Source organism: Nycticebus coucang, chromosome 14 (assembly GCF_027406575.1).
Source record: "Nycticebus coucang isolate mNycCou1 chromosome 14, mNycCou1.pri, whole genome shotgun sequence".
NCBI classification, from domain to species: domain Eukaryota; kingdom Metazoa; phylum Chordata; class Mammalia; order Primates; family Lorisidae; genus Nycticebus; species Nycticebus coucang.
The window spans coordinates 9,330,417-9,444,601 of NC_069793.1; the positions used below are offsets into that span (position 1 = coordinate 9,330,417).

The 114,185-nt window shown below is 53.2% G+C and overlaps 6 protein-coding genes across 13 annotated transcripts; 3 read left to right on the forward strand and 3 right to left on the reverse strand.

Moving 5' to 3' along the window:
• The first annotated feature begins 1,688 nt into the window (after window positions 1-1,688).
• Window positions 1,689-19,210, forward strand: EHBP1L1 (EH domain binding protein 1 like 1). Of its 2 annotated transcripts, XM_053561706.1 has the most exons (19): window positions 1,689-2,066; window positions 5,176-5,233; window positions 5,434-5,529; window positions 5,859-5,912; window positions 6,005-6,183; window positions 6,262-6,404; window positions 6,933-7,004; window positions 7,085-7,244; window positions 7,429-9,592; window positions 10,068-10,225; window positions 10,311-10,359; window positions 10,828-11,502; window positions 17,403-17,472; window positions 17,589-17,644; window positions 17,744-17,867; window positions 18,141-18,240; window positions 18,421-18,494; window positions 18,577-18,691; window positions 18,814-19,210. In XM_053561706.1, the coding sequence occupies exons 1-19, from the start codon at window positions 1,963-1,965 to the stop codon at window positions 18,911-18,913; spliced, it is 4,551 nt and encodes a 1,516-aa protein (XP_053417681.1). In that variant the 5' UTR covers window positions 1,689-1,962; the 3' UTR covers window positions 18,914-19,210. The 2 variants fall into 2 exon arrangements, with proteins under 2 accessions (XP_053417681.1, XP_053417682.1); XM_053561707.1 differs by lacking the exon at window positions 7,429-9,592 and having other exon boundaries at window positions 1,691-2,066; window positions 7,085-7,122.
• A 188-nt stretch (window positions 19,211-19,398) lies between these two features.
• On the reverse strand, window positions 19,399-22,392 carry KCNK7 (potassium two pore domain channel subfamily K member 7). The gene is given in 3 exon segments (XM_053561708.1): window positions 19,399-19,733; window positions 20,306-20,704; window positions 22,059-22,392. Coding segments are annotated over 3 exon segments (924 nt in total). The 5' UTR covers window positions 22,378-22,392; the 3' UTR covers window positions 19,399-19,527.
• Window positions 22,393-24,165: 1,773 nt separating this feature from the next.
• Window positions 24,166-39,725, reverse strand: MAP3K11 (mitogen-activated protein kinase kinase kinase 11). Its single transcript, XM_053561717.1, has 10 exons — window positions 38,068-39,725; window positions 32,007-32,187; window positions 31,668-31,816; window positions 31,397-31,572; window positions 31,035-31,278; window positions 30,419-30,532; window positions 29,616-29,751; window positions 29,436-29,527; window positions 25,936-26,295; window positions 24,166-25,034 (listed from the first exon to the last, which is right to left on the reverse strand). Exons 1-10 carry the CDS (start codon window positions 38,804-38,806, stop codon window positions 24,697-24,699), a joined length of 2,529 nt encoding a protein of 842 aa, XP_053417692.1. The 5' UTR covers window positions 38,807-39,725; the 3' UTR covers window positions 24,166-24,696.
• A 760-nt stretch (window positions 39,726-40,485) lies between these two features.
• Window positions 40,486-65,104, forward strand: PCNX3 (pecanex 3). 6 transcript variants are annotated; one of them, XM_053561714.1, is made up of 35 exons: window positions 40,486-41,174; window positions 41,551-41,738; window positions 41,972-42,071; window positions 42,191-42,230; window positions 42,333-42,428; window positions 42,630-43,760; window positions 44,208-44,331; window positions 44,413-44,591; window positions 45,015-45,105; window positions 45,196-45,331; window positions 46,678-46,799; window positions 49,156-49,309; window positions 49,573-49,605; window positions 49,828-49,999; window positions 50,095-50,205; window positions 50,628-50,719; window positions 50,883-50,992; window positions 51,203-51,308; window positions 51,428-51,520; window positions 51,656-51,806; window positions 54,051-54,195; window positions 54,440-54,617; window positions 55,624-55,732; window positions 55,857-55,986; window positions 56,328-56,386; window positions 56,479-56,694; window positions 57,392-57,645; window positions 61,177-61,407; window positions 61,589-61,692; window positions 62,001-62,148; window positions 62,247-62,477; window positions 62,558-62,832; window positions 63,224-63,357; window positions 63,439-63,737; window positions 63,813-65,104. In XM_053561714.1, the coding sequence occupies exons 1-35, from the start codon at window positions 41,022-41,024 to the stop codon at window positions 64,023-64,025; spliced, it is 6,108 nt and encodes a 2,035-aa protein (XP_053417689.1). In that variant the 5' UTR covers window positions 40,486-41,021; the 3' UTR covers window positions 64,026-65,104. The 6 variants fall into 6 exon arrangements, with proteins under 6 accessions (XP_053417689.1, XP_053417688.1, XP_053417690.1 ...); XM_053561713.1 differs by having other exon boundaries at window positions 40,491-41,174; window positions 45,196-45,301; window positions 46,639-46,799; XM_053561715.1 differs by having other exon boundaries at window positions 40,491-41,174; window positions 45,196-45,301.
• A 370-nt stretch (window positions 65,105-65,474) lies between these two features.
• Window positions 65,475-77,401, forward strand: SIPA1 (signal-induced proliferation-associated 1). Its single transcript, XM_053561716.1, has 16 exons — window positions 65,475-65,568; window positions 67,894-68,670; window positions 69,265-69,392; window positions 69,478-69,654; window positions 72,110-72,284; window positions 72,989-73,092; window positions 73,353-73,510; window positions 73,588-74,197; window positions 74,560-74,834; window positions 75,917-76,150; window positions 76,232-76,343; window positions 76,428-76,536; window positions 76,621-76,722; window positions 76,811-76,865; window positions 77,074-77,152; window positions 77,247-77,401. The coding sequence occupies exons 2-16, from the start codon at window positions 67,992-67,994 to the stop codon at window positions 77,391-77,393; spliced, it is 3,144 nt and encodes a 1,047-aa protein (XP_053417691.1). The 5' UTR covers window positions 65,475-65,568; window positions 67,894-67,991; the 3' UTR covers window positions 77,394-77,401.
• A 3,227-nt stretch (window positions 77,402-80,628) lies between these two features.
• Window positions 80,629-93,629, reverse strand: RELA (RELA proto-oncogene, NF-kB subunit). 2 transcript variants are annotated; one of them, XM_053561719.1, is made up of 11 exons: window positions 92,292-93,629; window positions 91,637-91,663; window positions 91,388-91,539; window positions 91,083-91,231; window positions 89,619-89,710; window positions 89,183-89,314; window positions 87,990-88,094; window positions 87,542-87,754; window positions 83,582-83,662; window positions 83,408-83,482; window positions 80,629-82,026 (listed from the first exon to the last, which is right to left on the reverse strand). In XM_053561719.1, the coding sequence occupies exons 1-11, from the start codon at window positions 92,296-92,298 to the stop codon at window positions 81,407-81,409; spliced, it is 1,653 nt and encodes a 550-aa protein (XP_053417694.1). In that variant the 5' UTR covers window positions 92,299-93,629; the 3' UTR covers window positions 80,629-81,406. The 2 variants fall into 2 exon arrangements, with proteins under 2 accessions (XP_053417694.1, XP_053417695.1); XM_053561720.1 differs by lacking the exon at window positions 89,619-89,710 and having other exon boundaries at window positions 92,292-93,517.
• Window positions 93,630-114,185: the final 20,556 nt, after the last annotated feature.

Sequence of the window (114,185 nt, forward strand, 5' to 3'; positions counted from 1 at the left end):
AGGAACCCGGGCTTTCCAGAGGCCAGACAAGCCCCGAAAGGAAGATGGAGACAGGGCCTTTATCCTCAGTGAAGAGCGATTGGGGGTCCAGACACCTCCAATTCCACACTTCCTCTCATACAAACCTTCCAGCTCTCCCCTCAGCACTTGGGGGGGGGGGAACCTTTACCGTTATATGTAAAAGGCTTTCTTTTACAAAGAAACCAAGACCACGGGCGGCGCCTGTGGCTCAGTGAGTAGGGCGCCGGCCCCATATGCCGAGGGTGGCGGGTTCAAACCCAGCCCTGGCCAAACTGCAACAAAAAAATAGCCGGGCATTGTGGCGGGCGCCTGTAGTCCCAGCTACTCGGGAGGCTGAGGCAAGAGAATCGAGTAAGCCCAAGACTTGGAGGTTGCTGTGAGCCGTGTGACGCCACGGCACTCTACCGAGGGTGGTACAGTGAGACTCTGTCTCTACAAAAAAAAAAAAAAAAACCAAGAGCACACCATTCGTGGTGTCAAGCTCACCAGAAGCCTACACATTCAGGGACAGTGGATATCGCGGCCCGCCCGCCGCAGCACACGCTACATCCCCACAACTTCCTGAGACGGAGAGGAGTGACCCGCGAAGTCGCATACTTAGGCGTAGGGCCGCTCACCCCCATACCCTAATGAACAGTTACTTACCACCTGTAGGCACAACCCAGCTGGCCCACCTGGCAGATCAGACGTCCTGCTCAAACCTAGTATTTATTAAGCACTGTGCTTCGGTCTATTTACAAACCTTACAGAGGAGCAGGAGAAAACCGATGAGTTGCCTCAGGGCATTTCTCTTAACAGGGCTTGACACCTGCAGATGCTCATTACCAAATGCCGGGCGGGAGAGTAGGCGATAAGGGCTTTTACAAAGCCGCTGACGCCCCGGGGCAGGCTTCCCAGGGCAGGGAGAGTAAACAAACACACACTCAGGCACACTTTCCCTGTCCATAGTAACGAATTCTCTTTAATAAGTGAGATTTGATAAAGTAGGTTAGGGTCTGTGCTAAATGATTTCCGAAGTTGCATAGTCTCAATGACTATAAAAGGTGGAGCAGTAATTATTCCCACTTAACAGATGTTGAAGCTGAGCTTCAGCGTGTTAGTACTTTCACCAAAGCCACACAGTTGGTTGGAAGTCAGGATTTGAACCTCCAACTACTTCTGGGAGGTTGGGATTATCCTCTCACTTGACAGCTGAGGAAGCCAGGTTGTGAGGGACCCGGGGAGTTGGTCCCTGACTCTGCTCCTTCCTGCTCTGGTTAAGATGTGGCTGACTGCACCCAAGAGTTGAGGACAGTTGGCTCTGGTTCAGATTCGCTGTATGACCCTGAACAAGTCCCCTTCCCTTTCTGGATCTCTGTTTTCCTTGCTGTGAAATGGGGCCATCAGGACATGTCTGCCAGGGGTAAGCAGGAAGGGAAGAGGCCGTGGCAGCGCTCTCTAGGGCGGCATCAAGTTGCCGGTTTCTCCTCTGGGCCACACGCCCCGCACCCGGCCCGCGCGTCTACACGGCCTAGGCGCTGTGGTCGGGCGTCACCCCTTCCACCATCGCCCACCCCCCAAGCCGCGCCTGGGTCTAGGCTCTAGGCCCCGGAAGCCTGGTCGCCCCGCCCACCCCATGCTCCTGCCCTGGCCCCCGCCCTGTGCCAGAGCCCCGCCCGCCTTCCGACGGGGGTGCGGCTCCAGGAAACCGCGCGCTTGGCGCTCGCGCTCCAGCCGCCCGACGCGCACCAGACGACCCCGTCGACTCAGCCAGACCACTCCGTGGGCCTCAGTGGCCCGCAGCGGGGAGAGTGGGCCCGAGTCCAAGCCTCAGACAACTTAGCAAGGACGGGGCGGGCGGTGCGGATTGGAGCTCCAGGAGCCATGGGCACACGGACTGGGCCAGCAGTAGCCGTCCAGAGGGAGCCCCGGGCCTGAGAAGAGGGCGACGAGGCTGGGGCCATGACCTCGGTGTGGAAGCGCTTGCAGCGCGTGGGCAAGCGGGCCGCCAAGTTCCAGTTTGTGGCCTGTTACCACGAGCTGGTGTTGGAGTGCACCAAGAAATGGTGAGTGGGAAGGAGGCCTGTGGGAGTCCCCCAGACTGGCTGGGACCCCATCTGGCCTTTTGAGCCTGAGAGAACCCATCCCCCACCCCAGCTTGGGCCCTGGTGTTCCAGGCACCCGAGACTTAGAAGTGTTCTTGCAACTGGTGGAACCCCTACAGTTGGGGGTACAGAAAGCCTTCCAAGCTGAGAATCTGTCTGTGCCCACATTTTTCTCAGCTGTGGTCAGAACTGGGGGAGGGAGGCCACATGTCTTCAGCCAGAGAGATTGATGGCTCAGGGTGGCATTGGAACAGGCAGCAAGTTCTGGGGTCTGCAGGTGGCTGAGCCTGGGGCAGAAACTTCCATGGACCTTAGCCCAGCTCAGAACAAAGATGTTGCCCCCTCCTCGGGCCCTCTAGTTGAGCCAGAAGAACCTCCCTAAATTCCCCTGCTGCTTCAGCCAGAGTGAGTGCTGGCAGGCTGGAGATGTCTCCACAATGTCCTTAAAAGGGGAAACTGAGTGCTGGGAGGAATGAGGGAGGTGGGAGCAGCTTAAAGGGGCCTGAAGGCCCAGATCTGAGAGAAAGGGGCCTGTGGAGGGCCGGGTGGCAAGTGAGGGGGCAATACATGAGAGGGTGCAGGCCCTGGCCCTGATTGCCAAAGGGTCCAGGGGCATCTCATTCACATGCCCCCACATGAAGCTGTCCAGGCCCCTGCGTCACACCCTAAATATATGTGCTTGCTGGTGTCAGCTTCCCTTGGCTGGATTAGGGCACAGCTGTGGGGGCCTTACCCGCCAAGCGGGGCTAAATTTAGGCTCCCCGGGGGAACGGATGGGGCAGGAAGGGACCATGGGGTCTGAGGGGTAGGAGTGACAGGAGGCTGGGGTGTCTTGGGCAGCCTGCAAGAGGGCCATTCACTCCATTCAGCAGGGACCCAAATAGGTCAGGGGCTAATAGGAGTAATGCACAGGGCTGGGACTTGAACTCTGGTCTCTGGCTTCTGCTGTAGCATCCTGGGTAATGTTAGGGGGACACTGGGCACAGTCCTGAGAGCAGGCTGAGGGTGCCAGCAGTGTCAGTGTGGCTGAGTCACAGGCAGCAGTGGGTAGGGCCTCCTGGGCTTCTTAGCTTAGAGCCCAGGCCAGGAAGCTGCCCCTGCCCAGGTCGCAGCTTCCCAGGAGGGTGTGCCCAGCCTGAGTCAGGCTGCCCAGCCAAGCCCCGCCCTCCCCCAGCACCCCCTGTCCGCTTCCCCTTTTTGGGAAGGCCCCTTGGCTACCCTTGGTCAGCTTTTGCCTCATTTTGGGGTTGGGAAAGAGAGCTTAGCTCTGTGCCAGAGGGCTCTAGGCTCAGCTGGATGACCTTGCTGGGCCCCAGCTTCTCTGGGCCTCAGCATCCTCAGGGGTTAACAGGAGAACCAGTTATCCTGGTTAATCCTCCAGAGGGGCAGTTGAATATGTTAGTGTGCTGCTGGGTACAGGCATGGAGGACTCTTGTGCTGCCCTTAGCCAGATTGTCGCAGTTGAACACTCTTCCCTAAAGGGACCTTGTCCCCCAGGCCCAGCCACATGTCAGCTCCATGTTTTGGAGTAGGCCTACACAGCCATCTCTCTCCTTTCACTTTGCCTCCCCACATCTCTTTCCTGTGTCTGACCTGGCTATGCTGTTCAACTTAGTTGTCACCTCCTGGAAGGCTTCCCGATTTGCCTCCTGATGAGGGATCAGAGGCCTCTTGGGCTCTATTGTCATCATCTCCCTGCAAAGCTATAGTCTAGGGCTCTGGGTTCAGGAAGGTGGGGCTGCCCACTGATCTTCCTTGAGGCCTGGGCCCAACAAAGAGCTGGGCATGGTGAGCTGAGGGATTGTCTAATGCAAGCTGACCCTCTACCTCTCTGACCTCATCTCCCACCCCTTTGCTTCTCCCTCTGATCTGTCTTCTCCCCCTAGTCTCAGACCCGTGGACTTGTTCCCTCCACATGGAACCCTTTTTCTCCAAACCTTCACATGACATATCTCTCCTCCACTTGTGTCTCTGCTCAGACACCAAACCTCAAGGAGACCCTAGAGCTCTGTCACATGACTCTGAAGTTAGCTTGTTGATTTTTCTTTTTTTGAGACAGATTCTCACTTTGCTGCCCTTGGTAGAGTGCCATGGTGTCATAGCTCACAACAACCTCAAACTCTTGGGTTCAAGCGATTCTCTTGCCTCATCCTCCCAAGTAGCTGAGACTACAGGCACCTGCCACAACACCTGACTGTTTTTAGACATGGGGGTCTCGCTCTGGCTCAGGCGGGTCTCGAGCTCGTGAGCTCAGGCAATCCACCTGCCTTGGCCTCCCAGCAGGGATTTATTTTCCTTCTTGACACTCAGCCCCATTTCTGTTGTCCTCAGCCCCAGAAGAGTCTTGCCTCTCTTTCTCCCTGCTTTGTCCCTAAAGCTGGAATGGGTTTACAGTGGACACTCCACAAATATGTATCAGTTAATGGGCTGCTTCTTTTTTTTTTTTCTGAGACAGAGTCTCACCATGTTGCCCTCTGTACAGTGCTGTGGTGTCACAGCTCGCAGCAACCTCAAACTCTCGGGCTTAAGTGATTCTCTAGCCTCAGCCTCCCAGGTAGCTGGGACTACAGGTGCCTGCCACAATGCCCAGCTATTTTTTTGGTTGTAGTTGTCATTGTTGTTTGGCAGCCCTGGGCTGGGTTCGAACCCGCCGGCCCCAGTGTATGTGGCTGGCGCCCTAGCCGCTGAGCTATAGGCGCCTAGCCAAATAATGGGCTTCTTTTATTCCTGGTCTTTGTCTCTGGGGGTGTAGGGTTGGGTATCTGTGTGCATGTGTGTGTGTGTCATTTCTTACAGAGTCCTTGCTGGGTCTCTGTCTCTCTTGCTGTCCGTCCTGATAGGAACTACTGCTGGCCCATGCTGTCTGGGCCTTTGCCCTTCTGCTCTGGCCCCACCCTGCCTCAGCAGCTCCACCCTGCACCTTGTGGCCCCAGATAAGGGGTTGCCCAGGCCCTCTTCTCGAGGGAGAGGGACATGGGCAGAAGGAAGACCCTGACAGAGTGAGAGGAGGAGACGATGGGGAGGCTGGGTAGGCCTGACTGAGCAGACTTTGCCGCCACTCCTTCCCCAGGCAGCCAGATAAGCTGGTGGTGGTGTGGACCCGGCGGAACCGACGTATCTGCTCTAAGGTGGGGGAGAATGGCAACTGGGGTCCAGGTTGGGATGGGGCTGGTGAGAGGGAGGTGGGGGGAAGGCTGGTGGGGGCTGGTAGGGAAGTGGAGCAAGGTTCAGGTTTGGATTAGAATCTATGGAGGGGAGAAGAAGATGGAGTCAAGGGCATAGAGGGGAGAGTTAAGATTGTGGGGAGGACTCAGACTACCCCTTATAGGCCCACAGCTGGCAGCCAGGCATCCAGAACCCATACCGGGGCACCGTGGTGTGGATAGTACCTGAGAATGTGGACATCTCTGTGACCCTATACAGGGTGAGTCTCCAGCCCTCCAGCATAGATGGGAATGGGTGGCAGTTGCAAGCCTGGGCAGCCACAGTATCACTGGATAGGTTATTCATCCAAATAGGAACAAATAGAGGAGTGAGAACAAGAATATGGGGACTACTCAGTAGTCCTACTGGTCTAAGGAGGTCTCCTTGGAGGAGGCAGTGTTTAGCCAACACATACAGATGAGAGACAGCTGGGGTCAGGGGCTGGGTGCTTCTTAGGAGGAGGAAAGAGCATATGTGAAGGCTCCCACCAAACCCCTGAGCCAGTGCCCCCCCAGCAGCACTGTACTCACTAGTTCCCCCTCTTCCCAGGACCCCCACGTGGACCAGTATGAGGCCAAAGAGTGGACATTTATTATTGAGAATGTGAGTGGCTGGGGTGGGCTGGGGCCTGGGGTCATTGGGGACCCTGAGGCAGTACTGATGCCCCTTCCCCTGGTCCCTCCCTGGACCCATAGGAGTCCAAGGGGCAGCGGAAGGTGCTGGCCACAGCTGAGGTGGACCTGGCCCGCCATGCAGGTCCCGTGCCTGCCCAAGTTCCACTGCGACTGCGGCTGAAGCCCAAGTCAGTGAAGGTGGTGCAGGCTGAGCTGAGCCTTACTCTCTCAGGGGTGCTGCTGCGGGAGGGCCGTGCCACGTGAGTGCCCACCTACCATTCTTGGCCCTGGTGTGCAGCCTCTGTCCTCAACCCTCATCTCTGACCTCTGATCCCCAGGGATGATGACATGCAGAGTCTTGCAAGCCTTATGAGTGTGAAGCCTAGTGATGTGGGCAACTTGGACGACTTTGCTGAGAGTGACGAAGATGAAGCTAATGGCCCAGGGCCCCCTGAAGCCTGGGCTAGAGTCCCCCAGCCAGGTGGGCTCACAGCCTGCCATGAATTGAGATTGCCAAAACCTGGGAAAGTGGAGGGTACCCGGGCTACAAGCCACTTGCTACTCTGGGTTAGGGCCAGCTTGTGCCCACCAGTGATGGAGCTCATTACTGTCTTGGCAGTTGAACCTTCCCAGAAACCCTGATTGTCCCAGCTGGTCCCTGTTCCTGTGCTGGCCTTGGGCCTTAGCTGAGTCATGTAGAATGGGTTCCCAATGGCTCCCTGTGCCCCTGCCCTCACCTCACCCTTGGGTGATACCAGCCCAGGCCTCAACCTGACCTGACACAGCTAGGTCAGAGTCTGGAGTGAGCTGCAAGCCAATCTCCCCATCCCTTACCATCCTGTCCTGGATCAGCTCTAGGCCTCCTCATCCCTCCCTTCTGCTTGGTGAGGCTTTTTCTCCTACACTGTTGTGGTGTTCTCTCTCTCTCTCTCCCTCCATGGATCTGTGGGCCTATCTCTTCTCCCTGGCCAGGCCTGGGCTGACTCTGCCCTTCCACCCCCCTTCCTAGTACCTTCTCGGGAGCTGAAGACACTTTGTGAAGAGGAGGAGAGCCGAATCCAACCTCAACCCCAGCAGGCAGGTGAGGCCCAGGCTGGGGTTGGGATGGGACTGGATCCCTGGAACCCAGGCCTCAGTACCCTTTTCTGCCTTACCCCCTAGCTGCCAGTCCTAATGCTGAGGATACCAGTCCAGCCCCTGTGAGTGCCCCTGTGCCTCCAGCCAGGGCCTCTCGGGGCCAGGGTTCAAAGCCAGCTACTGTAGCAGGGGGCCAGGTGGGGCCTGAGGCCCCAAGGCCCCCGGGAACCCCACCAGAGATGAGGTGAGCTTTAGAATGAACCCCACCCCTACCCCTGCCCACTGTTAGGAGTTACACTTCCCTCACGAACCTGCCTCTCCAGCACCTCAGGAATCTGAAGGGGGGTGGATGGAGATGAGAGCTGGGAATACAAGCCCCTCTATGCTTCCTCTGTCTTCAGGTCTGCCTCCTTCTTCTCTCTCCTCAGGTCTTCGAGGCAGCCAGGCCAAGACATGGCCCCCACTGAGGCTCCTCCGCTCCAGAAAGGCTCTGAAACCCCCTGGCCCCTAGTTCCTCAAGGGGAGGATGAAGTCCCTGAAGCCTCAGGGGCTCCCGCAGTAGGAGTGGGTTCTGCTAGGGAGACCCAGACCCAGGCAAATCTTCAGGAAGGGATGGAGGTCCATGGAGCTAGACTGGGCCCAAGCATTGAGGATGAAGTCTCCAGAGACTCTTTGGGAGAACAGAAACACACAGTTGAGGAGGGGGCCACTGGGAACAGGGCAGGAGTTAGTAGGATGGACATTGAGCATGGGTCAGGAGTTGGAGAGTTGAACACAAAGAGGCCAGGTGTCAGAGCAAGGGAGGCTGAACAGAGTTCAGAAGTTCATCAAGTAGATGCTAAGCAGAGGTCAAAAGTGAGGCATGTGAATGCTAAGGGACCAGCAGCTACGGGCATGTTGCCTGAGGCAATTTTCAGGGGGATTCCTGAGGCTCTTCCAAGGGGCTCTCAGTGGAGGATGGAAGTCAGGACCAGAGATGAGGCTCCTACAGGCCTCAGCCCATACCCAGCAGAGCCTACAGGACACTCTGAGCATCTTAGTGACCTCAAGGTGGCCAGGGACACTGTAGGCCAGGAGAGAGAGGATGCAGAAATGAGGGGCAGAGCCCCTAGTGTTGTGGGGACAGGCCTAGAGCAGGGCCTCTCTGTTGGAGCGACAAGCACCAGGCCCCAGGTGAGCAGATATCAGGAGACCCTCTCATCAGCTGCTCAGGAGGCAATGTCTAGGGATCTGGGGGTCTGGGAGGCAGAAGTTGGGGAGTCAAGCATCCTGAGAAAAGAGACTGAGGAGGCAAAGTTGGAGGTATTGCAGACCCAGGATAGAGAAGTGGGGGGATCAGGGTTCCCTGAGTTAGAGACTGGGACATTAGAAGCTGAGACACTGAGGCCCAAGGAGACAGATGCAACAAGGTCAGTGGTCCTGGAGTCAGAGGCAGCTGGGACAACAGAATCTGAGCTACCAGGGACCCAGGAAACAGAGGCACAGGGCTCAGGTATTCTGGGGATAAGAACTAGGATAACAGAGATTGAGATATTGGGGACCCAGGAAGTATCTAGGGGTTCTGAGATACTGAGGATAGATAATAAGTTAGCAGAATCTGAGATATTGGGGGCCCAAGAGACAGAATTGAGAGGATCCAGGGTACCAAAGACAGAGGCTGAAATACTGAGGACCCAGGATCTAGCAGCTGAGAGTTCAGGGCTCCCAGGGATAGAAGCTGAGATAGTAGGGACCCAGGAGACAGAGGTAGGGGATTCTGAGGTTCTAGGGACAGAGACTAGAATAGCAGAAACTGAGATACTGGGAACCCTGGGAAAAACTACTGGGGGTTCACAGGTCCCAGGGACAGAAGCTGAGATAGCAGAATCTAAGATATTAGGGGCCCAGGAAACAGAGATAGAGGGTTCAGAGGTTATAATGATAGAAACTGGGACAGCAGAAGCTGAGATGTCAGGGACCCAGAGGATAGCATCTGGGGATTTAGGGGTCCCAGGAATAGAATCTGAGATACTGGGGGCCCAGGAGACAGAGGTGGGGGATTCAGGGGTCTCAGGGATAGAGGCTGGAGTGGCAGAGGCTAAGGTACCGATGATTCAACAAACAGAAACTATAGTTTCAGAGACTGAGAAGACAAAAGCTAAAACTTCTGAAGTCCAGGAAGCAGAAACTAGAGTTAGGGGGTCTCTCAAATATGAGGCTTTAAGGGCCCTAGCCACTAACCCAAGAGTTTTAGGGTCCCAGGAGGCAGAGATTTCAGGAGTACGAGAACCAGAGACTAAAGTTTTAAGGGTCCAGGATGCAGAGGCTGGGGTTTGGAGCGTGTCAGAGACCAAATCTGGGGATTGGGGGGCCCAGGAATTAGAGGTAGAGATTTTAGGGCCTCTAGAGAATGAATCTGGTATTTTTGAGGCCTGGGAATTAGAGGCTGAGGTCTTGGGAAATGAGAAGGGGAAAGAAGCTGAGGGAAACCTCCCAGTGGCCAACCTGACTAAAACACAGGTGACCAGTGGGGCAGGGGCTGGGGTGCCCAGGCCCTCGGGGGCCTCTTCCCCAGAGAAGCCTGAAGAGGACAGGAGGCTGCCGAGCAGCCAGGTAGGGATGGGGGCCACTGAGGGCCCGGTCTGTTGCTTCCCACTAACCTGGAGCTGAGCAAACGGTAGCTCTGCATGGACCTACCTGGTCAACTGGGATGGGGTGGGGTGGGGGAGGTTCAGTTTGAAGAAGCCCCCTCATCCTCTCCTTTCTCAAGATGTCCTAGCTCTCCCACCCTATCTCCCCTGGGCCGCATGGAGCTGGACATCCATAAGCTGATTTTCTGGGCTGACTTTGAGGTGTGGCTGCTGGTGACCTCTAATCTTGCTGGGGGCTGCTGACCTTGTAGGTGACCTTGGCAGATAACCCTGGAGCTGGAAACCCTTTTGCCTGGCCCTGAGACTTAGCCAGTGTTCTGTGATGATCCCTGCAAACTCAGAGTTGGGACTGTTTTGTCCCAGGGCTAAGATTTCCCAAGGGGCATAGGGCTCAGGGGCCATGGACACATTCCCTAAGCCCACTCCTATGTCTCCAGGCACTACCTGCCCTGGTCAGCTCCAGCCAGTCCCTGCTGGAGTGGTGCCAGGAAGTTACTGCTGGCTACCGTGGCGTCCGCATCACCAACTTCACCACATCCTGGCGCAACGGCTTGGCCTTCTGTGCCATCCTACACCGATTCTACCCAGACAAGATGTGAGCTGCCAGAGGGATAGGGATGAATGGGGATGAATGGGGGAGGGTGGTGTGGACCCTGCCTCTGACACTGCTCTCTCTGCAGTGACTATGCCTCCCTCGATCCACTCAACATCAAGCAGAACAGCAAGCAGGTGAGGTGGGGAAGGAGCTACACCTGGAGGGAAACAGGGTCTAGAGTCAGGCTGTTGGTCTGAGATTTGGGTGACTGCAGGACCACAGCCCTAGCTTTTGGAATTTCTGATGCTTTTTACCCTTTTGGTTATTAAATTGTTTGTTCTCCTTGGTTTTGTTTTATTTTTTAAGACTTTTCTGCCCATAGCTCCCTGCCTCTCCACCCCCCCCCCCCGCCCCCATGGTTTTTCCAAAACCGCCCTTTGTAATGGGTTTTGTGTGTGTGTGTGTGGGGGGGGTGAGGATGGTGTTTAGTTGCTAAGCAACAACAGGGCGCTGATGCTAGATTTTCCTGGTGGGAAGGCGAAGACATTGCTAGGCAAACTTTGGTAACCAAGTCGCCGGAACCCCTAGCAGTTGGCCAGGTCCGGCTGCAGTGTTCCTGGGTACCACATGGTCCCCTCTAACCCTGAGCGCACCCTTCCTAGGCCTTCGATGGCTTCGCAGCCCTGGGAGTGTCGCGGCTGCTGGAGCCGGCGGACATGATGCTGCTGTCTGTGCCAGACAAGCTCATCGTCATGACGTATCTGTGCCAGATCCGCGCCTTCTGCACGGGGCAGGAGCTGCAGGTGGTGCAGCTGGAGGGCGGCGGCGGTGCCGGCACCTACCGCGTGGGAAGCGCCCAGCCCAGCCCGCCCGGTGACCTGGACTCCGGCGGCTTGGCGCTGCGGTTGCGCGAGCACGGGGCTGACGCGCCCAAGGAGCCCCAGGAAGCTGCGAACCGCGTGGACAGGGTGACCCTGGAGGCGGCCTCCAGGGGCGTGGGCGCTGGTCGGGTCTCCAAGGACGGCGGGGCAGAGGCCACACAGGAAGGGCGTTCCGCGGAGGCCCCGGCTGACAGCCCTGGAGCACGGGCGCCGGTACTCCGGGCGGAGGGACTAGTGAACGGGACGGGGGCGCAGGGCGGCGGGGGCAGCGTGAAGTTGAGACGGCCTTCAGTCAACGGGGAGGCTGGGCCGGTGCCTCCACCGCGTGCGCATGGCTCCTTCTCCCACGTGCGCGATGCTGATCTGCTGAAGAAGAGGCGCTCGCGGCTGCGGAACAGTAGCTCCTTTTCGGTGGACGACCAGGAGTCAGGAGCTGCGGGAGCCACGGGAGCTGCGGTGAGTGTCCCACCGGACCTTGACCGGGAGCCAGGCAGAGAAAGGGCGGGTCCTGAGGGGTCCTGAGAACATAGCTGGTGCCAGAGTAGTAGCTTCAGAGCTGCGAGACTCAGCTGGACTTTGTTTTCTTTCCTTCCTTCCTTTCTTCCTTCCTTTCTCTCTCTTTCCTCTCACTCTCTCTTTCTTTTCTCCCTCTTTCTTTCACAGTGTCTTACTTTGTCACCCTGGGTACAGTGCTGTGGCATTGCAGCTCATAGTAATCAAACTCTTGGGCTCAAGTGATTCTTTTGCCTCAGCCTCCCAAGTACCTGGGACTACACCCACCACAATGCCTGGTCAGTTTTAGAGATGGGGTCTTGCTCAGGCTGGTCTGGAACTCAGGAGCTCAAGGGATCCACCCACCTCAGCTTCCCAGAGTGCTAGGATACCAGGTGTCAGCCACCATGACCTGCCTTCTTTTTTTTTGCAGTTTTTGGCTGGGGCCGGGTTTGAACCTGCCACCCTTGGTATTTGGGGCCCGCGCCCTACTCCTTGAGCCACAGGCGCCACCCATAATCTGCCTTCTTACTAGGATCTTTAATCCCAGCTGGAAACCAGTTTCTTCTTTTCTTTTTTTTTTTTTTTTTTTTTGTAGAGACAGAGTCTCACTTTATGGCTCTCGGTAGAGTGCCGTGGCCTCACACAGCTCACAGCAACCTCCAACTCCTGGGCTTAAGCGATTCTCTTGCCTCAGCCTCCCGAGTAGCTGGGACTACAGGCGCCCGCCACAACGCCCGGCTATTTTTTGGTTGCAGTTTGGCCGGGGCCGGGTTTGAACCCGCCACCCTCGGTATATGGGGCCGGCGCCTTACCGACTGAGCCACAGGCGCCGCCCCAGTTTCTTCTTTTCTTATAACGGGAGGTGGGAAATGGGAGCCTCTGAGGGCCACTCTAGCCTGTGTAGTTCTCAGGTCAGTCTCCTAGAATATCACAACATTGTGCTGAAGGGGAGATGGTCCTAGAAAGAGCAGGGACTTACTCAAGGACTCACAGCCTCTGAAATCCAGGATGTGGGCTAAAGTCCAGGGGTTGTGCCAGTGCACCAGCTGCTTGTCTACAACAGCAGGGCCAACACTGCCAGGTCTCTCTAAGTCTCCAGTTGCCCAGGGATGACCCCCGAATTTGAGGAAAAGGAGGGACTACTACATTGGGAAAGCAGAAGCTACCATTTGAGCTAAGTTGATAAAATGACCAGGTTTTTCCCAGGTGAATAGTGGGGGCGGGAGGGGGGGTTTCAAGAGGAGGGAGCCACACAAACAAAAATGTGGCAGCAGGAAGGTTTAGGTCTCATTTAGAGCACTGGCAGTCATCCCCCTAAGGCCCAGAGGCTAAAGGGGGAGCAAGAGCCCTGAGTGCAGGTTCAGTGGTACAAGCATGGAGTCCGTGAATGAGAGGCAGAAAGGGCTCTGGAAGCACCCTCCCACAGGAGATATGATGGGCAGGACTCAGGAGGACACAGTCACCTGTGGCCTTTTGGCTTCTGGACACAGCCCTTTTGATATGTGTAAGTGACTCTTTACATTTTTTGTTGTTTTTTTTTGAGACAGCCTCACTATGTCACCCTCTGTAGAGTGCTATAGTGTAACAGCTTGCAGCAACCTCCAACTCCAGGGCTTAAGCAATTCTTTTGCCTCAGCCTCCCAAGTAGCTGGGACTACAGGCGCCCACCACAATGCCCAGCTATTTTTTGTTGTTGTAGTTATCATTATTGTTTAGCAGGCCTGGGCTGGGTTTGAACCCCTCAGCCCCAGTGTATGTGGCTAATGCCCTAACCACTGAACTACGGGCACCGAGCCAACTCTTTACATGTTAAGGGGAAGGCTCCAAACTATACCCTTCTGGGCCTAAGTTCTGGTCCTTCTAAGCCAGGCCCTCCCCTAACCCTTGTCTCATAGGAGATATCTGACCCTGGGGCTGGAGGAGATCTCTGGCCACTACCGTCACTTGTGCCCCATGTGTGCACTGGGAGGTTGTTGAGCCTGGCCCTGCCTTTGGGAGTTCTCAAAGTCCTGGATTAGGATAAGTTCAGGCACCTTGAAATTGGGTGGGCTTAGAAGGGCAGAGTGCTTTATGATGTAGCCTAGCAAGGCTTCCTGAGGGTGTGGAAAGAGGAATTTGGGTCAGACATGAGGAAGCATTGGAATGCCTATCAGGACTGATGCTGGCAAGCTCAATTGCTGCTGAAGTTGGGATTCTCTGCTCTCTTTCTGTGTGCCTGTCCAGCTCCCACAACCCCTCGTGGAATCCTTACACTGTGTGTGAAAGCTCTTGTGGATGGCAGACAAGGAAGAGGAGCTATGTGTTTCCCCAGATGACTTTTTTAGAGCTCTGTAACTGCTAGATCACTGGACTGAGATTTTTTTTTTCTTTTTGCAGTTTTTGGCCAGGGCTGGGTTTGAACCTGCCACCTCTGGTATATGGGGCCGGCACCCTACTCCTTTGAGCCACAGGCACTGCCCATTTTTTTTCTTTTTTAAGAGATAGCATCTCACTGTCACCCAGATTGGAGTGCAGTGGCATGATCATATCTCAATGTAACCTCAGATGCCTGGGCTCAAGCCATCCTCCTGCCTCAGCCTCCTGAGTAGCTGGGACCAAAGCCTTGGGCCACTATGTCCAGCTAATTTTTCTACTTTTGTAACACTGGGTCTTCCTGTGTTCCTCAGACTGATCTCAAACTCAAGACCTCAAGTGATCCTCCCACCTTGGCCTCCCAAAGTGGGATTGATTACATGTGTGAGCCACCACACCTGGCCAGGGCTGAGATTTCTTCCCATTTTATATACAAGGACCCAGAGGCCCAGTGGATGTGACTGGCCCAGTGACACATAGCAAGTTGGTGACCATGCTGGGGAACAAGCTCTTGGGTTAGACAACTCTAGGCCTACAACAGACCCTATATGAGCCTCATCTCTGACCTTTGGTTTCACCACCTGTAAATGGAGGATGGTAATCACAGGGCTTTTGGGAAAACTAAATGAGTCAGTACATGTGAAGTGCTTTCCAGGCCAGGCATGGTAACTCACACCTATAATCCCAGCACCCTAAGAGGCTGATGTGGGTGGATTGCTTGAGCTCAGGAGTTCAAGACCAGCCTGAGCAAGATGAGACCCCGTCTCTACTAAAAGTAGTAGGCTGGGTGAGGTGGCTCACGCCTATAATCCTAGGAAGGCCAAGGCAGTTGGATTGGTTGAGCTCAGGAGTTCGAGTCCAGCCTGAGCAAGAGCAAGCCGCCATCTCTAAAACTAGCTGGGCATTATATTGGGCACCTTTAGTCCCAGCTACTCAGGAGGCTGAGGCAAGAGAATCACTTGGGCAGTGCCCATATCTCAGTGGGTAGAGTGCCAGCCACATACACTGAGGCTGGCAGGTTCAAACCTGGCCAGGGCCAACTAAAACAACAACAACAACTGCAACTACAACAACAAAAATAGCCAGGCACTGTGGCAAGCACCTGTAGTCCCAGCTACTTGGAGGCTGAGGCAAGAAAATCACTTAAGCCCAGCCGGGCGTTGTGGTGGGCGCCTGTAGTCCCAGCTACACGGGAGGCTGAGGCAGGAGAATTGCTTAAGCCCAGGAGTTGGAGGTTGCTGTGAGCTGTGTGATGCCACGGCACTCTACCTAGGGCCATAAAGTGAAACTCTGTCTCTACAAAAAAAAAAAAAAAAAAAAAGAAAATCACTTAAGCCCAAGAGTTTGAGCTTGCTGTGAGCTGTGACACCACGGCACTGTACCGAGTGTGACATAGTGAGACTCTGTCTCAAGAAAAAAAAAAAGAGAATCACTTGAACCCAAGAGTTTGAGGTTTCCTTGAGCTATGACGCCACGGTACTCTACCAAGGGTGTCAAAGTGAGACTGTCTTAAAAAAAAAAAAAAAAGAAGATAAAATGTTTTCAGGGTGGCGCCTGTGGCTCAGTGGTTATGGTACCGGCCACATACAGCCGGACTGGCAGGTTTGAACCCAGCCTGGGCCAGCTAAACAACGATGACAACTGCAACAACAGCAACAAACTAGCCGGGCGTTGTGGCGGGCGCCTGCAGTCCCAGCTACTTGGGAGGCTGAGGCAAGAGAATCACTTAAGCCCAAGAGTTTGAAGTTGCTGTGAACTGTGACACCATGGCACTCTACCAAGGGTGACATAATGAGACTCTGTCTCAAAAAAAAAAAATTAATAAAGTGCTTTCCAGTGTCTGACACACACTTAGTAGATATTAGCTATTATTATTATTTTGAGACCGAGTCTCACTTTGTCGCCCTCAGTAGAGTGCTATGGCATCATAGCTCACAACAACCTCACTCTTGGCTCAAGTGATTCTCTTGCCTCAGCCTCCCAAGTAGCTGTGACTACAGGCAACTGCCACAGTGCCCGGCTATTTTTAAAGATGAGGTCTTGCTGTAGCTCAGGCTGGTCCTGAACTTGTGAACTCAGGCAATTCATCTGCCTTGGCCTCCCAGAGTGCTAGGATTACAGATGTAAGCCACTGCGCCGGCCATTAGCTGTTGTTATTAATCTGTATGCCCTGAGTGCATTTTCCAGGCCCAGCCCTATCTGAAGGGGCTACCTTGGGTCAGGGAAACACTTATGACCAACAGCTGTGTTGGAGTAGGGGGATGGGGGTTGGAGCTGTGATGGGGGAGGTGATGGGGCAGCATCTGCCCAGCCTGGTGACCAGGTGAGGCTTCAGGAGGCATGAAAGTCATAGAGGGAGGCAGGGTGTAGGAGCCCTAGGGGCCTCTGGAGAAGATGGGGTGGAGCTGGGTTTTGAAGGTCTAGTTGGTATTTTGGGTAGGCCAAGGTAGAGGCTCCTGCACCAAACTGAGGAAGCTGTTTTGGGAACTGAAAGTCCGTCACTGTGGCCAGAAGTGGCGTCTGGGGGAGGAGGTTAGGGCAGTGGGAAAGCTGAAGCTGGAGCTGCCAGCAGGCCTTGGCAGTGAGGTTGAGGCTGAAAAGGGGTGTAAAGAAAGTCATACTACCTGTGGGGGTATCAGGAAGGCCTCTTGGTTGTGGCTGAGAGGAGAGTCCCCAGGCAGGTGGATGGTAGCTGGTGAAGAAGCTGCCATTGAGCCAGGCCAGAGAGGATATCGCTTGAGCCAGGGATGTCCAGGGCTGCCCCACAGAGAGTTGCAAGTCAGGGGACAGTAGGGTGGCTCAAGCCTTTCTGCCCATCCTGTGACCCAGATGGGTAGCCAGAGCAGAAACAGTTAAGGGAGCCAGGTCACGCCAAAAGTTGTGAGGCCCCAGGGCTGACAGTTCCAGCAAGGGGAGCCACCCCTGCTCTTCCAAGCTAAAATTTGGAGGTCCAATCAACCTGTCTTGTTCTGAGTGTAAGTGTCCAGAAGTAGCTGGGTGTGGGAACTGATAAGGCAGGAGGGCACTCCCTTCTGGCCTGGAAGTGGAGGTGCTGACACAGCATCCTCTATGTCTGGAGCTGGGGCCGTGGCCCTGATGGAGATGCCAACACTGTGACAGAAGTCAGAGTGGCCTGATGTAGCTCTAAGGAGGAGAGGGTGAGAGGGGCAAAGAGAGGCACCGCCTACCCATCCTATGAAGCTGAAGTTATTAGGCAGTCCCAGGAAGGACTGGGAGGCTCAGAGAGTGGAAATGGGCAGGCCAGGCAGTCCCTGGGGGCCTGGGAGGGGGATGTGGCCAGTGCTCAAGGAGTCATTTTCCCTGGAAGGAGGGATGTGTGTGTGTGTATGTGTGTGGCAGGGTTCTGTGCATACAGGACTGAGAAGCAGGTGGTGTGGCAGGGTACAGGGTGGAGGACCCCTGCTTGCCTGTTTGTGAGGCTCTGGCTGGCCCCAGGCTGTGGCTACCAGGGAGTCCCTCCCAGCTCTCACTGGCCCTTTGTTCCTCAGGAAGGCCTAAGCCCTGACCCCAGCCCCACTCCTGGCCCGCTCACAGCCACAGCCTCTCAACAGACCCCTGGTGAGTAGTAATGGGGGTGGTGACCAGCTCAACTCAGACTGCTCACAAATCCTAGGACAGGGGACTTCCTAGGGGCAGGTGTCAGCTCAGGGTGTTAACTAGGTCTCTGTCTGCAGGTGGGAGTCCCCCATCGGAGGAGCCACCCCCAAGCCCAGGGGAGGAGGCTGGGCTGGTAAGGAAGGCTAGGTGGGAAGCAGCTGGTGGGTGAACACTTCGTAGGTAGGGCCTCGGCTGAGTTCACCCTGTTCCCTGTCCCTCTTTCTGCCCCCAGCAACGGTTCCAGGACACAAGTCAGTATGTATGTGCAGAGCTGCAGGCTCTGGAACAGGAGCAGAGCCAGATAGATGGGCGGGCAGCCTTGGTGGAGACGCAGCTGAGGAACCTCATGGAGTCAGGTAGGGCAGGCATTGGGGGCCCACTCCTCAACATGTACCCCTAGATCTACCCAGCCCTGCAGCTCTTCCTGACCTTGGGAGGAGCTGGGAGGAGGCACACCTGGGGTCAGCATTCCCATGTTGCAGCTGGACATGCTGAGGACCTGAAACAACTTGCTGGAAGCACACAGCTCTGGCTTCTGGAATGCCACCAGGGAGTAAGCCTCCTCCCTCAACCTCAGCTGCCTTGCTCTGACACTGGGGTCAGGAGGTTATTATCCCTGCCCAATTCAGGTGCCAACAAGCTGCAGGAGGAGGTGCTGATCCAAGAGTGGTTCACCCTGGTCAACAAAAAGAATGCTCTTATCCGAAGGCAGGACCAGCTGCAGCTGCTGTGAGTGCTGCCCCTTTCCCCACCTGGCCTACAAACTGGAGTATAGATATCTCTGAGGAGAGCCCTGTCCTTTATGGGAACTGATGGTGATGAGAAGGTGGAAAGGGGACCAGGGAGTGGCCGTAGCCCTGGCCACTCTCCCTGTCACCCTTTCCCTGACCTGGCACCCCCACTTGCCAGCATGGAGGAGCAGGACCTGGAGCGGAGGTTTGAGCTGCTGAGCAGAGAGCTGCGGGGCATGCTGGCCATTGAAGGTGGGAGATGGGGCCAGAGGGGTGGGAGGCAGTACAGAACTGGGACCAGCGCCTCCTGACCCTTAGCCACCTTCACCCTCAGACTGGCAGAAAACGGCCGCACAGCAGCACCGAGAGCAGCTCCTGCTGGAGGAGCTGGTGTCTCTGGTGAATCAGCGCGACGAGCTAGTCCGGGATCTGGACCACAAGGAACGAATGTGAGTGGGGCCGGTGGCGCTGGGAGCTGGGGACTGGCCTGGGGCGTGCTCCTAAAGGGGGCTCGGTCAGGCTGTGAGCTGGGCGTCGGCTGCTGCTGCTGACTCGAACCCGTTCCTCCCAGAGCCCTGGAGGAGGACGAGCGCCTGGAGCGCGGCCTGGAGCAGCGGCGCCGCAAGCTGAGCCGTCAGCTGAGCCGGCGCGAACGCTGCGCGCTGAGTTGAGGCCGCGCGGGTCTCGGGAGGTCCTGGCCTGCACCCCGGAGAACCGGGTGCGACGGATGGCGTGCACGCGGCCACTAGGGGGAGTCCCTTCCCGGGGCGGAGTGAGGCGGCCCCTTGGCCAGACCAGCGGAGAGGCCGGGCCGCCGCGCTGTATTTATTTGCTCGTAGGTGTGTGCGCGGCGGGCTAGGGGGCCCGGGAGCGCTGCGCGGAGTCCCTCTCCAATGGCAGGACTCGGAGACCGCCGTCTCCGCCCTCCTCTCCTTCCTGTACCTGTTCAATAAAGTCTGACGAGAATATGCCAGCGTCCGCCCTTTTTCTGCACAACCTGGGCCCTCAATGCACGGAAGAGGGTGGGACCGATAAGGTTGGCCCAGAGATCCTTAGCGGGGCTTTGCTGGCTTTCAAGGTCCCAGACCTAGCTGGGGCTGGAATGGCTGATGGCTGTGTCTTCGGAAAAAAACATGAAAACACAGTCGACGTTTTTGTCTATTTTATTAATACACAATTTCTTGAAGTTCTCATATCCACCCCTCCCCTGTCTCCAGATTCTTCCCAACCCACTCCTGGATGCTTCCTTCTTCCTGCTCCTCCACCTTAAAGGAGCTGACACCTGTCAGCAAGCTGGGACCTGTTCTGAGGCTAGGGCTGTGGGCGGCAGGGTGCTCAGAGCCAGCTCATCCTGGACCAGAATATCACCTTGGTCCTCAGCAGTCAAAGGGCCACTGCACCCGAAGAACTTCATCATGGCACGGACCTGTGGCAGCTCTGAGAAGGTCTCTATAGCCAGCAGCAGGGCCAGAAGCCCTAAGAGCAAGTAACCTGGGAAGAAGAGATTGCTTGGGCAGCTCTTTGGAGTGCTGATGATGTTCCCCCTACCTTCCAGCCTGGTGTGTCACCTTGTCACCTGGTGCCACTCACACCTGACACCAGGGCTCTTTGGACTACAACTCCTACACCACACTCTAGGAAGAGGTCCTCAAACTTTTTTTTTTTTTTAATTTGGCCGGGGCTGGGTTTGAACCCGCCACCTCTGGCATATGGGACCAGCACCCTAACCGCTGAGCCACAGGCACTGCCCATAGGTCCTCAAACTTTTTAAACAGGGGACCAGTTCACTGTCCCTCAGACTGTTGGAGGGCCGGACTATAGTTAAAAAAAAAACCAAAACTGTGAACAAATTCCTATGCACACTGCACATATCTCATTTTGAAGTAAAAAAACAAAACAGGAACAAATACAATCACTCCGCCACATGTGGCCTGCAGGCTGTAGTTTGAGGACCCCTGCTAGGGTCTCCATCTGTGAGGCTCAGACTCCAGGTGGTTTGTGTGACTTGTAGTCCAGGCCCTGCTTCCCTTCACCCTCACCCACTCTCAGGCAGCCACACTCACCGAGAAGTGCAAGCTGGCCAAGGTGATAAATTACTGGATGCAGGCCACGGCCATGGCTGGGCAGCAGATCCCCCAGGCCAATGGTGTTGAGTGAGCTGAAGCAGAAGTAGATGGCCTCCAGCAGGCTGCAGTCTTTCTATACACCCCACAGCACTAGTGCCGGCAGCAGCATGAAGATGCCAGCCACTAGCAGGTCCAGTCCAACTGCCTGCAGCAGCACAACACTGGTCGGTGCCAGCTGCCAATGTACTGCTACCCAGGCACCTGGGCGGCTGAGCACAGGTAGCAGGCAGTGGCGCAAGGAGGCCACAGGTGCTAGGGAGGCTGGCAGCCCCAAGGCCACATAGACCACACAGAAAGCCTTTCCGCCTGTGGATAGTGGGGCCATGTGGCCATAGCCTGGAGAAGATAAGAGAGTGAATGATGAGCTCTTGAATGGGCTGCTTGCTGGGGTCCCAACTTCCCCCAAATCCAGGCTGCCCTCTGGTGGCTGAAATTGCCTGAACTGTTTGAGCTCATATTGGGGCTCTACGCTTCCTTCTCTTGGAATCCCGTGAAAGTCCCTTAACATCTCTGGGCCCCTCTTCTCTTTACTGGAAAATGAACGTACTAAAGAAGACAGTCCCTCAGGCCTTTTGCAGCTGGGACAATTCAGGGTACTGCTGTTCTGCCCCAAGATATCCTGGTTCTGTAAAAGATTTCTCAGCTTGGGTCTTTCTAAGTACTTCCAAATATTTCCAAGTTCACAGCCAATGCAATGCCACTCGCTCTTTCATTCCCCAAATGTGTATCACATTATCCTGTGTGCCAGGTCTTGAGTCTTCCCAGGCCCAGCCCTTGGGTGGGGGAGGCAGGCAGGAAAATCAGTGGGGACACTTGATGGGAAGAGCTGCAAAGAGGCAGCATGCTGGCGAGAGGGCATTTGAGGCCAGAAGTGCATGTGCAGGGCAGGGTGAAGTGGGAGAGCAGGATGTCCTGAAGAGCAGAGTCAGTTAGTCCAGAGGCGGCAATGTCAAATGCCTATAGGAACCAGATGTGAGATAAGAGGGAGTGGTGGGGATTGGGGTATCCCGGAGAGTATGTGCTCTGCCCAAAGGGACAGGCCCTGCTCCACTCTAGGCAGTGTGTTGAGGGATTCTGGTTTAGTGTGAATAGGTTTCCTGATTTTCCAAAAAAAGTTGGAAATACAGACTTCAAAAAAATATTTAGATATTTTGTAGGTCCAAACAAAGAAAATCCCCCCAACCAGGGCTGTGATCCCATTGCTTTATTTCTCTGGGCTTATGCACATGCTGTTCTGTCTGCCAGGAATTCCTTTATCCCTTATCTCTGTGTTCTCTTGTCTTTACTAACATCTCCTCAGGACTTTCTCCCTCAGCAAGTCCTCACTTCACCCCCTGAGTCTGTGGTCCTAATCTGTGCTTCCCATGTTCCTTCCGTTTCCCTCTAAGAGTCTATCCCACTGTATTGTGATTCTTGCCTTGCCTCAGCCCTGTGGGATCTGGGCACCATTCCTGGCTCTCAAAGGGTGCCTGGGGGTGGGGATGGGGAGGCCACACCCCTCCTGGCAGCTGAAGTGGAGGCACCAGTTGGGGTGTGTTGATGTGAGGAGCCCCAGTCGTGATGTCAGGCCTGATAGGGCCCAGGCTCCATCTGGCACTTTGGGGCTGGGGAAGGGCTGCTGTATCCTCAGTGTTCCCAGGGAGTGATGGCCCCAGGAACCCCCTCCAACAGGGCTGCCTGGCAGCCTTACCCGTAGTGGTGAGGATGCTGGCAGTGAAGAGCAGGGCCGAGGGAAGATCCCAGTTCCTGTCCTTCGAGCTGTTGTCCAGGGTGGAGACCCCGTGGGTCTGGGCTTCCAGGGCAGCACCCAGCAGCTCCTTCAGTGCTCCAGGTGCCAGGCAGGCTGCATGTTTGGCCTGGAAGGTGGCCAGTTCAGCCCTGAGCTCACCCTGGAGTCTGAGTGCTGGGGGTCCCTCCAGGGCCTGGAGCACCACAGCCCCAACCCCCAGGGCCAGCAGGTGGACCACAACTAGGAGCCCATACCAGGCCCAGGGCCTTAGCCTGCCCATGGTGTGCCACCTGAGTCTGGGGTGCTATGTGAGATGGCTGCTGCACTGCAGGCGCCGGGGAGGGGCAGTTTGGGTGGGGCTGGGAGGAGGTGCTGCGTGGGCAGCTGGGACATAGTGGGCCAAGTATGAAGGGGAGGAAGGTGAGCTGGAGCACCTCTGCCAACTTCTGGGGCAACTGCATCTCAACTACAACTGGGAGATTGGGGTTGACACAGAGGAAGACTGCCATTAGGGTGCTGACAGGGCAGGGAGGTGAGGCCTAGACAGGGCCTCACACATATGAGGCCTCACACACGCTCACCTAGCACCCATAACCCATTCATTCACTTGACAGCTGTTTAGGTCCTGAGAACACTGGGGAAGATAGACACATGCTCCTTCCCTCCTGGTGTTCACACAGGAAACCTCTGTTATTAGCAAAGAAGCATTACAACTTCACAGTGTCATAAATTCCATGAAGGAGGGAGAGGGGAGGATGGGTGGAGGGACGGTAATGGTGCATCTTAGAAGGATACAGGTAAAACTTACTAAATGCATAATATAAGTGTCTGAACACAATAACTAAGAAAATGCCATGAAGGCTATGTTAACCAGTTAGATGAAAATATTTCAAATTGTATATAAAACCAGCACACTGTACCCCATGATTGCATTAATGTACACAGCTATGATTTAATTTAAAAAAATTCCATCAAGGAAACATATTGGGTAATGAGACTCCTGGGGGAAATGGTATCTTACTGGGAAATCTCCCTAAGGAGACGACACTTCAGGTGGGAAACAAGAAGAGACCAGTCCAGGTGGGAACAAGCTTGGGGTATGGGACGAACAAGGGGGGCTGGCTACAGTGGGACTGGGGAAGGTAGAGGACACCACAGGCCCTTGAGGACAAGTGTGGTCTAGAAGACCTAAGGGGTCATCCTGGATGGAACGGCAGTGGCCTGGGCAGTAAAGTGGGAAAGAAATGGTGGCATTTAGGATGGATCAGGTGGGAGCAGAGGTGAGAGGTAAGGAGAGGACTCAGGGTGTCCAGAGTGCCCTGGATAGATGATGTTCTGGCCTTCCTTTGTGGTCCTTCCTGAGCAGCTTTGTGCCCACCCTCCTGGCTCCCCACCCTCCTGAACTGCAGACACAGTCTGGCTGCCATGGGGTGCTGGGGGAGGGAGGAGCATGGGCTACAACTCCTGCAACCACCATAACCATGGAGGAGCCAAACCCTAGGCCACTGCATGGGAGTGCTCGTCCACAGAACCCCCTAGTCCCAAGAGCAGTGTCCGTGGTGCCAGGTGCCAGAGTAGGTCACCTTGCTCAGAGGTGTATGGAGCTTATTCCTCATGTGTCCAGACTGTGGGATCTCTGAAACAAAGCCAGGGAAAACTCAGAGGAATGTGGACTTCTGAGCTCAAAGATCCATCTGGGTGGGGACAGCATGGCCAGGGAAGGTATCCTGGGGACGAGGGTGATGTTGCAGCTGAGCCCAAAGGTTAAGCAGGGACTACCCAGCAACAGCGAGGGTCAGGGCAAGTCACTTGAAGGATGGGAATGGCACTTGCAAATACGTGGAGCAGGAAAGTGCTGGCAAGGGTGGTGAAGTGGGTGAAGCCAGCATGTGGATGTAGGAGAGCCTGAGGAGGTTGGTGGCGTTGGTCCCAGAGGGGTGAAATGCAAGGCAACTTGGACTAGGCCCAAGCCAACTGCCCATTGTGTGTGTGGGGGAGGCATGAGGACATCAGGGTCACATAATAAGTTGAGTTTGCTGGTTACTTCCAAGGAAGATGACAGGCTGCATTTGGGGCAACGGCTTATGAGTTTATTTGGCTTCATTGGATCCCAAGGCTAAGGCCCCAACCCTGGGTGGGGCAGCAGAAAGGGACCCAGAGAGCCCCAGCTGCAGGTGACCCCGAGGGCAGTGGGGTTGAGGGACTAAGTCATGGGGCAGGGGCCACAGTAGCAGGACTTGGTCAAAAGTGCTGGTGACAGCTGAGGTCAGCCCCTCTCCCCTTCACCTCCCCTCCTCCCTGCACCACCTCTGGAGGCAATTCCCTGAGACAGGCTCTGGTCCTCCCAACCAGCTGGGTACAGTGTCGGGCCCCATTAGGGGGCAGGTAAGTCAGGGGGGACCTACAGTTTGCAGGTGTAGGGGGTGTAGGCCCCCCGTCCAGTGTGAAGGCTTCCTGTGCAGTGTAGTGTTCCTGACCCCCAGAGGGGGTAGAGTCCCTGGGGGGAAGCTAGGCAACCACAGAGGCTGGCCTGGTTCCCATTCCAGTGTATGCTGTGGCTCCTCTAAGTGGCTGGAGCATGGGTAGTGGCCTGACCCCTTCAAGGCCCCGCCTCCGGTGTCCATGGGGCCTGGGCACCCATGTCTTTGGTCTGCGCTCTGCAGTCCTGGGGGCCTCCCCGGAAGGGGTTGGCAGGTGGAGAGTCCCAGAAGGGGTCTGAGTCTGGAAATAAGGTCCAGGGGGCCCGGCGGGGTGCAGGCTGTGGTGAGGGCATGGGTGAAGGCCGTGGCCCAGCTGACACAAAGCTCCATGGGTCAATGCGGCTGCGGAGGGGTGAGGGCCGAGGTCGACTTATGAGGCCCAGGGGCGGTGAGCGTGGGGTGCCTGGGGTGCCAGGAGCAGAGCGTGATGTCCCTGGTGGAGGTGAGACAGTGCCTCCTATGAGGATATGGAAAGAGCACAGGGTTAGTTCCCAGGAGGCATGGCCCTGGTCTGAGCCTCAGTTTCCCCATTTGTATCAGAAGCTACTTGACTCAACCTCCTTGGCCCTTCATGACCTGGTGGTTCATCTGTTTATTCTGTAATGGTTAAGAGCAAGGCCTGTGGAGCACACCTGCCCTGGCCTTGGATCCCAGCCCTGCCACTTACCCTGTTTCCCCGAAAATAAGACAGTGTATTTTAAGGTGTGCTCCCAAAGATGCGCTAGGTCTTATTTTCAGGGAACGTCTTATCTTTCCTGTAAGTAGGTCTTATTTTCGGAGGATGTCTTATTTTGGGGGAAACAGGGTACTAGTTGTGGAACTCTGAGAGTCCCTTAATCTCTGTGCCTTAAATTTCCTCATCTAAAAACAGGTATTGCTGGTTGTGGTGGCTCACGCCTGTAATCTTAGCACTATGGGAGACTGAGGCAGGAGGACTAGGAGTTTGAGATTGCTGTGACGTAGGCTGATACCATGACACTCTAGCCTGGGCAACAGAGGGAGACTCTCTCAAAAAAAACAACAAAAGGAAACAAAAACAGGTATTATAAGAGCACTTCGTTCACAGGTTGTTGTGATAAATTATATTTCTAGAGCACCACAAATAGCGCCTGACACAGTAAGCAACCGATGGGCATTTGCTGCCAACAGCGTTATTATTACTTCTCTTATTTCATGACTGGCTTAGCTCAGTCCCACCCAGTCCCTGACCCTTGGCTGAATGTAGAACTCAGCTCCCCACATGCTCTCCAGGACCTCAAGCCTCAGTTAGGGGTCCAGCAGATAGCTGTGGCATGTGGCCCTGCTCTGGATGCCCCCATCTTAAATCCAGACAACAGGCTAGTCTTTGGGCCACTTACTACGTGTCTCCTCCTCACGCCGGGGGCTCTTGGCCGACCGCTGGCCTGCAGGGACACCCAGGTCCAGTAGCAGAGGTGCAGGGGTGGGTGGGGTACCCAGCACCTTGGGTGAAAGGCACATAAGTGGGGAAGGAGGCAGCTCGGCAGGGCATGGCGTGGGCACCAGTGTAGGGGGCGTCAGTGGGGGTTCCCGGCTCCCTGGAGGCTGCAGATCCCGGCCCAGGCCCAGCGAGGCGAGCAGGGCAGTGCCACGTAGCAGTGCCCGCTCAATCAGCCTGGGTGTCCCGGAGCTGCTGCTGCGCTCTGCTGGGCTGGGCCGCTTTGGCTCCTCAGGCTCTGGGCTTGGACGTGAGGTGTTACCTATGGCCAGGAATGGCAGACATTAGGTGGCCGTTGCTGTGTCTTCTGTGGACCCCTTAGTGGTCTTGGAACAAGGACTGAGTTCTATACCCCACCATCATCTTTCATGGCTTCCCCGCTCCCCAGCCCACTTAAGTATCCCCAATCACACACCCACATTCCAGGCTTTCACAAGATGGGGGCTGTAAGGAGGGCAGTGCAGGCCAAGGAACTAGCAGGAGCAAAGCCTGGGAAGCAGCCAGGGGCCTTGGAGCCCAGAAATGACATGACGGGGGCCCAAGAGGAGGCAGATCACAATGGACCACAGAGGCCTCAATGGTCAGCCCAGGGCAACTCCAGGCTGAGGGGCAGGTTTGGCCCCACTGAGTGAAACCAGCACCCTCTGCTCTGTGCCCACCCACTTCCTGGCTTGGCAGCTCTGGCCCTTCTGCCCACTGTCCCCACTCCACTTGTAGCTTACAGAATGCAAGTTAACCCCAACAACCCTAAGACATGCAAGCCTGGGAAGAATGAGCCTTTGCTCTGAACCAGGACATGGCTCAGAGTCCCCTCTGTCAGGTACAACCCTTACTCACACATCACTGTCCCTATTCCAGAAATGAGGAAACTGAGGCTCAGAGAGGTAGAGCCTTGCTCATAGTCCCAACTAGTTTATAGAGCACATGTCTGTGCCAGGCCTGAACTGAATGATTTGGGGGTGTTGTCTGATCCTTATGCCCCAGGCATCCCAGGCTTGGAGAGGTAACAGACTTGCGTAAGGCTGTATAGCCAGGGAGGGATACAGCTGGCCTCATCCCAGGTAGGGGCAGCAGAGCCTCGGCACTCCACCACTTTCCAACCAGACTCTACCCTAGATGTCAAGACCTCGGTGTCCTATCTTTGAGTCTAACACCCCATTTTAGACCACCTGGGGTATTATCGGAAAACCAGTCATTAAGGAGGTGGGGAGGGGTGGATCTAAGATGGCCTCTAGTAGCCCCAATTTTGTCAGATTCCCTCCTTGGTTCTAGAAACAGCCATGTCACTAGAAGAAAGTATGGCCTTCGCTGGGCTTTTAAAGGGATGCAAATTCACCTTAGGATAGTGTTGACAGTTAACACGCTGATGCCTGGCTCATAAATCTGCTAGGCTCTTCCTAGCAGAAAGAGTTGGCAACCCTGTTGTTTGGGAGAAAGCAGCAAAACTATTCTTGATCCAGAGATAAAGGTGAAATTGCTTCCACGGGGTGTCATGGAGAGGACATGGTGATTTGGTAGTTAGTGGTTCCAGGCAACAAGCTTCACAGGGCAGTCTCTGTCAGTGTAGGCTGAATGCGCCCCATCAATGTGCAACTCACTGTGACCAGTTCCCTAGGGGCCAGGACATCCAGCAGAGGACAAGCTGGGTGGATGGAGATGTGGCTCCCGACAGTATGGCTTATGCTTGGGACAATCTCACAGGGTCTGGGACCTCCATGAGATCCTAGTCTTTGATTCTCAGCCAGGCTTCTGACTCCATGGGTGGTTGCAAGGTCAAGGTCATGTACTCTCATGGCTCCAGACAGTGGCTAGAGTGTGGGATTGGGATAGGGGAACCACGTCTGGGCTGAGGCAAGTTATCTGCTTTCAGATAAAGGGACATATTTGAAAAGGATAGAGTTTAGGCCCTGTGTGCCTGCCCCTAGGAGCTCAGTAAGGGCAAGATCAAAGGGCTCTGAAGAACAGTGTCCGGGCTGCTTTGACCTACACAGCTGGGTTGACAGGACCTCAAGTTCTCTACTAAGCCTTTTGGCCTGGTACATTCCAGAGCAAGTGAATCCAAGAAGCCCCCTTGGTCTTCTGATTCTCAGTTTAGTCCCTGCAGCATAGCCAGCTTGGGCAGTACAACTGCTGGAGCAGAAGAAGGTATAGCACACGGGGATCCAGGGCCCTGCCTCTGGAGTCAGACCTCGGTTCAAATCTCTGCTCTGCTGGGTGCCTTCCATTAAACCACATAACCTCTCTGTCCCCTTCACTGAAAAAATGGAGCTAATACCAATACCCACTTCATAGAATTGTCTGGTACATAGAAGAGATCCAACAAATGTTAGCTGATATTGTTACTATTGAATGTAGCTCAGGTGATGGTGGATAGGTCAGGCTGGGTGGGGTGGGGTGAGGAATGAGTCTAAATTGTTTGCTTTAGCAACAAGGATTCAGGTCTGAGAGCAGCTAAGTGGGTCTTAGATGATGGCTGTGAGCAGCAGGTAGGACCGGGGTTCTGAAGATGGTCCCTGGGTTGACACAGGGATCCCCAAGCAAGGGAGGGCATAACTTTCTAGTTCCTGCCAAAGCTGGGCAGTGTTGAGCTGAACCCTCATCCTTCTGCTGGAGTCCTGGTCTCTGCCAGACCCTCTAGCTTCTGGAGCAGTTTGTATGTAAGAAACTCTTTCTTCAAGTGAAAGCTCCCAAGAAAGGTCATTATGAGCATGGGAACCAAAGTCCTTCCCTGAGTTCAAATCCTTAGCTGGGCATTTTAGGTAGATTACTTCCTTCTCAGAACCTAAGTTTCCTTATCTCTAAGCTGGGGATAACAGTAACACCTCCCTCACAGGGATGCTTGGATGGAATGCCTAGCACATAATAGTGCATAGTGCTGTTATTATCATGGAGAACATGATGCAGTGAGAATAGGACCATGACTCCCGCCTTCTCAGCCATCTTATTCTCTTCTCCACCTACAGGCTCTCCAGAAGCACAGTGTAGCACTTGTCTGGCTCCACCCCACATGTACAGTTTCCTTCCTCTCTCTGGGGACTTCCCTTCCCTTAGGTATCAAATGGGGGATAGCATTCTGTCTTCCTTTCCTCCCAAGAGCCTGCTAAGGGCATAGAGGCTACCACAGGGCCAGGGAAGAGCCCTCTTACAGACTGGGTCTGAACAGGGGTACCAGGCTGTGGACCCCCAGAAGCCTGGGCTGTATGCAGCTCGATTGTGGGCTTGTTGGTCAGATCTGGGTTGTAGGACTGGCCCTGTCCTGTCTCAGCCTCCATCTCCCAGTCTCTAGACTGAAAACTATCAGGGCAGGATTCCTGCTCTACTTGCAAGCCTCTCATGGCCTCCCCAAGATGCCCATAGAAAGAGCTCAGTAAGATCCTGCTGAGGGGAAGCAAGTCCACTCACCATTGAGTGTTGGGGGTGTGGAAGGAGACCCTAAGGGGGAGGAGTCATCTGAATCCAGGTACCAAGTGGCTTCGTCCATCCGGGATCTTCTCCTGGTGATGGGAGGAGGGTGAAGGAGGGATGCTTCATGAATCTTAGGACTTGGGGGAAACAGATAATGCTAGGGTGGGGGACACTCACCTCCCATTCAGGGCTTCCCCAGGCTTGGGGGAACTGGGACCCCAGGCCCAGCAAGCTCGCCTCTCTCCGTTGCTTGAGTCTTCCAGACGGCGGGGGGACTGGCGGCCCCATGCCTGGCCCGGCTCTGCAGGTTCCACTATTGGGAGGGAATCAGATGCAATCTGAGCTGAACCTTGTTCTCTGCCCATCATGACAGTCAGGCTTCAGGGCCGTCTCTTAGAGGATGGGGAACAGGCTAGCCCGCATGACACTCCCAGAGTGGGTTTTCGGTGAGATAGATGGGTCTTGGGGCCAGCAGTGGGGTAGGGCACCTCATCTAGTCCTTCAGCTGACATTTGTTGCTTAGTATAGACACTGACACAAACTGCCTGGGTTTAAATTCTGGCTCTGATACTTAATAGATGTGGAGCAAGATACCTTTTTCACTTTTCTCATCTATAAAATTTATACAATAATAAATAACAACTACTTAACATAATTATTGTGAGCAATTAACACATAGTATCATACGATTTTCTGACAAAAAAATAAAATAAATGCTGCTTGATGAACTCAGGTAATGGTAAGTCTAGGACAGGGAGCCTAGGGGTGGGGAGAAAGGGGGGACAGTTGGTGGGCTCCACCTCCAAGGATGACGTTTTACAGATAAGGGGCTGCGAGATGGATGGGTAGGGAAGTGAGGTTTCTTTTGTAAATTTCGTTTTATTAAACCCCCCCCTTTTTTTTTTCTTTTTAATGAGCTCTTGCTCAGGCTGGTCTCGAACTCTTGAGCTCACAGGATCCCGGTAAGTGAGGTTTCTTACACTGTATGGCCCGGAACCGCGGGAAAGTGGGCGAATCTCCAGCTCCGACCTCAAAGACGTTTCTTCTCCGGTCAAGGCCGGGGGAGGCCTGCACGGTGATGCGGTGCTTGAAGTCTGGGGTTTGGGCAGGGGGAGGCAGGGAGTAGGAGTGCGGTGAAAAAGAGGCAGAACCCCAACCTACAGGGGGCCCTTGGCCGGCTCCCAAGCCACGCAGGTAGTGGTACGGGGGCTGTGTGACTGGGACTAGCCTCACTGCCGCCTTGGGCCGCAGGCTCTGAATACGGAAAACCGACAGGCTGGACTCTATCTCCTGGAAAAGCGCAGAAGTCGGAAAACTGCTGGCGAGAGGACCACCAAGCCCGACCCTCAAGGCCTTCCCAGAACTTTCGTGAGACCGCCACTTCTGGCCGCAGCCACTCCGGGACCAACACGCAAATATTTCTTCTAGAACCCGCCCACAGACAGAAAAAAACCACTCCTGGTCCTAGCACTTCCAGTCTTCAGCTTATCGTCCCGCCCACCAACACCCTAAACCAATCCCAGTGCACTCACTACCCAAGCCTGGCCCCGCACCAACCCTCCGCCCACGCCACCAATTGCCGGGCGAATCCCTTACCGAGAGGCATGCTTATGCGCTCGCCGCCGTCGCGCGCCCTGAGCTTGCTGCGCTTGAAGGTGCCTCGCCGGCGCCGCACGTGCGGCCGTTCGCGGTCCACCTGCTGCAGTAGCAGCGTCAGCTCGCGCTCGAACACCTCTAGCTCCCACTGGGCCAACAGGTGCTCGCGCCGCCGCAGCTGCTCCGCTTGTGACCGCTGCTCGCGCGCCGCGCGCGTCAGCTCCTCCTCGCGACTCAGTAGTTCCTGCTTTCCGGACAGCGAAGGGGTGGGGTCAGCCTGGCCCCGACCCCGGCCCCAACTCTCTACTGTATAGAGATCAGGAATGAACTCTGTCCAACCCTGGGCCCTCAAATCCTCGCACCTTTTCCTTGGCCCGCAGCTCGTCGAAGAGGCCCTGGATTTCGCGTTTCCAGCCTTCCTGCATGGAATGGAAGGAGTCCCGCGGCATTTCCCGCAGGACCTGCGCCTCTAGCGCCTCCAACTGCTGCAGGATGGAGGCGAAGTCGGGTCTGCGGTGGGGGTCCTGCGCCCAGCACTCTAGGGGCACGGCGTGGAGGGGGCACAAATTAAAAAGGGGGGATCTCCTGAGCTAGGGAACTCTGTCCCTCACCTACCCCGTCCCGCCCTCTTACCGGCCATTAGCTGTGCGAAGGGCTCGGGACAGGTAGATGGGATGGGTAGTGTGAGCTTGTTAACAGCCACGCCATAGGCCACAGCAAGACAGTCAATGCCACGGTAGGGCACCTCCCCAGTCAGCAGTTCCCATAGCAGCACCCCAAAGCTGTGGGTGAAACAAAGAGTCTGTTCCCTTCCTGTGTCCATTTACACTTCACTGAAAAGCAACCATTAACTAAATGGTTTGAGTCCCTTCCCCTGGGCTCAGCCTGTCTGTTCAGCCCTAGACTTAGGTAGCCACTTGTGTTCTCTGCAGTCTCATACCAAACCCTGCCCAGCCTCTAGCAGAGCCACACCTCCAGACATCGCTGCCCTTAGAGAAGGTGGAGGCCTTGATAACTTCCGGGGCCATCCAGGCATAGGTGCCTGCAGCACTCATTTGCGTGGTTTTGTGCCACTCTCGGGCCAGGCCAAAGTCAGTGATCTTCAGAGTCTTGTGCTCCATGTCGTCACCTTCAATGGGCTGCAGCAGCAGAACTAGGGAAGAAGAGGGGCAGGATTGTGGATTCTCCAGGATCAGGCAGTGGGGACAAGGGAAGAGCTGTGGGTAAAATGTCATTGGACAGACATTCAAGCTGGGCACAAAGATGAATGGGTCTAGATCCTGACCTGGAGAGCACAGCTGGAGGTAGAATAGAATCAGAGAAGAATAACAACTCTGGGACACATTTTTTTTTGAGACAGTCTCAAGCTGTTGCCCTGAGTAGAGTGCTGTGACATCACAGCTCACAGCAACCTCCAACTCCTGGCTTAAGCGATTCTCTTGCCTCAGCCTCCCAAGTAGCTGGGACTACGGGCACCTGCCATGACACCTGGCTACTTTTTGGTTGTAGTCGTCATTGTTGTTTGGCAGGCCAGGGCTGGATTCGAACCTGCTAGCTCTAGTGTATGTGGCTGGCACCCTAGCCACTGACCTACAGGTGCCAAGCCAAGGGATACATTTTCTTTTTCTTTTTTTTTTTTGTAGAGACAGAGTCTCACTGTACCGCCCTCGGGTAGAGTGCCGTGGCGTCACACGGCTCACAGCAACCTCTATTCTTGGGCTTACGTGATTCTCTTGCCTCAGCCTCCCAAGCAGCTGGGACTACAGGCGCTGGCCACAACACCCGGCTATTTTTTTGTTGCAGTTTGGCCGGGGCTGGGTCTGAACCCGCCACCCTCGGCATGTGGGTCTGGCGCCCTACTCACTGAGCCACAGGCGCCGCCCTAAGGGATACATTTTCTAAAGGTCTACTAGAGACCATACATTTTACACTCAGCTCTAGCACTCAAAGAAAGCCATTTGGTTCAGTCAGAGAATTCAGTCAGAGAATAATATTCCCATTTTACAGATGAGGAAACTGCACAGGGAAGTGATTTGGCTAAGGTAATACAGCAAATAATGCAGAGATTCTAACCTAGTTTGTGTGGCTCCAAAGCCAGCTAACATTTTTTTAAGAGGGTCCTCCTCTGTCACCCAGGCTAGAGAGCAGTGGTGGGATCATAACTAACTCTGGGTTCAAGTGATCTTCCTGCCTCAGGGACTATAGGGGTATGCTACACAGCTGGCTAATTTTTTCTAACTTTTCCTTAATACTACACCAAATAAAAACTGGCAATGTGTCAGGCACTCAGTGTCTGTGGCTTTGATTTCAAGAGAAATCCATGAATATCTTATCATTTTGTTGAGGCAGGAGTGTCAATCAGAGCCCACATGAAGGTGGGGAGCAGAAGGGAACCCTCTGGTGAGAAATGAAACCCAGCAAGTACTAGGGGCCCCTGGTGCCCACCTCACATTTTGGGTAATGCAGCCACTCCCAAGGGAAAGACTCCAAAACATATCTAGTAATAATGCTGGAAGGAAAGAGAAAGGGTGGGATCTAAGAAAGCTTGGCCACAAAGGAGAAGCATAGGGCAAATGTAGGAATTGGTGGTCAGACTTGGCAGGGGCTCATGGCTTGACCCCAAATGGGGCCACCATACTCTGTACAGAGAGGAGAAGGAGCAACTTAGAGATCTTTCAGTAGGACAAAAATGGCTCATGTGAGAGAAGTTGTAAAGGAACAGGAAGAGGGCATCAGAAAAAAGTATTGAGGGTTTGAAGGGGCTCTCTATTTTCTGATTACAGCCAATTGCATTGTAGAGGAGATGTGATATTCAAGTCAACTATGTTTCTGAACATGTGTCAGGCATGTCCCTCAGCTCTCCTGCCCAGGGTGACAGGGCTGTAATGGGGGCAGCATAGGGTACTAAGGGTGGGGTACAAGGACAGGAACTAACACAGCATGATGAGTCAAGGAAAACTTCTCAAAGGAGGTGGGAGAACTAGGGTACTCAGGCTCAATTTTCAAAGCCTAAAGCCACAACCCCTCATCCTGTTGTTGGAGGCCTTGTGGAAATATTTTGCACTCCTGCCCAGTCCTTCCCTGCTGCCCTTGGCTGTTTCGTGACACCCCTCTACCCCCACCAGCTGTTTCAATGCTGGTGCTCCTCAAAGCCCAGCTTCTCCTCAACCTCTGCCTACCACACCAGGCTGGCTCAGCCTCATCCAGGTGCCAGCTTCCCCCACCCCACTGGCATCTTCCACATTTGGAACTCTAGGCCAGACAAAGGCAATTTAGCTGCTCATCTGTGGCTGTCCACAGGCCCTCTCAGTGACCACCTTTTACCATCCCACTGTGCCCAGCAGATTTTCCTGCAATACCTCCTAATTCAGAGAATGGTCATGAAATCCACTCCTGAGCCAGACTGGGACCGAGTCCTGAACAGTTTGTAAAGCTGAGGATGATCACAAAAACCTACTTCAGAGCACTGGTACAAGTATTAAACAGATCATACTTTTTTTTTTTTTGAGACAGAGTCTCAAGCTGATGCCCTGGTGGAGTGCCTTGGCGTCATAGCTCACAGCAACCCTAAATGCTTGAGCTTAAGTGATTCTCTTGCCTCAGCCTCCCAAGTAGCTAGGACTATAGGTGGCCGCCACAATGCCCGGCTATTTCTTTTTTTTTGTTGTTGTAGCTGTTATTGTTGTTTGGCAGGCCTGGGCTGGATTTGAACCCTCCAGCTCTGATGTATATGTGGCTGGTGCCCTAGCCACTGAGCTACAGACGCCAAGTCCTTTTTTTTTTTGGAGATAAGAGTCTTACTATGTCACCCTTGGTACAGTGCTGTAGCGTCACAGCTCACAGCAACCTCAAACTCTTGGGCTTAAGCGATTCTCTTGCCTCAGCCTCCCCAGTAGCTGGGGCAACTGGTGCCTGCCACAATGCCTGGCTATTTTTGTTTTTTTGTAGAGACAGTCTCATTTTATGGCCCTCGGTAGAGTGCCGTGGCCTCACACAGCTCACAGCAACCTCCAACTCATGGGCTTAAGCGATTCTCTTGCCTCAGCCTCCCAAGTAGCTGGGACTACAGGCGCCCGCCACAATGCCTGGCTATTTTTTTTGGTTTTGCAGTTTGGCCGGGGCCGGGTTTGAACCCGCCACCCTCGGTATATGGGGCCAGCGCCTTACCGACTGAGCCACAGGCGCCTATTTTTTTTTATTGTAGTTGTCATTGTTGTTTGGCAGACTCAGGCTAGGTTCAAACCCATCAGCCCCAGTATATGTGGCTGGCGCTGTAACCACTGAGCTACGGGTGCCGAGTCCAGATCATACTTTTAAAGCCTTCACTCAGGGGCTGCCATCTTGCAGGGATGATCTAAATGCCAACTGTCCTAAAGATTCTCTGTTTCCATCTCTCATATCCAATCTCTCCTCTGCATCCTCTGTCACCTCTAACTCCCCAACTTCACACCAGCCTCTGATCTGATTGCTGGAAGCTCAGAATCTGACCATTCTAAGCCCCACACAAGCTCCTTCCAAAGAGGAACCACAACAGGCTGGCAGCTGGGCAGAGTAGGAACAGGCCCCTCCCTGATGCCAGGGCCCACCTCTTCTTTTGAAGACCAACCCTTGCTGCTTCCTGGCTTGGTATCTAGCCATTTGTGGGATTCCACAGACTGGCAAAGCACTGTCTGTACCAATATCTCAGGCTGGGTGGCCACTCTCCCCATTTTCAGTTGGGGAATCTGAGGCCCAGAGAGGGGCAACTTACTCAAAGTTTGGAGACTTCTTTGTAGTTGTAGCCTTTCTGCTAGTGCTCCCCTCTCAATTCTTAACACCTGCTAAGCCTCATCCTCACCTCCACATCCTCTACTTTTCCTCCATGTTCCTTTGATGCCTGCATCTGCCTTAAATTTGTCCCATCCCGAGTTGCTGTTCTGGTATCCAACATAGACTTCAGGCATGGGAGGTCAGGGGCGATCAGAGAAGGGACTAGAGATGCCAAGGCTGGGGCCAGCTTCTCAGCACCCCCTTAAGGCTCCTTGGCTTCTGAAAGGGACCTGGCCACCAGCCCCTCCCTGGATTGGCCTATGTGAGGCTCAGGAGTAGCCTAGGCAGCTCATGCCTCTTCCGCTTCTCTACCATGGTCCCTACTTCTCCTTTTTGGGAGGTCTGGGCCAGGTCTCCAAATGGGGAGGGGGGTCTATGGGGGAGAACCGTGGGAGGTCAGGTCCAGGCCAGGCTGGCTGGTCAGTCCTGTGACTCGTGGGCCTGGAGAATTCCCCCTCCTCTCCCCACCAGGCTTCCTCACAAGGCCCCCATTGTCCAGGAAAATCATGCCATTGTTTCCTGCCCATGCCCCCCCAGCCCAGGGACTCCCCCCACCCCAATCCTGCAGACAGCAACTTGGGCCTAGGACTGGGGTCTGTGAGACTCCATGCTATTCTCAGAGAAACTGAGGCACCTTGCCTGCCCTTCACCACCACCACCACCCAGACTCTTGAGAGGGAAGCAGGGGCAACTCCTCCACCCCCCAGCTCTTTCCTGCCCTTCAGGCAGCTGGGCTAGGGAGGGAACAGGGGCTGGAGCAGGGGCAGGAAGCCAGCTCAGGGGCAGCAGGAAACACAGGAAGCGATGGGGAGGGTGGGGAGCAGGGGTCTGGGCTATTGTTCCATTTTTTCTGGAAAGAAAACGGAGGAAAAACAGAACGTGGGAGTCCCCTCCCCCGGGCCTTCGGGGAATCCCCCCCAGGCTGGGGCAGGGAATAGGGGTCCCTAGATGGCCAAGCCTCACAACTGAGTCTGACAAGTGGGAACTGCCCTGTCCTATGGGTTAGAAGAGTGGGTAGTGTGACCTGGCAGGCCTCCTCTGCCCCTCCAGCCCTGCCAAGGTCTTGGATATCACTGGGTCCTGCCACTGTGGTCCCTAGCAGCCCCTTGTCAGCCAAGGCAAAACCCCTCAAAATATCCATGCTGCCTGCCCCCCCAACCCCTCTAAGAACACTTCATGTCTCTCTAGCGACTGAGCCTGGCCCCCTCCTGCACTTCCACTGCTTTCCAGATTATACCCAAGTCTCCAACAGGGCACATGCCCTAGTGACCCCCTACTGTGGTGGGTCTGGTCTCCATGCCTTGCTCTCTAAATGCTGCCTTCATCAGGAAGTCCTCTGAACCTGTCGCTCACTTATCTTAGGCCTGTGATGGGCAGTGTCTATGGGGTCTGAAATGATGGGAGATGGAGTCTCCCACCCCAAGTGCTGGTTCCAGGAAGGTCCAGCTCTCAAATGTCCTCACCCACTGCTAAAGACCCACTGTGTATAGGGCAGTCTATGCTGGGGTTTGCCCAGGCCATTAATCTGTTTCACCTTTCTTTTCTTTCTTTCTTTTTTTTTTTTGTGGGTTTTGGCAGGGGCTGGGTTTGAACCTGCCACCTCCGGCATATGGGACCGGCGCCCTACCACTTTGAGCCAGAGGCGCCGCCCTGTTTCACCTTTCTTTTTATGAAGTCTGAGATTGAGGCTCTGAGTTGAAATAACCAGCCAGAGGTCATGCAGCCAGGGAGCAGTGGGGCCAGAATTCCAGCCCTGGCCTTAGCCTTGACAGCCAGGGGATGGGGGGAGAGTTTCCTTTGAGATACCTGTTCTAGAAGAACTGCCCACCATGAGGAGAGGGGAGGGCAGAGCACCAACACCATTATGGTGGACTTAGGGGAGGGAAGACAAGTAGTACCAGCATCCAGGGGACTTACTGGAGTTCTTAGCCATAATTGGGCAGGATGCTTATGGCCCACCTGAGAGAGCCCAATTTTTTAACTTGCCCAAGCTGCAGCTGCAGGCTGGGGTCAAGGTCTTTTCTTGAGGCTGGGGCAGAAGGACTCTGCGGGTAACCTGGACTCCTGTTTTGGGCCCAGTGTGAGCCATGGGCATCCCTGTTCACCTGGGACTCCCCAGGATAGGCTATCCTGCCTCTAGTAATTTCTAGCTAGGCCTAGCTGAGGATTAAGAGTAGGTGTGTGCCTGGGCCAGGCCACCTCCCAGCCATACCCCCAAACTCACTGTTGTTGGATTTGAGGTCGCGGTGGATGACCGGCACGAGGGCCTCACAGTGCAGGTAGTGCATCCCACGGGCAATCTGCACAGCCCAGTTGACTAGCACATGGGGGGGCACACGCCGCCCAGCCAGGGCACGGCTCAGGGGCCCGCCAGCAGCATACTCCATCACCAGGCACAGGTTGGGCTCCTCCAGGCACACGGCCTTGAGGGCAATTATGTTAGGATGTGCCAGCATGGCGAAAAGCCGGGCCTCCTGACGAACGCTCTCAGCTGTCACACTGATGTCCTCATCAGGGTCTTGGCGAGCTGCCTTCACGGCCACCAGCTCACCTCGCCAGCTGCCACGGTAGACCTTGCCAAAGCCACCAATGCCGATCACCTCCTCCAGCCGCAGCTCCTGGAAGCTGGCCACCTCGCAGGGTGGTGGGCCACCACCCCGAGACACATAGTTGGATGGAAAGATGCCCACCTGGCCACCTACCTGGCCCGCCCACCAGCCCTCATCTCCTGAGATGGCTGCATCCCGGGACAGCACCTCCACACGATCACCCTTCCTTAGGGCCAACTCATCCTGTCCACTGGGCTCATAGTCAAACAGGGCTGTCCACACTGGGTTGGCATAAGCTGCTGCCTTTGGAGACCCCTCCGGCCGGCCTCCGCCACCTCCCCCACCGCCCCCACTGCCACTGCCATTCCATGACCCCAGAGGGCTCTTGAGGAAGAGGTTCTTCAGGGGCTCCATGGTTGGGAGCCGGTGTTGGGATGCGTGGAGGACCTTCTCTGGGTGCCCGTGGTCTCCACACTGCTGGGTGCAGAGGCCCTAGTCCTGGAACCTGGGCATTCGAGTCCTGGCCCTCAGCCCCAGACCCACGCCTCTCTGGGGAGCCAGGAGTGTTGCCTCCCGGCCCCCCGCATCTCCGGCTTCTGGAGGAGGGCACCCAGGGCAGTGTAGTCAGGCTGGGGGTGTGGGACCCCGGGGCCTCCGGTGCTTCACCATGGCTGGCTTGGAGGGGTTCGAGCTTCCCTGGTCCCACAGAAGTCCTGGGAGCCTGGCTCCAGCACTCGCCAAGTGTAAGGTGGGGCCTTCCAGGGGCCTGAATTCCGGCTGAGTCTTTTAGCTCAGAGGGTGGAGGGAGCGTCCTCAGTTGGGCCGAAGCTGCCTCTTCCTGGCTCCGGCTCCTCTGGCCCAGTGGCTCCGACCCTGTTCCCTTCTTCCTCCTCCCTTTGTACTTTGGCCCCGGGGGCGGGAGGCAGAGGTGGAGGGTGGAGTTTCACTTTTTTCCGCTCTTCTCCCTCCTGAAGGAAACAGCATCAGATGACGCGGGCGGGCTGCACCGCTCCCCTCCCGGAGGCTCCGGGCGGGGAGTTCCCGGGTAGGCGGGCCAGAAGAGGCAGAAGGAGGAAAAGAGTAGCCCCAGACCCTCCATCACAACAGGCTTTGGGATCTAGAAAGGAAGCCCTGGGCTGGGTGCTCCGCTGCCGAGAGAATCCAAATTGGTCTCTGCTAAGGACGGCCCATCTCTGCCCTCTGCATCTGCATCAGCAAAATGGGATTATAGAGCTTGCATTTGGGAGTGGGCAAACTCGAATCTGGTCTTGGCTACAAAGTTGTAGGAATGTCTGATCCATGGACTCTAAACCTCATTCTTTTCATATGAGGACGAGAAGCTGTGCTTTGCAGAGCTAGTGGGATGGTGGTGGGTAACACTGGAGGAAAATGAACTGGCTGCGTCTCAAGTTCTTGGAACATGTCTAAGGCTCTCTTCTTCCCCTCACCTGGAAAACAATCCATTTCTTCATATCTCTTCCCCAATGGCGAAAACCTGAGACCGTTGTCCGGAACTTTAGCCAGGATTGGATTAAGAATAGCTCAGTTACTCTCATAATCTCTGAGTAGAGTTGACCCTGCTTGCTTTGAACCTGTCACTTTAAGAAAGACGACGTTATCCTATTTCGACTATTCCTGCCTGTTCTGGAGGGTTTTCGGTATACTTCCACCGGGCACTGAACCGGAAGTAGAGGCTGTTGGGACCTGGAGAAGTTCGCGACGCAGGAGAGCCAGGACTAAAAGGGGCGGATCAAGCGGGGCGTGCTTAGGTAGCACAGAACTCTCGCTTTAGCACCGCAGAGCCCACGCCTTCATCTTTCCCCCACCTCCCGTAACTCACTGGAAGAGCTCTGCGCCAATTACTCCGCGGCTACCCAATAGTTACTCAACTAACCTTTCGGTTCCGCCCAATGGTCTCTGTTGGGTTGGCAAAGCCTGCGTATGCGCATGCGCTCAGACGCTTCTACTTTTTTTAGACCTTCTTTAGCCCTGGATTCTGCGCACGCTCAAAGGACACAGCAGTGTCTCATCCTGCGCTTGCGCATTCACGCCGTCGGGTTTTCCTTTTCCGGGTCCCAATCGGGTCCGTCGGACGCATGCGCCACTGCAGGCTGGTGGATGGGGGCTCCTTCCGGCCTCCTCCTCGGGCCGGCACCGGTAGAAGCCCGGCTAGCGCTGAGCCCTAAGCGACTGACCTGTGACCCCGGAAGTGGACCTCAGGGTCCCGGGAGGTCTCCCCGGTCCGGAGCCAAGGGAGCCGTCGTCCAGCACTCCGGGAGCACACCCCACGCCCACCTCTGGATGCCACCGAAGAGTGTCCGGCCCGTGCCCCGCGCCTGCCTGCCGGCTCAGCCTCGCGGTGTAGTTCTGGGCCAGGGGTGGGGGCCCGGACCCCGCCCCTGATGCGGCCCCCCCCCCGCGCCCGGGCCTCGCACTGCTGACTGCCCCAGCCGGCCCCGCCCCCTGCCCGCACCCTAGCCTGGCGGATCCCCTCCCTCCCCCGCTGGGGGAGGCCATGGCGTGAGCTTAAGGCTAGGCCCCGGGGCCCTCGGGCGCCAGACGGGGCATGGGCCGAAGGCCGCCCCCATGAGGGTCCCGGGAGGGGGGCGCGCGCAGCAGCGGCGGGGCCATGGGGTCGCAGGTGTTGCAGATCCTGCGCCAGGGGGTGTGGGCCTCGCTCACTGGCGGTTGGTTCTTCGACCCGCACCAGAGTACTTTCTCCAACTGCTTCCACCTCTATGTCTGGATCTTCCTGCTCATCTTCCCCTTCTTGCTGTACATGGTGAGATGCCGTCACCGCCACCTGTAACTCCTGCCGGGAAAGGGAGGGCAGGATGTCATGGAGGGCGGGCAGCCTGGCTGAGAGATTCCGGGCTGTGCCTTGGGCACAGAGGTGTGGAGAGAGAAATTGCTGCAGAGTTTGGGTCTGTGTGGAAGAGAGGCCAAAGTCTTCCTTTGGGGGTTTGAGTGACGTTGAGGCCCACATTTAGTTTTTTTCCGTAGTTAAATGAAAGACACAAATATCTGTCAGGGTCTTTGTGGTGGTTGTATTGAAGTTTCCTTGTGAATTGGTGAATTCTAGCCATGACATTAGTGGTAGGTATACCCTGTGGGGGAAGGGTTTTGCCAGAAGGAACCTGACTTGATTTTACCTCCAGGTCCTGCCCCCCAGCTTGGTGGTGGCTGGTGTGTACTGCTTTGTGGTGGCTGTCATTTTTGCTGCCATCAAAACTGTGAACTATCGGTTACATGCCATGTTCGACCAGGGCGAGATTGTAGAGAAGCGCAACTCTACCATGGGAGATCTGGAGGAAGAGCCTGCCCAGGGGGACAACAATCCACCCAGGTAGGTCGGGCAGGGGCTGTATTGAGGATTGAGAGTTCTTGATACCTGAGCCCAAGCCTTGAAGGGTAGAGTAGGAGCTCAGGGAACACCGGCTTTCTCAGTGATTGTGAGCACTGGTCTTATGTCAGTTCTGGAATTGTAAAGGGACTTTTGAAAAAGGAGTGACGAAGATGGGGGGAAGCAGACTATAAAGAGGGGAGGTAAAGTCAAAGCTGCTGCTTCTTCCACACCAGGGACCCTGGAGTGGAGATGACAGTGTTTCGGAAAGTGAGTTCCACACCCCCAGTGCGCTGTAGTTCCCAGCATTCCGTGTTTGGCTTCAACCAGGTCTCGGTGAGTGGGCATGTTCCTCAGCTTCTCCTTTGCTCTCCTGTGAGCCAGTCCCCATCATGCGCACATCCTGAGCCTGTTCTTTGCCCTGATTGCTCCTTCATCCCTCTTTGTCTGCTCAGGAGTTGCTGCCCCGGATGGAGGACTCTGGGCCTCTCAGAGGTAGGTGGCTGCTATTCAGTGTTGGAGCATAGTGGTGTGGAGCGGGGACTGGGAGGCAGCTGTACCAGGATCCTGCTGACACCCCTAGGGCTACTTTTGCAGACATCAAGGAGCTGGTACGAGAGCAGGGCAGCAACAATGTGATTGTGACCTCAGCCGATCGAGAGATGCTGAAGCTCAGCTCACAGGAGAAACTGAGTAAGTGGGCATGATGTGGCAGGGCATAGGGAGAAGGCTAGCAGTTTTGTCTTTGAATCACCTCAACTTTTGTTCCATCTTGGAGCTCCTTTTGTACTTCTCGATAGGCTCTCCTCAGTGTACTACCCTGTCATAAGACTCTGTTAGCCACCAGTTTCTTTTGCAGAAGTTCTCTCATTCTCTTTTGCTTTCTTCTGACAGTTGGAGACCTTCCCCAGACGCCCCCGGGGGCAGCCCCAGATCCCTCTCTCCCCAGCACAGACTCTTCAGAGCGTTCTCCCCTGGCTGGAGATGGAGCTCCCTGGAGCGGGAGCAGTGTGACTGACACACCCATGAGCCCTTTACTAAAGGGGAGCCTCAGTCAAGAGCTGAGCAAGAGCTTCCTAACCCTGACCCGGCCTGACCGGGCCCTGGTGAGGACCAGTAGTCGACGGGAACAATGCCGGGGAACAGGTGGCTACCAGCCTCTGGACCGACGGGGCTCAGGTGAGCCTATGCCCCAGAAGACTGGTTCTTCAGATTCCTGCTTTAGCGGCACTGACAGGGAGACATTGAGCAGCTTTAAAAGTGAGAAGACTAACTCAACCCACTTGGACAGCCCCCCTGGGGGGCAAGCCCCTGAGGGCAGTGACACAGACCCACCCTCTGAGGCTGAGCTGCCTGCCTCACCAGATGCTGGGGTCCCCTCAGATGATACACTGCGTTCCTTTGATACAGTCATTGGAGCAGGGACACCACCGGGCCCAGCTGAACCTCTCCTTGTTGTGCGACCCAAGGACTTGGCCCTTTTGCGGCCTAGCAAACGGCGACCACCCATGCAAAGACACTCTCCACCTGGCCGTACCCCTGGACGGCCCCTGCTTGAGGGTGGGGGCTTCTTTGAGGATGAAGACACCAGTGAAGGCAGTGAATTGAGCCCAGCCTCTAGTCTACGATCTCAACGCCGCTATAGTACTGACAGCTCCTCTTCTACTTCTTGCTACTCCCCTGAGAGCTCCCGGGGTGCAGCAGGGGGGCCCCGGAAACGGCGGGCCCCCCATGGGGCTGAGGAGGGGACTGGTGTGCCCCCCAAGCGACCCTATGGGACCCAGCGGACACCCAGTACTGCCAGCGCTAAAACACATGCCCGTGTGCTCAGCATGGATGGGGCAGGAGGTGATGTCCTGAGGGCCCCCCTGGCTGGCTCCAAGGCTGAGCTAGAGGCCCAGGTGGGGATAGAGCTGGCTGCCGGTGAGGCTGCAGTGCTGCTGCCTGCTGAGGCCCATAGGGGACCTGCTGCCAACCAGCCCGGCTGGCGGGGGGAGCTGCAGGAGGAAGGTGCTGTAGGGGGAGGTGAGTGCTGGCTTCAGGGGCATGGGGCAGGGGTGGTGAGCTGGGGGCTTGGGTTTGGGCAAAGGCAGGCCGGAGTGGATCTAGTTGAAGTCAGTTCAGCCTCCGTCTTAGGCAGCAGGTGGATGTGGACACAGTGATTGGGTGATAATGTCTACCAAACTGCTTGGACAACCAGGGCCCGTGGTTAGCACCTGAGCCTCTATTCCCTGAGGATTCTCATCATCTCTGTTCCTTCTCCTCCCTACTGATCAGGCAGATCAGTGTTGTCCTTATTTCCAAATGAGGAAACCAAGATATGAATGACTAGGTGACCTGGCTGGACCCTAGAGCCAGAGCCTGGTTGGACTGGGCCTTACTGTTAGTTACCTGTTGGAACACCACCCCTACCCCTACCCCTGGTCATGTTTAGGCCTCTGTCACTTATGCTCCGGGCCTTTCTTTGGGCAGCAGCTGAAGAGACCAGCAGACGGGACCGTTCAAGCAGTGTGAGGCGGACCCAGGCCATTCGGAGGCGCCACAATGCAGGCAGCAACCCCACTCCTCCAGCCTCTGTCATGGGCTCACCGCCCAGGTGAGCACCTGCGGGTGTGCTGAGTGGCACAGGGGCCAATTCCTTCTCAGTTGTTTTGACCTGGGACTTAACCTTCTCCAGCAGCCTGCAGGAGGCTCAGCGGGGCCGGGCTGCCTCCCACTCGCGGGCACTGACACTGCCCTCTGCCCTGCACTTCGCCTCTTCGCTGCTGCTCACCAGGGCGGGCACTAATGTGCACGAAGCTTGCACTTTTGATGACACTTCTGATGGTGCTGTGCATTATTTCTATGATGAGAGTGGTGAGTCCTTCCTCAAGCCTGGGGCCCAGCACCACCTTTTCCCTTCCCACTGATGGTCTGTCCCATCCCAGCAGTGGCTCTTACTGCTCCCTTGGCCCTTTGGCATTTTGCTTGATGTCAGACTTAGTGTCTGAGTGGGTGTCTCTGTCATCTCCCTCTGCTATTGAGGAAACAGGCACAGTCTGAAGTCACAGGCTGACCAAGTGGTGACAGGAGATTCAAACCTGGGTGGGTTGGCTGCAGTGCCCCAGCTCTTGACCAGCAGGCCCTTTCCCATCCAGGGCCTAGTGCCCAGGGTCTGGGCTGTCTTCCTGGGACACAGCACAGGGCTCCACCTCATTCGATGGCCCTGGTACTCATGTGGGTTGGGCCTTGGTTCTTCTATCCCTGCCATGTTCCCTTACATGTCACACCCCACCTCAGGTGTGCGGCGTTCCTATACCTTTGGCATGGCTGGAGGTGGCTACGAGAACCCCATAGGGCAGCAGGGAGATCAGGCAGCCAACGGAGCCTGGTGAGCCCCACCTTCCTGGCCTTGGCCTCAACCCCGCCCAGTCCCAGGAGACAATCATGGCCCTGACCCTCATGGCTGGCATTCCTGTAGGGACCGCCACTCACATTCCTCCAGCTTCCACTCAGCTGATGTCCCTGAGGCGACAGGTGGCCTGAACCTGCTGCAGCCGAGGCCTGTGGTTCTGCAGGGCATGCAGGTGCGCCGGGTGCCCCTGGAAATCCCAGAGGTGAGGAGTGGGAAGGGCTGTGCTGTAGGGGGATTTGAGATAGGCAGATGACTGAGCCTGGCCTGCATAGGGGGCTTGCCTAGGCACCCTGGGAAGGACAAGCTGTGCTGAGTGATGGCTCCCGGGGCTCTGTTGTGTGTACCCTGAATTCTGATACCCAGCAGAGTTCTTGGATCTGAATGGCTCACGAAGTTGTGTATTTGCTTATCTTACAAATGTGCTATCTGCGCTATCTTCTAATCCTGGCATATTTCCCATTATACTTCTGAGAATATCCTAATTGGGACAGTAACTTACGTGATCAACTTAGTGATATAAGAAGTACTAAGAACAGTTAAAACACAGTCTTTGACTCTAAGGAATTAATGCCAAAGAGGCTGAGGTGGGTGGATAGCTTGAGCTCAGGAGTTTGAGACTAGCTTAAGCAAAAGCGAGACCCCCATCTCTAAAAATAGCCGGGTGTTGTGGCAGATGCCAGTAATCCCAGCTACTTGGAAGGCTGAGGCAAGACAATCACTTGTGCCCAAGAATTTGAGGTTGCTGTAAGCTGTGATGCCGTGGTACTCTACAAGAGTGACAAAGTGAGACTCTGTCTCAAAAAATAAATAAGAGGAGTAATTGCAAAAGGATACCCACATGTTTGATGTCTGAGACCACAGATAAATTGTGAGCAGCTCCTAGAAGTCCCCACATGGCCCTTTCTTGATTCATTTATTCTTTGTAACCATCATGTGAGAGAAGCAGGGTCCTCACTCTATAGCTGAAGCTATCTCCAGAGGTCGGGGCTGTGTAACTTCAGCTCTCTGTTGTATTTTCACAGCCCAGCACAGGGCAAGGCCCATAGCTGTGCCCCATAAGTGTTTTATTGAGTGAAGAATGCAAGAAGCCCAGTGAGATTAAGTAGTTTGCCCAGGGCCTTATGTACTGGCATTGGCACCCAGGGCCGTCTTTAGGGCCAGGTGCTTTGTGTGCTCTTGGGTGTGGTGATCAGAGTGACCGTGGCAGCTATATGGGAGGAGCATAGCATTTGCACAGCGTCCTTGGAACACGGAGATTCTGCTTGAGTTGCAAAAATATATGCAAGAGCAAATGAATGTAGCCCCTGCCAGCCATCAAGCCATGTTTGGGGAATGTGGAAAGAGGAGCAGCTCTTTGTGTTGAAGACTAAGGGCAGGGAAGAGGCTGCTAGGTGGTGGGGCCTTTCAGTACTGGAGGAAATGGTTGACCAGGCCAGCATGCTGGTGGGGGGTGGTGATGGACCATGCAGAGGGCGGTGGGGCTGATGGCCGCGGCTGTGGGGACTGCAGTTTGACCTGCTGGACCAGGACTCCCTGCACGAATCCCAGGAGCAGACACTGATGGAGGAGGCACAGCCCCGGGCCCAGCATAGTTACAAGTACTGGCTTCTCCCTGGCCGCTGGACCTCTGTGCGCTATGAGCGGCTCGCCCTGCTGGCCCTGCTGGACCGGTGAGTACCCACCTGCTGTGGTCCCCAGTCTCAGGAAGGTCCCCGGATATTGGCCTTCTAGAACCTGTGGAAGAAGTCATGGCAGCAAAGAACCTAATGGCAGGGTTGGGAAGCTGGGGCATCTTGATGGCTGGAGTCTGCAGCAGTGTTTGTTCAGGTTCCTCTGGCATGCAAAGGGGTGGCCACAAGGATGCTGTGGTAATCTCATTTCTCCCAAAGCCTTGTTCAAAAGAACTATACCTGTTGGGCTGGGCGCAGTGGCTCATGCCTGTAATCCTAGCACTCTGGGAGGCTGAAGTGGATGGATTGCCTGAGCTCACAGGTTCCTGAGCAAGTGTGAGACCCTGTCTCTAAAAAATAGCCAGGTGTTGGGCGGCACCTGTGGCTCAGTGAGTAGGGCACCGGCCCCATATGCCGAGGGTGGCGGGTTCAAACCCAGCCCCGGCCAAAACTGCAACAAAAAAATAGCCGGGCATTGTGGCGGGCGCCTGTAGTCCCAGCTGCTTGGGAGGCTGAGGCAAGAGAATCGCATAAGCCCAAGTGTTAGAGGTTGCTGTGAGCCGTGTGACGTCATGGCACTCTACCTGAGGGTGGTACAGTGAGACCTGAGGGCAGTACAGTGAGACTCCGTCTCTACAAAAGAAAAAAAAAAAATAGCCAGGTGTTGTGGTGGGAACCTGTAGTCCCAGCTACTCAGGAGGCTGAGACAAGAGAATTGCTTGAGCCCAAGAGTTTGAGGTTGCTGTGAGCTATGATGCCATGGCACTTAACCCCACGGTGACTGAGTGAGACTATCTCAAAAAAAAAAAAAAAAAAAGAAAAAGAACTACACCTGTTTACTTCGTTAATTCTATTGGCTTCTGTGTTAGATTTGATTTACAAATTAAGTGCTGTAACCTTAAAACCTTACCAACCCGCTGGCCCCATATGCCGAGGGTGGCGTGTTCAAACCCAGCCCCTGCCAAACTGCAACAACAACAGCAACAAAAAATAGCGGGGCGTTGTGGCAGGCGCCTGTAGTCCCAGCTGCTTGGGAGGCTGAGGCAAGAGAATCGCTTAAGCCCAAGAGTTAGAGGTTGCTGTGAGCCGTGTGACGTCATGGCCTTCTACCCGAGGGCAGTACAGTGAGACTCTGTCTCTACAAAAAATATTAAAAAAAAAAAAAAAACCTGGGCGGCGCCTGTGGCTCAGTGAGTAGGGCGCCGGCCCCATATGCCGAGGGTGGCGGGTTCAAACCCAGCCCCGGCCAAACTGCAACCAAAAAATAGCCGGGCGTTGTGGCGGGTGCCTGTAGTCCCAGCTGCTCGGGAGGCTGAGGCAAGAGAATCGCGTAAGTCCAAGAGTTAGAGGTTGCTGTGAGCTGTGTGACGCCACGGCACTCTACCCGAGGGCGGTACAGTGAGACTCTGTCTCTACAAAAAAAAAAAAAAACCTTACCAAGCATTTACCTTATCTTTCTCACTTTTCAGAGGGGAAACTGAGGCCCACTTAGAACTCAGATTGAAAAGGTGGATGATTTCATTGTGGGTCATAGGGCAGCAGTCCCCAACCTTTTTGATATCAGGGACAAGTTTAATGGAAGACAATTTTTCCACAGACGGGAGAGGAATGGTTTTGATATGAGTCTCTAAATAATTGATTTATTTTGGTCTCTGTGCAGTCAAACTTCTCTGCTATTGATAATCTGTATTTGTAGCTTCTCCCTAGTGCTAGCAGCACCACCTTAGCTCTGCTCAGAGCTTATCAGGCATTAGATTCTCATGAGGAGACTGCAACCCAGAACCCTTGCATGCAGTTTGCAGTAGGGTTTGTGCTCCAATAGGAAGCGGAGTTCAAGTGGTGATGGAAGCAATGGGGAGAGGCTATAAATACAGATGAAGCTTTGTTGACTTGCTTGCTTACCTCCTGTTCTTTGGCCCAGTTCCTAACAGGCTACGTCCAGTGCCAATCTGGGCCGTGGGCAGTTGGGGACCATGATCTTAGGAGAATTGGGTCTGGCCTGGCTTCAGTGTCTGTGTACGTGACCTGGCATGCCCAGGGTAATGTGCACAATATAGCCACATGCACAGTTGCCTGTCAGTCTGACTAGAGATGAGCAAGTCTCAAGAGCAGTGGCACCTTGAGCTCTCAATGTCCAGAGGGGGCAAGGATTGGGAAGAAGGGTAACAATAGAATGGTCTTCTGGAGCAGGAGCAGCCTGGCTCATCCATGCAGGGTCATAGGTTTTGATCTTTAGAGGATAAGGGATGGCCTGGGCAGCATCCTGGAGGTGGGCCTCTAGTGCAAGATCCTATCTCCCCCACTCCCCCACTAGAAGGTGGAGCAGGGGTGCGCCCTGACTCAGCTGTCTGTGCAGGACAAGAGGGGTGGTGGAGAATGTCTTCGGCGTCGGACTGAGCAGCCTTGTTGCCTTTCTGGGCTACCTACTGCTGCTCAAGGGCTTCTTCACCGACATCTGGGTCTTCCAGTTCTGCATGGTCATCGCCTCCTGCCAGTATTCCCTGCTGAAGGTCAGGCCTGTCCCTGTGTTTCCTTTCCCCACCCAACACTCCCAGATGTCCCCCTTCCCACTGCTCCGGTTTTCAGGGCTATGAGCTAGAGATGCTTAAGGTCCCCTAGGTAGCCACTTGACAAGTGAGAAACCTGAGGCTCAGGACAGGGTCCTGCTCCATTCACTCTTAATTGCCCCTTGATGGGGCTGAAGAGGTCCTGGGGCCTTTGTCCTTCCCCTGGACATCAGCTCTTATTACCAACATAGCCCTGTCTTTTCCAGAGTGTCCAGCCTGATGCGGCATCTCCCATGCATGTGAGTACCCATGAAGCAGCACCTTTTAGCAGGAGGCCCTGAGAGGGACTGAGATTAAGTGGGGAGGAGGTCGGGACTCCCTTACCACCCCCGTTCTGAAAGCCTCTCCAGCTTGGATCCAGGGCCAGGCCTGGAGCATGCAAGCGTGTGCATGCACAAATGTTGCACATGCCTGAGGGGCGTCAGCCAGAAAGGCTGGCTTCTCACAAGCTGACTCCCCAGGGCCACAATTGGGTGATTGCATACAGCCGGCCTGTCTACTTCTGCATCTGCTGTCTGCTCATCTGGCTGCTGGATGCCCTGGGCTCAGCTCAGCCCTTCCCACCTGTCTCCCTCTATGGCCTCACACTCTTCTCCGCCTCCTTCTTCTTCTGTGCCCGAGACGTGGCCACTGGTGAGGCTGAGGTGGCCCAGGGGAGTGAGCCCCGGAGGGTGGGCTGAGGGAAGGCCAGCAGGCTGACCAGAGCTGCTTTTTTCTCTCTTTGCCAGTGTTCACCTTATGCTTCCCCTTCGTCTTCCTCCTGGGCCTCCTGCCCCAGGTCAATACCTGTCTCATGTACCTGCTAGAACAGATAGATATGCACGGCTTCGGGGGCACAGGTATGATGCCCACAGAGGCTTAGGTAGGGCCCTCCATGGAGCCCTCAGATCAGGTCTGTGGCTCCAGCCCTTGCTGACCCTCCTTTACGTCTATACCACAGACTCAAGGATTTTCTCCCTTCTCTGCCTGTACTTCCTATCCCCCCCAGCCCCCACCCCTGCTTCACCCCATCCCACCCCTCCCCACCCCATCCCACCCCTCCCCACCCCATCCTACCCTATCCCTGCTCTGGCTGGTAGTTTAAACCTAAGAATGCTAGAAGCTTTGAAAGTCTCTTAGAGATGGAGGGAGCAGAGAACAGTGGACCAGGGGTGCTGTCTCAAGGAGTCTAGCCTCTGGGAGTTGAGTGGCACAGAGTAGGGGCTGAGTTGGGTACCAGCTGATGAGAGTTGGGCTCTGCCTTCTCTTCCCCACCACACAGCCGCCACCAGCCCACTCACCGCAGTCTTCAGCCTCTGCCGCAGCCTGCTGGCTGCTGCCCTGCTCTATGGTTTCTGCCTTGGGGCCATCAAGGTAAGGGTGGCCTATGGGGCGGGGCGGGGGAATATTGAGGCCCATGGGAGTTGTTGGGATGGGGCTGTGAATCGGGCTCAGCAGTGGCTTCTCACATGGGGCGGCTCCCCCAGCCCCTGTGCTTACCCTCACTTCCCCTGACTGGCATGGGTTTTCTCCCCAGACTCCTTGGCCAGAGCAGCACGTCCCTGTTCTCTTCTCAGTCTTCTGTGGCCTCCTGGTGGCACTGTCTTACCACCTGAGCCGGCAGAGCAGTGACCCCACTGTGCTCTGGTGGGTGCCTGCATGTGCCTGTCCATGCACACTAGTGTGTGTGCTCCTGTGTGTGTGTGTGTCTGCATGGCAGGGGTTTGGGGATCTGTGGGTCTGTGCATGAGCCTGTGACCCAGTGACTCCAGTCTCTTCTAGACCCCAGCGCCTGTGGGAGAGAGGGCTGACTTCCCCAGTCCCGCTTCTGACCCTTCCTCATCCCCGCCACTGCAGGTCTCTGATGCGGAGCAAGCTCTTCCCTGAGCTAGAGGAGCGGAGCTTAGAGACAGCCCGAGCTGATCCCCCAGACCCCCTGCCAGAGAAGATGCGCCAGTCGGTGGTGAGGGTGCAGGAGTATGGGGTTCTAGCGTGGAGGAGCTGGCAGGTCTGGGGGTACTGGGAGGTTGTGTGGCCACCCCAGGGCATTGGGCAGCCAGCTGGTTTCTCCCGGCCCTGCAGCGTGAGATTCTGCATTCAGATCTGGTGATGTGTGTGGTGATCGCTGTGCTCACCTTTGCCATCAGCGCCAGCACTGTCTTCATCGCACTAAAGGTTTGTGTGACACGGTCTGTCCCCTTCCTCCCCCTAGTGTTGGGAAGAACCTGCTGGACCTGAGGCCCTGGGCAGCCCCCTGTGGCCCCCTTGGCCTGCTCCCCTCGGCTGACCTCTGGCCTCTTCCTTTTGCAGTCGGTTTTGGGCTTTGTGTTGTACGCACTGGCTGGGGCTGTGGGCTTCTTCACGCATTACTTGCTGCCACAACTCCGCAAACAGCTGCCCTGGTTCTGCTTGTCACAGCCTGTGCTGAAGCCACTAGAGTACAGCCAGTATGAAGTGCGAGGTGAGTTACCCACTGCTGGTGGCAGCCCTCTGTCCTTCCCCATTGCCTGGCCTGGGTAGTGGTTTAGGCTGTAGTCTGGCCAACTGATGGGAGCCATGGTCATCTTGGCTCAGGAGGACCAGCAGGGGGCATGCCTGTGCCCACACTGCCATCTGTGTGCTGGTCCTGGTCTGGCCATCTGCCTGTGTCACCTGCTGTGCTCTCTGTCACTCTCCTCCCCAGCTTGGCCCCCGGTGTGTTCTTACCCTGCCAGGATCACCCTTCTCTGCCCTCCTAGCTATCTCTGAAGAGATGGAAGAAGTAGAATCTCAGGGCCCTGAAGGGGTCTCTTGTCCAGAATTACAAGCTGGTCACCAGTAGACTAGATCTGCCTGGTGCATGTTTTCACTAGGCTAATAGTTTTTAAAATTCCTTGAACCTGTATTTAAACATTTTGCCAGGTGCAGTGGTTCATGCCTGTAATCCTAGCACTCTGGGAAGCCGAGGCAGGTGGATTATATGAGTTCATGGGTTCGAGACCATTCTGACCAAGAGTGAGACCCCATCTCTAAAACAAAAATAGCCAGGTGTCGTGGTGGGTGCCTGTAGTCCCAGCTACTCGGGAGGCTGAGTCAAGAGAATTGCTTGAACCCAAGAGTTTGAGGTTGCTGTGAGCTCTGATGCCACTGCACTCTACCATCCGTGATAAAATGAGACTCTGTCTCTGTCTCAAAAAAAAGAAACAAAAACTTGATTAGTGATTTTGATTTTTTTTAGTTTTAGTATTTATTTATTTATTTTTGAAACAGTCTCACTGTCGCTCTCAGTATAGAGCTCTGGTGTCACAGCTCACAGCAATGTCAAACTCTTGGGTTTAAGAGATTCTCTTGCCTCAGCCTCCTGAGTAGCTGGGACTACAGCGCCCACTACAATGCCCAGCTATTTTTTTTCTGTTGCAGTTGGTCATTGTTGTTTATAGTAGGCCCGGGCAAGGCTCGAACCCGCCAGCCTCGGTGCATGTGGCCAGCACCCTACTCAGTAAGCTATGGGTTCCGAGCCGTGATTTTTTTTTTAAACCATAGACGACCGTAAGACTTGGGCCAGCATCTCCATGTGACTGCAATCAGTCTGAGGCACGAAGAGCACCCCTTCAGAAGAACCATGCATTTGGGCCAACCTGTTTAAAATGGCCCTTGCCTGCTTTTGGTAGGCTTTTTTTTTTTTCTTTGAGATAGTCTTCACTCTGTTGTCCTGGTGAGACTGGTATCATCATAGCTCACAGCAACTTCAAATGCCTGGGCTCAAGAGCTCTCCTCTTGCCTCAGCCTCTTGAGTAGCTGGGACTATAGATGCCCTCCATTAGACCTGACTAGTTTTTCTGTTTTTAGTAGAGACAAGGTCTCAGTATTGTTTAGGCTGATCTTGATAGCCAGACGTTGTGGTGGGTGCCTGTAGTCCCAGCACTCGGGAGGCCAAGACAAGAGAATCGTTTGAGCTCAGGAGTTTGAGGTTGCTGTGAGCTATGATGCAACAGCACTCTACCAAGGACAACAAAGTGAGACTTTGTCTCAAAAAAAAAAAAAAAAAAATTAGCCTGGCTTGGTGGCTCATGCCTGTAATCCCGGCACTTGGGAGGCCGAGGCGGGTAGATTGCCTGAGCTCACAGGTTCGAAACCAGCCTGAGCCAGAGCAAGACCTCATCTTTAAAAATAGCCAGGCGTTGTGGCAGGTGCCTATAGTCCCAGCTACTTGGGAGGCTGAGGTAAGAGAATCGCTTAAGCCCAGGAGTTTGAGGTTGCCGTGAGCTGTGACATCACAATACTCCACCAAGGGTGACAAAGCAAGACTCTGTCTCAAAAAAAATAAAAGTTAGGCTGGTCTTGAACTCAAGCAGTCCAACTGCCTTGGCCTCCCAGAGTGGTAGGATTATAGCCATGAACCACCTCGCCTGGCCTTCTGGTGGGCTTTTGAGATTTCCTTGTCAGGCTTGTTTTCACAGACAGCAAAACAGGACAAAGGACTTACCCTACGGTATGCCATGGACTTGTTCAGTGGCTTGTGGAGCCCTTGCCCTGTTGGTACTGATGGGACTCACTTGAGCCTCCAGAGATCAGCTCCTCCTCCCAAATATCCTGGGAGCTGGGACAACACTTGCCTGCCCTCCCAGATTTTCTCTGTGCAGCCATGTGGCTAATCTTTGGGGCCTTGGGGAAGGGGTAAGTGTGGAGGCCAGGTGCTGGCTGACGGTCTGCCTTCTTGTTGTAGGTGCTGCCCAGGTGATGTGGTTTGAGAAGCTGTATGCCGGCCTGCAGTGTGTTGAGAAGTACTTTATCTACCCTGCTGTGGTGCTCAACGCCCTCACAGTAGATGCCCATACTGTCGTCAGCCACCCAGACAAGTTCTGCCTCTAGTGAGACCACCCCTACCCCTATTTTCCCACCACCTATATTCCTATTTGATACATGGAAAAACTGAGGTGCATAGCGGGAATGATTCACACATAGATTTGCTCAGCAAGCTGAAGTGGGACCCTAGCTCCTGATGCTTTCCATCCAAATGGTTTTTTTCTTTGATGTGGTATGAGGCCTGGGGCTGATCTCAGGCCAGTGTAGGCAAGGGATGGGGCACACCTGACCCCTGCCTCTCACCCCCAGCTGCCGGGCACTTCTGATGACTGTGGCTGGACTGAAGCTTCTGCGCTCCGCCTTCTGCTGCCCACCCCAGCAGTACTTGACTTTGGCCTTCACCGTCCTGCTCTTCCATTTTGACTACCCACGCCTCTCCCAGGGCTTTTTGCTCGACTACTTCCTCATGTCCCTGCTCTGTAGCAAGGTGAGCTCTTGGCTGTGGTCCAGACATCAAGTGGTTGAACGGGAGGAGAGTTCTTCTGCCTAGGTGGGAGGAGACTGTCCCAGAGGCCTGTGGCCCACTGCTCTGTATCAGCCGGACTGTGGGCCTTCACAGCAGCTCCTTGCAGAAGGGGTTACTTGCACCCTTTTTGTACAGAGGAAACTGAGGCCTCGGGTCTTCAGAGGACTAGTGGTCAGCCAGGATTTGACCCCAAATATGTCTGACCCTATGACTACCATCCTCAGAAATGGTTAGGATGTGGCCTTGTCCTCTGGATGCCAACCTTCAAGCTCTGCCCACTGTTAGCCATCGCCCTGAAGGCCAGTGCAGAGCAGAGTTTCGGATCTGGTTGTTTATAGATGCTGTGCTAGGCTGTGGCATTTCTGAGGGTTGGAGGGCGGACACTTTGAATAAAGGACCACTCTCCTGCACTGTACTAGAGACTTGGGGTGATGCCTGGGACCCCAAGAAGGCCTGAACCTTAGAAAAAAAAAAGCCTGAGCCTTTTTCTCACATGTGGGCATTCTGTTCTTATTTTCTGGCTGAGCCCAGGAGGGTAGACTACTAGACTTGTCCCCCTCTGAGGGCAGGGCTTATGACTGTCCTTTGACTTTCAGTCCCATAGTCTAGGTCCAGCATCACCAGTGGCTTAGTGGCATGACTTGTCAAGTCATTTACCTTCTTTATCTTTTCCAAATCTCAGTATTTCTATCTGTGAAATGAGACAGCAATTGAATTGGAAAGGCCCCAGGATTGTTGTGTAAATTAAATGGTTAATGTCCCTGTCATTAGAGCTCTGTCAGGGGTTGCTAATGGTATTAGGTGCCTTAATCCAAATCCGGAGAGACTAGGGCTGGTAGTGATTTTGTCTTGATCTCATATGGGCAGCCAGTGGGGTGGTCCGAGGCTCTGAATGAGGCCTGGTCTCTGGGTCTTCTGTGAGTGACCTTTGCGCATCTTTTATCTTCTCCTCTCACCTACCTGCCAGCTGTGGGACCTGCTGTACAAGCTTCGTTTTGTGCTGACCTACATTGCACCCTGGCAGATCACCTGGGGCTCGGCTTTCCATGCCTTTGCCCAGCCCTTTGCTGTGCCACGTATCCAGCCTGCTGTCCATCATCTGGGTTGGGGTATGCAGGGAGGGCTTTGGCCTGGGCAGCAAGAGTGGTGAGGGAGGCTGGGAGGTCCCTCAAACCTGCCGCCTCCTTGACTCTGGCCCAGACTCAGCCATGCTGTTTGTCCAGGCCCTGCTCTCAGGGCTCTTCTCCACACCTCTCAACCCCCTGCTCGGCAGTGCTGTCTTCATCATGTCCTACGCAAGGCCTCTCAAGTTCTGGGAACGTGACTACAAGTGAGTCTCATGGGAGATGGGGTAGTCGTGGAGCCCAGGCTGGACAGCACCAGCAAGTGTGTGAGTGCTGGGGCCTGGAGGGGACACTTGATGTAGCAGATAAAATGAGGGTAGAGCCTGTACCAGGCCAAGGCCTTGGGCTCACAACATGGGGCCAGTTGGGTCTGGAAGTGAAGCCCAGCTTCCCTGATACCTGGCTATGTGATTCTGGGTGAGTCCCGCCATGTAGCTAAGTCCTAGCCTCCCCTCGTCTGTGTAATGGGCTATCATGGGTAGGTACACGTTGTGATTTGAATTGCCAGCTGACCCTTGGCCCACTGTATTGTTCTTTCTCTGAACAGCACTAAGCGTGTGGATCATTCCAACACCCGCCTGGTCACACAGCTGGACCGGAATCCGGGTGTGTACCAGGAAATCTAGGGGGCTTTGGGGAAGATCCTCCCTGGGAAGAGAGCCTTGCTTACTAGTTACTTTGTTTGTTCTGGGTTCCAGGTGCCGATGACAACAACCTCAACTCCATTTTCTATGAGCACTTGACACGCTCGCTGCAGCACACACTGTGTGGGGACCTGGTGCTGGGCCGCTGGGGCAACTATGGCCCTGGTGACTGCTTCGTCCTAGCCTCTGACTACCTCAACGCTCTGGTGCACCTCATCGAGGTTGGCAATGGCCTCGTCACCTTTCAGCTGCGTGGCCTTGAGTTCCGGGGTGAGCTGCAGGGCCAAGCTTGGGTGGGCAGGTGCCACTTGTGCCTAGTGCAGGGCACTGTATTTGGTCCTGTGTGGGTGCTGGGTTCCAGTTCTGCTCCACCTTGGTAGGCTGGTGTCCTTGGGCAAGGCTTTTCCTCCCTGGGCCTATGTTTTCCACTCTAGTGAGTTGGCAGGGTCTCTTTGGGCCAAGCCTTGTCTCTGCCCTGCTTTTGGGTCCATACTGATGCCACGTCTCTGTGGTGAAAGCTTGGACCTAGATCTCTCTTGGCCTGCTCTGGGGTCTCAGGCTTGGCCTCCATTGGGTGCCATACACAACCCTTGGTGAGTGAGCTAGCCCTTACTCTTAGGAAGATGTGTTGGATACTAGCTTCAGAATAGTCCCCATGGGTTCAGAGGCTTGTGAGCATTGTGACTTTGAGCAAGTCACTGCCCCTGTCTGAGTTTCAGTCTTTGCCTCTATAAATGAGGAGCTATACCCCTGTCCCCCTGCCCTTCCCAGGATGCTGGGAGTTAGGAGGAGAAAGGTGCTCGTTTGTTAATCCATTCATTTAGTAATGTGTATTCCCCTAGCGTCCCATTGGGGGTGAATGGTAGCAGGCTGCAGATGACATGTTGGGCACTCACTGGGGATGGGGCAGGTAGGGATTATCTTTGTGACCCCTAACTGGATCCCACCCCCATCCCCACCCCCACAGGCACATACTGCCAGCAGCGTGAGGTGGAGGCTATCACTGAGGGTGTGGAGGAGGATGAGGGTTGTTGTTGCTGTGAGCCTGGCCACCTGCCACGGGTTCTGTCCTTCAATGCCGCTTTCGGGCAGCGCTGGTTGGCCTGGGAGGTGACGGCTAGCAAGTATGTGTTGGAGGGCTACAGCATTAGTGACAACAACGCTGCCTCCATGCTGCAGGTCTTCGACCTCCGCAAGATCCTCATCACCTACTACGTCAAGGTACAGTGGGCAGGGTGGGCATGCAGCACCAGAATTTTCCTGAGTACCAACTTCTGGATTGTTGGGAGCGGGTTTTGCCCAAGGGAAGTAGATGGCTTACAGTTTAAATGTTCTCCAAGGTGCTGGACAGCAGGCTGCAGGGGCCCCAGGGACCCCCATGGCATTGGTGATTGAATACTCAGGGTGGGAAAGGCCCACCTTGGGCAGGGAGTATGGGGCAGGTGGGCAGCACATGCACAGATTCCCTCACAGAGTTACTGGTTCCAGGGCCAGGGCCAGCTTTTGAAACCATCAGCCCCCATCTCACCCAACACCCAGCGATGATGGAGCCAACAATGGTCACATTAATGTGGCTGCCAAGCAATGGTGGTTACAGTGGAGTGGGCTCTGTGCATGGCAGAGACACTCTTCTGAGCTGGATACCATACTTTCTAGGAGAGACCCTGCTGTCTCACAGGTATGGAAGTTGGCTCCCAGAAGGGACTTGTCTGAGGTTCCAGAATCAAGAGAAAGTGACAGTGCCAAACTTTGAACCAAGGCCTGCCAACTGAGCCCCTGGGCTTTCCTGCCTCAGCCTGGGGGTTTCAGACCAGGCCTGAGGGTCTTAAGACCTTTTGGAGCCAGGTGTAGTGATGCCTGCCTATCATCCCTGCTACCCAAGAGGCTGAGCAGCAAGGATTGTTTGAGCCCAGGAGTTCAAGGAACATAAGACTCCCATCTCTATTTAAAAGAAAAAAAGACCTATTGGGGGATTGTGAGGTTGGTGAGGCACAGTGCAGGGCACAGAAGACACCTTGGGCTGGGAATTCTGGGCAACCCAGAATGTTAGTTTACTTGTTGTGCCTCAGTTTATCTCCTTGAGAAGTGGGTTTATTGCAGTTCTGTAAGATGGCAGGAATGATGAGGCTTTGTAGCACCCTGAATAAGGCATTGTGGGAGTAGGGTGGGTTGGTGGTCACAGCCCAGGCCCCCACATGCCTTCTTAGGATCTGCCCTAGAGCCCCGTGTAGGGCCTGGAGGGGTGACCTGTTGAGGCCCAGGTGAGCTTGCTGCTTGTAATTCTCTCAGGTCCTACATACCCCTACTTGTCTTTTTGCCTCCAAATGGACATCTGTTCATGCTACACATCAGAGAAGCTGAAACTTGTGCCATTCCTCCCATCCTCCCAGCTACTCCTAGAGAAGAGTTTGTGAGCCCCCCACCCCACTTTCACCATGAAAAAGGCCATGGTCCAGAGAGGGGCATTACCAGTTCTAGGTCACCCAGGGGTCATAGTCCTATTTGCCTTCCTGATCCATCTCAAGAGAGGTGCCCTTGCCTTGTAGTCCTGCTGTCTCTCACAACTGCACTTGAAGCTGTGTGTGGCCTTTGACTGCACTTGAAGCTGTGTGTGGTCTTCTGATCACTGTACCAGGTGCCCACCAGGCTGGGGTGGTGGGCTGAGAAAGCCCCAGCGCTTCTAGGTTTATTGCAGGAGAAGCCGACTTGCCACAGCTAAGGCTGCTTCAGAGGCTAAGCAGAATCAGGGCCAGTAGAGGCACCTGAGGGCCTGGGGAAGGCTTTGTTAAAGACGAGTGTGGGGTAGGCGGCGCCTGTGGCTCAAGGAGTAGAGCACGGGTCCCATATGCCAGAGGTGGCAGGTTCAAACCCAGCCCCGGCCAAAAAAAAAAAAAAAAAGACGAGTGTGGGGTGAAGTTTGGAAGGACAACAGGGTGGCTGCAGGTAGGTGAGGCAGGTGTGTAGGGGTGCACCAGGTAGCCAGCAGACCTGGGGCAGTGTCCCAGCTGGAGCCATATGTCCTTGCCAGCCCCCACACTTAGCCAGACCAGGCAAAGCCCCTTAGCTCTCTCTCAGTGCCTGCTGCACCTCACTTTTCTTGTGTGGTGAGTGAGAGACTCCAACCCCTATGGCCACAGAGACGCTGGCCCCCACGTCTTAGCCACGCATCAGCACTCAAGGGGCCAAGGTCATACGTGTTTCGTATCATGTTATATCCTTTTAGCCCTTGGAAGAGTCAGTGCCATTGTAATTGGCACCTTTTGCAGCTGATGAAACAGGTCCCCCACCTCTTTCAGCGATACGCATGTAGCGCAGGGAAGGCACCACAGCTCTGGGGCTGAGTGGGGTCCAGCAAATGCTCCCCAGAAGCACCTTGGGCCAAGCCTGAGTCAGTGAATGCTCAGATGGTAGCTGCTACTTGTGTTGTTTTTCTGTTGAGAAGCAGTCTGAGGGTTGTGTCTCAGAACACAATGGCAGTGGTGAAAGTTAACCAAGCACTTACTATGTGCCAGGCCAGTTCGCTCTTCTGCCCCTCCAAAGCTTAGTTTTTATGAGTCTTGGGGGTTCTGCAGGTTCCCAGACAGTAGAGATGCATTCTGGGCAAAAAGGTCTATGGAGAGAGTCTGCCTGGAACCCCAAGCTGCCTCATGGCTGCCCTGCTCCCACTTAGCACATGAGGGCCTAGTTTCCCTTCCTCTTGGTGTAAGGGGTTGGCCTAGCCCACCCCAGACTGCCCACCCACCTGCCCCTCAGGCTGAGGCCAGGCAAACCTCCGTGCTGAGGACTGATGGACCTCACATGTAACCACTAACTTCAGGTTAAACACCCCCTTCCCCAGCAGCTGTTTGAGGCCCTTGGCTGGTCTTGCCCAGGCTCTTGGCCTCCTCATGGCTCACCACAGCCATCCTGCTGGATACCCCTACTGCCTGGGTACCTAGTTCATGGCCAGCTGCATCTCTGTCCCTAGCCCTGGACTTCCCCATGCCTTACCCAGGCCCAGGGCCAGCTCCATTAGCTCCATCTCAGCGTAGCATATGGAATCCTTATAACCTCATTGCTGCCGGCCGCCAGCCTCATGCTACTTATCCATCCTGACTGTGCCACCTACCTACTTTCCAAAGCTCTTCTTATTTGCCCAAATCTCTACTTAGAAACCACAGGGCGTCTTAACAAGGGGACCAGGAGCCCTCAACTTAGGGCACAGATGTGCCTCTGGCTTTTTTCTGAGGAGAGGCCATTTGGCTGTCATACTTCAGCTGCCTAAAGGAACCCATGACGCAGGGCAGACAGCTTTCTACTTCAGCCTGAGTATTCAGGTCTGAACCTACAATGTCATGTTGAAAGTCCAGGTTCAAGTTCCAGTTCAGTCTGTCCTGCTATGTGACATCAGGCAAGGCTGACTGACATCTGTTTAAGCCTGTTTTTCTTACAAATGGGGAATATTCTAGGGGAATGGAAGGAGGCAAGCAGATGTTGCCTGCCAGCACTTGCCACAGCACAGGACCTTCCAGGTCACTCTGGAAGTGGGAGCTCTTCCTGTTGGTTTTCTTGCTCCTGTCCTCGGCATAGGGGAGGGGATCCAGCTTACCTACTGGCTTCAAGGGCTGAGGTGGACTCTAGGAGGTGAGTGTCCTAGAAAGCATACTGGCTCAGTCTAGAAGAGAAGCCTCTTTACCCTGATGATCCTTTCTCCCATGGCCAGGGCTGGGGCAGGGCCAGGCCTCACCCTTACACCTGCCACTCCTCTCCCAGAGCATCATCTACTATGTGAGCCGCTCACCAAAGCTGGAGGCGTGGTTGAGCCACGAGGGCATTGCAGCTGCCCTGAGACCCGTGCGGGCCCCTGGCTATGCTGACTCAGACCCTACCTTCTCACTGAGTGTGGATGAGGACTATGACCTTCGCCTCTCTGGTCTCTCACTGCCCTCCTTCTGTGCAGTGCACCTCGAGTGGATCCAGTACTGTGCCTCCCGGCGCAGCCAGGTCAGGCGCTACCACCTGCAGGCTGCCTGCCTGGGGGTCTGGGGACCTGGACATATCCACTTCACTCTGCATTTAGGTTCCTCTCACCCTGAGCCTCCCTCACCCTGGGCTTCAGCCCCCATCCCAAGTTCCCTGTCCCAAGTCTAAGTGGGCTCTGGGGACGGGGGTCCTTGTGCCGCAGCCTGTGGACCAGGATTGGAATTCGCCGTTGGTCACGCTGTGTTTTGGCCTGTGTGTGCTGGGCCGCCGGGCCCTGGGGACAGCTTCACACAGCATGTCTGCCAGGTGAGTGCCCACACGTCCAGCTGGGCCTACTGCTTTCCACTCCCAACCTCTCCATGAAGAGCTCTGTTTCTTCCTGGAAACTCATTGGTCCTTCCTGTTGGTGTAGCTCTTCTCACATGGACAAGCCATTACTTAGCCTGCTCTTTGCCACTCTGTGAGGGACACAAGGAGATAAGGCTTGTTTGTCAAGATGGGGAAACTGAGGCACAGCATGAGGAAGAGTCTTGGTTCAGATTGCTCTGAAGTCTTAGATCCCTGGCTCCTCCCCACCCTTCTTGTTCACCTCCTTATTCTTCCTCCCTGCTCAGTCTGGAGCCCTTCCTCTATGGATTGCATGCCCTGTTCAAGGGGGACTTTCGCATCACTTCCCCACGGGACGAGTGGGTTTTTGCTGACATGGACCTGCTTCACCGTGTCGTGGCGCCTGGGGTTCGCATGGCCCTCAAACTTCACCAGGTTAGGAAGGGGTTGTCTAGACAGCATGGGTATGTGGGGAATGAAGCGTTCCCTAGGGCAGGGTCCACTGACCCCGGTCCTCCTGTCTTTCCTGCCAGGACCACTTTACATCCCCAGATGAATATGAGGAGCCAACAGCCCTGTATGATGCCATTGCAGCCAATGAGGAGCGGCTGGTCATCTCGCATGAGGGTGACCCAGCGTGGCGCAGTGCCATCCTCAGCAACACGCCCTCCCTGCTGGCACTGCGCCATGTCATGGATGACGCCTCCGATGAGTATAAGATCATCATGCTCAACCGGCGCCACCTCAGCTTCCGAGTCATCAAGGTGGGGATGGCCCTTCCCACTCCAGCCCAGCCCTTCTTCTTTGGGCTAGCCCTCTGACTCTAGCATGTGGCTGCCCGCAGGTGAACCGTGAATGTGTGCGCGGCCTGTGGGCTGGACAGCAGCAGGAGCTGGTGTTCCTGCGCAACCGCAACCCTGAGCGCGGCAGCATCCAGAATGCTAAGCAGGCACTTCGCAACATGATCAATTCCTCCTGTGACCAGCCACTGGGCTACCCCATCTACGTGTCTCCCCTCACCACCTCACTGGCTGGCAGTCACCCCCAGCTGCGGGCACTGTGGGGTGGCCCCATCAGCCTGGGTGCCATTGCCCGCTGGCTCCTACGCAGTTGGGAGAGGTGAGCCCTCAGCACCAACCGTGAGGCCTGCAGAAGGGATGAGGTATGGGGTGTGGAAAAGGAAGCTGAGTTGCAGTGAGGTGAAGCAACACCCTCCTCGGCCCCAGAGTGAGGGAGTGCTAGAGCCTGAGAGATGACCCTGTCCCAGAGCTGACCTGATTCTTTCAGTATCTCATCCTCAGAGGTGACAGTAGCTTTTAACCTTTAAATACAGTTGACAGTGTCTCCCTCAAAAAGCCTTGGGAAGTAGCCAGCAAAACCTCTTAAGAGGTGAGGATCATGGGGCACAGAGCTGTTAGATGATTTGTCCTGGGCCTGGGGCTTGTGCTCATGAGGCCTGTGGCCTTAGCCATGTTTCCCCTGTGATCCTTCTTTACTTCCCTACCCCCAGGCTTCATAAGGGCTGTGGTGCTGGCTGCAATAGTGGTGGGAACGTGGATGACTCAGACTGTGGTGGGGGAGGTGGCCTGACCTCCCTCAGCAATAACGCCCCCTTGGCACACCCCACACCTGAGAACACAGCAGGTGAGCAGGCGGGGCTGGGCTGAACCCGTGGGCGAAGAGAACAGCCCAGCTGAGGTCTCTGCTCTTATCTGTCTCCCACAGGCAGTGGCGACCAACCCCTCCCACTAGGCCCTGGCTGGGGGCCGCGGCCCTCCCTGAGCAGCTCTGGTGATGGGCGGCCCCCTGCTCTGCTGCAGTGGCCACCCCCTCGGCTGCCTGGGCCACCCCCTGCCTCACCTGCCTCCACCGAGGGTGCCCGGCCCTCACGGCCCCCTGGCCCTGGTCTCCTCTGTTCTGAGGGTCCCAGTGGGAAGTGGAGCCTTGGGGGTCGGAAAGGGCTGGGAGGATTCGATGGGGAGCCAGCCTCAGGGAGCCCTAAAGGAGGCACCCCTAAATCTCAGGTAAGGGGTCTGTGGGAAGGTCACATTGCTGGAGGCTCAGGTTTGCTTGCTCACCAACTTCTCTTTCTTTCCCAGGCGCCTCTAGACCTCAGTCTCAGCCTCAGCTTCAGCCTCAGCCCAGACATCAGCACTGATGCCTCACCTCCTAGAGCAGCCCAGGACATTCCTTGCTTGGACAGCAGTGCCCCTGAAAGTGGCACACCTACTGGGGCTGCGGGCGACTGGCCTGCCCCTGCTGAGGAGCGTGAGAGCCCAGCAGCCCAGCCGTTGCTAGAGCACCAGTACTGACTAGCCTGGCACCTGCTGGACCTCATCCCAGGACTTCAGCAATTTGGATTCCCTGTGCTGCCTCTGGCTGCCTATGCTGGACCACAGAACTGAGTGGCTTTGGCTCTCGTGTCTGAACCTTGACCTTTGGCTGCTTCAGCCAGAGTACCAGAACTAAATGGCGCAGACCTCTGACCTTGACCCCTGGTCTCTCTCTTCCCTAGTCCAGCCAGGATCTGGGCTTCCCAAACCGAGGCAGTCAGCCTCCCAGCCTGGCCCTAATATCCGAACCATGGGCTGGTCCCACTTTGAGCCTGTGGCCAGGAACAACTCAGCCCCTGGGTCTGCAGGGTTGGCCCCTTTGGCCTGGACTGGGACCTTAAGTGTGGGAAGGGTGGTCTTTTTTTTTTTTTTTTTTTCTTTTTTTTTTTTTTTCGTGCTTCAGAGACACCAGAATTAATAACACTATTTTTGATTTTGGTTGGCAGTTTCTTCTTCAGGGTGGGGAGAATGGATACAGGGTGGAGGTGGCCAAGTCAGGGAACATGAGCACAGAAAGGAGGGGTGAAGATAGCAGGGCTGGGGTATGGTAGAGACCAAAGGTCAGACCAAGGTGGAATTCAGGTTAAGACTGGGTCTTCCTCCCCACAAGGCTATTTCCTTTCCTAGCCTAAATGCGAAGGTGATTGTGTTTCATTTCCCACCCCTGTATGTTCAACGACTTCCAGCTCTAGTTGCTCCTGCTTTTAACAGCCTTGATCTTGGCTAAAGCCATTTTTGGGGGGGCGGTGGGGACTGTGTCACCCTTGGTAGAGTGCCATGGCGTCTCAGCAACCTCAAACTCTTGTGCTTAAGCGATTCTCTTGCCTCAGCCTCCCAGGTAGCTGGGACTACAGGTGCCTGCCACAATGCCCGGCGACTTTTTGGTTCCTGCTGTTTAGCAGGGCCAGGTCGGGTTCGAACCTGCCAGCCCTGGTGTATGTGGCTGAGGCCGTAACCACTGAGCTACTGGCACCGAACCTAAAGCCTTTATCTGAGTCTCAGTTGCTTCAAGTCATAAAGCGATAACACCTAAGGTGTTTTGTTGAGAATAAATAAGAAAACATGTAGAGCAATTTCCTAGGGCCCATTACTCAGCAAGTGCTTAATGTAATAGTCGCAGTTCCTGAACACCTTCTGTATGCCAAAGGCGAGCAGGACACTTCTCTAGCTCTCCTGGGTGGTCTGTAGGGCGGGTACACTTTCTCATTTCTCAGCTCAGGAAACGGCCTGAGAGAGTCAGTGTGGCACCTGGAGGCTCGGCCCGATAAAGTCATTGTGGCCCCTGGAGGCCCGAGGGTTGGCCAGGGCTAAGCCTGCCTAGGGACTGGCTGACCACCTCCAGGCCTTGAATCCCCGCCCGCGGCGCTTCCCGCGGCGGACTCCCGGCTGCCCCCGCCCCTCCAATGGGGCCCCGCCCCCGGAAAAGCTCCGCCCCTAGGCGGAGCCGGCGCCGGGAGCCGTAGCGGGAGAGCAGCAGCGGGACCCCAGCGCGGGAGGCGGCTGTCGGGCTGGAGCCCCAGAGGTACTGGCGGGAGGTGGAGGGTGCGGGAGGCACCGCTGTCGGACCGGACAGGGGAGAAGATGGTCCAGCTGTGGGCCCCGGTGGTGTGTGAGCATGGTGGGGTTCCTCGCCAAGTTCGCCGCCTGCACACTCCCAACCTCCGGACTCCAGCTCAGTCCAGAGTCAATTTGTCCAGTCCCCTGCCTCTGGCTCCCCACCCTTATACCCTCCTCTGCGAGATGGCCTAGCCGGGCCAGTGACCTGAGTGGATGCGGCAGCTACTGGCTCCTCTCGGCAGCACTGGCGACTGCCCCTGCTGCCAAATGTGTATGGGGCTCCCTCTATTCTGCGGCTCCCCTTCTTACTACCCTGCCTCCTCCCCAGCCTTTGCACACCACCCCCAGTCTCTGGCCTGGCCTGGGAGGAAACATCTGTCGCGCCCCCTGGCCGCAGAAATGGGGTCATGACCTCCAGATGTGCTGGGAAGCGGCCAGCGCCTCCTCCTGGGCCAGCCAGGCCTTCCGGATCTGTGGGGGTGGGGCAGCCCCCCCAGTGACACAGGCCGTGAGGAATGTTCCGGCCTCAATGGACCCTGTGTGAAGCTGCAGGGTGGGAAGCAGAGCCCAAGAGCACCCTGCAAGGCAGGGCCAGAACAAGAGGCAGCTCACAAGCTGGGCAAACACACAATAGAGCTCACCCACAGCGGGCAGACCTCATCTTACATAGAGCAGGGCCTGCATAAACGACCCTCATGACCTCTTTCCCCCACCCTCCCACACCAGGGTCTGGGCTCAAGCATGCATGTGTCCAGAGCTTGGCATATGGGGCCAGGGCCTGGATCTGCCAAGCACATATATGGCTAAGCACCCACTTGCTTCACTCTTCCTTCAACGTCCCAACAGTCTTTACAGGGGACAGAAATATTTAACCCCATTTTAGAGATGAGAAAACAGCAGTTCAAGGTCAGCATCAGAACTTATCCTAGGAGAAACCAAGGTAGGAGGCTTGCAAAGCTAGGGAGGCCTTCACTTGCTTGGTTCTCAAGGCCCCAACCAAGGGGTGCATGGAGCCCAGCTCCATGTGACGCCATTGGATGATGCACAGAGGCCAACTGTCACATGCCTGTACCCCAGTGGAGGGTGCTCAAGTCCCTGTCCTGGCTACCTGCCCCATCCAGGGCTTACCATGGCATGGTTTCCCCTCAAGTTCTCACCCCACCTTTTGCATCTGCCTCTGGTTTTGTCACATTTCCCCATTAAACAGGACCCCGGGGCCTTGGATGTCTCAGTTTTACATCCTGTGAGACCTTCAGCCTCAGTCCAACCTCCACTCATCCTATACCTAAACACACAGCAGTGGGCAGGTGCAGCTCTGTTTAGGCCTTGGAGACTGATAGACCAAGCTGAGATCCTAGCTCTGACATGGAATTGGTTCAGGCAAGAGCATTGCACTTTGACCTTCTGTCACTTGGAGTTCCGACCTCCTGTTCACATCAGTGAGACCAAGTAGGCAGAGGTCGGCAGGGCTCCCAATTCCAGCAGTGGGGCTGGGTCAGTATGACTTCCTCTCTTTCCCCAGGCACAGGCATAGCAGCCTGCAAGAGAGTGGGCCTGGGCCTGTCTTTGAACCCAAGGTGACTTGGGTCCCATGACTAAGCTGGTGTGACCCCAGCACCTTTCTCAGGATGTGGGGGCTGGGGTGGGAGTTGGGCCCAGAATTGGGGCCACTTCTTGTGCTGAAGGAAGTCTTCATGTTATTCCTGCTGCCCTGCCACTACTCCCTGGGAACCCCTACATCCTTGAGGTACGGAGGCTGTGAGGACTAGGGCATTGAGACCAGGCCTCTGGGTGCTTAGCTCCCCAGGGACCCTGAAGGAAGTAGGGGGGCAGGGAGGAAGGTCTCTGGGGACAGGACGTCCTCCCTTTGTCAAGTAGGCGAGACCCAGACACCAGTGGCCAAATGGGTTTCCCGTCAACCAGAGACAAGTTGTCTGTTTAGTTGGGCTAGGCCTTTGCGGGACCCTTACCCTGAGCCCAGGCCAAGGCCAAGTTGTGTGGGTGGGAACCAGGAGACACTGTCAGCCCCAGAGTTGCCCAGGTGCCAGGGCCCTCAGGGCCAAGGCGCAATAGCCCAGCCCCCGGCTCAGCCCAGATAAGCCGGGGAGGGGGCTGGAAACCTCAGCCCTAGGCAGACGAGGAAGTGGCCATGAAAGCGGCCATGAAAGCGGAAGCAGCTTTGATGGTCTCGGAGGGGGCCGGAAGCTAACCGGGTGGTGGAAGACCGGGTTGGGGGCCTGGGTTCCTGTTTTCTCCCCAGGTCCCTCTGAGTAGCCCCCTCCTCTTTCAGGGCAGGAACTGCTGCTGCAACCTCGGCCTGCCGGTTGGGCACTAACCACCTGTGCCCGCCAATGCGGCCCGGGTCCCGGAGAGTAAGGCCGGCAGAGCATGCCCATGTGGGCCGGTGGTGTGGGGAGCCCTCGGCGGGGCATGGCCCCTGCACCCACAGATGACCTCTTCGCCCGAAAGCTGCGCCAGCCAGCACGGCCTCCACTGACACCACACACCTTTGAGCCAAGGACAGCCCGGGGCCCGCTACTGCGCAGTGGCAGCGATGCAGGCGAGGCCAGGCCCCCCACGCCAGCCAGCCCCCGTGCCCGAGCTCACAGCCACGAGGAGGCTGGCTGCCCTGCTACAGCTTCCACACGTCTGTTCACTGACCCACTGGCACTTCTGGGGTTGCCAGCAGAGGAACCAGAACCTGCTTTCCCGCCAGTGCTTGAGCCTCGATGGTTTGCCCACTATGATGTGCAGAGCCTACTCTTTGATTGGGCTCCAAGGCCACGAGGAACAGGGGGCCACACTGAGGCCAGCTCTGGGACACTGGCTTCAGCTGAGGACCTGGCTGTGAGCTCAGACCTGCTGCTTAGGGCCCCTGGCTTTGTGTGTGAGCTTGGGGGTGAGGGTGAGCTAGGCCTGGGTGGACCAGCACCTCCACCTGTGCCCCCCACGTTGCCCAATGCGGCTGTGTCTATACTGGAGGAGCCACAGAACCGAACCTCAGCCTACAGCTTGGAGCACGCAGACCTGGGTGCTGGCTACTACCGCAAGTACTTCTATGGCAAAGGTGAGGGGAACGTAAGCCCAGGGAGGGGCAGGAAGGTCTGGGGCAGAGGTCCCTGTCACTGTAGTACACACAGTAGAACTTATCAACTGTTCTTTCCCTCTAAAGTCCCTGGCCATAAGAAAGATTAGGAGCTGAGCTGGGGTCCTTCTGGACCCACAATTAACCCACTCCTTAAGGCCAACCCTGGCCTGTCACCCCCAAGCCAGGGAATACTTCTGCCTCCATCTGGTTCATCCTCAACCTTTCAGGATGGGGGTTTATTTCCTGTCTACATTCCTGTGAGGTGAAGACTCAGGCCTGAAAGCCCTGCACCTGGGATTCTTGGTTCTCAGCACTGCTGCCAAGAAAGGGCTTCAGGACCAGGAAGGGAGAATGTGGGCATAGTGGGCAAAACTGAGGCAGGATTTAGGCCTAGCCCCTGGTTCTAGTTCTGGGTGGATAAGTGATGTGGGAGGGGCTACAGAGGGGGCGGGGCTTAGCCTAGGCCCTACACTTGGTGGTGAGTTAGAGCCTGATGCTGTACTTAGTGATGGGCATGGTGGTGTGGGCAGGACTGCCTGGGTGGGACCCATCATTCACAGCCTGACCCCTTAGAACACCAGAACTTCTTTGGGCTGGACGAGGTGCTGGGCCCAGTGGCAGTGAGCCTGCGGCGGGAGGAGAAGGAAGGCAGCGGAGGGGGCACCCTGCACAGCTACCGCATCATCGTGCGGACCACACAGGTGGGCTGGGGTCATTGGTTCAGGCTGTGGGTTGCCTTTCCTGTACCTTGTATGGATTCTGAGCTCCCCTACTCTCCATCCTCAGCTCCGGACCCTCCGTGGCACCATCTCAGAGGATGCACTGCCACCAGGGCCCCCTCGGGGCCTGTCCCCAAGGAAGCTTCTGGAGCATGTGGCACCAAGGTTGAGTCCAACCTGTCTGCGCCTGGGCTCGGCTTCACCCAAGGTGCCTCGCACGTTGCTCACACTGGACGAGCAAGTGGTGAGTAGCCAAGGAGTCTCCAGCCTTATAGCTAGATCTGGTCTGAATCCAGGGTGCCTAGCTCTCAGCCCCCTAGCTCTGACCCTGACCCTGGCCTGGGCTGTGACCTCAGAACTAGCTTTTCAGACAGAAGGCATCAGAAGTCATCTAGAACCTTGATTCTCAAAGTGAGGTATAAAGACCAGCAGCACCCACATCATCTGGGAGCTTGTGAGAAATGTAGATTCTGGACCCCCACTCCAGGCCTATTAAATCAGAGTCTGCCCTTTAAAAAAATCATGAGGAGGCCAGGTGTGGTAGATTGCCTGAGCTCAGGAGTTCGAGACTAGCCTAAGCAAGAATGAGGCCTATCTCTACTAAAAGTAGAAAAACCAGCTGGGCATTGTGGCGGGTGCCTATAGTCCCAGCTACTCGGGAGGCTGAGGCGAGAGGATCACTTGAGCCCAAGAGTTTGCTGTGAGGTTGCTGTGAGCTATGATGCCATAGCACTCTATCCAGGCACAGAGACTCTGTCTCATAAAAAAAAAAAAAAGCTCCCGAGGTGATGCATATGTACTTTACAGTCCTAGAAGCCCTGGTCTGAGTGACCCCACCACTCCTGCAATGCCCTCATCAATTTTGGCCAATGTGTCTTGCAGCCTCTGCTTGGTTTCCCCTCAACATGTGGTGCTCACTGCTTCTTGGAGCTGCCCAGTCCACTCTGGGACATCAGGCCAGTTGGAAGTCATTCTCTACTCTGTAGAAAGCTGCCCACTGGCTGAGTCTCCTCCTCTGTTTCATTCAATCCATCAGTCATTCAACAAACATTTCCTCACACCTTCTTGGTGCCAGCCCCCAGACCGGCTGCTGGGGACAGGTCTAGACCAGGTGTTTGAGTAGCTCACAGCTGGGTAGTAGAGGGAGACCCACTGAATTGTTGAAATACAGAAGCAGGATAATAGCCAAAGAGGGGTGTCAAGGGCTCCTTGGGGGCACAAAGGCAATGGTGATGGCCCTTCCTCAGCCAGGGTTCCCAGCACAGAGGAAACATAAGAGCTCGAGTCCAGATGAGCCAGTGTTTTCTAGGTAGACAGGGTTGAGCAGGGTTTTCTGGGCAAAACAACTTGTGTAAAGGTTTAGAGACTGAAAGTGTGTCACATTTGGACAGTTCATTGTGGCTGGGGTAGGGCTCGGTGGGATGGGATGGGGAGAAATTTGCATTTGTTCCCATGGGCACTGGGGAGCCATGGAAGGATTCAAAGCACACCTGAGAGGTATAGTAGTTGCAGCATGGGGACTAGACAAGAGTGCAGGGGGTCAAATGGAAGGTTCTTGCAGTTGTCCAGGCTAGATTGGTAGCAATAGTGGCAGGGGCAGAATGGGTGGCCCTGTAACTGACTGGAGAGTGTGGAGTGTTGAGCTCCCCTAGCTGCTCAGCCACTGGGAGTGGTGTTTTTATGGAAGACAAGTAGAGTGAGGAGGTCATAGCAAGGAGATGAGGTGCCTAGGTGCCAAACAAGGACACCTAGGAAGCTAGAGAAACAGCTGTGGAGTTTGGGAGGGGAGGGTCTGGGCTTGAGGCAGAGATGGAGGTATTGTTCCATCAGGTGGCTGCTGCAGCCACTAAGGGGGGAAGAGCTGCAATTAAGTGGATGAAGAGGCCCAGGCGGGAGCGGGGGGTCCACTTGTCCCCAGTGCTAACTATGGCCAAGAGGGGGCCACATTTGTGGGCTACAGAGGGTTGGGAGGGATGAAATTGAAGTGGGGACTGAGTGTAGACCAGCTTAGCTATGGGAAGGGAGGCGAGAGCTGTAGGGAAACCTGGGTTGTTTGAATGGGGTCAGAGCGCCCTGAGCTGTGTGTGGTTATCCACAGAAGGGAGCTGGGAGCAGAGAGAACACAGAAACAGAACAGAGGTGGGTAGAGGTGGCACATGGCTCAAAGTCTGCAGAAGTTGGGGTGAGGGTGCCTCAGATTCAAGGGTGGGGAGGACAGTCTAGCTTTGAGATAATGTGAAATGTGAAATGACAATGTGAACATTTACTGGGAGCAAGTACACTGTGTGCAGGGTCCTTTCTGTGAATCATCTCCTCTTTTGAAATATGAGAACCATGGGCGGTGCCTGTGGCTCAAAGGGGTAGAGCCGGCCCCATATGCCAGAGGTGGTGGGTTCAAACCCAGCCCTGGCCAAAAACTGCAAAAAAAAAAAAAAAAAAAAAGAAATATGAGAACCATTCCCCTCCCATCCATCCCTTCCTACCGGTGACCTTCTCTACTCCCCTGCTGAGCACTAGGAGCAGGACAGACTACTCACTCAACAGGCAAGCACATAATTGGCTTAAAGGGCTGGTGCTCAGGACCACACACTGAGGCAACCCAGCCTTTGGGCCAGTGTCCTGTTCATTCCCTGTGACATAGTGGGGGTGGGGCTGGCAGGGGCCTGAGGACTATGCTTTCTGCCCACCCTCTTCTCCAGCTGAGCTTCCAGCGCAAAGTGGGCATCCTGTACTGCCGGGCAGGCCAGGGCTCAGAGGAGGAGATGTACAACAACCAGGATGCAGGATCAGCCTTCATGCAATTCCTCACCTTGCTGGGTGATGTGGTGCGGCTCAAAGGCTTTGAGAATTACCGGGCCCAGCTGGACACCAAAAGTGAGGCCCAGGAGGGGTGGGGGCAGACCCAAGCTGAGGGTAGGCTTCTTCGGTCAAAACTAACCACCTTATTACTCCTTTGTGCATTTTGTCTTGGGCTATGGCTGGAGACTGGAGAGTTCTTTGGGTAAGCTGAGGACATGAGTCAGGGGTGCAAGGGCAAAGCTATGGGCTGAGAGGAGGAGCTAGAATTACTTGAGCTGGGGCCAAGGTGGTTTGTGGGTACCGTTCCTTTACAGGACAAGTTCCAGCGGCCCAACCTTTGAGATGGGGGAAAGAAGGGTACCCCTACCTCCCTGGTTGAAAGGAAGGACCCCAGCACCCCTGGGGTGTGTGTGACTGAGCACCTCTTGCCTACATTCCACTCTTCCAGCATGCCACACACTTGTGTGTGGGCCAACATCTGTCTTCTTCTGGGACATCTGTCCCCTGCCTCCCTCTGAGACCACTTCTCATTTCTGTCTTTATTCTACTTCACCACCCTGATAACCCCTGTACCCTAGCATGGGCTGGAGCCTGTGTGGGGAGGGGAAAGAGGGAGTCCAAGGCTGAGGCCCTTTGACCTTGTGGGCTGGGCATTGGCTGGTGGCACGAGAGGTTGGCCATCTGCTGGTTGGGACAGGGAGGCATCTGAGTGCAGGCAGGGATGGCAGGTTCAAGCCACCCAGATTCCTCTTGTTTTCCCTCCGTGTCCCCAACCACAGCGGATTCCACGGGCACACACTCCCTCTACACCACGTACCAGGACCATGAGATCATGTTCCATGTGTCTACGATGCTGCCTTATACCCCTAACAACCAGCAGCAGGTGCGAAGGGGGAAGATGGGAGTGGGGCTTTTCAGGAATCTTTGAAAGGGCTGTGTAGGTGACAGTACTTGAGCCTTAGTTGGCCTGAACTCTGTTGACCCCAACAACCCTCTGCTCTGATGGCCCCCTCCCAAAGACAAACACCCCCAGGCCTTCATTTGGGCAGGTGGGAAGCCATTGGCACCTTGGCTTTGCCCTGCCTGAATGAGAGGGACCTGGGGGTCTCATGGTCCCCCTGACGCCCCTCATCTGTCCCCCAGCTCCTGCGCAAGCGCCATATCGGCAACGACATTGTGACCATCGTGTTCCAGGAACCTGGCAGCAAGCCCTTCTGCCCCACCACCATCCGCTCCCACTTCCAGCATGTGTTCCTGGTGGTTCGGGCGCACGCTCCCTGCACCCCACATACCTCTTACAGGTGGGCGCCTCGGTGGTCTCAGGTCTTCCGTGGGCACTGAGCCTAGCTACCCCTTACTATGGCATCTCTACCCGCAGGGTGGCCGTGAGCCGCACTCAGGACACCCCGGCCTTTGGGCCAGCCCTGCCCCGCGGTGGAGGCCCCTTTGCGGCCAACGCGGACTTCCGGGCTTTCCTGCTGGCCAAGGCGCTCAATGGCGAACAGGCGGCCGGCCACGCACGCCAGTTCCATGCCATGGCCACGCGCACGCGCCAGCAGTACCTTCAGGACCTGGCCACCAACGAAGTGACCACTACGTCGCTGGACTCCGCTTCGCGCTTCGGCCTGCCCTCCCTGGGCGGGAGGCGCCGAGCATCCCCTCGGAGCCAGGGCGCCGAGCTGCAGGCGGCGGGCTCGCTGGTGTGGGGCGTGCGCGCGGCGCCTGGGGCGCGGGTTGCAGCCGGGGCCGAGGCTGGAGGCCCCGATGGCATCGAGGTACCCTGCCTACTGGGCATCTCGGCCGAGGCTTTTGTGTTGGTGGCGCCGCGCGACGGCCGCGTAGTCTTTAACTGTGCCTGTCGCGACGTGCTAGCCTGGACCTTCTCTGAGCTGCAGCTCGACTTGTACCACGGCCGTGGAGAGGCGATTACCCTGCGGTTCGACGGTCCTCCGGGCCAAGCGGTGGGAGAGGTGGTGGCGCGCCTACAGGTGAGCCTGAGTAGGAAACAGAGGCTCGGGAGTAAGCGCGAGATGACTGGGCACTTGCCGCCCAAGCCCCTCCGAGAGTCAGGGACAGCCTCCTTTGGAATCCCTCTTTCCTGCCACCCTCCTGCGAAAGGGAAAGGCAAGGGGGCAAAGCCAGCCTGGGAGCTTGGCAAAGTTGGCACTGGCGGCCCTCGGGCAAGCGACTTCTAGTCTCAAAGCTTCAGATCTTCCTCTGTCGGGTGGGTTGCTAATGCTTCCCTGGTCGACTGTGGAAACATCTGTGCGGCCTGGGGCGGAGTCCTGGGGCGGTGCTGAGGTGGCCCAGCCTCTGGGCAGCTCCGCCCACTCCCTACCCCGCCCCGCAGCTGGTGAGCAGGGGCTGTGAGACCCGCGAGCTGGCCCTGCCCCGCGACGGCCAAGGTCGCCTGGGCTTCGAGGTGGATGCGGAGGGCTTCGTCACGCATGTGGAGCGCTTCACGTTCGCCGAGACGGCGGGGCTGTGTCCCGGGGCGCGTCTGCTGCGCGTGTGCGGCCAGACGCTGCCCAGCCTCGGTCCTGAGGCCGCCGCCCAGTTGCTGCACTCAGCACCCAAGGTCTGCGTCACCGTCCTGCCCCCCGACGACAGCGGCCGGCCCCGCAGGTCAGCGTGCTGGGGACGCGCGAGGGCTGGGCAGTGGTCACTACCCCGCCTGTGCCTCTCATGTTGCCAGCAGCTTTTCCTCCAGAATCCCGTATGGCAGCCTTTACCTTTTGTGGTAGAATCCCCCGCCTTTTAATTTCTCTAAATTGCACTTTCCTCATATGTAGAATGCAACCACTTAAACACTTTGTTTTCACTGCTCAAAAGATTGGATCGCAGCTCCCAGTCCCTTTTTTTTTTTTTTAGTTTTAGTCCCTGCCTCCTCTCCTCACACGCACATTCCTTCCTATGCTAAGCCATATGTAGGCAAACTTATTTTGTGATGGGCCAGGTAGTAAATATTACAATATTATAGGTTTTCTGGGTCTTCTGGTCTTTGCCGCAACTACTCTGTACTTGTAGGTAAATGAGTAAGTGTGGCTGTGTTCCACTAAAACTTTGCTTATGGACACTGAAATTTGAATTGAAATTTCATTGAATAGTCTTTTGATTTCTTAGAATGGGTACAGGCGAAACTTACTAAAGGCAGAATACAAATGTCTACATACTATAACTAAGAAAATGCCATGAAGGCTACGTTGAACAGCTTGATGAGGATATTCCAGATTGTATATGAAACCAGCGAATTGTACCCTTTGATTGCACTAATGTACACAGCTATGATTTAACAACAACAAAAAAAGCCATTTTTAGCTCACAGGAGTACAGAAACAGGCACATCTGCTTAAAAAAAAAGAAAAGGTCTGGATTTGGTTCCTGGCAAAGTTTTTGGATGCCAAGTTATGTGTCTGTGTTATCTGAACCCTCACAGCATGCTATGAGGTCAGCACTTTATCCCCATTTCACAGATGGAGAAATTGATGTTCAGAGTGATTTGTTCAGGATACACAGGGGTCACACTGGAATTTGAACTATGCCTTCAAAAAATGGCCAGTAACCAGGCAAACAGTTTTCACTGTTGTCACCACAGTTGAGCCCTCCTCTTTTGGAAGTGTGCCTCAGCAGAAACTGGGGGTGGGGCTGGTGATGCAGTAGGTTAGAGAACTGGGGATCCCTGCCTGACTCTACCCCTCCCCCACCAGGAGCTTTTCGGAGCTGTACAGGCTGTCTCTGCAGGAGCCCAGCCGGCGAGGGGCCCCAGATCCAGGGGATCCAGAACCAGCTCAGGAGGAAGCACCAAGGGTGGTCCTGCTGCCTGTTACAAAGCAGCTGCTGCATCTGTGCCTGCAAGATGGCAGTAGCCCTCCAGGGCCTCAGGATCTGGCTGAGGAGCGGACTGAGTTCCTGCATAGCCAGAATTCGCCCTCATCCCACAGGTGCATGCTCTTGGCCTTCCCTCTCCTCCAAGCCTCTGTGACGGCAGCTTCCGGTTCTGAGCACCCCTCTGCTCTCCCTAGCTCCCTGTCAGATGAGGCCCCAGTCCTGCCCAACACCACTCCAGACCTCCTCTTGGCCACCACAGCCAAGTCATCAACACCTGGTGCTGACAGGGAGACACCCCACACCCAGGTGAGCAGAAACAAAGCTCTGGAGTCCAATGGCACAGTGGTGACAATAGGTATCACTAAACCCACATCCACTTCTGCCCCCCAGGATGGGCCTAGCTGTCTCAGTGGTTCTGAGGACAAGGATGACCCAGCTCCAGAGCTGAGGGCCTCCTTTCTGCCACGAACCTTGTCTCTGCGGAACTCCATCAGCAAGAGTGAGTCCACAGTAGGGAAGGTTTAGGAGGAGAGCAGGTGGTGCTCCTGGCTCCCCGATCTGAGCCCACTCTTCGTGCCTACAGTCATGTCAGAGGCAGGCAGCGAGACTCTGGAGGATGAGTGGCAGTCCATCTCAGAGATTGCCTCCACTTGCAACACCATTCTGGAGTCACTGTCCAGGGAGGGTGAGGCTACCAGGTGCTGGGGGTGGGACCTAGGATAGTGCTCTTTTCCCCTTTTTGACCGGACTACATGGTTCCGCTGCCTCCACAGGACAGCCCATCCCAGAGAGTGGAGACTCCAAGGGAACTCCAAAGTCTGATGCTGAGTAAGGCCCTTTCCCATGCCAATGTGAACCCCCTTCCTGCCTTTGCTCTAGAGTTGAGCACCATATGACCATTATCTGGGCTCAGCTTGTTATGTTTCAGTCTGAGGAGACAGGGTGGGTGTGCCCCTCTCATTCAGGTGGGACGGGGGGCCAGCTGTGGTGCTGCCCCTGCTTTGGTCCTACTGAGTCCTGACCCTCATGTCCTTAGGACAGAGTCTGGGAGCCTCTCGGAGAAGGTCTCTCACTTGGAGTCCATGCTCAGGAAACTGCAGGAGGACCTGCAGAAGGTGAAGGATGGACTGGGGATGTGGGGAGTCACAGGGCTGCCCCTGAAAAGGGGCCAGCTGCTTTGACACCTTCCTTCCTCCCTGCCCACCCCAGGAGAAGGCAGACAGGGCAGCCCTGGAGGAGGAGGTACGGAGCCTGAGGCATAACAACCGGCGGCTACAGGCTGAGTCGGAGAGCGCAGCCACTCGCCTGCTCCTGGCCTCTAAGCAGTTGGGCTCACCTACTACCGACTTGGTCTGAGTCACATCCAGACTCAGCCTACTGGTGGAACTGCTTGGAACCACCTGGGCTTTTCAGGGCTCCAGAGTCATCCTGAGCCCTTGGCCCTCCTCAGGAATTCTTTCCCTGTGCGGAAGCGTTAGCACTGCCCCCCACTCCCCTACCCATTCTTTGGTGGTGGAAGCTGCCCCCACTCTTTCCATGTTTGTAAATATTCTTCAGAGAAAAGGGACTTCAGGGAGTAAAGAAGCCACTGCTATGTGTATCTGTACATGTGTTCAAGACATGACAGGGAAGGGATTCTGTCCCCAGAAGCCCCAGCCCAGCTCCCTGGACCAGTTAGGACAGGCCCTGGGGACACTGGCTCAGGGTTGAGCTGAAACTCACTGAGTGGGTTTCTGAAATTTGGCCACCCCTTGGCTTCTCTCCCACGAACATTTATTTGGTTTTGTTTGTTTGGCCATACCCTATACCTACACTACTTGCTCTCTAAGCCCTGGAAACAATCCTAAGGGACTGAATTATAAGGGGCAGAGGAATAGTGGGTGGACTGCAGGGCAGGGGAGGAGGAGCTTGGTGGTCAAGGAGAGCCTGGCTATGCCTATGATGGCCCTGCCCCCAGTTCAAGCTTTGCTGTCCTGACTGTAGTCCCTGAGCCCTCAAGTCTGGAATTCCCTCAACTACCTGGCCATGTCCTACAGCACCTGATCCCAGAGGCAGCAGCTCCTCTGCCTCAACTGTTGCCTGGTAGAGGGGGAGTGTTCCATGTCCTGCAATATGTTGGTCCTTGACCCTCCTCTTTGTTCACCAGCCCACCACCTCTTCTGTTCCGCACCAACCTGGGCCTTTCTCATGAAAGGCATCATCAGGTCCAAACTTAGATTTTGTCTAAACTCTTGGTTTTCTGGACTGGAGGCCCAGAGAGAGAACTTACTTGCCCAACATCATCATATACCTATGCCAGCCCCTTCCCCAGGCTGGTTGAAGCTCACTGCTGAGACCTAGGCCCCGGGTCTGTTAAGTGCTGGCAGAATGAGCTAGGCTCTGAGAAACACAGCATCTGAGGATCAGGAAGGCTTCCTGGGGAAGGTAACACGAGGCCTGAGTTTTGAAGGTTGAGTAGAAGTTCACCAGACAGAGACATCAAAGGTATCTTGGTAAGGCCAGTGGGGGCCTACTGGACTGGAGTCAGGGCACAGGCAGGAACCCAGAGTCAAAGAAGATGGAGCTGGAACAGAGGGGTTGTGAAGGGTGCACTAGGGATCCTGGATTAGCAGTTCCTAAGACTGCCAGTTTTTCTGGGTAGTCAGCAGCCCTCATGGACAATGTGGAAGGCTGTGGTCACTCTCAAGGGTGTGTCTGCAGAGAACTGGGATCTGGCCATATGGCTGATGGTTAAAGGGAGAGTGATGGCATGAGACGAGTGTCAGATCTTCCGGCTGCAGGGAGGCCAGGCTGCAGGGTTACTTAACTAGGTGATAGCAGTGACAATGGGGAGAAATGGGCAGATTTTCCAGGCCCTCATGAGTATTGGATGCAAATTGCTAAGAGAGAAGAGGTGGCATCCACAGTAGTGGTTAGGTTTCAGGCTGGATCCTCTGGAGGGTGGCAGGCATGGTTGACATAGGGAAAAAGGGCCAGGCTGGGAATGGCTGAGGTCATTTGGAACAGGCTGAATGTAGGGGGCCTGAGGGACGCCAGAGTGATGTTCCTGGGCTGACATGCAGGGGCGAGGTCTGGGCTGGAGATAAGGATTTGGAACTGGTCAGCCGCGAGCATGATGAGATCACTTGGCGTGTGAGAAGGATCATGAGAGGGTTTCTGAGGGGGTCACCGGAAGTCACTACGGGACCTGGCTGGGACTGACAAGAGGGAGGCGCTGCCTCGTCCAGAGGAGCGAGGAGGGTTCTTTTCCCTGCGGACCTCTTGGGACTCCGCGCAGCTCCGTCATCTGTCCCCTGGGCGCCTGCTCACCAGGCTCGGGCCCCGCCTCCCAAGCGCTCGGGGCAGGTCTTGCTGGAGTCCTGACCCAGCCACAGTCAGCTCGGGCTCCGCCCCTCGCTCCGAAGATCAGCCTGGTTTGGCTTGAGTAGCCTGCTCTTGCCCAGGTCCCGTCCCTGGGGCCCCTCCCTCCGTCATCCCTCTCTGCTGCCCCCGAGTGGACGTCAGAGCGCGAGCGCGAGCGCTTCTCTAAAGTTCCGCCATCCCTGGCAGCTTCTTTCAGGCACCGTCATCGGAGTTTGCACTCAGTGCCTATTATGTTCCAGAAGACTCGGTAACTTTTGGAGCTTTGCCCACTAATGAGAACCCCCTTGTTCCTGCCATCACTCTCCCACAATGGTGCGAAGCCTGAAACTCAAGACGCCGAGACTTGCACGGGTATTTCCCCCAAGCGCGCTACCTTGGCTTTGTCGTCGCTGAACGCTATCTGTGCGCATGCGCGCGCGGGAAGGCCGGCCCTTTGTGACCGGTGCTTTTCGAGGCTGCGCGCGCACTGCGCCCAACCGGAAGTGCGTCCATCTGTTAGCCCGGTGGTTTGTGGTCCGGTCTTTGTTTAGGTCTCCTGAGGCTGTGGATTAAAATTTCACAGGTCCACCCAGAACCAGAACACTGGGGGGGGGGGGGGGGGGGGCAGGCGTAGACTTTCACCTGGCATCGTAACTTCATCAATAGTGGCAGGCGTTCTCTTGGCCACCCAAGGGATGAAGTCCAAAATTCTTAGCTCACACTTACTGAATTGTTCACAGCCGTTGACCCCCTTCAAATCCAGTATCTTTTTTTTTCAGAGACAGAGTCTCACTTTGTTGCCTTTGGCAGAGTGCCGTAGCATCACAGCTCACAGCAACCTCCAGCTCTTGGGCTAATTTTTTGTTCCAGTTTGGCCGGAGCCGGGTTCAAACCCACTACCCTTGGTATATGGGGCTGGCGCCCTACTCACTGAGTCACAGGCGCTGCCTCTAATATCATCTCTTAACCCACTCAACTTTAAACACTAGTTACCCCCTTTGCGAAATCCATCCTGTATTGATCTAAAACCTGCAGCTAATGGGGCCCATGGGAAGACCGTCATGAAACTGCTCCATACCTACAGCCAATGTGCTCTCAATGCACTGGGACACACCTCCACCTAGGCTGCCTGTTTTCATTTAAGCTGCCAGATGACAGTGTGCATGCATGTGTCATACAACAGATGTCTAGTCTGACATGACCACCAAAGTGTGTGTTTGCTGTTTGTTGAAAGAAGGTAAATCTCTAGGCAGCTTGGCAACAAATTTATTCAGAGTAGAAAGAGCAAGAATCCAAGTGCTTTGATTTTTCAGTAAAAACTGCCTCCTGATTGGAGAGCTGCCAGCCTGCCCTCCCCCACTCTCCAAACCACTCATCCGACTATTAAGGCACTTGAGAAAAGGGAGAGCAAGGAAGTCTCAGACCTAACCTCTGGATCCTAGAGAGAGCCAACTGTCTCACCAGTTCCCTTCAGACACAGTTTGAGCAAAGAAAAAGCTGGCAGAGACTTCTGCAGGGCAGGAAGGCTAGCTCCTTAAATGCTGGTGTTAGGCACAGGGACAATGCCAGTGTCAGAGAGGCTGGTAATGGGTACTATTTCAGATCACGGTGTAACGAATCCTTGATGTGAAAGACACTTGATAAAAAGGTTTTGTAGCATCAAAGGCCATAGCTCCAGCCTGCTCCTCTCTCTAGGAGAGTACCAGAAGCTGAAGGATAGGGATGGGGCCCCCCAGAGTTCCCTGTACAGAGAAGGGAGCTGACCATCAGGATAGGGGAAGAAAGAATTTGAATCCTCCCAATTCCCCCCTTTCCAGAGAAGTTAATGCTTCTGCTTAAGCACCTCCAAAAAGAGAGATAGAGTTACTGCCAATAAAAGAATAAAATGCGAGCCCCCCAAGGAAGACATCACCAAAGAAGTTAGGGGCAGCCAGAGCACTCCCCTACCTCCAAGAATCCGTAAGTGCTTTGGGAGGATCTCAATTCCCTACAAACCAGTGCTTTTGGGCAGGGCGGAAGTCACTCCCTTAGGAACTGATCTGACTCAGAAGGGCTGAGAAGTCCATGTCCGCAATGGAGGAGAAGTCTTCATCCCCTGATAGGAGGCCGTTGGGGAGCCCTGAGGTCCCCAGTGGGATGGGAGTTGGGTCAGGGGGCCTCTGGGATCCTGTTACCAGGCGAGTTATAGATTCAGGGTACTCCATCAGCATGGGCTCAGCTGTGTGGGGGGCCATAGAAACACCCTGGTTTAGCAGTTGCTGAAACTCAGAGTTGTCGACGGATGCCAGGTCCGTGAACACAGCTGGGTCTGTGCTGTTGCCAAGCAGTGCCCCCAGGTCTTCATCAGCATCAAACTGCAGCTGTAGCAGGGCCTCCGTCAGTGTTCCTTCCCCAGCCTGGGTGGGCTTTGGGGCAGGTGGGGCGATAGCCTGAGGGCCTGGGGCTAGGACTGGGACAGGGGCCTGGGCCTGAGCCAGAGCTGAGACAATGGCTGGGGCAGGGGCTGGGACCTGGGCCAGAACTGGGGTAGGGGCTGGTGCCAAGGCTGAGGCCTGGCTTGCAATCTGCCCAGAAGGAAATACCATGGGAGGAAATTCATCAAAGTTGATGGTACTGAGGGATGGTGTGAAAGGATAGGGTTGGGAGGCTGGAGGAAAGAATAGAGAGGCAAAGGTCAGAGACCCACCCTGTCCTCTGTACCCCATCCCCTCTCCATAAAGCTTAGGATCAATCCCTTCCTGTGGAGTCACTGCTATCACCCTAGCTCGTTACTCTTATCCTGTCTGACCTAGCTTAAAGTATCCACTTCTTGTCACACTCCTCTTTTGAGCCTTTCCTGAGTACTCAAGCCCACAAAGGTCTCTCACCTCTGATCTCTTAAAGTATCTCCCAGTTGGCTCGGCGCCTGTGGCTCAAGCGGCTAAGGCGCCAGCCACATACACCTGAGCTGGCAGGTTCGAATCCAGCCCAGGCCCGCCAAACAACAATGATGGCTGCAACCAAAATATAGCCGGGCGTTGTGGCGGGTGCCTGTAGTCCCAGCTACTTGGGAGCAGGAGACAGGAGACTCGCTAGAGCCCAGAAGTTGGAGGTTGCTGTGAGCTGTGATGCCATGGCACTCTACCCAGGGTGACAGCTTGAGGCTGTCTCAAAAAAAAAAAAAAAATCTCCCAGCGTTTTTGAGGAAGGGACATTTTCAGAGATTGGTAGATCTCATTTTCCAGCTGAAAAACTAAGAGATGATGACTCTTCAGAGCACCAGCTTAGTAGCAGTAGCAGCTTGAACTGGGTATTTTGTCACTCTTTTTTTTTTTTTCTTTTTAGAAACAAGGTTTCATTTGTTGCCCAGGCTGGAGTGCAGTGGTACCATCATAGCTCACTGCAGCCATTGCCTCCAAAGTAGCTGGGACTACAGGTATGCCCTACCACATCTGGCTAATTTTTTTTATTTTTTAGAGACAGGATTTTACTATGTTATCTAGGTTGGTCTGAAACTCCTGACCTCAAGCCATCCTCCTGCTTCAGCTTTGTAAAGTGCTGGGATTTCAGGAGCCACCACACCTTGCCATCACTCTTTTTTGAGCCACACACCAGCATATACACCTTGCTACTTTAGAGGTGATTTTTTGTTTGTTTTCTTAATTCAACTGAGAGTTGAGAGCAGAGATTCTGTACTTTTAAATTCTGTATCCCAAGGTATCCAACATGTGGTTTAACTGGCATAATGATTCTTAGATTTCAGTGTGCACTAACATTCCTGGAGTTTGCTGGTTCCTGCGCCATACTGCCAAAGGCTCTGATTCAACAGGTCACGGGGTCCAAGAATCTGCACCTCTCTCTGCTCCCCAGATGACTCTGCCAGAGGTCACCAGGCTACACCCTCTGAGAAATATGGGCCCAACAGAAAGTAGGCTTCATACACCTGTTGCTGAGGCTAATTCCTCTGCTCATTGACCTTCCAGAAGGTATCTCAACCACAGGCTCAACAGATCTGAGCCTGTTCTAGTGAGACAAAAGGAAATCCTTACCTGGCTTAGGGACAGAAGTTGTGCTGCGGGAAGGCACAGCAATGCGCCGGGGTGGGGGCCGGGGGTCAGTGGGTCCTGCAAGGCAAGGGTGGGTTAGTTCTCATTCGCTGGGGTATGCCTCCCAGAGTGTCCCCTCCCTGACCACTGCCTTTCTTGCTGGCTCGCCCATCTCACCACTAAAAGGACTCTTCTTCATGATGCTCTTGAATGTCTCGTATGTCCTTTTGCGTTTCTCCTCAATCCGGTGACGGTCATCTGGGAAAGCAATGGAGTGAAATGGGACTTGTTCTCCTCAGATGGGCTTCCAATGCTTTCAAAGGCCCCCCTCCCCCGTAGGGAAGTGAGGAGCTATGCTTTCCCAAGACCCATCTCCCAACCTTCCCAACCAATGAGAAGAGCTGTGTGGCCAAGAGCGGTGGCTCACGCCTGTAATCCTAGCACTCTGGGAGGCTGAGGCAGGTGGATTGTTTGAGCTCAGGAGTTTGAGACCAGCCTGAGCAAGAGCAAGACCCGGGCGGCGCCTGTGGCTCAGTTGGTAAGGCGCCGGCCCCATATACCGAGGGTGGCGGGTTCAAACTCAGCCCCGGCTGAACTGCAACCAAAAATAGCCGGGCGTTGTGGCAGGCGCCTGTAGTCCCAGCTACTCGGGAGGCTGAGGCAAGAGAATCGCTTAAGCCCAGGAGTTGGAGGTTGCTGTGAGCTGTATGATGCCATGGCACTCTACCAAGGGCCATAAAGTGAAACCCTGTCTCTACAAAAAAAAAAAAAAAAAAGAGCAAGACCCTATCTCTAAAAATAGCTGGGCGCTGTGGTGGGCCCCTATAGGCTCAGCTACTTGGGATACTGAGGCAAGATTATCACTGAGGGCGGTGCCTGTGGCTCAAAGGAGTAGGGTGCCGGCCCCATATACTGGAGGTGGCAGGTTCAAACCTGTCCCTGGCCAAAAACTGCAAAAAAAAAAAAAAAAAAGATTATCACTTTAGCCCAAGATTTTGAGGTTGCTGTGAGCTATGACACTACAGCACTCTACCAGGGATGACAAAGTGAGACTGTCTCGAAAGAAACAGCTGTGTGACACTGTGACTGACACTCAATGGTTCTAAGAATTTCAGAGCTTTTTGAGAAGGCCTATTTGCTGAACCTGTCCCTCTAAGGCCACACGGGTAAAGCCAAGTAAAGAGACTATGCTCTGGGGGAACAGGAGTCCTCAGAGGGACTTAACCTTCAGCTCATCTCTTCCTGCACTGTTCATGTCCTGGCTCATCTCCAGCCTTGATCCAGGCCTGGCAAAAATCTCTGCACTCTGAGGCAGCCACAGCACAACAGGCTTGATTAAAGACTTCAGCAGAGACTCTTGTTTTTATCTTGAATGGTTTGATACTTTAGTCATAGCTTTCAGAACTGTATAACCACTGCAGTACCTAGTAATTCCAAAGCCCACCTCGTGATGTCTCCTCAGCAACCTGGTTCTTTCTCCTCCTGTGTTCCCTGACTATCTGTCTGCCTTATCACCAGAGTTAGAAACATCTTCTTTTCTCTCACTCCCCACCACTCACGGACACATATTTATCAAGTACCTATGACCTGCCAGCCTCCCTCTTAGCCATCAGCGATATGGCCACGAGTATTATACAAGTGCCTCCTTCCAAAAAGCTGATAACCTAGTAAAAGAGGGACAGGGCCACAACCACACAACACATATGAGAAAATCTCGGCCATGCGAGGTGGTCCATGCCTGCAATCCAAGCACTCTAGGAAGCCAAGTGGGTGGACTGCCTGAGCTCACAGGTTCAAGACCAGCCTGAGCCAGAGCAAGACCTCCTATCTAAAAATAGCCGGGTATTGTGGTAAGAGCCTGTAGTCCCAGCTACTTGGGAGGCTGAGACAAAAGAATCACTTGAGCCCAAGAGTATGAGATTGCTGTGAGCTGTGACACCACAGCACTCTACCAGGGGCAACAAAGTGAGACTACATCTTAAAAAAAAAAAAAAAAAAAAATCTCAAGAAGTGACAGGAGCTAAGAGGAACATAAACAAGGTGATGTAACAATACTAGAAATGAGGTCAGGAAGTCTAATTTAGAGGTGGTCAGAGAAGGACTGGTGTGAGCATGAAGATCTGAAGGCCAGGCATCTGAAAGGACTAAACTTGGTATGTATGGGGTGTAAGAAAGCCATGGGGCTGAAGGGAGCCAGGACAGTGGAAAGAGATGTGATCTCACCTTGCCATTTTTTTTTTTTTTTTTTTTTGTAGAGACAGAGTCTCACTTCATGGCCCTTGGTAGAGTGCCGTGGCCTCACACAGCTCACAGCAACCTCCAACTCCTGGGCTTAAGCAATTCTCTTGCCTCAGCCTCCCGAGTAGCTGGGACTACAGGCGCCCGCCACAACACCCGGCTATTTTTTGGTTGCAGTTTGGCCGGGGCCGGGTTTGAACCTGTCACCCTCGGTATATGGGGCCGGTGCCCTACCGACTGAGCCACAGGCGCCGCCCTTTTTTTTTTTTTTTAAAGAGACAGTCTTACCTTGTTACCCTTGGTAGAGTAACATAGCATCACAGCTCACAGCAACCTCTAGCTCTTGGGCTTAGGTGATTCTCTTGCCTCAGCCTCCCGAGTAGCTGAGACTACAGGCATCCACCACAATGCCCAGCTATTTTTTTGTTGCAGTTTGGTCGGGGCCAGGTTCGAACCCACCACCTTCAGTACATGGGGCTGGCACCCTACCCACTGAGCCACAGGTGCCGCCCACTTTGCCATTTCTTGTGCAGGGTTCACACCAAACCTTCTCTTCCTGGACTACTGCAACATCTTTCAGAATGGCCTCCCTAGCTCTCTCCCTCTCTAATCCTCTACATGCGGCCACCAGGGTGAATTTTCTGATCTATTCAAGTCACTTCTCTGTTGAGAAACCTTTGGGGGCTTACCATTGCCTTCAGGATGAAACCTTGGATGAAGGCCTTAAGTGTAACAAGGCCCTCCTCTAGGCCTATTCCTATCACAGCTCCCACCACATAGATGACCCTTAACAGGAAATGCATTTGCCAACACGCTGCCCCTCCAGGTGCTGGGCCACCTGCCTGGAAGACTTCTGTGTCTTCTCCAGGTTAAATGACACCTCCTCTACACAGTTGTTTCTAGTTCCAGCTCCCTGACTCTGTCGCCTATAGGACTCCGCACACAGCTTCGTCTCATACGTCACTGTGACTTAAGATCTGTTTTGCATGTTTGTCTTCCTGTGACTTCTTCTGAAGGCAGGGAATGTCTTATTCATCTTTGCAGTCCCAATATCTAGCACACACTCTGGTACCAAGTGGGCACTCAAAGTCTTGATCAAAATGTGGCTGGGCTAGGGAGGCACCTGTGGCTCAAGGAGTAGGGTGCCAGTCCCATATGCTGGAGGTGGTGGGTTCAAACCCAGCCCTGGCCAAAAACCACAAAAAAAAAAAAAAATGTGGCTGGGCTATATGGTTGTGACAGTAGACAGAGACAGTGTGGCAAAAGGACCCTGGAGCCAGATGGCTTGGGTTCAAATGTTGACATTGCCACTCACTAGTTATCTGAGCTCAAGCAAGTCAGACAGTATTTTATACCTCAAAAGCCTCGTGAGAGGCCAGGCCCAGTGGCTCACACCTATAATTCTAGCACTTTGGGAGGTCCAGGCAGGTGGACTGCCTGAGCAAGAGTGAGACCCTGTCTCTAAAAATAGCCAGGCGTTGTGGCAGGTGCCTGTAGTCCCAGCTACTTGGGAGGCTGAGGCAAGAGGACCACTTGAGCCTAAGAGTTTGAGGTTGCTATGAACTATGATGCCACAGCCCTCTACCGAGGGCGACAAAATAAGATTCTGTCTCAGAAAAAAAATAAAAAGAACAATGAAAAACAAAAAGATAGAAATAACAATCAGGGAATTCACTGAAATGCCTGTAGTAGGGGCAGATATGTAGTATGAGCTCCATAAGTGTTGCCTGTCATTATTAGTAAATGAAGCAAGAAATGGATTCCAATTACTAATATAAACCCTAAGTTCTGACTCCAGCTTTTGGTCCTCCTCAACTATGTCTCAGATATCCAGCCCTGGACTCTCTTGTCATTTCATGGAGCCCACCAGCCCTTCTGGTACCCTCCCCAACTGTGTACCTGTGTCTGGCAGATACTGGAATTCCATGGGCTCGCTGAGCTCCCTATCAGAAGGCCGCCGCAGCTGCATGGAAACACGCACGGGAGCCTGCAGGCTGGGGTCCGCATAGGGAGGGGTCCGGAACACAATGGCCACTTGTCGGTGTACATCAGCTTGTGAAAAGGAGCCACGGGCCTCCCAGCCTGGTCCCGTGAAATATACCTCAATGTCCTCTGCAGGAGATGGGGCAGCAGTGTGGGTCAAGTGTCTAACCTTTTCCCCCAGGTCATCCTCCCAACTCCTGATGCTTGCCTCACGAGATACTCCTTGTCCCTGCTGCCCACCTGAAGCCTCTGAAGCACTGGGGTGGGGAGTGTCTGAAGCCAGTTACCTGCACTCACCACTTCTGCTCAGTCTCACCCTTTACTTCTTGCTTCATATAGTCCAGCCCTGCCTTCTGGTGTGTACCTTTCTGCACCTTGTCACACAGCAGGAAGATCTCATCCCCACCAAGGCAGCTCCCAGAGTTTCGGTTCACTCGGCAGATCTTGAGCTCAGCAGTATTGGGGGCACCTAAGGATATAATAATAAGGAAGGAATATCTGAATAACCAGAGGTCCTTGGGGTGGCCTGCAGGAGATGCAACATCCCTGCCCACCCCAGAGTCAAGGTTGCCCAGAGCTTGCCTACCATATCTTTGTAGCCAAAGTTAGACCATTATATTTATCAGATATTTACCTACTATGTGCTAAACACTGTTGTAAGCAAGAATACAACCATACATAACACCTAAACATCTCTGCCTTATGGTCCAGTGGGAACCAATCTGTTCATACCTTCTCTTTCTCTACCTGATCCAAGCAATCTTCAAGGTCCAGGTCATACCCACCATTACAATGAGCCCTTCCCTCCTGACCTCCGGTTTATCCTGGATTCCTGCCCTTGGGACTCCAGAGCCCTTTTATTTTCATTCATTCTATTAGTTACTTAATAACTACAGTTGATCAGTGTCAGCCCAATTTACCTATAAGCTTCCATCACTTGAATTATTGCTAACTATTTTTTTTTTTTTGAGACGGAGTCACTCTGTTGCCCTGGGGTTGAGGGCTGCGGAGTCACCATAGCTCACAGCAACCTGAAACTCTTAGGCTCAAGTGATCCTCCTCCCTGAGCTCCCTAAGTAGCTGGAACTACACGGGCCAGGCTAAGTTTTTCTATTTTTAGTAGAGACAGGGCCTTGCTCTTGCTCAGGCTGGTCTCGAACTCCTGAACTCAAGCAATCCACACACCTCAGCCTCCAAGAGTGCTATGATTACATGCGTGAGTCACCATGCCTGGCCTTATTTTTTTTTTTTTAACATTATTTTGTTCCTGGGAGTTTATTTTCTAGTCCTTGGGATAGTTGTGGGCACACCACTCTCAGCAGATGATACTAAAAATGTCCGTTTCCCTTCAGATTCTCTGCCAGCCTGGAAGATACACCTCAAGGGCAGCTCTAGGTCTTTTTTGCCTTCCTTTTCCAGGCAGCACAGTGCTGGGCACAGAATTTGCTAGATGATTGAATGAAGGTGTGAGCTCCTGCTGCAGGTTACACCCACCCAATCCCCTTGTTCCTATCCAGGCCCACCCTTTCTCTTTCCTGTGCCTCCCTGGCTACTCACGGTTGTCAAAGATGGGATGAGAGAGGACAGGAGGCAGGCGGAGAGGCCTGCCTGATGGATCCCGCACTGTCACCTGGAAGCAGAGCCGCACAGCGTTCAGGTCATAGTCCCCACGCTGCTCTTCTATAGGAACTGCCAGGAAAATAGATGGTCAGGAGAGTGGGAGTGGAGGGATACAGAAAGCTCTGGGGTGGGAGGGCTGTTTGTGAGTATATGAAACGTAAGTTCTAGAAGAGGTGAAACCCATCACTGATTCCAGTGTTAACCTGAATGTCATATCCCCTCACTAGGCCTCAGTTTCCCAATGGCAAAAGATCCCATAAGTACTGCTAATCTTGGCCAATGAGGGAGAGATGCACAGAAGATGGGCTGGGGGAGGTGACAGAAGGCATGGGTGCCATAGGCAGGTTCAGGTCTTTGCCTCCTCAGCCCTCACCTTGGAAGGGGTTGTTGTTGGTCTGGATGCGCTGGCTGATGGCCTGTTCTAGGTCCCGCTTCTTCACACACTGGATCCCCAGGTTCTGAAAACTGAGGCACCCCCCAGGCATCTGTCCCACTATCTCTGGCAGAGCCTGGACCCTCCCGCTTTACCCTTTTTCCTTTACCACCCCTAGATCATAGCTCTAAGCTTAATCCCCTCCCATGGCTTCCCACTGTGCTGCAAAGAATTGCACTCCTTATCTCCACAGATAAGCCCCTGGCAGCCTCCCTGCTGGCTCCCTCCCCTAAGCCACAGGGGCTTCTTTTCATTCTCCAAACTTATAAAACTCATTCCCACTTCAAGGTCTTTTGCAATTGTTCATTCGGCTCTGATTGTTCTTTCCACACTTTTCTGTTCATCCTCACCACTCAGGTCTTGGCAAGAGAGGCCTTTATTGACCTCCCAGTCCTAAGCAATGAGACCAGTTCCCCTGCGTCTCTCAGCCCAGGTATCCTTTCAACCTGTTGCCCTACTTTTATTTTCAGCACTGAAATTATTACTCTTTGATAGTGTCTTGTTTATTTATTTTGTATATGTACATATCTATCTCTGTCAACTGGAATGTCAGCTCCAGGGCAGATTTTTGGTTCAATGGCTTTCTTTCTCATAAGAGATCTGACACTAAGGGATTTGCCCTTCTTGCAGTGGGGGTCAGGGGTTCAGAAGTGATTAGGGATTCATCTCTATCCCGAGGAGCTCACATCTGCTAGAAGAAGCAGAAACACAAATAGATAATTTTTTTTCTTAAATTTTTTTTTTGGAGACAGAGTCTTATTATGTCGCCCTCGGTAGAGTGCCATGGTGTTACAGCTCACAGCAACCTCAAACTCTTGGGCTTAAGCGATTCTCTTGCCTCAGCCTCCCAAGTAGCTATGACTACAGGCACCTGCCACAATGCCCGGATATTTTTTCTTCCAGTTGTCATTGTCGTTTAGCTGGCCCGGGCCGGGTTCAAACCCGCCTGCCTCAGTTTATGTGGCTGGCACCGTAACCACTGTGCTATGGGTGCTGAGCCTATTTTTAATTTTTAATTTATTTGTTTTTTATTTTTTTGCAGTTTTTGGCTGGGGCTGGGTTTGAACCCGCCACCTCCAGCATATGGGGCCAGTGCCCTACTCCTTTGAGCCACAGGCGCTGCCCTCTATTTTTAATTTTTTAGAGACGTGGTCTTACTCTTGCTCAGGCTGGTCTCGAACTCCTGAACTCAAGCCATCCTCCTGCCTTGGCCTCCCAGAATGCTAGGATTACAGGTGTGAGCTACCATGCCTGGTCACAAATAGATAATTTCAAGACAAAGGAATTTTACTTGCAGAGCTGAGGACAGGGTGAAGGAGGAATTCTCCCTATAGAAGCTACTCAACTGCCCTGCCTCCTGTCCACTAACTTCACCCTCCATGCCCTGCCCTGCTAGGAGCTCACCTGTGAATGCAGCGGTCAGGACAGAGATCAGCCTCATAGAAGCCATCCCGGCAGTCCTTCCCCACAAGCTCATGGGGATGGGGTCGGTGAGGGGGATCCTTGGTGACCAGAGAGATGCGAACTGTCCCTGGTCCTGTGTAGCCATTGATCTGTCCAAAGTACAGAGAGTACTCTAGAGGCCCAGGAATTCCAAACCTGACTCCCAGACTTGGCACGGTGGCCTAGAGGCAAGCCTATTGGGGTTCCACAGTGCCTTCTCCCTACACTCTGTGCCCCCAACCCCATCCCTGGGAGCAAGTGCTGACCTTGATGGTGGGGTGGGTCTTGGTGGTATCCGTGCTTCTCTCGCCTGGGATACTGCCTGCTGAGCGGCCCTCACACTTGTAGCGGAAGCGCATGCCCCGCTGCTTGGGCTGCTCAATGATCTCCACATAGGGGCCAGAAGCCTGGGCTGGCTCTGCAGGAAGACAAGGCCGCCCCCATCAGCTGCCCTCATGGCCCCTAACTCTGGAGAGCTCCCCACCTCAACCCCAAGTGGAGGAAGGTCCACTTACCTGAGGGGAAGATGAGAGGGAACAGGTCTGAAAGGCGAGGGAGACAAGAGTCAGCACAAGCCCACTCCTCACCTTCACCAGGGAGAACCTGCTCCTCATGGAGAGGAGCTGAGGTCAGGCTCCCTTCAAGGGGAACTGAGTTAGGACCTGCTCTCTAGAACCTGCTGTGAAATTAAGTGGGGAGGGGAGTAAAGTAGACAGAAACACCTGCTTCCTGAGGGAAAACTAAGTAAGGAATCCTTCCCCTACTGAGGGAAACTGAGTCAGGGCCTGTTCTCCTTTCATGAGGAAAACTGAGGGAAGGCTCTTTCCACCCTCATCCTGAGAAGAAACTGAGTCAGATACATTCTCCCCTAACAAGGAAACAAAGTCAGAACTGCCCCTATGGACGGCGGGCGAGGGGTGAGAGGGTCTAAATCAAGGCTCGCCCCGCACTCCCACCCAGAGAGATACTGAGTCATGGCCACCCTCCACCCAAAGTGGAAACTGAGTCAGACCCCTGACCACCTGCCCCGCCCCGCGCCCCCATCCGGCTGGCCGCTCCCTGCGCAGCGCCCGTCGGCGCAGGGAGGGGCGGAAGGCGGTGCGGGAGGCTCCCACAACAGTACCGGCAGACCCGTTGCGGCCACCCTGCCGGGTCAGAGGGTGCTCTCACCTTCCATGGCCGGGGTCCCGGGGGCGGGGCCGGGGTCGTAGCTGGGCCCGCGGCGTGCGCTACAGACCAGCCATTTGCCAGAGGCGGAAATGCGCCGCGCGCGCCCGCCGCCGCGTCACTGCCCGGAATCCGGCCGCGCCTGCGCGCTGCATCACCCCCGCCCTGCGCGGGGGCCGAGAGCAAGTGTCTGCATAGCCCACTACTAATAGGCCGCGCGCGCTGCTGCCGCCGCGGGTCGGGAATAAGCGCGCGCCGACCCGGAGACGAACCGGCCACCCTCTCCGAGGCTGTTCCTGGGGCTGGCGCAGCGGGCGACGCGGCTAGAACCTGGTCCCGGCCCCGCCTGGAGGGCGGGCCCGCCGATTACTCACTCTGTTTTTAGGGGATTTCGGGGCTCCCACCCACTGATCAGCGGAGTTTGGTGATGTCACCCAGGGCCGAATCTGGAGCAAAGCCAGGGCGGCCAACTGCAGCTGCCTGCCCTGCGGAGGGAAAGGCCCCGGTGTGCTGCTCTAGTAAAAGCCGGATGGCTGAGCTTCACACAGGCTGCCAAATCGCTAAAGGTGCTTTTTGGTGGTTGCTACTTAATTCTCTATCTGCCCCAGTCTAAATGCAGCTGGGGAAAAGGGGTGAGGCCAGACCTCCCTCCAGACTGGTGCTTGGATCGAGGAATTCTAAGAAGTCTGCTGCATCGACTGGACAACCGAGGTCCAGGGTCGCGTCCGCTCCTCCCACTCCCCGGCGAGCTGGCCGAGGGCTCATCATCTCTCAGCTTACGATGCAGCCAAACTGTCGGGCCTCGGCGGCAATGGGTGCCGAGGGCCTCCGGGGTAAACCCCAGAGCCTCGTCTACGCAGCCAGGCACTTGTACCTCAGAAGGTGCGGGACCCCCAAAGGTTTCTTGAACTGGCAGGGTCACTTTCTCCTCGCCCCACCCGGCGTCTTCCCTAGGCCTCCCGCTAAGTTCCAGCCTTGCAAAGCCGAAGCATTTCCAGTAATTAAACTGTCGTGTGACCCCCCCCAACGTCACACGAGGAGTCTTTTTGAGTTGGGTTTGGGGACTGGGGCTGGAGCTCCCCCGTCCGAGGCCGGCTCAATCCCAAAATGAGGATGTTCCACTGCAGGCGGCGGAGTCTTCTCCAAATGGAGAAAGACTTTTGATTTTCTTTGAATTCGTTCTAAATTAGGAAGTCACGTGGGAATTGGAAAAGATTGGAAATTCTGAGTTGCTTTCCCAGAGTCTGAAGAAAACAGGAAGAGAAAAGTGAAAATAAAGTTACCATCCCTCCCACTAATGAGTTTACTTTCTTTGCAAAGGCAGACTGGCAACTCAGGTCCAGAGAATGTATTAATTATGATCTTTGGTTTAATGACACAATTATTATGGATCTTTACACATCCCTCTTTTAGAAATTTATGAATGTTGGAAGAGCAGAGCGAGCGAAGGAGGGTGGGGTCTTGGTGTGTGCCACATCTTTTGGGGGCAAGACACGTTTGTAAGAGAGACTTTACCTAACAAATGTAATCAATGTGACCTGGTTTCTTGTATCCTCAATGAATCCTCAACAACAACAACAAAAAAATTGTGTGGCTCGGCGCCTGTGGCTCAAGCGGCTTAGGCGCCAGCCACATACACCTGAGCTCGGCCCGCCAAACAACAATGATGGCTGCAACCAAAAAATAGCCGGTTGTTGTGGCAGGCGCCTGTAGTCCCAGCTACTTGGGAGGTGGAGGCAGGAGAATCGCTTCAGCTCAGGAGTTGGAAGTTGGCTGTGAGCTGTGATGTCACAGCACTCTACCCAGGGCAACAGCTTGAGGCTCTTGTCTCCAAAAAAAAAAAAAAATTGTGAATGTTTATAACTTTTAAACTCATATCAGAATTCTAGTGTACCCATTGAAAAACTCACCCACTACACCTGGCTAATTTTTTGATTTTTTTTTTTTTGTAGAGGCAGAGTCTCACTCTATGGCCCTCGGTAGAATGCCGTGGCCTCACACAGCTCACAGCAACCTCCAACTCCTGGGCTTAAGCGATTCCGTTGCCTAAGCCTCCCAAGTAGCTGTGACTACAGGCGCCCGCCACAACGCCCGGCTATTTTTAGGTTGCAGTTTGGTCGGGGCCGGGTTTGAACCCACCACCCTCGGTATATGGGGCCGGCGCCTTACCGACTGAGCCACAGACACCGCCCATTTTTTGATTTTTTAAGAGACAGAGTCTCACTATGTTTCCTAGGCTGGTCTCAAACTCCTGGCCTTAAGTGATCCTCCTGCCTTTGACCTCTAAAATTCTGGCTGTACAGGTATGAGCCACCACCTACAGTAGGGACATTTTAACAAATACATGCACATACACCTGAGCTGGCAGGTTCGAATCCAGCCCGGGCGCCAAACCGCAATGATGGCTGCAACCAAAAAAAATAGCCAGGCGTTGTGGCAGGCGCCTGTAGTCCCAACTACTTGGGAGGCGAAGGCAGGAGAATTGCTTGAGCCCAGGAGTTGGAGGTTGCTGTGACCTGTGATGCCATAGCACTCTACCCAGGGTGAAAGCTTGAGGCTCTGTTTCAAAAAAAAAAAAGTAAAATCAAGAGTCAAAATCTTGACTCTTTGTTGCAGAAATAGAAAAATCCATCCTTAAGTTAATGCAGATTCTCAAGGGACTTCAAATGGTCAATCTTTAAAAAGAACAAAGTTGGCTCCATGAAGGTGCCAGCCACATACACCTAAGCTGGTGGGTTCGAATCCAGCCTGGACCCACCAAACAACAATGATAGCTGCAACCGTTTTAAAAATAGCCAGGCGTTGTGGCAGGGCCTGTAGTCCCAACTACTTGGGAGGCTGAGACAGGAGAATCGCTTGAGCCCAGGAGTTGGAGGTTGCTGTGAGCTGTGATGCCACGGCACTCTGCCCAGGGCGACAGCTTGAGGCTCTGTCTTAAAATAAATAAATAAATAAAAAGAACAAAGTTGGGGGTGGCACCTGTGGTTCAAAGGAGTAGGGCGCCAGCCCCATATACTGGAGTTGGTGGGTTCAAATCCAGCCCCAGCCAAAAACTGCAAAAAGAAAAAAAAAAAAAAGAACAAAGTTGGCTGCGGGTGGCGCCTGTGGCTCAGTTGGTAAGGTGCCAGCCCCATATACAGAGGGTGGTGGGTTCAAACCCGGGCCTGGCTGAACTGCAACCAAAAAATAGCCGGGCGTTGTGGTGGGTGCCTGTAGTCCCAGCTACTCGGGAGGCTGAGGCAAGGGAATCGCTTAAGCCCAGGAGTTGGAGGTTGCTGTGAGCTGTGTGATGCCACGGCACTCTACTGAGGGCCATAAAGTGAGACTCTGTCTCTACAAAAAAAGAAAAAAAAAAAGAAACAAAGTTGGCTGCATCACTAATAATGAACATTGAGAGAATTTTTTTTTTTTTTTTTTTGTAGAGACGGAGTCTCACTCTATGGCCCTCGGTAGAGTGCCGTGGCCTCACATAGCTCACAGCAACCTCCAACTCCTGGGCTTAAGCAATTCTCTTGCCTCAGCCTCCCGAGTAGCTGGGACTACAGGCGCCCGCCACTACGCTCGGCTATTTTTTGGTTGCAGTTTGGCCGGGGCCGGGTTTGAACCCGTCACCCTCTGTATATGGGGCCGGTGCCTTACCGACTGAGCCACAGGCACCGCCCTTTTTATCTGACTTTCATTCCTTCAGTATTCTTGCTATAAATTTCTTTTGGAGATAATGATGAAGATTCATTTGAAAATGTCTAAAATCTATGTATATTTTATAAATATATATATAGTAGAAATATACACACACCATAGGTTCATTTTACTGTTTTTTTTGTTTGTTTCTTTGTTTGTTTTTTTGTAGAGACAGAGTCTCACTTTATGGCCCTCAGTAGAGTGTTGTGGCATCACACAGCTCACAGCAACCTCCAACTCCTGGGCTTAAGCGATTCTCTTGCCTCAGCCTCCCGAGTAGCTGGGACTATAGTCACCCGCTACAACGCCCGGCTATGCTGTTCTTTTTCTTCTTTTTTTTTTTAAATTAATTAATTTATTTTTATTGTTAAATCATAACTGTGTACATTAGTGCAATCAAGTGCTACAATGTGCTGGTTTCATATACAATCTGAAATATTCTCATTAAACTGTTCAACTTAGCCTTCATGGCAGTTTTGTTGGGATGAAATGTTCTGTAGATGTCTGTTAGGTCCAGATGTTGAATGGTTGAGTTTAAATCTAAAATTTATTTGCTTAGCTTCTTTTTGGAGGATCTATCCAGCACTGCTAAAGGGGTGTCAAAATTTCCAACTACTATGGAACTGGAGGAAATCGAGTTGCTCACATCTGTTAGAGTTTCTCTTACAAATTGAGGTGCGTTCTGGTTGGGTGCATAAATATTAATAATTGAGAACTCATCATATTGAGTATTACCTTTAACAAATATGAAATGTAGGGGCGGCGCCTGTGGCTCAGTCGGTAGGGCGCCGGCCCCATATACTGAGGGTGACAGGTTCAAACCCGGCCCTGGCCAAACTGCAACCAAAAAATAGCCGGGCGTTGTGGTGGGTGCCTGTAGTCACAGCTACCCGGGAGGCTGAGGCAAGAGAATCGCTTAAGCCCAGGAGTTGGAGGTTGCTGTGAGCTGTGTGAGGCCATGGCACTCTACTGAGGGCCATAAAGTGAGACTCTGTCTCTACAAAAAAAAAAAACAAACAAAACAAAAAACAAATATGAAGTGTCCATTCTTATCCTTACTTATTTTGGTTGGTGTAAGCCTATTGTGTCTGCAAACAGGATTGTAACGCCTGCTTTTTTCTGCTTTCCATTTGCCTGGAATATAGATGACCATCCCTTCACCTTGAGTCTTTATTTGTCTTTTAAGGTAAGATGCGATTCTTGTATGCAGCAGATATCTGGCTTGAGTTTTTGTATCCAGTTAGCCGACCTGTGCCCCTTTAAAGTACAGTTTAAACTATTCACATTAATTGAGAATATTGATAAACCTTTCGAGAGTCCGGTGGACATTTTTAATCCTTTTGCGACTGTGGAAGTTGCAATTTGATCAAAATTTTCTGGGTTGGTTTTTACTTTTGTGGTGGAGGATTACACTGGTCTTTATGGACGATAGGTCTGAGAATATCCTGGAGAGCTGGTTTAGTTATGGCAAATTTCTTCAACATGTGAATGTCACTATGTATTTAATTTCTCCGTCATAAATGGAGTTTAGCTGGGTACAAGATCCTGGGTTGAAAGTTATTTTGTTTTAGGAGGTTAAAAGTTGATGACCATCCTCTTCTAGCTTGAAAGGTTTCAGCAGAGAGATCTGCAGTTATTCTAATATTCTTCCCCTTGTAGGTAATGGTTTTCTTTCGTCTGGCAGCTTTCAGAATTTTCTCCTTCATATTAACTTTAGTTCATCGCTTTCAGGGATCCCTATAAGACGAATATTAGTTTTCTTCCAATTATCCCAGAGCTCTCTGAGAGAGTGATCTGTTTTTGCCCTCCATTTTGCTTCCTCTTTGAGAGTTTGGGAGTGTTCGAAAGCTTTGTCTTTAATGTCAGAAATCCTTTCTTCTGCTTGCTCCATTCTGTTACTGAGGGATTCTACTGTGTTTCTCAGATCTTTGAGGGCTGCAACTTCTTGTCTCAATGTGTCAAAATCTTTGGTCATTTGGTCTTTGAATTCGTTGAATTCTTGAGATATCTTTTGCGTTACTGCTTGAAATTCTAATTTGATCTTATTTGCTATCCAGATTCTGAATTCGATTTCCAACATCTCAGCTATTTGTTTGTGCATGGGACCTTGTGCTGTGTCTACCCCACTGATCCTTGGGGGAGTTGATCTACTCTGATTATTCATATTGCCAGAGTTTTTCTGTTGATTTCGCCTCATGATTGTTTTTCACCATTGCCTCTGGCTGTCCTCAGAGTTGGGGAGGTGTCTCTCCAAGATTAGACCCCAGTGGAATCACTCTATTGTTGTTGGATCTTTGTAGGGAGTGACCCTGTGTAGTTCCTATGGGGCTGACCCAGCTAGGGAGTTCTGGTTGTGGAAGCAGCTCCCATGTGTGACACACCTGGATCCAGGAACAGGGCGGGAGGTGGTGTGCACAGTTCTGGGAGTGCCTGGTGCTCAGTGACTTTGGCACAGAGTGCCCAAGGCTCCAGCAGTCTCTGGCCAGGAGAAGGGCTCTTTGCAGAGGCAGGGAGGGCTCCAGAGGGCATGCAGCTACCAGTATCCCTGGCTAGACGAGTGGGCCAGTGTGGAGGCAGAGAGGATACAGGAGGAAGGACACGGGGTTGCATGGCTCCTGCAGTTTTTGGTCAGGGCTTGTGGAAACCCGGTAGGCATGGGTTGTAGGTCGGGGGTCGCGGTGCAGCTCTTATGAGGTCTGGGCAGTGCCAAGCCCAGGAGTTTGAGGTTGCTATGAGCTGTGATGCCATGGCACTCTACCCAGGGCAACAGCCTGAGACTCCAGCGTGCCAAAACCAGTCTCACTCTGCCCCTAAGGGTTAAGGCAATAATGCAGCTCAGTCCCCGCCTTTAGGCTGCTCAGTCACTAGGTTACTAGCTCCTGCCGGATCCTTGCTCTGGGACCCTGAGGGCGGAGCTTGCTGGGGCAGTTCTCTCACAATGGCTTTCTGTGGCCCAGCTCAGTGGCTCAGTCTGGGGCCCTAGACAATGCCCAAAGTTCTCTGCATTCCTGCTCAAGCTCTCCCCAAGGCAGTTCGACTGAGTGCCAAGTCCAAAAACACCGAAACAGTTCACAGGTAAGGCCTTTCTGGTTTGCAGTCTCACTGCTGCTTGTATTTTTGGTTGCTGGTGGGATTAGGTCGATTGGTCTCAAACTCTTGACCTCAAGCAATCCTCCTTTTTTTTTTTTTCTTTTGAGACAGAGTCTCACTTTGTTGCTCTTGGTAGAGTGCCATGGTGTCAGAGCTTACATCAACCTCAGACTCCAGCTCAAGGGATTCTCTTGCCTCAGCCTCCCAAGTAGCTGGAACTATAGGCACCCACCACAATGCCCGGCTATTTTTAGAGACGGAGTCTCGCTCTGGCTCAGGCTGGTCTCGAACCTGTGAGCTTAGGCAATCCACCCACCCTGGCCTCCCAAGTGCTGGGATTACAGGCGTGAGCCACTGTGCCTGGCCTCCATTTTACTGTTTTGTATTTTCACTTTTGGAGGTAGCATACACAGCAAATAATGATGAGTATGGCGAGTGTTATGCTGTTTGCTTTTGCAGTATAATATATATTTCTAAATGTTTAAATTACCGTATATACTATATTCATTATAGGCTAGCATACTTGCTTCAATGAATGTCATTCTAGTTTATTAAAATCTGAATGTAAGAAAAAAACAAAGTTGGAAGACTAACACTTTCTAATTTCAAAATGTAATACAAAGCTACTGTAATCAAAACAATGTGGTACTGGCATAAAAACAGATATGAACAATGACATAGAATAGAGAAAATAAAGACCTTCTCATACATGGTTGAATGATTTTCAACAAGGGTGCCACACATATCATTTAGTGGAGGAAAGGACAGTCTTTTCAGAAATGATGCTAGGAAAACTGAATACTCATGCACAAGAATGGGCAGCGCCTGTGGCTCAGTCGGTAAGGCGCCGGCCCCATATAGTGGCGGGTTCAAACCTGGCCCCTGGCTGAACTGCAACCAAAAAAAAAAAAAAAAAAAAATAGCCGGGCACTGTGGCAGGTGCCTGTAGTCCCAGCTACTCGGGAGGCTGAGGCAAGACAATTGCTTAAGCCCAGGAGTTGGGGGATGCTGTGAGCTGTATGATGCCACAGCACTCTACCAAGGGCCATAAAGTGAAACTCTGTCTCTACAAAAAAAAAAAAAAAAAAAAAAAAAAAGAATGAAATTGACCCTTACCTAACACCCTATACAAAATTAACTCAAAATGAATCAAATACCTAAATGCAAGACCTAAAACTATAAAACTCAGAAGAAAACATAGGGTTAAAAATGTTCATGACATTGAATTTGACAGTGATTTCCTGGATACCATATAAAAACATAGGCAACAAAAGAAAAAATAAATTGAGCTTCATAAAAATTAATGTCTGTGTACCAAAAAATGGTATTAACAAAGTAAAAAGGCAACCTGCAGAGTGGGTGGAAATATATGCTAATAACATCTGGTGAGGATTAAAATGCAGAACATACAGAGAGCTAATCCTCAAAACAACAAAACTCCCGCAAACAATTCAAAAATGGACAAAAGATTTGAGCAGACCTCTCTCAAATGGCCAATAGCACATGAGATATTCAGGGAGGCTGAGGCAAGAGAATCCTCTAAGCTCTGGAGTTGGAGGTTGCTGTGAGCTGTGATGCCACAGCACTCTACCCAGGGAGATAAAGTAAGACACTGTCTCTAAAATAGCCGGGCGTTGTGGCAGGCGCCTGTAGTCCCAGCTACTTGGGAGGCTGAGGCAAGAGAATCGCTTAAGACCAGGAGTTGGAGGTTGCTGTGAGCTGTGTGATGCCATGGCACTCTACCGAGGGCCATAAAGTGAGACTCTGTCTCTACAAAAAAAAAAAAAAAGGAGATGTTCAGCATCATTAGCTATCAGGGAAATGCAAATAAAAACCAGGGAGATACAGTTCACACCCATTAGGATGTCTGTTATCAGAAAAACAGAAGGTATGGGTGACACCTGTGGCTCAGTGAGTAGGGGACTGGTCCCATATACTGAGGATGGTGGGTTCAAACTCAACCCCAGGTGAACTCCAACAACAACAAAAGCCAGGCGTTGTGGTGGGCGCCTGTAGTCCCAGCTACTTGGGAGGCTGAGGCAAGAGAATCACCTAAGCCCAGGAGTTGGAGGTTGCTATGAGCAGTCTGATGCCACAGCACTCTACCAAGGGCAACAAAGTGAGACTCTGTCTCTACAAAAAATAAAAAAAAATTAGGGGGCGGCACCTGTGGCTCAGTCGATAGGGTGCCGGCCCCATATACCGAGGGTGGCGGGTTCAAACCCAGCCCCGGCTGAACTGCAACCAAAAAAATAGCCGGGCGTTGTGACAGGCGCCTGTGTTCCCAGCTACTTGGGAGGCTGAGGCAAGAGAATCACTTAAGCCCAGGAGTTGGAGGTTGCTGTGAGCTGTGTGATGCCACGGCACTCTACCAAGGGCTATAAAGTGAGACTCTGTCTCTACAAAAAAAAAAAAATTAGAAAAAATTGTGATTGGGCAAGATGGCTCACACCTGTAATCCTAGCACTCTGGGAGGTTGAAGCGGGTAGATAGCCTGAGCTCACAGGTTCAAGACCAGCCTCAGCCAGAGACCCCATCTCTAAAAATAGCCGGGCATTGTGGTGGGTGCCTGTAGTTCCAGCTACTTGGGAGGCTGAGGTAAGAGAATCGTTTAAGCCCAAGATTGAGGTTGCTGCGAGCTGTGATGCCACAGCACTCTACCGAGGGCAACATAGTGAGACTGTCTCATAAAAAAAAAAAAAAAAGAAGAAGACACAACTAAATCAAGAGATTTATATGAAATAGTAAAAAATATGTTAAAGCAGTTTCTTTGTCCATTGTCAGCATACCTGGTATAGTTACTAATAATGCACTGGCAATGGTAGGCAAAAGAGAGGGGCTTGTAAAATTAATAGAAGATGATGCAATTGCCATCCCAAACTCACATTTGATGAAATATCATTGCATAGCACACCAAGAAAATTTGTGTGCAAAAGCTTTAAAAATTAATAATGTCATGCAAATTGTCAATGAGACTGAATTTCATAAGGGCCAAGGGATTGAATCATTGCCAAATTCCAGGGATTCCTTAAAAGTATTGATGTTGACTATGCAGACGTCATTTACTTTTCAGAAGTAAGATGGCATCACAGCTCACAGCAATCTTCAACTCCTGGGCTCAAGCGATTCTCCTGAAAAAACAAAGATCATATGTTTTTTTCTCCTTTATCTGTAAATGTAGAGAATTGACACAGATTTCTTTCTTTCTTTCTTTTTTTTTTTGAGATAGAGTCTCACTATGTCGCCCTCAGTAGAGTGCTGTAGCATCACAGCTCACAGCAACCTTAAACTCTTGGACTTAAACAATTCTCTTGCCTGAGGTTTCCAAGTAGCTGGGACTATAGGCACCCACCACAATGCCCAGCTATTTTTGTTGTTGTTATTGTAGTTGTCCTTGTTTGGCAGGCCTAGGCTGGGTTCAAACCTGCAGCCTCAGTGTATGTGGCCGGTGTCCTAACCGCTGAGCTATGGGTGCCAAGCCTATTGATTTCCTCATAGGAAAACACCTTATAGTCTTAGACTGAATCTAACTTGGTCATGGTGTATTATCACTTTGTTGAATTTGATTAATTGATATTTTAGGAGGAGATTTTTATTTTTGCAACTATATTTGTGAATGAAATGGCTATAGTTTTCCTTCTTTTAAAAAAATTAATATTGGGGGTGGCACCTGTGGCTCAGTGTGTAGGGCGCCAGCCCCATATACCAAGGGTGGTAGGTTCAAACCCAGCCCTGGAAAAACTGCAACAAAAAATAGCCCGGCGTTGTGGCGGGTGCCTGTGGTCCCAGCTACTTGGGAGGCTGAGGCAAGAGAATCACCTAAGCCCAAGAGCTGGAGGTTGCTGTGAGCTGTGATGCCACAGAGCTCTACCGAGGGTGACAAAGTGAGACTGTCTCTACAAAAAACAAAAAAAAATTAATATTGGCCTTGTCTAACTTTGATATCAAAGTTGTACCAGACTTGATGGATGAATTGAGGAAAAAATCCTCCCTTTTTTATTCTCCAGAAACACTCATGTAGGTTTGGACTGACTTATTCCTTGTGAGTTTGGCAAAATACATCAGTAAAATGGCCTGAGGCTATTGTTCCTTCCATAGAAAGATTTTATTTATTTACTTTAACCTTTTATTTTATTTTATTTTATTTTTTTTGAGACAGAGTCTCACTATGTTACTCTCAGTAGAGTGCTCTGGCATCACAGCTCACAGCAACCTCAAAATCTTGGGCTTAAGCAATTCTCTGGCCTCAGCCTCCCAAATAGCTGGGATTACAGGCACCCACCACAATGCCGGGCTATCTTGTCATTGTTGTTTTAGCTGGCCTGGGCTGGGTTCAAGTCCTCCAGCCTCAGTGTATGTGGCCGGCCCCCTGCCTACGGAGCTATGGGTGCCACACCTACTTTAACCTTTTCATTATGAATGTTTTCAAACACGCTCAATATTAGAGAGGATGATATAATTAACCCATACATTCTCATCATTCAGCTTCAATCAGTTACCATTTTTGCTATTTTTGTCTTATCTATTCCCTCCACTTTTTTGTGGGGGCAGTGGAGTATTTTAAAGCAACCATTATATTTTAAACTAGAAAGTCTATCATTTTAGTTATAAATACATAATTTATCTATATAAATAATTTCTCCCTATAAATAAAGATTTTTTAAAAATCTTGCAGGCATGGTGTCTCACGCCTGTAATCCTAACACTCAGGAAGGCTGAGGTAGGAGGATTGTTTGAGTTCAGGAGTTTGAGACCAGCCTGAGCAAGAGCGAGACCCCTTCTCTACTAAAAATAGAAAAACTAGCAGCCTATGGCAGGCGCCTGTATTCCCAGCCACTTGGGAGGCTGAGGCAGGAGGATCACTCAAGCCCAAGAGTTTGAGGTTGCTATGAGCTTGTGAGCTATGGCTCCATGGCACTCTATCCAGGGTGACAGAGTGAGACCCTGTCTCCAAAAAAAAAAAAAGGGCGGCTCAGTGAGTGGGGTGCCGGCCCCATATACTGAGGGTGGTGGGTTCAAACCCAGCCCCGGCCAAACTGCAACAAAAAAATAGCCGGGCGTTGTGGCGGGTGCCTGTAGTCCCAGCTACTCGGGAGGCTGAGGCAAGAGAATCACGTAAGCCCAAGAGCTGGAGGTTGCTGTGAGCCGTGTGACACCATGACACTCTACCGAGGGTGGTAAAGTGAGATTCTGTCTCTACAAAAAAAATTTAAAAAAAACCCAACTCTTGGTAGAACTATTTCAAATTACTACTTCAGTTTCTTTAATATATATGAATATTTAGTATTTATAGGACTGGTCCATTTCTCTCAGGTCAATTTTCAAAAGTTCTATTTTTCTAGGTATTTATTATTTTACTAGGTGCCTTAGTCCATTCTAGCTGCTATTATAAATACATTAGGGCTGATAATTTATAGATAAGAGAAATGTATTGCTTACAGTTCTGGAGGCCAAGAAATTCAAAGTCAAGGTGCCGGCAGATTCTGTATCTGGGGATGGCTTGCTCTTTGCTTCAAAGATGGCATCTTCTCCTCACAGGACAGAAGAGACCAAAGAAGATTTAAATCTTGTTTATAATCTCACCCTCATGACCTAACATTCCACCTCTTAAAACTATCACCGTGAGGCCAGGCACAGTGGTTCACATCTGTAATCCTAGCACTCTAGGAGGCCAAGGCAGGAATATTGTTTGAGCTCAGGAGTTCAAAACCAGCCTGAGCAAGAGTGAGACCCTGTCTCTCTTAAAAATAGAAAAGCTAGCAGGGCCTCGTGGCAGGAACCTGTAGGCAAGAGGATCACTTGAGCCTAAGAGTTTAAGGTTGCTGTGGGGTATGACACCATAGCAGTCTACTGAGGGTGACAAGGTGAGACTCTGTCTCAAAAAAACAAACAAACAAAAAAAAAACTATCACCTTGGGAGTTAGATTCAGAATAGGAATTGTGGGGGGGAAACACAAACATTCAGATCATGGCACTAGGTTTTGGCACTAGGTATTGGTGTTAAAGTTGATTAACCAAGACGGTTCTCTTACTATATATATATATATATATATATATATATATATATATATATACATATATATTTTTTTTTTTGTAGAAACAGAGTCTCACTTTATGGCCCTCGGTAGAGTGCCGTGGCCTCACACAGCTCACAGCAACCTCCAACTCCTGGGCTTAAGCGATTCTCTTGCCTCAGCCTCCCGAGCAGCTGGGACTACAGGCGCCCGCCACAACGCCCGGCTATTTTTTGGTTGCAGTTTGGCCGGGGCCGGGTTTGAACCCGTCACCCTCGGTATATGGGGCCCGTGCCTTACCGACTGAGCCACAGGTGCCGCCCTATTTTTTTTTTTTTTTTTTTTGAGACAGAGTTTCATTTTGTTACCCTTGGTATAGTGCCATGGTGTCACAGCTCACAGCAACCTCAAACTCTTAGGCTCAAGTGATCTTCTTGTCTCAGCCTCCCAAGTAGCTGGGACCAGAGGTGCCCGCCACAACACCAGCTATTTTTAGAGATGGGGTTCTGCCCTTGCTCAAGCTGTTCTTGAACTCCTGAGCTCAGGGAATCCACCCACCTTGGCCTCCCAGAGTGCTAGGATTACAGGTGTGAGACACAGAGCCCAGCCCTCTTATCTTTTTAATGTCTGCTGTATCTATAGTTACATTTCCCATTTCATTCATTATGCTATTTATTTGTACTTTCTGTCTTTCTATATAAATCTTGCCAGAAATTTTTTTCAGAATCGTTTTATATATCGTTTCTCGGCCTTTTGGTTAAGATCAAGTGCATTTGGTCATATGCTATTTGTTCTCCCATAGCCTCTTTGGTGAGCTCTCTATTCACATGTTTGCCTTTTAAAAATTTGGGGTGGCCAGGCACGGTGGCTCACACCTGTAATCTTAGCACTGTGGGAGGCCAAGATGTGTGGATTGCCTGAGCTCAGGAGTTCCAGCCCAGCCTGAGCAAGAGTAAGACCCCGTCTATACTAAAAATAAAAAAACTAGCGTTGCGTTGTGACAGGTACCTATAGTCAGTCTCAGCTACTCCAGAGGTTGAGGCAAGGGGATCACTTGAGCCCAAGAGTTGAGGTTGCTGTGAGTTATGGCAGCACAGCACTCTATGCAGGGCAATAGAATGAGACTGTCTCAAAATAAATAAATAAATAGATAAATAAATAAATAAATGTGGGTGACTCTTTTGAATTATAAGCCCTCTTTATATATTTTAAATTCAAGTCCCTTGCTAGGTGCATGTTTTGCAAATATTTCTCCTAGCCTCTGTCTTGCCTTTTCATTTTCCTAACAGTATTTGTAACAGAACAAAAAAAACTTTAATTAAAGTGCAATTTTTTTCTTGTTTCTTTTTTTTTCTTTTTTTTGAGGGACAGTCATGCCCTGTTGTCTAGGCTGAAGTGTAGTGGTGTGATCATAGCTCAATGTAACCTTGAACTTCTGAGCTTAAGTGATCCTCTTATCTCAGTCTCCAGAGTATCTTTTTTTATTTTTATTTTTTTCAGTTTTTGGCTGGGGCTGGGTTTAAACCTGCCACCTCTGGCGTATGGGGCTGGCACCCTACTCCTTTGAGCCACAGGCGCCGCCCTCTCCAGAGTATCTTTTTAATGAGCTTGACTCATTTTTTTTATTTTTATTTTTGGTAGAGAAGAGGTCTCACTGTTTGCCCAGGCTGGTCTCCAACTCCTGGCCTCATGTGATCGTTCCACCTCAGCCTTGGAAAGTGCAAGGATTGTAGGCATAAGCCACCACACCTGGCCTTCAATTTATTGGTTTGTATTATTTTTATTTATTTATTTATTTATTTTGAGACAGAGCCTCAAGCTGTCCCCCTGGGTAGAGTGCTGTGACATAACAGCTCACAGCAACCTCCAACTCCTGTGCTCAAGCGATTCTCTTGCCTCTGCCTCCCAAGTAGCTGGGACTACAGGCACCTGGCCATTTTTTGATTGCAGCCATCATTGTTGTTTGGTGGGCCGGGCTGCATTTGAACCCGCCAGCTCAGATGCATGTGGTTGGCGCCTCAGCCGCTGGAGCCACAGGTGCTGGGCCATTATTTATTTATTTAATTTTGCTTGCAGTTTTTGGCCGGGGCCGGGTTTGAACCCGCCACTTCCGGTATATGGGGCCGGCACCTTTGAGCCACAGGCACCACCCAATTTATTGATTTAAAAAAATTTTTTTTTCCCTGAAATGAATGATTTATTAAGGGATGGCTGGTGCTCACCCAGGCACAGCAGCCTTGATTTTTAAATTTTGTATTTCATGCTTCTTGTGTCATGTTTAAAAACATCTTTGCCGGGCGGCGCCTATGGCTCAGCGGGTAAGGCGCCGGCCCCATATACCGAGGGTGGCGGGTTCAAACCCGGCCCCGGCCAAACTGCAACCAAAAAATAGCCGGGCGTTGTCGCGGGCGCCTGTAGTCCCGGCCACTCGGGAGGCTGAGGCAAGAGAATCGCTTAAGCCCAGGAGTTAGAGGTTACTGTGAGCTGCGTGAGGCCACGGCACTTTACCGAGGGGCATAAAGTGAGACTCTGTCTCTACAAAAAAAAAAAAAAAAAAAAAAAAACATCTTTGCCGGGTGGCGTCTGTGGCTCAAAGGGGTAGGGTGCTGGCCTCATATGCTGGAGGTGGTGGGTTCGAGCCCAGCCCCAGCCAAACACTGCAAAAAAAAAAAATCTTTGCTGGGCGGTGCCTGTGAGTAGGGTGCCGGCCCCATATACCAAGGGTGGTGGGTTCGAAACTGGCCCCGGCCAAAATGCAACAACCAAAAAAAAAAACATAGCTGGGTGTTTTGTGGCTGGCGCCTATAGTCCCAGCTACTTGGGAGGCTGAGGCAAGAGAATCGCCTAAGCCCAGGAAGTTGGAGGTTGCTGTGAGCAGTGTGATGCCACAGCACTCTACCGAGGGCGATAAAGTGAGACTCTGTCTCTTAAAAAATAAATAAATAAAATAAAATAAAAACATCTTTGCCGAATTCAAGGTCATTATGACTTTTTTCCAATGTGTTCTTCTAGAAATCTTATAGTTTTAGCTCTTACATTTATGTCCATAATCCATATTGAGTTAAGTTTTGTATATGGTATGAAGTAAGGGCAAGTTTTCCTTTTCTTTTTCCCCCAGTTTTTGATCTATAGCTATCCAATTGTTTCAGCGCCATTTGTTTAAAGAAACTGCCCTTTCTTCATTAAATCATGTTGGTACAATTTACCATGTATGAGTAGGTGTGCCTTTGGATTCTCTATTCTGTTGCATTTATCCACATATCCATATCTTTAATGCCAGTACCACAGAGTCTTGATTACTGTTGCATATAACATATCTTGAGATCAGGAAGCATAAGTCCTCCAACTTTTCTTTCCTCTTCTTTTTCCTACTTCATCATCATCTTTTTTGTTTTTATCCTTTCTGTTTCCTTATAAATGTTAGAATCAGCTTGTCAATTTCAACAACAACAAACAAGAAGCCAGAGCAGTGGCTTACGCCTGTAATCCTAGCACTCTGGGAAGCCAAGGTGGTTGGAGTGCCAGAACTCACAGGTTCAAGACCAGCCATCTCTGAAAAATAGCCAGGCACTGTGGCGGGCTCCTGTAGGCCCAGCCACCAGGAGGCTGAAGCAAGAGAATCACTTGAACCCAAGAGTTTGAGGTTGTTGTAAGCTAAGATGCTACAACACTCCACCAAGGGTGACCGAGTGAGACTCTGTCGCAAAAAAAAAAAATAAATAAATAAAATAAAATAAATAAATAAAAATCATTGAATCTATAGATCAATTTGGAAAGAATTGACATCTTGGGCGGCGCCTGTGGCTCAATGAGTAGGGCATCAGCCCCATATACGGAGGGTGGTGGGTTCAAACCCAGCCCTGGACAAACTGCAACAAAAAAATAGCCAAGCGTTGTGGCAGGCGCCTGTTTTCCCAGCTATTCGGGAGGCTGAGGCAAGAGAATTGCCTAAACCAGGAGTTGGAGGTTGCTGTGAGCTGTGACACAACGGCACTCTACCAAGGGTGATAAAGTGAGACTCTGTCTCTAAAAAAAAAAATTGACATCTTAACAATTATTAAGTTTCTTAGTCCATGATCTTTGTATATTTCTTTTTTTTTTTTTTTTTTTTTTTTTTTTTGTAGAGACAGAGTCTCACTGTACCGCCCTCGGGTAGAGTGCTGTGGCGTCACACGGCTCACAGCAACCTCTAACTCTTGGGCTTCCGCGATTCTCTTGCCTCAGCCTCCCGAGCAGCTGGGACTACAGGCGCCCGCCACAACGCCCGGCTATTTTTTGGTTGCAGTTTGGCCGGGGCTGGGTTTGAACCCGCCACCCTCGGCATATGGGGCTGGCGCCCTACTCACTGAGCCACAGGCGCCGCCCAGATCTTTGTATATTTCTATACTTACTTAGGTTTCCTTTAATTTCTCTTTTCTTTCTTTCTTTCTTTCTCTCTTTTTTTCTTACAGAGTCTCACTTCGTGGCCCTTGGTAGAGTGCCGTGGCGTCATGGGTCACAGCTACCTCAAACTCTTGGGCTTAAGCGATTCTCTTGCCTCAGCCTCCTGAGTAGCTGGGACTACAGGCACCCACCAAAATGCCCAGCTATGTTTTGGTTGCAGTTGTCATTGTTGTTTAGCAGGCCCAGGCCGGGCTCGAACCTGTCAGCTTCAGTGTATGTGGCCGGCACTCTACTCACTGAACTACAGGCGCCGAGCCTAATTTCTTTGTTTCCATTCTTCTTTTTTTTTTTCTTTTTCTGAGACAGTGTCTCACTGTTTTGTCCCAGGCTAGAATGCCATGGTGTCAGCCTACCTCACAGCAACCTCAAACTCCTGGGTTCAAGTGATCCTTCTGCCTCAGCTTCCTGAGTAGCTGGGATAGGTGCCCACTACAATACCTAGATAATTTTTTTTTTTTTTTTGTAGAGACAGAGTCTCACTTTATGGCCCTCGGTAGAGTGCCGTGGCCTCACACAGCTCACAGCAACCTCCAACTCCTGGGCCTAGGTGATTCTCCTCCTCAGCCTCCTGAGTAGCTGGGACTACAGGCGCCCGCCACAACGCCCGGCTATTTTTTTTGTTGCAGTTTGGCCGGGGCCGGGCTTGAACCTGCCCCTCGGTATATTGGGCCGGCGCCCTGCTCACTGAGCCACAGGCGCCGCCCTACCTAGACAATTTTTTTATTTTTAGTAGAGATGGGTTTTCACTCTTGCTCAGACTGTTCTCACACTCCTGAGCTCAAGTGATCCACCCTCCTTGTTCTCCTCCTAGAGTGCTAGGATTACAGGTGTGAGCTACTGCACCTGGCTGGTTTTCTTTAATTTTTTTTTTCTTTTTTTTTTTTTTTGCAGTTTCTGGCTGGGGCTGGGTTTGAACCCACCACCTCCGGCATATGGGGCCAGTGTCCTACTCCTTTGAGCCACAGGCGCCACCCGTTCTCTAATTTCTTGATCTAGGGCGGCGCCTGTGGCTCAGTGAGTAGGGCGCCGGCCCTGTATGCCGAGGGTGGCGGGTTCAAACCCAGCCCCTGACAAACTGCAACAAAAAAATAGCCGGGCGTTGTGGCGGGTGCCTGTAGTCCCAGCTGCTCGGGAGGCTGAGGCAAGAGAATCGCGTAAGCCCAAGAGTTAGAGGTTGCTGGCGTCACACGGCACTCTACCTGAGGCGGTACAGTGAGACTCTGTCTCTACAAAAAAAAAACAAAAAGAAAATAATTTCTTGATCTAATGGGTTTTTTTGTTTGTTTTGTTTGTTTGTTTGTTTGAGACAGAATCTCAAGCTGTAGCCTTGGGTAGAGTGCCATGGCGTCACAGCTCACAGCATTCTCCAATTCTTGGGCTTAAGCAATTCTCTTGCCTCAGCCTCCCAAGTAGCTGGGATTTCAGGCACCTACCACAATACCTGGCTATTTTTTGGTTCTAGTTTTCATTGTTGTTTGGCAAGCCCAGGCTGGATTCAAACCCTCCAGCTCTGCTGTATGTGGGTGGCGCCCTAGCTGCTGAGCTACAGGTGCCAAGCCATGATCTACTGTTTTTTGTTTTTTTTTTGCAGTTTTGGTTGGGGCCGGGCTTGAACCCGCCACCCCCAGTATATGGGGACAGCGCCCTACTCCTTGAGCCACAGGTGCCGCCCAATGATCTAATGTTTTGTAGTTCTTAGTGAACAGGTCTTGCACATCGTTTGTCAAATTTATCCCTAAGTATTCAGTATTTTATGGCATTTTAAACATTCAAAGAGTTTCGTTCCTGATTGTTGCTAGTATATAGAAATACAACTTAATTTTATTTTTTAATATTTTAAAATTATTATTATTATTATTTACTTTTTCTTTAGAGACAGAGTCTCACTTCGTCACCCTTAGTAGAGTGCTATGGTGTTATAGCTCACAGCAACCTCCAGCTCTTGCGCTTAGGTGATTCTCTTGCCTCAGCCTCCGGAGTAACTGAGACTACAGGCACCTGCTAATGCCTGGCTGATTTTTCTATTTTTAGTAGAGATGGGATTTTGCTCTTGCTCAGGTTAGTATTTAACTCCTGAGCTCAACGATCCTCCTGCCTTGGCCTCCCAGAGTGCTAGGATTACAGTAGAGTAGTGAGACACTATTCCTGGTGCTTGATGCCTTTTAATTCTTTTTTTAAAACTTTATTCCTGGGCCGGATGCTGTGGCTCATGCCTGTAATCCTAGCACTGTGGGAGGCCCAGGTGAGTGGATTGCCTGAGCTCAGGAGTTCGAGACCAGTCTGAGCCAAGTGAGACCTCATCTCTAAAAATAGTTGGGGGGCGGTGCCTGTGGCTCAGTCGGTAAGGCGCCGGCCCCATATACCAAGGGTGGCGGGTTCAAACCCGGCCCCGGCCAAACTGCAACCAAAAAATAGCCGGGCGTTGTGGCGGGCGCCTGTAGTCCCAGCTACTCGGGAGGCTGAGGCAAGAGAATCACTTAAGCCCAGGAGTTGGAGGTTGCTGTGAGCTGTGTGAGGCCACGGCACTCTACCGAGGGCCATAAAGTGAGACTCTGTCTCTACAAAAAAAAAAAAAAAATAAAAATAGTTGGGCATGGCTCGCTGCCTATAGCACAGTGGTTATGGCGCTGGTTACAGCGCCAGCCACATGCACCGAGGCTAGCAGGTTTGAGCATGGCCCAGGCCAGCTAAACAACAATGACAACTGCAACAAGAAAATAGCCAGGTGTTGTGGCAGACGCCTGTAGTCCCAGGTACTTGGGAGGCTGAGGCAAGAGAATCGCTTAAGCGGGGCGGCGCCTGTGGCTCAGTCAGTAAGGCGCCGCCCCATATACAGAGGGTGACGGGTTCAAACCCCGCCCCGGCCAAACTGCAACCAAAAAATAGCCGGGCGTTGTGGCGGGCACCTGTAGTCCCAGCTACTCAGGAGGCTGAGGCAAGAGAATCACTTAAGCCCAGGAGTTGGAGGTTGCTGTGAGCTGTGTGAGGCCACGGCACTCTACCGAGGGCTATAAAGTGAGACTCTGGCTCTACAAAAAAAAAAAAAAAGAGAGAATCGCTTAAGCCCAAGAGTTTGAGGTTGCTGTAAGCTCTGATGTCACAGCACTCTACCGAGGGCGACAGAGTGAAACTCTGTCTCAAAAAAAAATAGCTGGGCATTGTGGTGGGTGCTTATAATTCCAACTACTTGGGAGGCTGAGGTAAGAGGATCACTTGAGCTCAAGAGTTTGATGTTACTGTGAGCTATGATGCGACAGCACTCTACTGAGGGTGGCAAAGTGAAACTGTCTCAAAAAAAATAAAAACTATTGCACTGGCTAAAACCTTTAATATAAGTCTGAATAAAAGTGATGACAGTAGACATCCTTGCCTTTTTGCAGATCTTAGGAAGAAAGCATTCTCTTTCACCATTAAGATGTTAGACGCAGGTTTTTTTGTTTTTTGTTTTGTTTTGTTTTGAGGCAGAGTTTCACTTTGTGGTCCTTGGTAGAGTGCCATAATGTCAGAGCTCACAGCAACCTCAAACTCTTGGGCTGGAGCAATTCTCTTGCCTCAGCCTCCCTAGTACTGGGACTTGAGGTGCCTGCCACAATGCCCAGCTATTTTTTTTTTTTTACTTTAGAGACCAGGTCTCTCTCTGGCTCAGGCTGGTCTCAATCTGTGTGCTCAGGCAATCCACCCCCCTCAGCCTCCCAGAGTGCTAGGATTACAGGTGTGAGCAACCTAGCTGCAGGTTTTAAAAACAGAAGATTTTAATCAGGTTGAGGAAGTTTCTTTTCTAGTTTTCTGAGAGCTTTTATTATAATTATTAGATTTTGTGAAATGCTTTTTCTTTATCTATAGTGATCATAATATTGAACATACATATTTAACTTAATCAAGTCTTTGTTTTTATTTTCTTGGAGATAAGGTCTTATTCTGTCACCCAGGCTAGAGTGCAGTGGTGCAATCATAGGTCACTGTAGCCTTGAACTCCAGGGCTCAAGCAGTCCTTCCACCTAATTCCCCGAAGTAGCTGAGAATACAGGCGTGTGCCACCACTCCTGGCTAGTTTGTGTTTGTGCCTGCATGTGCATGTGCATGTGTTATGTATGTGGAGATGAGGTCTCACTTTACTGTCCAGGCTGGACTCCAACCCCTAGCCTCAAATGATCATCCAGCCTCAGCCTCCCAAAATGTTGGAATTGTAAGCATGAGTCAGCAAGCCAGGCTGGACTGAAGGCTGCCAGGTTTGAGTCTCAGAAATTCAGAATAAAAGACATTTTCCACATACTCTGATTAAAGCAGAAAGATCTGTGCCCATGATAATCTAGGATTGTCAGCCACACTGTGTTCCAAATGATGTGTTCATCTGAGCAGATCCAAACACCACTAGTAAGTTACATGACCATGCGTCCTGAGGCTCACCTATCTCTGTTGCATTAATCTCACTCACATTAGACCTATGACCTCGGGAGGTCATATGACCAGCAAATGGAGAAGAAAAACTCAGGTTTGGTTTTGGATGGGTCTGTAGAAGTTGAAGTGAACAAAAACAGATTGCTACTCTTCTCTAGCCTTACCCAGGGTGACAAATAGTAGTGAGGACATAGTCCTAGTGGTAAGAAAGTCAAGCATTAAATTTTGTCATCAACTTGGTGTGAAGGCAGAAATAAGTGACCTGGAATAG

What these genes read in the sequence shown, in the direction of transcription:
- EHBP1L1 (XM_053561706.1), top strand. Translation starts at nt 1,963, where the DNA reads ATGACCTCGGTGTGGAAGCGCTTGCAGCGCGTGGGCAAGCGGGCCGCC. An exon ending in TTGGAGTGCACCAAGAAATG is followed by an intron (nt 2,067 to 5,175) that starts GTGAGTGGGAAG and finishes CTCCTTCCCCAG; the next exon opens with GCAGCCAGATAAGCTGGTGG. An exon ending in GGAGGCTGCCGAGCAGCCAG is followed by an intron (nt 9,593 to 10,067) that starts GTAGGGATGGGG and finishes CTATGTCTCCAG; the next exon opens with GCACTACCTGCCCTGGTCAG.
- MAP3K11 (XM_053561717.1), bottom strand. Translation starts at nt 38,806, where the DNA reads ATGGAGCCCCTGAAGAACCTCTTCCTCAAGAGCCCTCTGGGGTCATGG. An exon ending in AAGGGCAGCGATGTCTGGAG is followed by an intron (nt 31,817 to 32,006) that starts GTGTGGCTCTGC and finishes TTTCACCCACAG; the next exon opens with CTTTGGGGTGCTGCTATGGG. An exon ending in AGCTGCGGGCCAAGGAAAAG is followed by an intron (nt 31,279 to 31,396) that starts GTGCGAGGATTT and finishes TCCGGAAAGCAG; the next exon opens with GAACTACTGAGTCGCGAGGA.
- PCNX3 (XM_053561710.1), top strand. Translation starts at nt 41,022, where the DNA reads ATGGGGTCGCAGGTGTTGCAGATCCTGCGCCAGGGGGTGTGGGCCTCG. An exon ending in ATGCGGCATCTCCCATGCAT is followed by an intron (nt 49,606 to 49,827) that starts GTGAGTACCCAT and finishes CTGACTCCCCAG; the next exon opens with GGCCACAATTGGGTGATTGC. An exon ending in GTGCCTCCCGGCGCAGCCAG is followed by an intron (nt 61,408 to 61,588) that starts GTCAGGCGCTAC and finishes CTTGTGCCGCAG; the next exon opens with CCTGTGGACCAGGATTGGAA.
- SIPA1 (XM_053561716.1), top strand. Translation starts at nt 67,992, where the DNA reads ATGCCCATGTGGGCCGGTGGTGTGGGGAGCCCTCGGCGGGGCATGGCC. An exon ending in CCCCTAACAACCAGCAGCAG is followed by an intron (nt 73,093 to 73,352) that starts GTGCGAAGGGGG and finishes TCTGTCCCCCAG; the next exon opens with CTCCTGCGCAAGCGCCATAT. An exon ending in ACTCCAAAGTCTGATGCTGA is followed by an intron (nt 76,866 to 77,073) that starts GTAAGGCCCTTT and finishes TCATGTCCTTAG; the next exon opens with GACAGAGTCTGGGAGCCTCT.
- RELA (XM_053561719.1), bottom strand. An exon ending in CCCTCTCATCTTCCCCTCAG is followed by an intron (nt 91,540 to 91,636) that starts GTAAGTGGACCT and finishes GTCTTCCTGCAG; the next exon opens with AGCCAGCCCAGGCTTCTGGC. An exon ending in GAAGAAGAGTCCTTTTAGTG is followed by an intron (nt 83,483 to 83,581) that starts GTGAGATGGGCG and finishes CTTGCCTTGCAG; the next exon opens with GACCCACTGACCCCCGGCCC.